General features: G+C 34.0%; 2 protein-coding genes across 7 annotated transcripts in view; both read right to left on the reverse strand.

Moving 5' to 3' along the window:
• Positions 1–334: 334 nt before the first annotated feature.
• On the reverse strand, positions 335–70,331 carry c11.1 (maestro heat like repeat family protein c11.1). Of its 3 annotated transcripts, XM_069818705.1 has the most exons (29): positions 70,143–70,331; positions 67,312–67,457; positions 63,446–63,649; positions 62,252–62,441; positions 59,850–60,001; positions 58,016–58,249; positions 55,572–55,650; positions 52,663–52,850; positions 52,239–52,361; positions 50,566–50,809; positions 44,369–44,548; positions 42,572–42,849; positions 40,351–40,626; positions 37,084–37,298; positions 35,531–35,715; positions 32,103–32,278; positions 29,424–29,672; positions 22,659–22,827; positions 18,255–18,393; positions 17,362–17,515; positions 15,835–16,037; positions 13,526–13,663; positions 11,985–12,099; positions 11,513–11,659; positions 8,482–8,823; positions 6,827–6,961; positions 6,339–6,441; positions 3,191–3,380; positions 335–444 (listed from the first exon to the last, which is right to left on the reverse strand). In XM_069818705.1, exons 1-28 carry the CDS (start codon positions 70,177–70,179, stop codon positions 3,229–3,231), a joined length of 4,953 nt encoding a protein of 1,650 aa, XP_069674806.1. In that variant the 5' UTR covers positions 70,180–70,331; the 3' UTR covers positions 335–444; positions 3,191–3,228. The 3 variants fall into 3 exon arrangements, with proteins under 3 accessions (XP_069674806.1, XP_069674801.1, XP_069674813.1); XM_069818700.1 differs by lacking the exon at positions 335–444 and having other exon boundaries at positions 2,979–3,380; XM_069818712.1 differs by lacking the exon at positions 335–444 and having other exon boundaries at positions 3,082–3,380; positions 8,482–8,820.
• A 41,035-nt stretch (positions 70,332–111,366) lies between these two features.
• The window catches only part of LOC138694738 (endonuclease/exonuclease/phosphatase family domain-containing protein 1-like), a 33,024-nt gene continuing 7,056 nt past the window's right edge, over positions 111,367–137,334 (reverse strand). For 2 of the 4 annotated variants that reach the window (XM_069818756.1, XM_069818769.1), the window contains exons 4-12: positions 130,940–131,177; positions 129,576–129,735; positions 125,334–125,580; positions 120,272–120,323; positions 117,690–117,797; positions 117,280–117,411; positions 115,424–115,568; positions 114,148–114,288; positions 111,642–111,954 (exon numbers count right to left, since the gene is read on the reverse strand). In XM_069818756.1, the coding sequence (XP_069674857.1) occupies positions 111,791–111,954; positions 114,148–114,288; positions 115,424–115,568; positions 117,280–117,411; positions 117,690–117,797; positions 120,272–120,323; positions 125,334–125,580; positions 129,576–129,735; positions 130,940–131,177 (1,387 nt within the window). In that variant the 3' untranslated portion in view covers positions 111,642–111,790. Of the gene's footprint in view, positions 111,955–114,147; positions 114,289–115,423; positions 115,569–117,279; positions 117,412–117,689; positions 117,798–120,271; positions 120,324–125,333; positions 125,581–129,575; positions 129,736–130,939; positions 131,178–137,334 lie in introns of all 4 variants that reach the window. The other 2 variants (XR_011331010.1, XM_069818747.1) reach the window with 2 other exon arrangements.

A 137,334-nucleotide genomic window follows, 5' to 3' on the forward strand; every position in this document is an offset into this window, starting at 1 on the left:
TGGCCACTGTCCTGTGTTAAAACTCTTATTTTGCAATATTTTGATCTCCTAGAGGCGGTACCACATTACTGAACCAATACCGAAATATTTTTATATCGCACCTATAAAATACGAATTCTTACTTATCCCATACCCAATAGCACTACACACTAACTGTACAAATAGCTGAATTACAGTCCCAATATTACATAGGGAGGATATAAAGATAGAACGAAACATCGTAATATGTTTTTTTTTTTATGAAACGACAACCTAGTCTTAATAAACAATATAAAACGAAAAGAGAAGAAGAGTTTTAAATTTAGGTTTCTTAGAAACCAGAACAAAGTACTGACGTCAACAGATACACTGGTACCGGTATATCATAGATACTGTGAGTAGCCACGGCTCTAGATGTCTCTATGGATGTCCTATAATCTGGTAACAATAACCAGCTGTATCTACCTACAAGGAAGGAACGTCATTTTAAAACAGATCTATAAAATAATACTAACAGGAGCTACCTACACTATTCTAGAATTTTACAATTTGGAATCTACTATATTATATTACAATTATAGTTCTATTAATTGTCCCATGGAGTTTCCTTCTACAAAGTAATGTAGGAACTTGAAAAACTCATGCTTTTCAATATATTTACAGCAAATCAGGTTCTATACCTTATTCAGAGTCAACCTAAAAAAAAAGCTATAACATGCATTTACTCATCAGGAATACAGGTTTTGAAGCAAAGCTTTTAGGACTATGTGTTTTCATTTATACAGAATTGAATTCTGTTATATTAACTAGAATATCATCTGCTTTTTCACTGAATATGAAAATGTGTTTGCATTAAAGCGTAGAAATGAAGTCAGGTTGGCTCTGAAAACACACCTTTTACATACAAGTTTCTAAAATCTCTCTCTAATGTTACCAAAATATTTACTATCCAAATGAATCTTAATGTATCATATTATAATGGTGGGAGAGGGCATATATATACATATACACATATACAAAATATATCCATGTTGATCACTGAAGCAGTGTTGGTTATCTAACGAGCACAGAAATACAGATATCAAAATAATTCTTAAAGGAAATTATAGAAGAATATTAGTCTTGTATATCTCTTCACAATTATTAATATTTAAAAATACGGACACACAAGCTGACATCCTATAGTGCCCGGATAGTCTTTTAAATATGTTAATTGGAAACAAATGTATCAGTACTTAAATTAGTGATATTATGATGATGATGATGATGATGATGATGATGATGATGATGATGATGATGATGATGATGATTAGACCACGGAACTCTATGCACCAAAAACCAGAAAATATGCATGCAACTAAGCAGTAAAAACTGTTGAAATACACGCTAAGAACTTAAATATATGCAGTAAAAATACATTTTAGAGGTTCAATAATCCGATATAAATTAAAATAATTTAAAGTAATAAGTGTTAAGAAGCCATATTGCACAGAAGACGATTTTCCCATCAGTAGAAAAACATTTGTCTTCAGAAACCCATTTCTTCAATAAATCTTTTCTGCTACTTTCCTTTTTTTTTTTTTTCAGTATATCGGTGGTCAGTATGGTATGTAAATAGAGCAGCAGCTAGCCTCATGTTAAAGTAAGTGGAAAACAACCCAACTTATACTCCACTTTAACACCAAAAAGTTAAGAAATTCTTGAGTGCTGGAAATGTCTATTTCACCTCAACCTAAAGAAAAAAATAGTTTTTCAATGGATACCAGCACCTTGTGGATTGACTGGCAATGACGCTGCTGATTATCTTGCTGAAAAGGGCTGTGGTATTATTCAAAAACCTGCTACACAATTATCCTATTATGCAACAAAAAGAATAATAATTACTTCACAATACTACAAAATTATAACAAATCATCATCTCCAAATTTCCAAAAATAAAAGGTGGGAATCTGTCTCAACCTAAAATGTCCCTGGATACCCAAGGAAGAATGCAGTTGCAATTTTTAGACTTTGTACGGGCCACGACTGCTTGGCTAAACATCTCCACAGGATTGGAATATATCCTTCACCACTCTGCCTCTTATGTGATCTTCAAGAGAAATGGATCAAGATCATCTTCAACACTGCCCAGCCACTATCAGCTTGGCGTCCTTGAGTAAAAAATACTGGAGAGCAAGAGAATTCATGATTTCACTTCAGAAACTCAGCATTAGCAAACAACAACAACATACTCCACGGACAAGTATCCATTGTTGTCGCAGCAATTTCATGTCCACAATAGTAATTAAATAATGTTATTTCTGATATAATTTTTTATATTTCTTGGAAATTATTCATATTTTCATCAGAGACAAATTTAGAAATTAGATAATAAATAGAAAAAAAAACGAGGATATATGTTAATATATGCATTTGAATATGCAAAATATAAATATATACGCATTTAAAATGAAAACTCTCGAAATATGCATTTATGCAAAATAAAGTTGGCTTCATTTGAATGTGAAAACCATCATCGTCAAAGATCCATTTTTACTTTTTCAATATGTCAAATCAATAAAAACATGCAACTGCATGAAGTTATGCGGTCTTCTGATGATGATGATGATGATGATGATGATGATGATGATGATGATGATGATGATATAATAATAATTGCCTCATAAGTGATGCCTTGTTGGTATCACTTGTGAGGTTCAGACCTGTCTTCGGATAGTTTGACTAAACAACATGGAATTATCATAAAATCATTAATCAATTTGTAGAATGAGAATTACAAAACCAATATCAATCTTTACTTTCCCTTGCAGGATAACTACTTCAACCAATAAAAATGCAGCTTCATCTCATAGTGGAAGACTCTGAAAAGAATGAGAATTCCAAATTTTCCCATACTTCCAACATATGTGCAAAGTACATTTAAATAAATACAACACTTAAAGTGTCTCCAGATGAAAACTTGTTTAAATACATCTGAAAGAAAAAAAAGTTGGTGGGGAAAAAAAGTGCATTACGAACTTACGTTAAAATTCGGGGATCTTAACTAAAATACAAAAGTAACCTCAAATTACGTAACTAATCACTTCTTTTCATTTTCATATCACAGGCACTTTAACCTCAGATTACATAAAAGTTTTCTCTTACGAGGATTCATATATGCAATAGTCAGTCATTTACTGCTAGGAGCCATGTAACTTAATCTAGCTGTCACCTCGTACTTGTTCCTTTCCATAACGAGCACTATCTCAGCTACACCGTAACAAGGCAACTGAGTGCCTTTGCCGCCTTAGCTCGTACACCTGGATCATCGTCTTGTAGCAGTTGGATGAGGCGGGCACACACTGTGTCCAATGGAATCTTGTTTGCAACTTCAGAATCAGATAAACTGCCATACAAATGACCTAAAATTGAATATATAACATATCAACATATTTTGTAAAAAATTTTATTTAACAGTTGTCAAAATTCTTAAATTCATTGACAGCCTAACACAGTGACGTAAGCAGAATTTTGTCAAGAGAGAGTGGGGAGCCATTATCACAATTTACATTATCAGTATTCGCCAGATTTAGTCCTCTCAGTCTATCACCTATTTCTGAAATTTAAAAAGAGAGAGAGAGAGAGAGAGAGAAGAAAGGAATTAAGTTTTCATTCAATAGCAGTATTAAACAGGAAGAGTGGTTTGGAGACCAAAACAAGGAATTCATTATTTTTTTCAATGCTTAGAATTTCTTTATGGTCATTGTACTAATTGTGGTCAGAGCTTCTGGCTATAGTTCATGAGGTCCCGGGTTCGATTCCCAGTTAGAGCACAGGAATTTTTCCTTAAAGGGGTTTATTCCTGTGTTCGTCCATGGTCTGGAATTTAGGTTAAGTTTAGATTTAAGACCTCTCCTGGCACTACATTATCATAATCATCCTATCACATCATCGGGGTAATGTAACTCCGCCTTCCAGGCGCCCCAATCTCAGAAGTGGGTTACAATTAAGCCATGGCCAGGAGAGAAGACCAGAAATGTCGAAAAGACAATCTGGTGGCATTGGACATAAAAAAAAAAAAACTAATTGTATGGAGTTAAAAGGTGATTATGTTAAATAAACAAAAATTTGTTTTGAGATACAGTAACTTTTTCCATGCGAGGCTATTCTCAGTGGCAAATCTCCTGCATACGACGAGAATCAATAAAAGATCACTGCGACACTGTAATATCGGTGCCCTGTGAGAGTGATACCTTGTGCGAGAGAAATACGGCGATGCCAGAGCGAGAGGGAGGAGATACCATTTTCTGGCAGTCAATCAAACATGCTGTAATTTCTATGGTAGGTAGATCAATGTCTAAGGAAAGCACAGAAAAAAATTCTTTTTGAAATCTCTTTTGAAAAGAAAAAAAAATAGTAACTTCAAAGTGATCTGTTCAAAATAGATATACACCTTCAAAAGTTGGTAAGTGGCAAATTTTTTATTTTTCACTTTAGATGGGAGTTCAAAGCGAGAGAAATATCGAGAAAGAATGGAAATTACTTTTAAAAGTTTATGCTATTCAACATCTTTACTGGTTTCCGAGTTATGGCGAGTTAAAGGAGCATTTTCACTTGTCGACTGAAGATTTTATCTGTTAAAAGAGAAAAAACAATGGGATATTAAAAAAACTCAAACTCTAAACATCAATATTGTCATGTGTGGCTGTTACTGCAAAACACAACCTTGTGTCTCTCTGTCGTAACTACTACTTGTTTTACTAAAAGGGTTGGTGTAACAGAAATATTCCTTCACAGGAACAAAAAGTAATCTGCTTTCTGTGTAACATCTAAAAACCGAAAGGGAGAATCATAATTATTTTTATTTTATTTTAGTTGGTTATTTATCAACAACTCCGAGTACTAGGTTATTTAGCATCGATGAGATTGGTGATAGCAAGATGATATTTGGCGAGATGAGGCCGAGGATTCTCCATAGATTACCTTGCATTCACATTACGGTTGAGAAAAACCTCGGGAAAAAAACCCAACCAGGTAATCAGACCAAGCAGGGATCGAACCCACGTCCGAACGCAACTTTAGACTGGCAGGCAAGCGCCTTAACCAACTGAGCCACGCCGGTGGCTATCATAATTGTGTCGAGGGTGTTTCTGTTTTCTGTTTTCTTATGCTACACGTCTTAAGTGGCTGCAAAAGGGTATCTGTCGGATACAGGGGGAGAGCCATTAATCCTTCCCATTGAAGGCTTTAAGGAACCAACCTGGACAAATACCTAATGTCCCATCCCTACCTTCCCGTGGTGCAGCTGTTAGTAAGCATAATTTTACAAGCTGAACTAAAAGGAGGGGCTACTCATCAATTAGCACTGGTTGCTTGACGAGTTAATGACTGAATTTGGTATAATTTTCCTCTATTCAATACCTAATTCCCTCTTTACCTTTTCCTATCCAGTCCTCTGACTGAACTCTTACTTTCTTCGACCCTGACGGCATTAGAGCATTCGAGGCCTAGGGGTTCATTTCCCTTTCCTTCCTCCTCTTTCTACTTTTCTGTTCCTAGTGCTGACCTGCTCTGGCACTAAAATCGTCCCGTCGACCAACAGCAGGTGTGGTCCTCCAGACATTCTGGGGGTTGTGTGTGAATGAAGTAGCCACCAAAACGTTAAAATATGGTGTTCATTTAAATCGGCTACAACTTGCCATTTTCATGCCCATTGTGCAACTCAAACCAAGAAATGGATTCGGAACATCTCAAAATCTGTGCTTCAGTGGCTGGCCATGATAATATCTTTGAACAATATTGGAGTGCAAGAGGTCAAATGACTTTATTGTCAAACGCCTGGCATTAGAAAACGAAAACAACAAAAACAACATGTCTTAAGTGATGCAGACATTCTAAACAATAGCGCTCTTGTTCCAGATTAAATTTGAACACTGTGCTATGAGAAGTATCTTTACAATAATTGTACAGAGTGAACAGTTTGGCCTAAAATTACGATTTTTTTTACAGGCATACTTAGAAATTCATTCTCCTCATACCTTGCAAGCTACTGAATTTCAGAATTAAATAAATGCCTGATCGCCAACATTCCCTTTGATAATGATACTCCTTTATTAGGCAACGTTGCACTCCTCTGATTCGCTGGAGCTGTGAAGCCGTTGAAGGTTATACACAGGAGATTTGTAGTTGAGAATAAGAACTTATCAATACTGTCTTGTTAATGACAGATTATGAATTAACACACTTTGGGACAAACTGTATCTGTTTCATGATTATACAGTAGTACTGACACTTAAAAGTAAGCAGGGTTGAAGCAGTTAGCACAAAATAATCTCCTCCCCCACATTATCCTTTCCTTCTTCCTTACTTCAAATCCTTACCAATGAACATTGCTGCGTTTCCTCTTATAACTGGCCATGAGCTTTTGATATACACCAGTGCATTCATCACAAGAGCTGGAATTAGGTCAGGTAACTCTTCAACCTGTACGTGAAAAATAAGAAGTAGATTAAAGTAAAAGATGTAAAAAAAAACTTTGTATAAATTAGATGTGTTAAGTTTATGACAAACTTTTAACAAAAATGAAGAGAAAAACGCCCCTTTTTCATAATCAAATATATTAAATCCTATGCCATTGTCAGTTATGTTGAGTAAATTTCAACACAATTCACTGTGGACTGTTTTTCTTTCACAATTTTTTTAATAGCTTATACAGAATTTATTTTCCATAACTGAAAACTCATTATGAGGAGATATGATTTTTTTTAATTCTTCAAACAGAGACAAGACACAGTTAATAATTTATTTTATTTTATGGCTATCTCGACATTTTTTCTAGTAATACTGAAAAAACAGTGAAGGCAATTACCATTATTTTAACGAGGTCTGCCATGAAGTCTGGGTAATGTAGATTTCCAGCATCAATCAAGTGATCCTGCATCATCGTATTTATTCTCTCAGCACCCAATAGAGGACTCGCCTGTCTGAGAGCGTATTTACAAGTCTGAAATGCCATGCACCAAGAAAAACAAGTTATTACCTTTAATAGAATTACATTAACGTAATGCAATGGTAAGATTAGTTATCAAAGGCCCATTTTTAAGTAAGGGGGCTATTAAGGTATTATTTTATAGCAGTAATGGACTAATTTTGGGACGAGATTAGGGTAAACAATCTAAGCATTCAGAGAAAACCTGTTCCTCAGTCATTTCAACCGTGAACCTCACAAGATCTGCTAGAGATCTATCTAAGACTCTGTCTTTGACAAGCAATCAAGTAACTGCAGTGACTGATTAACTGAATTAACTGACGTGACCAACTGGACTGAATGTTTGACCGAGGCCTACGTTTGACAGATCACTTTCTTTTTATTCTTCTCCTCCTCCTCTTCAAGGTGACTAAAATATTCAAAATACTTAAGCCTAACAATTTGACCCACTGATTCAATTACTGACTGAACCAGACTGACTCATTAAATGCACTGAACGACACTGACTGGCTCATTAATTGGGCTCAACTAGACTGATTAACTTGACAAAACTAGATGACTCACTAAATGGAATGAACTAGACTGATTAATTGTATTGAGCTAGATGACTGACTGAACTAGACTGATTCATTAATTTGAATAAACTAAACGACTCTCTAACTGGATTGAACTATATGATTCACTAACTGAACTGAACTACACTGACTCGTTAACTGAACTTGACTAACTGGATTGAAATGAGTCACTAACTGGACTAAACTAGACCGATTCATTAACTTGATTCAACTAGATGACTCACAAACTGGGACTGAACTATACTGACTCGTTAACAGAACTGAATTACACCGACTCAGTAACTGTACCGAACTAAACTAATTAACTGAACTGAATGACTCACTAATAGACTGAACTAAACCACCCAAACTGGACTGAACTAGATGGTTCATAAACTGAACTGAATTAAACGACTCATTAACTGGATTCAACTAGATGACTCATTAATTGGACTGAACTAATTTAACAGGTGGACAGATCTAGACGATTGTAAATAGATTGAACTAGAATAATTTATTAAATGGACTAAACCAGATAGCTCATTAACTAGACTGAACTAAATTGACTCACCAATTGGACTGAATTAGAATAACTTATTACCTGGACTAAATCAGATGATTCATTAACTGGATTGCAGTACACTGACTCACCAACTGGACTGAACCAGATGACTCGATAACTGGATTAAACTATACTCACCAATCAACTGCACTGAGCCTGTATAGATTAGACTAAAGCTGAAAGAACAGCGTGACCTATGTTCAATCAACAAATGGACTCGACTAACATAAATTAGATTGACTGAATTACTTACAGACCAGACTGGATTGGACTGGTTGGAATAAAGGAATGAACAACTGACTGATCAACTAAATGCTAAATGGCAGAATGGAATTATTGATTAAGTGACTAGAATGGTGATTGGCTGGAATGGAATGCACTGATAATGACAAGGCATAAATAAAAGACAGCAAATGTACCTTGACCACAGTTTTATTGTTGTCGTCCAAATGGAGCAGGAGGGACACCAGGTTGCCACTGACTTGTTCTTGAAATGCTGCTTTAGAGTCTGTTCCCCCATACTTCGCCAGGTCGCCAAACATTCGGAAAGCAGCTTCACGAACATTGGCATTCTCGTTCTCAAAATATGGCTTTATTCGAAGAGCCACAGACACCTGAATACCTTGCACATGTTCAACATCTACTACTTGTAACATCCGTGAGAATCCTTTCATAGCTTCTAGTGGAATATTGTTGCTATTGTCATGGTCGTCCAGCCCCTGAATGAGTGCTGACAAAACAGGTTGGCAATGTCGGTTCTTCTGAAACAATATTGAAAAGAAAAATTAGTAATGGAGCATATAATACCAAATTCACTTTTACATAAGCATTTCCTCTTTATGTAAGACGCATTATTTTAGAAAAACAGAGAAGAGTTATGGACTGAGCAAATCTTTCATTCACCATAAACCACAAGGTTTACCTTTGTGTTCACTACTGGAACCTAAGAAAATGAGTTACCAAACTAGGTTTCACTCTCTGTCACCATTCCAACATATCAAATGCAGCTAGCCTCAAGTGTTATTGCTAATTAATGTCGGAACAAATCGAGAAGTGAGTACTCTCTTATAGTTATTTACTTACTATTACATGCATTAGTGGAATTAAAATTCACAAAACTGTTCCAGATGGAAAAGAGAAACTCTCAAAGTTTTGTTTCACTACATCACAGGTGTAGAATGTGAGCCTCCTGGTAAGTCGGCAGGCATCCAGCATGTAGTTAAGTTCTTGCCAGACACACTGCAACATAGCTTGATCGATTGTTGTGATGGTTGCTGTGAAATTAATCTACAAACCAATGTGGTAAGGTGGTATGTAGACTCGAGCTTTGATGAACCCCACAGAAAAAAATCACAGGGAATCAGGTTTAGTAACTGTAGAGACCAACACAGAATTTCATCATCAGAATCAGGACAGCCTGTCCATCTGTCTGGCTGTCGTCATTGAAGTGATTTCTTAGTTCCCTGTGAAAGTGTGGGGGTGCATTGTCCTGTTGGAAGATGAAACTGAGACAGTTCTTTTCCAGCTGCAGCCATTGTTGTAAAATGTCTAGATACAGAGTTTCTGTAATTGTTGTCTCACTCTTCTCATGGGTTACTGTGCAAAATATATTCACTTTAAAGGAACCACGTATACACTCCATATAGGCAAAAGGGTTTTGTGGGTTTTCTGTCCCCTAGATCCTGACATAATGTCTGTTAACCTTATCCAAAAGAGGGAAGGTGTATTCGTCTCCGAACACTGAAGGGTCTTTCCACCGTCACTCACATTACAATGTGACAACTCTCACCATACATTCTTAATTGCAGCAAACAGTTTTTGTTTTTAAGTGTATACTTTCATTTTATAAGGCATTTTACTGTCCAATAGAAAGACAGGTGTAGTTATTTGAAAAATCATAATTTATTAATATTAATTTTTAAATGTACTGTCACTCACAATACAAGGACATGGATTCTGTATGCGTACATAATAATGACAAGCTCTGCTCTTCTAAAAACTAGAGAGATGTGGTTTTTTTCTGTTGAACATCACAACGTAATGGTGATAAATGGATGAGAATATAATTCCTGTAGAATATATTTACATTATAAAAAATCTGCTATATTTCTGTCACTCACATTACTTGGTCAGAATTACTTAGTATAAAAACTATTTTGAAGTACAATTTATGCTAAGAAGATATTACAATATATCATTAATGCATTATAAAATAGAATGCAAAAAAAAAAAAAAAATCATACAATTTCTAGTACTTACAAAATTATATAATGCCTGTCTTAGTATAAAGTTGCTGATTATATTGTATAAACTCACGGCTTTGGAGAAACCGAATCTTAAGAGAGTTTACTTATGTCATGATGTAAGGTAAGAAAACACTAACCTTAAAATCACTAAAATTTGTATGAAAAAATTAAGCATCAATTGATGATATCTTGAAGCTCAATTTCATAAGGAAAATGTTTCCCACCAAATAGTCTTTTAAATAGGAAGTACACAGTATTGGCAATGGTTAAAATAAAAATCCAACCTTGTCTCAAAATTTAAATTTTTTTAAATGTCCCACTCTTCATGGAATGGCCCTCAAGATTCTGCAAAACCATCAATTTCCATTGATGTTTACATACTCGCGCAGAAAAAATGTTAAATTTTGTCATCCAGTTTCAGAGTCTTCAGCATTATAGTCACTAAGGATAAAAGCACAAATATTTGCGCAGAATTCGCCACAATCTTTTGTAGTGATAGTAGTACTTTTATTTTGCCTGGCAGAGTTAAGGCCATAAGGCCTTCTCTTCCACTCTTTTGTGGGATACCAAGCTTCATGCTGCCTCTGACCATGGATTTTTGGAGGCTGTATGTGAAATTTGCACAGACTTGGTCCAATGTTTCCTTCTTTACTGATGGATGACTAGTTGACTTTCCCTTACAAATGCAATCCCTTTCCTTAAATTCGGAATACCACTTACTATTTGAATGTCCATTAGGTGGATCTCCTGAAAAATTGTTTGAAAATTCCATTGCAGACGAATATCAGATCTGTGAAGATGGAAATCCAGGACACTAAACGCTCTCCTTCATCAATGACAGCCATTTTCTCCTATATATCATCCTGGTAGCAAATTACAGGTACTATAGCCACGAGACAGACCAACAACATAAACTTTGAGAATTTTCTTTCCACTGGTACCAATTTTGTCATTTCAGACCCTGGACCTACCACTGGCTTTTATTTTTATTTTGTTCTGAAAAAATTGAGGTAGCAACTTGTAACAGAATAAACACAGTATCTTCAAGGCAGGAAAATTAATTGTATACAATGAAAATGTTTCAAGATACGTCCCTTAGATGAAAATGTTTCAAGATACGTCACTTAAACCAGAGTAAAAAAACTGTAGAAGATCGTTACTGTAACAATGTAAGTTCACTTCTTCACATTGTCAACAACCTCACCTGTTCTTGTGCAAGATGCGAGACTGAAGCCAGACCTTTGAGACACAGCTGTCTGACCAAGGGAGATGGATCATTCAGACAATTCAGCAGATTGCTTACGATACTCTCTAGTAACACCACTTGACCATTAGCATTCAGAGACACCAGCTGCAATTCAATAACGAAAACAACTTTTCAATATATAGAAATAAATATTTATAGAATATAGACAACACTTATAAATACGATTTATCATATGTACAGAGATACAAAAACAGCAAAGATTTTATATATATATGCAGAGTGGCCCACATAAAGTGGTACAAGTATTAAATGAATCAGTATGTACTGATATCCATACAAATACCCATTCATACGCAGGCAGACAGATTCATGTTCATATGCATTCATTCACTGTCAACTTTCTTCTTTTTCATTTTGTGTAATAAAAACAAAAAAAAGAAAGAAATAATATGACTACTTAACAACAGACCTCTGCGTAGAAAGCAGCAACCACAATTCTTTGAGGTTCCAAAGTACTGGTGGCATACTGATTCAGGCAGGTCACCAGACGAGGCATGCATTGAGGCATGCGGGCACACAGAGCTCTGAAACAATCAGACAAAATATGTTCACTTACTTACTTATGGCTTTTAGAGAACCCGGAGGTTCATTGCCGCCCTCACATAAGCCCGTCATCGGTCCCTATCCTGAGCAAGATGAATCCAGTCTCTACCATCACATCTCACCTTCCTCAAATCCATTTTAATATTATCCTCCCATCTACATTTCGGCCTCCCTAAAGGTCTTTTTCCCTCCAGCATCCCAACTAACACTCCATATGCATTTCTGGATTCGCCCATATGTGCTACATGTCCTGCCCATCTCAAACGTTTGGATTTAATGATCCTAATTATGTAAGGTGAAGAATATAATGCATGCAGTTCTGCGTTGTGTAACTTTCTCCATTCTCCTGTAACTTCATCTCTCTTAGTCCAAATATTTTCCTAAGCACCTTATTTTCGAACACTCTTAGCCTCTGTTCCTCTCTCAAAGTGAGAGTCCAAGTTTCACAACCATATATGTAGAACAACCGGTAATATAACTGTTTTATAAATTCTAACTTTCAGATTTTTGAGAGCAGACTGGATGACAAAAGTTTCTCAACCGAATAACAACAGGCATTTTTCATATTTATTCTGCGTTTAATTTCCTTCTGAGTGTTATTACTGTTGCTCCAAGATATTTGAATTTTTCCATCTGTTCCCAATTCCCAATTTTTATATTTCCATTCCATACAATGTTCTGGTCACGAGACATAATCACATACTTTGTCTTTTCGGCATTTACTTTCAAACCTATCTCTTTACTTGCTTCAAGTAAAATTCCCGGGTTTTCCATAATCATTTAATTATATTCACTTACATACTGAAATTCAGAAAATATAAAATTATTTTCTTCCTTAATACAATAATGTAGTACAAGAAAAGGAAAACAACAGTGACTGAAATGTTGTAAGGTAATGAGTGTCCTTAGTTTGTAATTGAAGTTAATTGAGTTGTTTGAGAATTGAGGAAATTTCTTCAACATTGCACACGTAACTAAGGTTCCATTTTGTTACCTTATAAAGAGTGAGACAATGAAACGGACGATTTTAAAACTGTCATAGTTATGGCACTGATAGATTGAAAAAAAAATATATATTTATCCTAAATTTAAAGTACATATTGTAGCATATAACTGTACCACGTCTATGTTCTGAACACTGCATCCTGAAAGTGTACTAGCACATGACTTTGAATTCAACTATCACACATTTATAACTGTAAAATAGAAGAATTTTATGTACACTCATACAAAATTTCACCTTTGAATCACAACAGCATTTGACAATGAGAATTTTTAAGCAAATTAATTTTCACAGATGGCATACAACTATCGAAAATGCAGAAATTCTTTCCAATGAATATTTGATCAAATAAACTAGGCTAATATGGAAAAATATTCGTTAGTGTGTACAGATTAATATCTTACTTGGTAAGTGCTGGAACCATTTCAATGAAGGACGTAAGACTATCACCAGCTTCCATGTGTATGCACTGCAATAATGCTTCTGCTACCTGCTCGCACTTTGCACACAGCAAGAATGACTTAAATGCTTCAACTGCAATTCTGTAAAAACAATTTTTTCACACAATTACAATCCAAATCTGTTACTTCCCGATTTACCACGAAAATCGTCTGTAGCTGCATTTAGATTGGCAACAGGCCATGATTGTTTGACCAAACACCTGCATAGAATTGGAATATATCAGTCCCCTAACTGCCCACTGTGCAACTCAAACCAAGAAATGGATTCGGAACACCTCAAAATCTGTGCTTCAGTGGCTGGCCATGATAATATCTTTGAAAAATATTGGAGTGCAAGAGGTCAAATGACTTTATTGTCAAACGCCTGGCATTAGAAAACAACAACAACAACAATCCAAATCTTCATGGAACAAAATGTGTAAGATAATACAAGAGTATGACACAAAATATTGTTCATTCCTAATACCTATCACTGAATGGTAGTCACTACACTACACTACACTAAATATATACAGTGAACCGTAAGTAATGCCATTAATTTCAGGGGGTTATTCTTTGAGATATTTCAAACAAAAAAAATTGCATAGAATTTTGCTTATTTTTGCTTCCTTTTTGAGATAAATATTGCTTTATATGAAACATTTCATAGTGTGTTTTGTGAAAGCCATTGATTTATTTCCCAATATGCTCAGTCAATTTAAGAAAGCAATGTATATTGGTAATAAATGAAAGAATTTTAGTTTTGTCTTTAAATGTAAGAAATTTGATCCGAAAAAATTGAACTTTTCGTTCTGCAAAGGAATTTTACAAAGCTACATTTGTTCGGATCAAATTTCTGCACATTTCATATTTCATAAGGATATCCCTTTTACATAAATACAATCTCCTGAAGCCAAAATTCCAGCCCGAGGATGTTTTCCCACACAGTTGTGCTGAATGAGAAATCTGAATTTTGCCACAGCAGATTTTCGACCACTAAGAAGACATTCACACGATTCATCTAGTAAATCGGTAATAAAATACAACTTAAGATAGTAGATTTTTGTAATGGTGATAAATGCAAAATGTGTTTCAATGCTGTCTAAATAAGTAATTTTATGTTTAAAAGCATGTCAAATATATTACTGTAGTTTTTTTTGTCTGCGATAAAATGCGAAATTGAGTACAAAATGCGAAATAAGGACAAAATTACATTCTATGAGACATTTTTGTGTTTTTGTAAAAAAAAAAAAAAATTAATCAGAATCTATCTAAAGTCCCTGTCACATACAGGTCCTTACATTTTTTCAAATAGTTTGGTCACCCCTCCATGTTAGCTTTCACAGGAATGTGATCTACCTGATCTCCTCCTTGTCATCTGTACAATTATCTCGAGTTTTCAACTAATCTGTCTCGTGTTGGTGGTAGAATACTGGCTGCCTGTGCGATCTCTTTAGGTCCAATGTTCACTCACAAACAAGCTGTATGTTGTAGAGGGTGATTGTGATTGAGTAACAAGATGGATAGGGATAAAACCACATCACATCTTCTGGTGTGTTTCTTATTGTTCAAAATTTCACTTCATTTTATATATTTCTTTCAATCCTACTTGTCTGTGGTGTAATAATCATGATGAAGATCTGGAACACATTCTTCTATACTGTCCATCCATAAACCACAAAAGAAGTAAATTAAACTCATCAATACCGGTTGGAGAAGACACAGCCCTGCAGTATATATTGACTACACCCCAACTCTGGCTACTAGCAACAGGCATCTATAATGAACAGTGATCAAAATACCCCTCATTTCTCGTGAAAAACAACAACTGAATAGACTACAGTGGATTATAGTGGACTTCATGTTGTCAGCAAACAGCTGGATACATTAAGAAGATTGATTGATTATATATTTCTTTACATATTTAATATTTTCAAAAATTTTAACTGGAAAATCTAGAAAATACACTTGATAACATATTGACTACATTGAATTTCTACCACCAAACTTTCCATAAAAAATGTTCCATCCCAAAACGCTACAAAATGCTGACATTAAAAGTGCTATAAAATACTAAATTCGATTTTGAAGTACTAAATTTTTTATTTTAAGTTTCTAAAATCTACCATCTCGACTCATGATTAAGGAACCCAGGTTGAAACATTCTAGAAGAAAGGAAAGAGAGAAAGAAAGAAAAAGAGGAAGAAAGTAGGAATGTAGGAAAGAACAAATAAATGGGGAAAAGAAAAGAGAAAAAAAAAACTCTAGCTTACCTTGCTGGAATTAATTTATATGCACTTCGATTAGGTATAAAAGTTGACTTGTCTCTCTTGGCTTGTGGAGTATTAATAGGAGGTGAGCTACCAACATAGCAACCCAAAGAAATCAGGAAAAGAGAAAACAGCTCTGGGAACCTCTTAACTGCAATGTCTTGCATTGTGGCAAGCCGGAACATTTCATGCATAGCACTTATTGCCTGTAAAGTAAAAGGACATAATGTATTACAACTGCAAAAATTATACACAATGTTGTCTTATACAACTCAAAAAAAGTTTCATAATTTGGTGTTCGTAATATATTACAGAGTCTGTCAATAATGGAAGCAGATAAAAGTACTGTAGAACTACAATTATCCGTACTAATTGGGAATTGGCATGATTCGGATGCAGAAATCCGCATGATTGAGTAAGAAATGAAAGTCACTTAGGAAAGTGAAAGTGCAATACTGCAAGTATTAAATGAAAGAAAGTTAAAAAATATTGAAACACAAAAAGTATTTTTAAGGTATGAAATGGGTGAAATTTAAATTTTCTAGATTTTTAAGCTCGACAGCAGCCTCTTGTTATTAGTATTAATGTCACTAAGTTTCATTATTATCAGTTTTAATAGTTTTTGAGTTACTATTTTTTTTTTTTTCACAAAAATTTCGATTTTTACAAGTTGTATCTACTCCCACAAAATATAAGTTACAGATCTTGGGGGGGGGGGGGGGGAGACAAAAACCTGTACTGCATCTTTAATGTGCATACAATTTAAATGCAGAGCCATAATTTGAATTTTGAATATACGAATGACCTCAAAAAATTTAATTCAATCTGTTTAAAAATGTTAATTTTTTTTGTGTCCAGGTAGAATATTTCATTTTTTAATTTTATAAAAAATATTTACTTTATCTAAAAAAAAAAAAAAAAAGACTCCATAGTTTCTTTAATCATACTTTTCAGAACATGCAGTTGAAAATGTTGGAGCCCAATGTGAGTAAATGTAGTAGAAATAAAAGTTGAAAAATTACCTTAAAATGTCGATTTTCCATCACGAAAACCTCTTCGTAATTGTGAAATATAATTAAATCATGAATTTTGAGGACTATTATTTGACGAAATTTGGCCAATATATAAATGAAAGATCACTGATTATTTTCTTAAAAAAAAAGTTCTCCCTCGGAAAGTAACAAAATTTCACTCAACAAAAAACAACAAAAGTTAGAAATATTTAAACACAAGTAGTATTTTTTTTTAAGTATTGTACATATAATGAAACATTAAAAGTGCACTCTTTATATTGCAGTACAAAACATAACATTACTTAAGTATGTACTATAGGCATACTCTGGAAGTCTATGTGTCACTCAATAAATAATTTCTAGATCTTCTGAAAATTGAACCGGATAACTGGCAGTCCAGATATTTGGTGTTCAGATAATGGAAGTTCTATGTAGTAGAGTATTACTGTGACTGAACACTTGAATATCAACTTTTAAGTAATTACTGCTTCATAGCAAGAGAATGGCGACTACTTACAGCTAATGGTTGCAATGCAGCTATTCTCAGCTTGTCTCTATCTGGCTGCTCATCATACAGTGCTGTGTTATTTGTAAGCTGTAGGAACTGCTCAATGATGTCACAAGACAGAACAGGGTCTTGAGCCAATAGTGCCCAACATTCAACCACAGACCTAAAAGGAAAATTCAAACAACAATATTGTTATTGTCCATTTGCCAATCATTAAACCTCCTTTAATGCCTTTTAATTATATTCGTAGCTATTTATTCACTTGCCAATCAATAAAACAACCTCCATACGTTTTACAATGAAAATTGTAACTGTTATTCTTAATTTCTGAACAAGTGAAGTTTCAGACAGAAAAATAATCATTTTCAATAAACAACCCACTCTTACTTCCACCTTACTTCTTGGCTACATGTTCAGTAACAGAAGTTCTTCGGCCACTGATAATGGCGAAGGAAACAGTTGACGCACGAACATGGTTGTCAACCCACCACTTATTACATCAGCTATACGTTTATTCAAGTTAGGACATCTGTATATGTGTACAAGTATGAAACCTCAGAAGGAACATTGGGGAAAGCGACTTTTGACCCATCTTGTATACAGAAAAAATCTTTATGAAGGACAGTATAAGAAACAAACATTACGCAACACATGAATCATGTGCTACTCTATACGATTTTAACTAAAATTACATGGTTGTACATCATTAAATTCTTCTCATCTTAATATATATTTCTGTTCTATTATAAATTGTAACTTAACTGCTATTATGGAGGCTACAGACATTTTCTATTTCTACTGCTTCTTATCTTCTGTCAGTAAATTCTGGCACTACGTATGGCAATAATGAAGTTAATAGTGTCAACACCGTAAAAATTCGACAATTAAGAATAGTCACTCACTTATCATATGGCAGAGGTTGGTGCAAAAGTCCCATAACAACAGCCTTTGGATGATGATGAGCCAAAGCCAATATAGCTCTTACACTTCCAGTACGAGTCTGAACACATTGTATGCTCATTAATCTGTCCAGAATATTAGCTGTAACATAAAAAATTATACACTAATGCAAGAAAAAGAAGTTGAATAGCGATATGAGACATCAGAGAAATCTATAATTACTGTACATCAGTAAGATTACAATTTTTTTTGTATGTACTGTATGTGTGTTTTTTTTTTAATACTCTATTCCTCAGCATGCCCCACTGTAATATTACATGCTATATATTCTTACTCCTACGCTGTAGATTTTACTTTACAAACTGTTGTATTTCTTAGATTAGTTTATGCTATTAATAGTATCTGTAATTTGTTCAATATAGTGTGTCCAGATCAATTAATGTTATATATCTAACAAAGCTTCTAAGTTGTCTTCTCATTAGTTAATCATTTGTTATCGGCCATTTTCCACTATTGTTTATCACATCTCTCCGTAAAGCCTGTCTTTTGGCACTTAGCAGTTCACAATCCCACAAAAGGTGATTTACTGATTGTATATCTTTATTACATGAACAGTTTGGATTAACAGTTATTTTAAATCTATGGAAGTATTCTTTCAATTTACCATGACCAGTCAGGAAAGTAACTACTTTCCTGACTGGTCATGGTAAATTAGGTGTGTGTGTGTGTGTGTGTGTGTGTGTGTGTGTGTGTGTGTGTGTGTGTGTGTGTGTGTGTGTGTGTGTGTGTGTGTGTGTGTGTGTGTGTGTGTATGTGTGTGTGCACGTACATATCTAATGCTCTCTATTTAACAACAAAGTTATTTTCTTTCTCTTTACAATTGAAGAGGTGAGAATAATATAGTGCTAAGCCACACAGACAAAATTTTATAGGAGAACATATTACAGGTTCAGAGTCCAATGCTATTAGGTGCAGTATCATAATTTCTTTGGCATATACTTATGTCCAGGGAAAGGATTTATATGTAAATACATATTTACTTATAAAGCTAATATAATTTATATTTTGCATTATCTTTATGTTTCACAATGTGTAGGGTTGAAAAATCCTACTTTTATTTTCCATATTTTTCCATATTTTAGAGTTTAGTACATATTTTCGTTAATTTCCATATATTTTCCATATTTCATATAAAACAGTCCATATTATATTAGGTTTAACAATAAAACAAAACAAAATTCCATTAACTTTTAAAAATACATTTCAACAATAGAGATTTAAACACATGTTCAGTAATCCCTTTAACATCAGAGTTATTTGAAAATTAGCAGTCCTATCAACAATGGGAAAGTAAGTTACAAAACTGTATTAATTTAATTTAAAATTTTTAACAGACTTCAGTTGTGCAGCTCAACAGTTAAATGCCAGTCAGAGTACACATAGGTTCAGTTTTGTAAATCATACTATAAAGACGGTAAATATGCCAAAAGTACGTCATTCAGTCAATTTAAAATCAAAACTAACAAGTTACATTTCAGAATTTAAAGAAGATGGTTTATCAACTGACAATAAAATATTATTTTGTAATTTGTGTCAGTGTGCAGTATCATCTACACAAAAGTTCCTGGTGCAACAACACATTACAACTAGTAAACATCAGGCCAACAAACAACTAAATTCCAAGCAGAGACAATTGTTTTTAACACAACCAACAACATCGAATGTAAGATCTGAGTTTAACATCGACCTGTGCCGTTCTCTCATCTCTGCTGATATTCCTCTCTACAAACTAAAGAATAAGGTCTTCAGGGAATTCCTTGAAAAATATACTCAACATACAATCCCGGATGAGTCAACACTTAGGAAGACGTATGCTCCATCCATCTACGATGAGACAATACAGAAGATAAGAGATGAAATTAAAGATAGTTCAATTTGGGTTTCCATTGATGAGACTCCCGACAAAGAAGGTAGACTTGTTGGTAATGTAGTTATCGGTTTGTTAAGTGAACAATATTCTGAACGAATTCTTTTACATTGTGATGTTCTAGAAAAGTGCAATAACAAAACTATAGTTAAACTGTTCAACGAAGCTATGGGTATCCTGTGGCCAAAGGGTATTATGTACGATAATGTGTTATTCTTTATTAGCGATGCTGCCCCTTATATGGTCAAAGCTGGACAAGCATTATCTATTGTATATCCTAAATAGACTCATTTTACTTGTGTGGCGCATGCATTTCATCGTGTGGCAGAAGTGGTCAGAGACAATTTCCCTAAAGTAGATTTGTTGATTTCATCAGTGAAAAAAGTATTTCTCAAAGCTCCCAGTAGAGTTAACGTGTTGAAAGAAATGTACCCTGAAATTCCATTGCCACCAAAGCCAATTTTAACTAGATGGGGTACATGGCTAGAAGCAGTTGAATATTATGCCGAACATATAGACTCTATTAACAATGTTCTCCTTGCATTGGACTCTGAAGATGCAGTCTCAATTGATACTGCGAAAACAGTTACCTGTGACATAAGTGTGAAGAATGACTTAGCTCACATTCAGCATACATTTTCATGCATCATAAAAACGCTCAAAAGTCTCCAAAATAGGCACCTTTCACTATCTGAAAGTTTTGAAATTATAAATAGTACTGTGGAACAACTGAATCGTGGTAGAGGTAAAGTTGCAGATGCAGTAAGAGCTAAGGTGGACACTGTACTTTCAAAAAACCCTGGATATGAAGAACTACAAAAGGTTGTTGCTGTGATGAGTGGTGAATCAACAGTGAAGATTAACTTGGACTTATCCCCAGCAGACATTGTGAAATTGAATTATGTACCAGTTACTTCTTGTGACGTCGAACGCTCTTTTAGTCAGTATAAATCTATCCTCAGAGACAATAGAAGAAGATTCACTTTTCAGCACTTGAAAGAAATGTTTGTAACCTATTGTTATGGTAACAGACAATAAAAATTGTGTTTTGTTGAAACTACATTGGAAGATAAGGTACGTCCATTATATTTTTTGTTTAGTTTGATTAAAATGTACCAATATTTAACGTACATAGTCATTTTTTTATAATTTTAAGTCCATATTTAATTCCATATTTTGGTAAAAATCCATATTTAATTCCATATTTTGGTAAAAATAACTACATATATATTTACATATTTCATATATTTTTAGTCCATATAAATCCGTTCCCTGCTTATGTCATTTGTTGAGTAATTTTAATAATACTTTAATATAATAGCTACAGCTCGACCAAATTAAGTCTGTGAGCCGAGAGGGGAAGTTGGAGGCAGTTCTGTAGTGAAAGGAGGCGGTAACGAGAGGAGACCAGTACAATCTCATATGACAGCAAAATTTTTCCTACTGCGCTTCAGTTCATACAGCGGTAACAATTTAAGACACTTTGAAATAGACTGTACTTCTACTTCTGCTTGACAGTGAGGTTTGACGTTCTGATTGGCAAGCGTGGGCGTAGGAGAGAAAGTTGCATGAGGGGGGAGGCTGGGAGACAGCGTAACTGTTGCCTTTATCTGAAGACAAAGACAAAAAATTCGTGCGCTCCATAGTGTATTTTAAACGATGTGCACACGTTGAAATCTGAGCATCAAGTGACCTATGTGGCAACTGTGTTTTGCCTCTACATTCGATCCCGATATCCCCAATCGCAGACTTGACTTGGACAAGCTGTATGTGTAAGAAATGAACTCGTAAAAAAAATATTTTTGTTGAAAGTATGGCTTTGGACTATCTCATTCTCACCCCTTCAATTACAAAACTTAGTAAAATCAATAAGTAAGACTATAAAATTACTTAATAAGAGGAACATTTTAGGGAAATTTATAATTATACCAATGCAATTCTAGAACTGAACAAAATGAATACTGAACCTAAAAAGAATGCCTAATAAGAGAAAATATTTTCAGGAAAAATTTATAATTACATCAGTACAATTATATAGGCCTAGTTATTATTTATGTTTTATTTTTTACTAGAACTACAAAACTCAGCAAAATCAATAAGCTAAAAAAAGAAAAAAAACCAACACTAGTTCTGTATACACACGAATATAAAAAAAAATATATACTACAGTAATAAAGAAAGCACATAACTGTATTTTATTACTTTAATTCCAGTATAGTACATTTCACGAAATCACTGAGATTTCCTTAAATCGTCTCTCAATTTTAAAAAATTCACCGACATTGAGACAATTTCTTCCTCACACGACATAACCATTCTTAGACACTCGGCAGAATTGCACTATTAGTACATCACTATATCCAAGTGAACGAATAAAATTAAGCTGTGCAAGTATCACGTCAGTATAGAAAAACAGGGGGGGGGGGGGGAGTGTAATATGCGTATACTGTCGACTGGATATGAAGAAAACACTACTCACACAGTATGTCGTTAACTTGGTGATAAAGCTCTCCTCCTTTACACTTAAGAAGAACGTTGAGAACCACACTAGCACCACTCGAACTGCAGGGCTCTGCATCCAACAGGCCATCCAACAAGCTCTCACAGAAATGAATCAGTTGAAAATGTGGCAATTTGGCACATATTATCTGCAAATTCCAAATCAGTACTTTATAAAACGTAAACATAAGAATATAGTAATTGATATCAGAGTGACTGTATTCATTAATTTACAGCTTTCTTTTGTAAACAGGGTAATTACCCTGTAACAAACTTGGTAGAACACATATTACACACCTTAAATGTATTTAATACACAATGGAAAATTAATGGATTAATATCAAATATTATTCAAATTAATTATAGGTCATAAATTTACACAACAGAAACCGGAGCGATATATGTAGACATATACTCGAAACAATTCAAATTGCCCGAAAAATACAAAGAAAAGAAAATGTAAATTTACAAAATTCTAGCACTCCCCTGAAAGAGTGCCTTGATTGTATTATTTTAATTTCTATTTCTCTTGTTTGTAATTATATTCTGTATTCTATATATTTAAATTTAAATAAAGAATAAAAATAAATAAATAAGAAAAAAAAAGTGTTTCCATGCTTAGGGGAGGATTCGATACATAATAAATTTGCATGCATAAATTACAATAAAATAACATCCAAAAACTAATAATTACTCATAACAATAACAAATTGCTTACATACATTTTTAAATTTCAAACTGCTGGAGGTAAATAGATGTATTTCTTTATTAATTTGTTATAAATTCTAGAGCCAATATTAGTACTATGGCTGAAAGCAGTGCTCGTTAAACACTTGGGTTCAAACAAACGTATTGTATCCATGACTTTGGTTTTGTGTTTGTGGGTATATGATCAGAAATAGGTGTGATTTTTATGTATAAAATTTAATAATGCATTGATATAAATTCCATGTATTTTCAAGACTTTAAATTCTAAAAACAATTTTTCGGTAGGATAATCAATAGGTTTTTTAGACATATTTCAGTTATTTCTCCCTGTAATAAATCTAATGGATTAAGGTTAGTTTTATAAGTACTACCCCACCCTAATATTTCATACTGGGTTATAGACTGAAATAAGGCAATGTAAATTGAATGTAGTACATCCATTGATAAGTAATTTAGTAACTGAACAAAGTAATATATAATTCTACGTAATTTGTTACAAAGATAGTTGATTTGTTTCCCTGTCCCATTTCAGATGTTCATCAATATTGATTCCTAAATACTTAACTTCTAAAGATTCATTTATAATTGGACAATTACAACAAATTGCGGAACAACCAAAATTGTGTAGTTTAATTTATTGATTTGTTGTTTATAATTAGTAAATGTCAAATAATACGTTGCTGACGGCATAATAAATCTTTAAGTCATTTATGAATAATTTGACGAGTCTTTTTATGAATGCATAATAATCACATTGTTCACAATTATGTGCTTCACTTGAACCAGTCAAGGGTGTGATCCTCACGCCTGCAATCTTTTCTGCTTCTGAGTAAATGATTTTATCTTACTACTAAACTAGGCATGATGCAGCAGTCTGGAATACACAGCAGAGAATGGCAATACAATATCATTATTATTAAATATATTGTTCTCTGTTGCGTAGCAACACAGTCTAATCTCGCATATCAACATTCGTTCCTTAGGCAAATATATGTTTGTGAAATTACATTGGAAATTGTATAAAATGCTCGATAAACTGCCAAAGAAGTTCATGTTTCACTACAATTAAGAAACATGGTTGTCATCAGGCTTCATTTTAGAAAGACAGAATTGATTTACTTTAACGTTTTTATTTTTTTTTCAACATTAATATACACAACTACAGTTGTGCACAATTAACAATTTTGCAACTAACGTTCTTGTTAAATGGTAACTGATGATCACAGGATGTAAATTTAAAAAAGGAACGGAGATTGAATTCTGCTTTCTCCATCTCATCCTTCGATACAGAAGTGCCTACAACATACATCTGCAAGGGGAAATTAATCTGTAAGTACTGCATGCGCCATTATCTAAGATATTTGTGATTAAATTTAATTTTATTTACTAATTAGTATTAACTTTGGGGTTATTTTCTGAAAAATCTAAGTATCTCTATGTTATTTACACCTCAGCCTCGCCATTGCTAAATTTTAAAAACTCCTTTTGTGCTATATATGCCCTTCTTGCAAGTATTACATTGCGACTTTAAATTGCTAAATTTAAAAAAAACTGCCTTTGGGCTCTATATGCCCTTCCTGCACGCATTACATTGCGACTTTAATATATCTCATCTTAGAATGTAGGCTTTTACGGCCGGTGTTGATAGGATGCATATTTTCTGGGCTAGAGGGCCGTGGTCTGTCAGTGTTACAACCAAACGTTTTTCGTCCACTACTCTGGTGGACATCTTCAGTGGCGTGGTACACGTGTGCGGAGAGATCTGCTGTGTGTTTCAGGAACTGGAATTGAGACTGGTAGCACGTCGATATTTAAGGTGTGGGACTGTTGTTGCTAGTCGTCGCCGTGGTCCGCACCAGTGGCTTCGGTGTTCTGATTGTTTGTCATAGTGTCTAATGGAGAAAGGGTTTGATGTGTGTGCTTCTTAGGGCCGGATACCCTTTGTTGACCCTGAGTCCTTCCTCCTTACAGTTATAGTTGTTTTTGTGTTTATGTATTTCAATAGCTTCCCGATGTAACCTGGCATAGAAGTGTGGTGTACTGCTTAGGATGTCGGTGTCCTGGAACCTGATGTTGTGATCCCCATCATTATTTCAATAGCTTCCTGATGTAACCTGGCATAGAAGTGTGGTGTACTGCTTAGGATGTCGGTGTCCTGGAACCTGATGTTGTGATCCCCATCATTATTTCAATAGCTTCCTGATGTAACCCGGCATAGAAGTGTGGCGTACTGCTTAGGATGTCAGTCAACATCTAAAACAGGAAATTGGCCACCTCATGGCTACACTGGAGGCCAATGGCTACTCCACAGGAAAAATTAAAAGAGCCTTAAAACCAAGACGGCAAACACCACTTGATCCAAGACAAGGCCAAACCAAGAGAGGCACGGTTTTTCTCCTGTACTACAGACAAGTTACAGACCGGATCAGCAAGATACTTACAACAACACAACGTGGCGACAGTTTTCACTCCTACTAGGCAGATTCATAACTGCTTACGGTCTGTCAAGGACAAACATGACCGACTTTCATCAGCTGGAATATACAGAATCCCGTGTTCCTGTGGGTCAGTGTACATAGGTACAACACAGCGTAGCTTCAAGACCCGAATCACCGAGCATAGAAGGAACTGCCGTCTAGGTCACGTGGACAAGTGAGCTGCAGCCGAACATGCTTTTAATGATGGGGATCACAACATCAGGTTCCAAGACACCGACATCCTAAGCAGTACGCCACACTTCTATGCCAGGTTACATCGGGAAGCTATTGAAATACATAAACACAAAAAACAACTATAACTGTGAGGAAGGACTCAAGGTCAACAAAGCTTGGTATCCGGCCCTCAGAAGCACACACATCAAACCTATTCTCCGACAATTAGACACTATGACAAACAATCAGAACACTGAAGCAACTGGTGCGGACCGCAGCGACAATGACAAGCAACAACAGCCCCACCACCTTAAATATCGACGTGCGACCAGTCTCAATGCCAGTTACTGATACAAACAGCAGATCTCTCCGCACACATGTACCACGCCACTGAAGATGTCCACCAGAGTAGTGGACGAAATATTTGGTTGTAACACTGACAGACCACGGGCCTCTAGCCCGGAAAATACGCATCCTATTAATATGTCTCAACATGCAGTAGCAAGCTTTCACGCAATAGTAAAAGTGAAATTAAAGAAAAAGAGAAAGAAAAATGAAAGAAGGAAAAGAAAAAAGGATGGAAAAGAGAAGCACAAAAGAAAAATGAAGGAAAAGAAAACAAAGTAAAATGAAAAATAAAGTGAAAAAAAAAGGATGTAAAAAGAAAAGTAGAGAAAAGAAGAAAGAAAAAGTAAAAAGAACAAAGAAAGGAAGAATATGAAAAGAAAAAGAAAGAAAAAGTAAACTGAAAAAGAAAGAAAGAAAAAAGAAAAAGTAAAAAAATTAAAAAGAAAGGAAAAGGAAAACAGAAGAGAAATGAAAAACAGAAAGAAGTGGAAAACAAAAAAGAAAGGAAAAGTGAAGCAGAAAAAAGTAAAATGAAAAAGGAAAAGAAAAGCACAAAAGAAAAAAAAAACCAAAAAAGAGAATTAAAATTAAAGAAAAATAGAAAGGAAAAGGAAAAAGAAAGAAAAAAAAGCAGAAAAGAAAAGTGAAAAAAGGAAAAGAGAAAAAGTAAGATAAAATAAAAAGCAAAGAAAAAACAGAGGAAAAGAAAAGAAAAATGAAAGGAAAAGGAAAACATAAAAGAGAAAGACAGAAAAGACAAAAGAGAAAGTAAAATGAAAAAAGCAAAAGAACAAAGAAAAAAAGAATAGAGAAAAGAAGCAAAATGAAAAAGGAAAAGAAAAAAAGAAAGCAAAGAATAGAGAAAAGAAGAAACAAAATGAAAAAAGAAAGAGAACAAGCAAACCGAAAAAAGTAAAAGAAATAACAAAAAAAAAACAGAAAAAAAGAAAAAGATGGAAACGAAAACAAACAGAAAAAGAAAAGCACAGAAGAGAAAAGAAAGAAACGACAAAATAAAAATTAAAATAAAAAAGGAAAAGAAAATGTAGACTAAAAGAAAAAAAGAACGAAAAGGAAAGAAAAATTAAAAACTAAAATGAAAAAAGAAAAAGAAAATAGGAAAAGTAAAATGAAAAACGATAAGAAAAAAGAAATGAAAAAGAAAAAAGGAAGAAAAGAAACAAAATGAAAAAGATAGAAAAGAAAATGAAAAAAGATAAAATGAAAAAAGGAAAGACAAAAAAGAAAGGAAAATAAAAGTATAAAAGAAAAAAATAAAGATAAAGAAAGAAATAGTAAACGCAGAAAAGACAGGAAAAGAAAAGTAGAAAGGATAAAAAAGTAAAATGAAAAAATGAAACGGGAAAATAAAAAAAAGGAAAGAAAAAGATGCAAAGAAAAAAAGGAAAAGAAAAGCAAAAAGTTAACTGATAATACTTTAAAAAATTGAATGAGATGCACTGTCCACATGGAAGGGAGGTTGGGATGGGCAGGGCGGAACTCGATATGCAGCCACCTCCTCGTGGTGAGTTCTGGGTTGTTTCACTTCACAGACAATGAATGAAACAAGCGAAGAGCTGCATTATTTATGTTAAAACTGATACACATAATATACAAATTAATACTAATACTATCACCACTCCCACATTACAAGGGTTTTGCCTACATTTTAAGCAGCTCTTTAGTATTAAGTAGCATTTTGCTTGAACTGATTTTTTATTAATTCACATAAAATATAATCGCCATTTATCTAAGGAAAAAAATTTCACTGAGCTTCTTTATGTCAACGGTAAGATTAAATATGTATGCTCAAAATCGAAACATATTTTCCAGTTATTCATTTTTTTTTCAAGTTTCGCAAGAATTCATTTAATTTTTTATGTTGGAAATGATATTACTAGTTACAATTAATTTTTTTAACTACTATCGAAAGAAGTATGCAAATGTAATCACTTACTGTGTATCAAAATAGCAGATAAGCCTGCATACTTTGTATTGATATAAAATTTACAGTGTAAAGAAAAAGGTACAATAAACACAGTCATATACAGAATGGATAGTAACCTCCGCATCAAAATGAAACTGGTAATAGATCATGAAGATTTGAAAAATCTAAATAAGTTTTTTCTCTAACATTTACCATTTGTGCGAAAATCGATATGTTTCTATGAAGCATTTGGCAACATCATGTCTGCTGCAGTATTACTCTAGGAAGCGTGACCTGCATTCTTTACCTTCAGTACAGTACTTATGAAGCAATAGCAAGCACTGAAGATATTATAAAGAAGACAAATGACTTATCAATTAGTTTCAATATTGGTAAATCAAATTTGAGAAAGTGATCTCTCTTTTATTTACAGACATCAAAAACACAGTCTCATAAAATGTCTCCACTTTTATTAATGCTTCGAAATTACAATCATCTATCAAATAAAGAAAATTTAGATTTCTCGTTATCGTACAATATGTACAAGAAAAAATTATATACAGCAATGGTTTCATGATATGTTGGATTCTAGTTTCATGTTGGTTGTATTTGTAGTCAGGTATCATGCTGGTTGGAATACGTGTTCTGTAGTGGTGAATTTCTTAAATAAATAAATTAAGCCTATTAGTCCTACTATATAATACTGTATACTGAATTTATTAACATGGTGTTATATTTACTCTGTAATTTGCCAATTATAGCTACATTTTACATTTTTGGCTATGATATCTATACTTAACTCTTTTTAATTTATTTTTATTTGGTATTTTTCATTTATATCTATATCTGTGTCTTTTATTTAGGTAGTATCTATTTGTTTGTTTTTTTTTTTTTTCCATTTTTAATTTTTAATTTGTAATTACACTTGTATCTTGCATTTGTTTCTGTTTTATCTCTTTTTTCATATTATATGCAATTCGTGTTTTTTTTAACAAATCTGTACTGTCTATTGTAATTGGGGCTTTGCCCTGTTACAGACATAAATAAATATATATATATGAATTACATAACCTACTATATAATAGTAGTTCTACTTAATTTATTTACTGACCTTGGCTAATTCATTCGTAACCTTGAACAGTTCATTTGGATCTTCAGTCTGAACTTTCTCTCGCACCCTTGAAAGATCGTTCGCATGGTCATTATCATGGTCTGCCATATGGCCTTCGTAACGTGCAGCCAAACAGAGAACTAGCCTCACACAATCTATAGCTTCCTGTCTCACGGACATGCTGGGATCCGTACATCGTGGGACCACTCTTCCCAGAATCAGTCCTGACTGGCTGAACTTGGTAGGAGCCTGAAAAAAAAAATTAGTGATTTAGGAAACATTCTTTCCAAACATAAATAATATAGTAGCACAAACTGAATAATAACCAAAAATATATTAAATGTTTAATGAACTACTTCAAAATTGTTACAACTTCTAGAAATTAAAGGGGAGTACCATCATGCAGAAATAGGCAATCTTCACTCAACATAAACTCTATTCCAAACAATAATACTGCCAATATTATTTACTGCTATTAGAAATTTAAAGATAACACTTCTGTGGCCAAATAAGACTTCACTCAAAGGGTTAAAAAAATTGTAACTAGTGTGTAAACATAAAACATATAAAGCAAATTCGAATAAACGAAATTAGTAAATTAAATGAAAATATTATTTTAATAAAAAGTAAATCCTAACATGACATATAGAAGGCAGGAAGGTAGAACTCCAGGGCTGTTTTCTTTTTTTAATATAGGGTCTTTCATTAGGAATACGACTGGACTCAAGCTACCGGTGAAAGGGAAGTTTGCTATACATCCAAAGGTTGTGCAGTCAGTGGGATCCAGTTGAATTTCTAGACCCTGTAAGTAAAGGACTGGATTCTTTGTATACAGATCTCGTACGATACAATAACATAAATAGTATATATATGTTACCGTCAAAACCAGAAATCGTCAAAATCAATTTCAACTAGTAAAAACTAGTTCAAACAAACTAAAGGATGAACAAAAAGCGTGTATATAAGGCTTACTAAAAGCCTAAACAAACCAAACTTAACTTGTCACCGATTCTAACCTTACGAAAACTCGCTTTCTATCTATCTACACATATACACTGATGGATCAACCACAGAAAACCTTACTGGAGCTGGAGTTACATGTACACATTTTTCCTTTTATCATTCTGTTGGCAGAGACACAACAAATTATGATGGTGAAATAGAGGCTATACACATTGCTCTCCGACAATTATTAAATCTTCCCTTAAATAAATATAACAAGACAGTAATTCTTTCAGATTCTAAACCTGCAATTCAGGGAATATGTTCAAATGCTACAAAGAAGTCAACAAAAATAAGAGAATGCTACAAAATGCTAACACAACTCCAAAAAGTTAATAAGATTGTCCATCCCCAATGGATTCCAGCACACTGTGGAGTTATGGGGAATGAAACCGCAGACACACTTGCAAAGAAAGGCACAACAATAAAACAAAAGTCTAAATTTAATTTCTCATATTCCTCAATAAAACGCTTGATCACTACAAAATTTTCTCATTCATACCTACAAGAAATAGAATCAAATGCTAAAGACAAAAAATGGATTACACTACTTTCCAACCCAGATATAATCCCCAAGAGACCAAGGAAAACAGCAGTTGCAGCCTTCAGACTATTGACAAATCATGACTGTCTAGCAAGTCATCTCTACAGAATAGGTATCTCAGCTTCACCCATATGTGTCCTGTGTAACGATCCAGCAGAAATGAATGAAGACCACTTGAAGACCTGTGAAGCATTAAGATCAGAAGAAACTACAGTTCAACAGTATTGGAAAGCACGACTGCTAATGGCTTCATTGCCAAATGCAAGGCACTAGACGACGACAAAAACAACAACAACATTTGTTTAAACTAGATTTTACTAGTTGAATCTAGTTTTGACGGATTTTGGGTTTTAACAGTAACATATTTATTTCAGACCTAGGTTGTAAAAAAGAATACAGTTATTTTCAGTTTTGCTTTCAGTTTTAATGTCTCCAATGTTTCAGATATATATACCTACTTGCAGGTTTCACCACATTACTTGAGACCTGAAACTGTCGCCTACTCTGTAAGGTCCATTTTTAGTATTACCTAAGTTTTAATGAATCATATCGTTATTCCAGATCTCATGTGATGTTGCCCTGATGTTGGAATCTGCAAATAGTTCCTAAACATGTGAGATATTAAATTTCAATATAGAGTTGAAAAATCCCAATTCTTTGTCACACGTATATACAATAATTATTGTACAAAGGAGGAATAGAGAAATGTTTATACTAAAATATGGAATCATTACTTTGCTTCTTTATTTCATTTTGATGCATAATGATATGTTATCATAAGAGCTTATAAAACAATACTGTTGTAACTTGGATAACAAACAGAAGTTCTAACTATGATCCAATATCTGATATTTGGAGATACTGGGTAGCAACATTAAATTTCATAGTGTTTAAAACATTTATTCATTTTTTGAACACTACATTTCAGAACGCGATTTCTTGAATCAAAAGTAACCAGACAATATATAAAGGCTAAAATTTAGTTTAATTACCTATAAAATAAAAAATAGCATAATACATTACATCATAAAAATAGTCTGTGAATAACAATAACAGCAAGAAATTTCAACAATAATAAAGAAATGGAATTCTTCTACTGAATTCAACTTCAAAACAAGAGAATACTGCGTTACCTCATAACCAAAATTTATATTATCCAAGTAGCATTGCAGAATGGAACGCAGGGTGCTTATAGCTGCTGCTCTCTGGTAGGAATTTTTCTTCATAAGCCATGGCTCAAGAAGAGTGAAAATTTCATCTAGTGTTGCAGGAGAAACAGAATCCAACAAGAGCCCCTGAACTAGGGAACCTAAAAGTTGAAAAATTTGTATATATGTAAAAATAGTATCTCCGCCTTTTAAAACCAACTAATAATAACAATATAATCATCCACCTATATCTTATACCATTAGGTTCATTTTCAATTTCTACACCAAAACAAGATTTGGATATAGGATAAGAACAATGCAATGAAATGTATTCAAAATAACAGATTAAAATTGAAATATTACGAGGGGGATCCAGGAAATAACGACCGTTCACGCATACCCGCCGCGCAGCTGATTCCCCTTCCTTGTTTGAAGGTCAACTGGCTTCCTTAACATGTCTTCTCATAATGTTGTGAGTACTGGTTGCAACAAGTCGCCATTGTGCATTTTGTGTTACTTCAAAATGAACGACGTGATTGATAATCCCGCCAACTGTGAGGTGAGGAGTGTGATTCGATTTTTGAATGCCCGACATTTGAAACCTGCAGAAATTTACCAGCAATTGAAAGAAGTGTATGGTGATACTGTAATGAATGAAAGAAATGTGAGAAAATGGTGCGAAATGTTCAACAATGGGCGAACAAATGTCCACGATGAACCTCGACCCGGACGCCCATCACTCATCACAGAAGACCTGAAGACTAAAGTGAACGACAGAATCTTGCAAGACAGGCGCACATCACTCGACGAATTGCATATTGCCTTTCCTGACATTTCTCGTTCTTTGCTTGGTGAAATTGTGTCGCAACATCTTGGCTACCACAAAATCTGTGCACGATGGGTTCCACGGCAACTGAGTGACCAACACAAAACTCAGAGAATGGCCTCAGCATTGACATTCTTGATGCGATATCACACAGATGGAGACGCCTTTCTTGATCAAATTGTGACTGGTGATGAGACCTGGGTGTCTCACAACACCCCAGAGACCAAACACCAATCACTTCAGTGGCATCATCCCTCATCACCCAAGAAACCGAGAAAATTCAAACAGACTCTCTCAACACAAAAAGTCATGGCTACTGTCTTTTGGGATCGCAAAGGTGTTCTTTTGCTGGATTTCATGCCAAAAGGCACTACGATCAATGCAAATCGTTATTGTGAGACTTTAGAGTTGTGCTTCTTCACGACAACGCCTGCCCGTACACTGCTGCTTCAACTCGAGAATTGCTGGATCAATTCGGTTGGGAAATCTTTGATCATCCGCCCTATAGTCCAGACCTTGCTCCTAGCGATTTTCACCTTTTCACTAAGCTGAAAGACTTTCTGGGTGGTACGCGTTTTGGAAGTGATGAAGAGTTGAAGAAGACAGTGAACACCTGGCTTAATGAACTGGCGGCAGAGGAGTATAACACGGGAATTCTAAAGCTAGTGAACAGATACGACAAATGTTTAAATGTAGGTGGTGATTATGTAGAGAAGTAAAGGAAGCTTCAGTTATGTAACAGACTTTGTTTTTTCAAATAAATATATATATTTTTAATTATTACAACAAAACGGCCGTTATTTCCTGGATCCCCCTCGTACATGGACGGGATAGAGAACGACATAATTCCAAAACTACTTTTAAAATACGTGTGAAAGGAAAAGAGATGTGTGAGGTGATCCAAGAAATTATGGATCGAGATCACAGCATTCTCTCAGCATGACTTCCAGTTTCTCCTATATTATTTAATTTTACTCTGTCACCATACTAAGTACTAAGGAAGAGGACTGTGCTGATTTCTATTTTAGTTTGTTATTTAATGACGCTGTATCAACTACTAGGTTATTTAGCGCTGATGGGATTGGTGATAGTGAGATGGTATTTGGCAAAATGAGGCCAAGAATTCGATATAGATTATCTGACATTTGCCTTATGATTGGGGAAAACCTCAGAAAAAACCCAACCAGATTATCAGCCCAAGCAAGAATCGAACCCACACCCGAGTCCAATTCTGGATTGGCAGACAAGTGCCTCCGCTGACTGAGCTATGTCGGTGGCTGATTGTGATAATTAGAAAGTTCATTTTCATATTTTAGCAGAAACACATTTTTTTCAACATTCTGGATGTCAAAAGAGTATGTTTTTACATAGCCATTCCTAAAAGTACCTCTTTTTAACACTAAGCAAGCATGTTAAAAATGGACCATTAACTTATATGGTAACATGTCGAAAGTACTTTTAACACTAGCACAAACAGCATTTTTCTAATTGGCATTGAATTGTTGTGTCGATTGTCAATTATTTCCTACCAAATGTCACATGATAGCAATTGCAACCGATCAATAAAGTGATTAAAATAATAGTGTATGACATACATACATACTTATGGCTTTTAAGGAACCCGCAGGTTCATTGCCGCCCTCACATAAGCCCGCCATCAGTCCCTATCCTGAGAAAGATTAATCCAGTCTCTATCATCATATCCCACCTCCCTCAATGCTGTGGTCGTGCCAGAGAATCAGTCCCATTCCGAGGCTTATTTTGGGGTTTTGTAACAAGCTGTTTTTTTACGGTGATGAGTTGTTAGTCCTTCACCCAACCCCCAAGCTGGAGGACCACACCTTATCTAATATCATATTCCACCTCCCTCAATGCTGTGGTCATGCAAGAGAATCAGTCCCATTCCGAGGCTTATTTTGGGTTTTGTAACAAGCTGTTTTTTTACAGTGATGGCTTGTTAGCCCTTCACCCAACTCCCAAGCTGGAAGACCACCCCTTATAGGCTGTCGCTTATTCAATATATTCGCAGAGTGTATGACATACATGTTAAAAATTATTTTATTTTGTTCATAGGGTTGCTTCACTCACCCTGCAGCCTCGTTTTGCAAACACACTTACTTACAAAGTCCCATTTTTTTGTGTAAAAAGCCAGTGCCAGAATTAAGATTGTGTAGAAAATACGAACAATTAAAGGTACCTCTCATTTAAAATCTATATTTTCTGGATGAAATTTCAAAAAAATAAATCGCGAACAGTAACATCATTCTTAATTTTATAAAACAACTAAATCATTACAAAAACGCGTAAAATGTCTGAGAAAGTATATGGTTTCTTGGCGACAATGATTTTGATATGAAATATTTGTATTCAACCTCCAAGAAGAGAAAAATTGACATGAAATGTTTTCTCTAAACTATGAAGTCACTCATGGTACCATGGGAACAGAAGTATAGGATGAACTTCGTGTCTCATGGTTTTCCACACGGTCCATCTCACTCTTTTTTCTAATTATGATCTAGGGTTAAACACAACAGACTCTATTCTATTTCTCAGTTCTTCAAATTAACAGCATTATTAATCTACTCACCCAAACATGACAGGATAAGAGACATGTGATCTGCCCAGCCAACATCCATGCAACTGTTAACGTCACCAGCTGGTTCATCAGGGCTGCTATCCCCTGCAACAGCTGCTGCTGCACTGTATACTTTATCGAAGCAAGTTTTAAGAACAGATATTCTTTCCTCTGTTGTTAAAGATGGTGGCAATTTGCTGTAACTCTGCTAAGGAAATTAATACTAAATATCAATACTGATAGTAAATATCAATACCTTAAAAACAATATATTTTGCATACTTCCACTCGATAATGAGTTTTTGAATAATATTCTGGGAAAATTCCATAGATAGCAACAGTATCTTCCTACTACAAAAAAAAAAAAAAAAAGAGTAATTAGAATAATAGTAAGTGCCAAATCTAGGGAATCATGTAGGACTATTTTCAAAAGACTACAAATAATGTCATGGCTTGTCAATATATTTTTTCATTAATAATCTTCCTCGTTTGTAATCGTGAAAACTTTGTAACTAATTCAACAGTTCATAGCATAAATACACGTCAAAAAAAATGACTTTCATACTCCATCAGCAAGTCTATAGTGCTATCAAAAAGGAGTGCGTTATATGGCAGTAAAAATTTTTAATAGCCTCCCTATGGATATAAAAAATGAAACTCAAAACATAAGATTATTTAGGGCCAAATTAAAGAAGTACTTAATTTCTCACTCCTCCTATTCTGTAGTTTAATTCATGACATATAGTAGATTATAAGTATTGTAAAACTCTTCTGTATATACTTCAACTATTTCGATTAATTTATTTATTAGAACTGTAATGAAAGATATGATAGAAGCTTTGACATAGTGTAATATACTCAAAATCTGATATTTGATCATACATCCTTGATCAACAATTTTATCATATTCTGTGACACAGAAATTTGATAGTGTAATATAGACCATACAGGGAATTCTTTCAATATGAACTGTTTGATAATAAATTATTAATGCTGGAATAACTATTAATTTACTTAGCTTAGTAATGAAACAGATTACATACAGAAATTTGATGATGATGATGATGATTGATGATTTTTTTTTTATTTATGTAGGTTATTTTATGATGCTTTATCAACATCTTAGGTTATTTAGCGTCTGAATGAGATGAAGGTGATAATGCTGGTGAAATGAGTCCGGGGTCCAGCACCGAAAGTACCCAGCGTTTGCTCATATTGGATTCAGGGAAAACCCCGGAAAAAACCTCAACCAGGTAACCTGCCCTGACCGGGAATCGAACCCGGGTCACCTGGTTTCGCAGCCAGACGCGCTGACCGTTACTCCACAGGTGTGGACGATTGATGATGATGATGATGATGATGATGGTGGTGGTGGTGGTGGTGGTGGTGGTGGTGGTGGTGGTGGTGGTGGTGGTGGTGGTGGTGGTGGTGGTGGTGGTGGTGGTGGCAGTGGCGGCAGCAGTGGTCTAAATGGAAGTGTGCAGCATTACCACAAAAAAAATTATAGTGTTTTATCCCCACTCAATAACATTCACGAACACAGGTTGAAAAAAATGTCAAGGATACATAAGTGCTATTGCTACACGTAGAACTGTAGGGTAGAGATCCAACCTCCTGCTGTTGAGACCAATGTTACTATACTGAGGCCGCAGCTGACTCAGAGTCTGATTCAATATCTCACCACGACTGTTGAGAACCACACGCAGTGTGTTGCGGTTGGGATGCAGAGCTTCTGCAATGTTGCCCAGAGTCCTGAGAGATGCTTCTCTTACTGCCGCATCCTGCAGCAGAGAAATGACAGCTATACAACAAAATGTGTGTGTGAAAGTAACTTTAACTGATTTCACTCTTAACGTACATAAAAATTCAATTGCAAACAAATACAGAATTTCCTATTAAGTCATAATACTTACGATGATTAATATAAAGCTCACAAAAACTGTATCACAGTTCATAAATGAACAGGGACAACATACAGTTGTATTATAATATGTTCACTTTTTATTATACAAGAAATGATGGCTTAAGATGTTAGGAAGAATTGGCAATGTTCTCGTTCATTCCTGCTGCGACAAAAATCGTGAAGTGCAATCATTAAATTTGTCTGTTCTATGTAATTTGTGCATATAAACGTGTGTTTCTTACGCCCATTTTTTTAACTAGTACATTTAACAAGTGTTAAGTATTTGAGGGAATTAATATCTTTACAAATTCAAGTTATTATTACTCTTTATAATAGAATATACAATAGCACAGCAGAATACTATAGAATAAAACACACAGAATAAGATAGGATCCAATAGAGTAAAATAGAACAGAAAAGAGTCAGTCCACTGCTCTGGAGCAGTGATCAGCGTGTCTGACTGCGAAACTACTGAGCCCAGATTCGAATCTTGGTTTGGACTAGATTCTTGGTTGAGATTTTTTCTAGGATTTTCGCTCAACCCATTACGAGCAAAAACTGGGTACATTTCAGGCCGGACTCCGGCTCATCCAGTCATCTTTATCACCATCTTCATCCATCCTGCCTACTTCTGTACTCCTATCTCATCCTATCACACGAGACTAATAGAATTCGACCTAATAGGTACCCCAAAATCAGAACAGGATTCTTCATCATAATCGCCAGTAGGGAGCAGCATTAGTATAAAAAAAAAAAAGGATGGGAGGGAAAGATATAGAAGAGGACGGGAGAGAAAGGGTAAGAATGGGAAAGAGAACAGAATAGAAACAGGATTACATGATCTAGAAAAGCCATGCCCTTCTTCGTCAATTGTGAGCACTTTTATGCATACTCTCCAGTACGTTTTACTGAGATAAAATAGAGGAAACAGTAGATTTCAGAGAAAATCTCGTGATACCATTAGAGTCCAAACTATCAGATTCACAAGATGCAACATTCACCCAAGAAATCACAATGTCAGAATGTAAATAGAGAATTTCATCTCTGATACACAATAGAATAGAATAAAATAAAATTGAATATTTATTTAATCAATCTTATTTCTCTAAGAAAGACCTGTTACAATTCTTCAGGTCTGCCTTACTTTACAATTTTAGTTTCCTATGCCAAGTCATACATCTCCCGGCTACTCCTGTCGCGTTTGACTAGTCAGGCCTAAATGCTGCCTGTGTCTATTTTTCTATGACCTTCTCTTGCAAAGCTACTACAGAAAACTCACTTTAATAATATCAATTAATCAAATCTACTACGAAACCTTTAAATCACTAGGTCTTAACCATCTCTTCCCATTTCATCTTCACTGCCAGTAAGAATTAATTTAATTTCTTCAACCGACTTGTATTAACTGAATTATTTTTTATAGGCTACGTATCTATTAATACTCAAAAGTTTTCTGTTAACCACTTTTTCCTTATATTGTGTGTATCTTGACATGCTAATATTATATAGAACACGTCTTCCTCCATGTCGCAAAGGGGGCAGATATCCTTCTCTACATTACCCCTCCATAGTGTATAATCTAAATTTAACAGCAGAAATACTGAAATCAGAAGTAAACACTGAAATAATGAAACAATTGTCTTTAGAGACAATTAATATTAGGTACCCTACACAAAACTGGCTTCATTTATACACTGACGGATCCTTGATCTCCTGGGAACAAGGTGCAGGTGTAGGTGTTACGTGCTCTCTCTTTTCACTTTATAGATTTCTTGGATATGGAACAACAAGTTTTGATGGAGAAATCATTGCAATAAGTGAAAGTCTCAGGAATCTTCTATGCCATATCAATAAATTTAAGAATGCAGTTATATTGTCAGACTCCAAAGCAGCTATTCTATCAAGAGTCTTGAGACACACACCTTCATCTCAAACAGCAGAAATAACTAAAATGCTCTCTTAATTAATAACACTCAATAAAAGAATTGTATTCCAATGGATACCATCCCATTGTGAAATCCTGGGAAACGAGAATACGGATGCTTTAGCAAAGAAGGGCAGCACTGCTACTTACAGACCTGTTACTAAATCTACGTATTACTCTGTGAAAAGATTTATTAAATCTACATATTTAGACTTCAACAAACAAAATTTGATAACACAATCTCAAGGTAAAAAATGGAATTCTCTGCATCACAATTCACAGTTAATTCTCGATTTACCACGCAAATCGTCTGTAGCTGCATTTAGATTGGCAACAGGCCATAATTGTTTGGCCAAACACCTGCATAGAATTGGAATATATCAGTCCCCTAACTGTCCATTGTGCAACTCAAACCAAGAAATGGATTCGGAACACCTCAAAATCTGTGCTTCAGTGGCTGACCATGACAATATCTTTGAAAAATATTGGAGTGCAAGAGGTCAAATAACTTTATTGTCAAACGCCTGGCATTAGAAAACAACAACAACATATTTCATATTGTTCTAGTGTGTTTAGTTGCTGGCTTTTTGGTTGGATGTGTAGTATTCCCATGTCTGTGTTGATGTCTCTGCAGGCTACGTATTTATTAATACTCAAAAGTTTTCTCTTATCCACTTTTTTCTTATATTGTGTGTATCTTGACATGCTAATATTATATAAAACAAGTCTTCCTCCATGCCGCAAAGGGGGCAGATATCCTTCTCTACAGTACCACTCCCATTTCTCAGTGTCCACATCCCTAACTTCCACCAAGCTAAGCCTACCTTCACTTCTGTATTGTTTATTCTTAATTATTCTTCCTCTTCCTAATACACAGGAAGTGCATGCAGAATTAATGTCAGATACTCAACTTATAGATACCTTCTCAAGGAGTTACTATCAGCTAGAAGTCGTGTCATGAATTTACATTTTGTTTTGTTAAGAAGAGTTCGATAAAAGACATTACCTTAGCTGTCTGCAGCTGGTGAAGCACCCACTGTGCAATGCTCTGCTCAAGTTGGGGCAACAACTGAGTGCCTGGAGCTTCTAGTGCCACCTCCCCATAACACATCAGTAGTGTCAGTCTGGCACGTTCTATCTCTCCCTCGTGTTTCACGTCTTTCATGAAGCTCAGGAGACGAGACGACTTTCGCGTCAGTTCCTCCTTCCCCAGCTTTTCTAGTTTCAGTAACACCAACTCTAAATGGTTGCGAGTACAGATCCCAATTGCTCGAGCACAAGCCTGTGAAAATTGAAGTAAATGAGAACGCCAAAGCAACAATCTGCCATAAGCATGAGTCATATTTACATTTTCAAATTTTACTGAATGATTCGTAAAGAACAAAATAAACTACATGTTCTGAGCAGTACCGGACTTAGGCCTAGGCAGTTGGGGGGGGGGGGGGCATTTTCTCTTTCTTTCTTTTTTCATTCTCATTTTACAGTGAAATTTCATTTCATTTCGTTTATTATCATAGATCCAACTATATGCATGGAGAGAGATCTAAACCAAGCCCATCAGGTTGATCAGGAAAAGATGGCCATTTATGAACCTTGTATTCCCTACCTTAGTGCCAAGTATACAAGTATAACATCCCTCTCTTCAATTGGTCAGTGACAGGTTTATTTCTTGGTGCTCGGAGTTCTTTACCAAAATTTACATATCATTTTTTAAAACAATTATCAATATCATCTTTTGAAATTCAAAAAATCATCTCGCAAATTCTCAAAGATTCCCTGCAGATTATACAATTTCATTTATACCACTCAGAAGGCCTTAATTAAGGATATGCTAATTTTAAATAAAATCTTTTTTTATCAGTATAATTTAGTCATCTTCTAAGATTTTATTTTACAATTGATAATCAATGGTGCTTAATTATTACACTTTATTTTTATAACACTATTCATATTTAATTAATTGGATTTGTTTGCTATTCATTTCCGGATCCTCGTGGTCATCCTTAATTAAGGCCGGATGAGTTTTTCTCTCTCTCTCTCTTCCATAAATCTTACATTAACAGTGAAGCTTTAAGATGTGGAACAAGTCAAAATTTTACAAGATTACAATTACAATTTTTACAATTTAATTTAATTTAATTTAACTTATTTATTTAATACTTTACACTTGAGCTACATTAGGCATTGCAGCCCGAAAGAGCAGAAGCTCATGCTCAGGCGCAGTTCAGATCAGTTATACAAAATATATCACAAAATTAAGAGAGTTCATTGTGCACAATAACATTAATAAATGGTAAAATACATACAGCATGTAATAATAGTGTCTATATACAAATAGAAATTACAAAAGTACATAAATATTAGAGTATCAATTTTTAACTCAATTAGCTTAAACAATTAAATAATTAATCTGATTTGTTTCTTAAATCTATGTGTGTTAAGTTTAGCTCAGGGTAAGCTCTAATTAAAGCATTATATATCTTGGGTCCAAAATTTCTGCTGTGTTTTAATCCAGCAGTTGTGTGGCATTTGGGAGTATTTAGAAAGAAACTGTAGTTTTGTCTCGTATGGTATTTGTGAGGATCAAATTTAAATTTATTGTGGTTTTTATGGAAGTAAATCAGCAATGTTTTTTTTTAAATTTGTTCTAGATTTGATGCACCAAATTCCTGAAAAATTAATTTTGTTGGGTAATCAAAAGGTTTATATAGACAAATTTTGATAATTCTTTTTTGGAGCAAATTTAAAGGATGGAGAGTCGATTTTGCCATTCCTCCCCAACCTAAAATACCATACTGAATTATTGATTCAAACAGAGCTAAGTACACAGTACGCAGAACATAAACAGGTAAATAAGAGCGTAGAATGGAAAATTTGTGGATTGTTTTACGCAATCTGTTACACAGGAAGGAGATATGCTTGTCCCATTTTAAATGTTGGTCAATACTAATGCCTAAATATTTAACTTGTGAGGACATACTCAAAGCGTTACATGAGCAAGTAGGTAGGTTACAATCATGTATTGTTATACTTCTATTATTATTCATTTTTAGTCGCTCAAGGCCATGTGATGTTAATGAAAATGGTATTAATTTTGTTTTAGAAACGTTCAAAGAAAGTAAGTGAGCATCCAGTCATTCTTTAATAATTATAACAATATTTTATAATTTTTACAATTTTGCAATTTTCTACAATTTTTGTTTTTAAAACACTGTGCGTGCAGATACCTTGCTCTCACTAGTTGAATGCTGCCTCATGGAGCTTAACATTACATCCAGTTGATGGTTAATGAACTGTGCATCAGTAGTGTGGCATACAGTCACAGCCAGACACTTATACAGCATGCCTCGTTCTTCAGGGTAGTTCTGATAAAGAGGGGCCTGCTCCATTAACTTCACACCCAAACCGACTGTCCACTTTTCTTCATCCATTTCAGTCAGAGTGGCTGACAGGAACTCAAGAACAAGGTCCTCCCATATTCGTACATCCCAGTTACCTTTGCAATCTAGTATTAAAAAATAAAATACAGCATTTTATAAACAAATAAAAATACATCTTAAACAATAATAAATTAAATTTAAAAAGTCTGAAAGTTACGAACTTATTCAGAACAAAGTGCGAGAAAATATCACTGAATGTAAAGAATTTTCACATTACCAAACTAGATGGAACATTTATATTTTTAATCAATTATTTGACTCCACACCTGTGGAATAACAGTTGGCACATCTGGTATAAAGACTTTTGAAGGATAATCCAAGGACAATAGGATACAACTTATTCAGGTATTATTATATACAAAGATTTTCACAAAAAAGCAAGGATTATAAACGTGTATTCAGTGTTAATTTTATAGGTAAATGTAGAAAGTATGTCACAAATAATTATTTAATAATTATACTCGTAAATAAACTACTTCTGTTTCAAAACTATTTTTATATATATTTATATAAGGAACCAACCTGGACAAACACCCAATGTCCCATCCCTACCTTCCCGTGGTGCAGCTGTTAGTAAGCATAATTTTACAAGCTGAACTAAAGGGAGGGGCTACTCATCAATTAGCACTGGTCAGCTTGATGAGTTATTGACTGAATTTGGTATAATTTTTCTCTATTCAATACTTAATTCTCTCTTTACCCTTTCCTATCCAGTCCTCTGACTGAACTCTTACTTTCTTCGACCCCGACAGTATCAGGAGCATTTGAGGCCTAGGGGTCCATTTCACTTTCCTTCCTACCCTTCCTACTTTTCTGTTCCTAGTGCTGACCTGCTATGGCACTAAAATCGTCCTCCAGTGGCTTAAGGAGGGGAAGCTGGTGACCAACAAGATCTCCCAACTAGGTCTAGTAGACCTGTCGACCAATAGCAGGTGTGGTCCTCCAGACATTCTGGGGGTTGTGTGTGAATGAAGTAGCCACCAAAACGTTAAAATATGGTGTTCACTTAAATTGGCTACAACTTGCCATTTTCACTCTTTGAAAAATATTGGAGTGCAAGAGGTCAAATGACTTTATTGTCAAATGCCTGGCATTAGAAAACAACAACATATATATTTATATATCTGTAGTGCTCGGGAAAAGTGGCACAAGTCAAAAATGTTAATTTTACAGGAGAAGGAAAAAAACTGTTTTCATACTGGTTTATGTCGATTTCATTTTCTTCTGTATGAATTACTGTAATGCGTGAAATACTTATGTCTCTTTTCCCAAGCGAGCAGATGTTCCGTAAGTTGTCAATAAATTAATAAAAAAATGTTTGTGGAAACTGACTTATGCCATTTTTCCCCAAGCACTGCAGATATAAAATGTGTACACTCCGTAGTAACACATTTACGTATTCATTCATATTGAAAAGAATGTCCAAATTCATTCTCTGAAGCAAGAATATAACTTGGGTGACAGCTGTCTCCCACGCTATTGAATATGTTAAGACAAAGTACGCGAGTACTGAAGGATTAAACATGAGATTAATTTGATCAACAACTATTTACATACATTTGAATTACGTCAGTGAGTACTCACTTTCGAGATGAGAAATTAGTTCTGGTATTTTCTGCTCCCAAAGAGGCTTCAGATGACGGCTGATATTCAAAGCATAATTTCTGAGAAACTGAAGAATGTAAGCTCCTCTCCCAGATTTGAGGGGGCAACCAAGCAGAGCTAGACATCGTCCCAAAACTACATGTGGACCTGTCACTTCCTCTGTATTAAAACATAATAAAAAGAACAGCGTCATAACAATGAATATACTATCGCAACACTTGAGTTCCTTTATCATATTATTTCAATAAAGATCTACAAATTCAAATTGAAACATTAGAACGAGTAAACAATTCAAATATCTGGAGATACAGTGAAACTCTGATAATACACGCCCGTTTGTTACACTATCCCACATTATACGCTCTTTATGTCTGGTCCCTTGACATCCCTATATAAACCCATGTAAAATCCACCATTTAATATGTTCATCATCCTGTTTAATACACTCCTTCAACTGCTGAAAATTCTAAAATATCGTACTTTAAAGGATACTGAGAAAATTTTCCTGGACTTCTACATTTATCGTTAACGCCCACATATTCAAGGATTTGTAAGAGTCTTTGTTGGTGAATACAATAGAATGGAATGCGACCCTTGAGTACCTGCAAGACTACTGTATTGAGTCTGTCCTTCTTGCTGGCAGTTTTAAATCACTTTGTCAGTGAAGACTTGACCAGTGCATCTTGTACAGCTGTCAAAAAAAAAAGTGGCCGCACTCGTGAACAGCGAATATTTTCAAAGTCCACTTTGGGTCGCGGCGATGTTACACGATGCATGTGCTTGTACAAGCAGTTCCCGAACTATGAAAGTGTTCCATGTCTGCGCCTCGTAGGCCAGCGGTAGAGTGCTTGTTTAGTGATTCAAAGGTTGTGGGTTCGGGCCTTCTTCAAGTTTTCATTTTATTTTTTAATCGTTCTTTAGCGATGTAAATGCTATTCAAATTATCATTTATATTCAGTTATCGTTCTTTATGGATATCACGTTATTTATATTTTGTTATCGTTCTTTAGAGATATGAATAAAATTCAAGTCATCATTTGTATTCTGTTATCGTTTTATAACGATATGAATAACAATTTTTATTATTGTATCTCCAATGGTGGTTAGCCCTATTTTACATATGTATGTTAGGGCTATAGTTTCATACACAAAAAAGATAAGCATAAAGAAATATAGAAAAGAAAATTAAATTAGCTTACGCGATGTAAACAAAACATAAACAAACCGTAAATTAGGCATTGCGATTGCAAAATAAATATCAGGTATCAATTTGAAACATACAAAAACATTAACAACACACATACGTAACACTTCTATAACACAAATACGCAGCCTTCCGTACCATACATCATAAATTAATACACAATAGTCATACAAACACAATCAAACTATAATTACGACATTGCGACGACATCAACCATCACATAACTGACTCACATACATAACAAATCAAGCATCCGTTACAACACATACACTTCAACATAGTAACCACACTTTTAAAAGTTACAAATTTGGCTCCAAGAAGAATAAATAGGACACTGTTACTAATTACTATTCTTCTACAATTTCTTAAATATATCTGTAATAAATCTGTGAAATTCCGATATGAATAATATTCACGTTTTTTATATTGTTATCATTCTTTAGCGATATAGATAATATTCAAGTTATCATTTATATTCTGTTTTCCTTCATTAGCATTATAAAATAATATTCAAGTTATTTATATTGTTATTGTTCTTTCGCAATATAAATAATCTGTATTTTATGTAAGTAATTATTATAACACAAATAACCATCCTTCTTTGTAAAATAGGTTATTTTATTTAGGTAATTAAATAAGTATTATATAATATCTTATATTAATTAAACAAACCGATATTTATCATTTATATTCTGTTATCGTTCTTTAGTGATACTGTATAAATAATATTCTAGTTATTTATATTGTAATCGTTCTTTAGCGATATAAATAACATAAATTTAATATTAGGTTTCGAAAAATCCAGTTGCATAATACTGGTATTAGTTTTTCTTTTTGTATTATTACATTATACTATCTTGAACCACAATAAAATGAAAAGGAGTAACGAGGAATTGAACCTGAGACGTTGACATCTAAATTTCGACGTTCGTCCGCTGAGCTACGAGGGCAAAAGTGTGGAAACATTTTCGGAAAAATTGGCCCAATCACACTCTAAGATTTTCTGATGATTCGTAGAAGCTAGTCCAGGATGTGGGGAGCAAAGGCTAATTGAGATTTCCCGGTCTCTGATCGGGTCAAACATCCTGATAGAATTAATATTTAACCCTTGCCGTGACTTTCGGTGAAGTCCGGAGGGCCCAATTAGTCAAATCCACTCTCTTCATCTCCATGCTTGGGTCCCCTGGAATTTAATAAGATGCGAAAGAGATAGTGGTGTGCGGAAAGCAACGGGATGTTACCGCATTTAGGCCTATCCTTCCCAAGAAAAACTGCAAACATAAACAAAGGAAGCTTTTAATAGAAGAAGAAGGATATTCTGCGGACCTCTGGAAAAATAACTAAGGAAGAGACTAGTGAAGTGCTTTGTGTGGAGTGTGGCATTGTATGGTGAAGGAACATGGACATTACGACGAAATGAAGAGAAACGAATTGAAGCATTTGAAATGTGGATGTGGTGAAGAACGGTGCGTGTGAAGTGGACAGACAGAATAAGAAATAAAATTGTGTTTGAAAAAGTGAGTGAAGAAAGAATAATGCTGAAACTGATTAGAAAGAGAAAAAGGAATTTGTTGGGTCTCTGGTTGAAAAGAATAATAGAAGACATTAGGATATGTGGATCATATGCGGAGACTAAGAGGAAGGCAGAAAATAGGAAAGATTGGAGATTGCTGGGTTTGCAATGAAAGACCTGCCCATGGACAGAACACTTATGTATGTGGGTATGTTCAGAATGCCTGGAATATCGTGTCTAAGAACAGTCGCTATTTGCAAAGACTAGTCGATTCCATGCCCACTCGACTGCAAGATGATCGAGATAAGAGGAAGATAGACTAAATATTGAATTGTGGCTTTTTGTTTTGTTTTTTGAACGCTTAATTGTTTGAATGTTTTAAGGCCGACGCCAGTAAATTTGTTTTGTTTATGCCACGAAAGATATTTTTATTGAGAATAAAATCTTTTTTCTTTCCATTTGCAGCCACAATATCATAATGATAAAGTCATGGCATAATATATTAATGAACCTGATGTTAATTACTAAAATAATCGTAAAAGAGAAAGGAGCCATTATGTATAGTTTGTCTCTCTCAAAAACATAACAAAAAAGAACATAAAAAGCACGAGGTTGTAGTCGAACGCAGGACCTCATGAATAAGAGGCCTGAACGCTACCATTACCCTATCGAATCACAGAATGAATACTTCAATTATAACTGTAGATATCAGGCAGCGTGGTCCAACAACATGTAACATCGCCTGTCTCCGAATTATAGCGAAGATACCCGAAGGGAACTTTGTTCCAGGAGAGCAGCCACTTTTTCTTTTGACAGCTGTACAAGTGTGAAGTGACTCTTTAGTACCAACATGAATAAAGGAGTGAAATGGAAAGCTTTATTGATATCAGAGAAATTACAAATTCTCCATAAACATGATGAAAACATCATTCTGAATCAGAAACAGTTGACGAAATCTTTAGGAATCCCTTCTTCGATGCTTAGAACAACAGTGAAAAATCCTTAAATTTCTTCAACAAATGTTTATGCTGATTTATACCTTTGTGTTAAAATTTAAAAAATCCAAAAATGACCCACTCTCGCTAATACACAGTCCCATTTAATATGCTACTTCCTTGAAGAGCGTCTTACCAAGGTTTCACTGTACTTTTAGACTCATACAACATGAAGAAATAAATAGACTAGAATTAGAGTTAGAGAGTTATGGTGAACCATAGGAACGTAGTTGGTGTGTATTGTATCACCTCAGAATAGTCTTGTCAGTAGGTGTCGCAAGTTGAAACTCCAGTCTGAAGGCACTCTGGAACTCTCACTATACTCCATGTGCTATGGTATTCCAATACACACCAACTACGTTCTGTGGGTTCACCATAAAGGCTGGTTCACAATAAACTGGAAACGAGAATCGGAACGAAAACGAAAACGGTAAAATTGTTAAAATGTGTACATTTAAATATCAGCATTCACAATTAACGAAAAGCTTGCCGGAGCCCAGGATCGAGAACGGAGAGTTGGCCAAGTTTCAACTTTGGCTTTCACGTTTCCGATCACAGCCCACTAGATTCATTCTACTGCCATCTAAAATCTATTTTGTCGTCGTATATTTTGTAGCAAGAAGACCGTGACATAACCTATGCATTATTTTGTTCTGTGCTGTGCATCATGGAGCAAGTTTTATTTGATGAGATTCTAGTACTGAGTGTTGAGGAAAATCCTCACGTTTACGATAAGCGGCACGCCTCGTATAAAGATGAGAAAATGAAGGAGAATACGTGGCTTTCAACAGCTGCATCTTTCAACACTGATCATAAGTGAATCATATTTTATTACTGTATTACATATTCATGCTTCAATTCAATAACTACTGTTGTGTTCATTTTTGTTCTATTACAAATGTTTCTTCACTAATTATTTTACGTTATGGTAAATAGGTTGTGATAATAAAGATGGATGGGCATATTTATAGTACCGTACCTAATTAAATGTTTCAGTTGAAATTTCGAAGTTGGTTAACCTGTGTTTATGTTGGCTGCCTTGTACTCATGATAGAACGCCATTGGTCAATTATACACAAATAACATCAGAATGCGTAATATCGACTTTACATATCGTTATTGACATGCATATCGATATGCATAGTCGTCTATGTTCTCGGTTTATTGTGAATAAAAAATTTTCATATTCACGTCTTCTGCGTCTCGTTTTCATTCTGGTTCTCGTTCCCGGTTTATTGTGAACCAGCCTTAACTCTTTAACTGCTGCAGAATTCACACTGAGTTGAAAAGTAAACATTCACACCATTTATCACAATTTGCTTCTATCCAACAATATCACAATGACAAGCGAAAGAGCAGGAACAGCGTTATTTTTCTTATTTTCTTGGTGTCATCTATTGTTCTCCGCCAACAACTACAATTACATATCACCTGAAATTCTTTGAGTCATTCTTTCTAATGGCACTGGTATGAATTTCGTAAAAAATTATAGCAGTTTAGAATCACGGAATGTTTCTGTGGATACACTGTATAACAGAAAAGAGCCAATAAGATACAGACTGAAATTTTTATTTTAAACAGAATACATTTTCAAAAATCTTAAATTGGCTTACTGAAGTACATTGACAGACTTATTAGATCAGATCATGAGGGAAATTTTCACACTGGAGATATGTTTCAGGTTCTTTTCAATATTAAACTTGGCTCTGATTGACTGGACGGTGTGACTTTTGGTGTTCCAAATAACTACTTTAGTACGATTCTTAGCATCTCTCAGTGCAGTCCCTACCCGGAGATCCGATTGAGGGACTATTTTACCTCCGGAGAATTTTACACTGAGGGACTCCATGAATCATAAGCAGTGAAAAATATAGTGGGACTGCATTGGTGTTAATGCAGCTTATGTGGGTACCTCTTTGTTACTTGTTAGCTTAAACAACAAGTTTAAGCCCCCTCACCACGACAAGGTGAGTACCCACGAGATTAAAATCATCAGTACCAGTTACAGAAGACACAGCCCTGCAGTATATATTGACTTCACCCCAACTCTGGCTACTAGCAACAGGCATCTATAATGAACAACGATCAAAATACACCTCATTTCTCGTGAAAAACAACAACTGAATATACTACAGTGGACTATAGTAGACTTTATGTTGTCGGCAAACAGCTGGATACATTAAGAAGAGTGATTGATATGTTTCAGGTCCCTTGTGTAACAGAAGACATTAAAGAAAACCAACAAAATTAACAAGAGAAAGGCGTCCAAAATTAGAATTCTGTTATTTTCAAAGAACAGCCACACAGACTAATTCTAAACAGTTGATGGTGATTATAGTTTTACACTTTGCATAATGAGGGAGGGAAAGAAAGAAAGAAAGAAGTAAAGTTTACATATCTATCACTGCTTTGAGTTAACTATTATTCACAATAGGAGTCATATATATTACAATCATTAACTTACGTGCCAACTTGGCAGAATTTTCTGTGAAGTTAAGTTGGTCTTTCCTTTTTGTCGCTAGATGTGCGAGGCAACGTGCAATATGTGAGCATGCTGGAGTATATTGACTTGTTAGCAGACAATGAAGCAGGATTGGCCATAGAGTATTTTCAACTTGTGGCACTGTGGTTGCGAGAAGATAAAGTGTATTCGCACAAGTCCCTTGTAATTCTTCCAGCAGGGTGCCATTGTTCAAATCTTTTCCCATCTAATAAGCAAAGACAAAAAGTCATGTACCTTTAACATTGTATCACACAAGTAGGGAAAGATGTTGTATCGAGAGACATGTTTTCCAATTTGATTTTTACATTTTCTTTTTTTGCGGTCTCAAAGCTTTTTATTGTTTCCCAATAATTGTATAACTCTTGTTTATGTGTATAAAAATGACCACATTTCTAGGTTAATCCTCTGATCCATTTTATTTGTTAACTTATAATGCCTGCAAAGTGTTCCCAGTCCCAGGTGCAAAGGAATATACCTAGGGACAAACTAACCTAAACACAAATTTCAATACAAACGTCTAATTTTGAAAAGAATATAATCACATATAGTCAGTAATTAAATAGGAACAAGAATTTAAGCAGAACACACATAGAAAGTGAAAATTAGAGCCCTACCACAGCAAATATCCTGCAAAAGAAACTGGGAATGTGTATTCATTTGGTTCTCTAAACTAGAACCATTAATGAATTTAAGTAAAAAAGGATTAAGAATGGTGTCATTTGAACAAACTAAAAATCTCGTGAATTTTCATCAAGAAGGAAAAAAAGGCAAAAATGTCACATTAATATACCATTTTGTTTTTAAAAAATTAACACAAAATTCATTTAAGTTTTGTGCACAATTATGGCAAACGATATTTTTTGTTGTATTTCGGTTCACAATTAATTGTTTATTTATTTATTTATGCGAATGACAGGTACATAGATAACTTATCTTTTACCTATACACAACCTCAAGATTAAAACATCACAATTAATTGTTCTTCCTTGAATTTATTAAAAGTTTCCACAAGTCTTAACTAGCAACATTTTTACAGCTTATAGCATGCGGTTTCTTTTCGAATTAATGTGTTACCATCGACAAAGTCTTTATTTGAATGTGGTCGTTTGAAAGTTAAAACAAAATCTAAAATTTTAAGAATCCAGTATGTTTCGCATAGAAACATGGTTGAACCTAGCAGCATGCTCCCAAATATTGTGTTTCTACGTACAATAAATGACCAGATAAAAATAATTAAAATGAAAATAAGCAGATACTGTGAATTGAGAATTCCCAACCATATGGAAACAAAACTGACATAGCACAAATGAATTTTAAATTCTTAATATTCATTGAACAATTTAAAACAATCAGATAATAATATATTCAACTATGATCACTTGCCAAAAAGGTTCAAAAATCAACTTTTCCACATGAAAATTGACTTAAGAAACACAATGACCGTACTTTTATTTATAAATAAGGGTTAATTAAAGTAATTACATCATCAAACTTAAATTACTTAAATTCTCCCGCAGTGATAAAAGAATAAAAAAAAAGGTCCCCAATACAACATGCCCTGGGTACAACAGGTTTCCTTGTCTAAAATCCTAAAATGTGAAGAATTCACTTCAACTTCGTACAATTATACTTACGACAGATGTTGGCTGAGGACAACAGTGCTTCACAATAAATTCCACAAATTCTTTTCCTTCCGTACCATCCAAATATCCACGGTAAGCAAAAGCAACAATAGCCTTCAAAAGTACTTTTTTTACCTAAAACAAGAACAAATATAGCATATATTACACACTAACTCTGGCGTAACATATTCCTTAAAAACATGAAAAATAATTGTATTTCATAATATTACTTTTCCTAAGAATTAAGCTAAAACATTAAAAAACTATAAGGAATTGCATGTGTGTTCCTTTCATATGAAATGACTCCAGAAGTGTGAACAGAAACATGCTGGTTTTTTTTAATACATACACGATAATAATAATAATAATAATAATAATAATAATAATAATAATAATAATAATAATAAACTTACTGCAAGAGAATTCATATTTTTACCTTCACATTATGTTCTCCCAGCATGCTTCTCAGGGCCGTCACCAGATTGGATATCCTTGAACGAATTAGATTTTCTGAGGAATTTACAAGATGTGTAACAACAAATAATGCCTTGATTCTTTCTCTGTCATTGTTGTTTTTTAATTGTTGAATTAAAAGCTCAATAACCTTATCCAAGAAATGTCCAGCTGCGAAAAAAAAAATACTTTTAGCATAATTATTACAAGCAATAATTCAGATATTATCATGTAAATAAAATAAACTAATTTTTAAACATGTTTTTTGGAAATATTAACTGTGTACAAAATAAACAGATATTATCACTGGCTATTAAAACATCTGAAGCCTCTTGGGTAGGAGATTGTCCTATCTTAAAATTCCTTTAATTATATTCTTGAAGTATAATGAATTCAGATAAATTCGACTTACAAACTACGTGAGGTAATAGGTGAAATAAAGGAAAGCAACTTTTAACAATAAAATCACATCTGAAAATGTCACCTTTCGTCACTGGAGGGCAACAAATTCGAAAACATAATGTCCCTTTAAATAGGCAACTCACTGCCCTTGTACCCTATTTTATGCCAAGGAAAAAAAAAAAAAAACACATTATTCAAAATGTTTGCAACTTATGCAAAGTAACATCAATTTCAATTGAAACTGAAGGGAGATTTTTATTGGTATCAGACAAGGAGTACTTTCACTCCTTTGATTCAACAAATACAGTTTATACAAATGCAGTTATACGAGAATTCAGGTCTACAAGACATGGTTATTTACCTAAGGACACACATTCAGATTCAATGCTTTTTGCAAACAAGTTGGTCTTATTAGACACCTCAGATGATCTACAAAGGTCAATACGCAAATTCATAATATTCTACCTCAGATGATCTACAAAGATCAATACGCAAATTCATAATATTCTACCTCAGATGATCTACAAAGGTCAATACGCAAATTCATAATATTCTACCTCAGATGATCTACAAAGGTCAATACGCAAATTCATAATATTCTATGAACATTTCCACGGATAAAACAAAAATAATGGCTTTCTTTGCTAAGGACCTTGTTCCAAGAAAAATTTGTATAAATGACAAAATTTTAGAAAGAGAAAATGAATTGAAATATCTTGGCCGAATTAGACATTTTGGGAGAAAAAACCTTTACAATTTACGTGAACTTGAAATCATACACGATCTTCCAGCTTGCAGCACATCTTAACTGCAAGGGTGGAAGTGAAATAATCCTGCAGATTGAAAGGGCTGTTAGGGTACACTTAAATGAATAGAAATTACGTTTTGTGATTAAATGCACGGTTAAATAGAAAATTAAGTTGGAAATTTCAGCAGCCTAGCAACATAGCCGCTTCTCGTAATACAGATGGAAGAAATCAACGAACTCAGGCTGTTTCCCTAGGTGAACTACCTTCCATCTCCCTCCCTGGCTACAACGTTGCAATCTGGTTGGATTGTACAGTGACTTGAAATTAGTAGTTTTTAAATTAAATTTACATGAAAACAGTCCATGCTTTTGAAATACGCCAGAGGAATAAATTATTCATTATTAGATTTTCTATCGATATGGACAAAAATAATGCTCCTACTCTCAATAGTTCCCGAGTAAGAGGATGTTAAACATTTGGGAAAAACATTTCTTTTCTGAGAAAACTATAAATTTTTCACCGATATTGTATTACACTTTTTTGTTACATACAACATGAGCTATTCACTATGAAAACATGCAGAGTTACTTCACTTCCACCAGTAACAGCGAACAGGCAAAACATCAAAATTCAAAATGGAAAGAATCACTCAAAGATCCAAAACTAATTCCTGATCTACCTCGAAAATCTGCCGTGGCCATGTTTAGATTGATTACTGGTCATGATTGCCTCAGTAAACACCTCCATCGTATTGGAGTACTGAATTCACCTAAATGCTTACTGTGCACCAGAGAAGAGGACATGGAGATGGAGCACCTGGCTAATTGTGAAACTCTTAGGACATTTGTGGACCTTCCATCAAAATATTGGGAAGCAAGAAGGATGATGACTTCATTGTTAAATCCAGAGCATTAGATACACACACACTTCACTTCCATCCTGTATATGGTACTAACTGCAATAAAAACTTTTCAAAAATTACATCCAAATTTGTCTAATTCCTTAAAATTGGCGTAGTTGGATATACTGTTAAGTTATTAACGAACACAGTTACCTTCTATGTTGTTCAATATTTTTTGTTTAATTCTGTTAACTATTAATATTTAGTTATGGAATGCGCGCTGGTTCGAGTCCTCATGGGGGAGAAATTTTATCATGAAATTTCGGCCAGTGTATGGGACCGGTGCCCACCCAGAATCGTGATGCACTTGGGGAGCTACGATAGGTAGCAAAATCCGGTTGCGAATACCAGCTGTAACGGCTGGGAGGATCATCATGCTAACCCCATGATACCTCCATTCTGGTTGGATGATCGTCCACCTCTGCTTCGGCATGTGGGCTAAGATGCTCTGTTAGATTTTTATTTTATTTTCTCAGTAAAAATTAAAATTTTATTCAGCAAAATGTTAAAATGGCCTTTTTTATGATTGTTATACTCGCACTCCCACTGCTGTCTATGAAATGGTGAAAAAACACACGGAGATAAAGTTTTACCGGTACTTCTTTTAATTAAACAAATGAGATGTAGTAAATTTGCTAAAGCAATCATATTCTGGTTGAAGTTTATACACTAATAAAATTAAATCAAATATCTAACTGTAATCATATTTTGATACTTCGAAAAACTGTAGTAAATTATCTTGTTTCGTTTTATCTACTTGACAGTACTTTTTATTGAAGACTAATGTATAGAATGTTTATGTCATTTCAAAATCACATTTCATTCGGTCTACTTACTAACCTATACAGTCAAAACAACGGAGAACTTCATAATGATTCTTTGCAGTTGCAGGTTGCGCATAATCCGGTGATGTACACACCTGAAAACAAATGAAGTAATAAATAAAGGTTTTCTTTATAGCAGAAATGAATTTCACAAAGTTAAAAAAAGCAAACTTAAAGTCTTGACATGTCTGAGTATACATGGTGTCCCATGCAAACCTCCCACATTTTAAATAATCATTGCTAACAAGGTATACCAAATTATGGAATGGGAGTGGTATGAAAAGAAAGAGAAACTCTAAGAATTTTTATTTAATGAATATTAAGTTGATTGTTCACTTACTATGTTGCACCACAATCACTTAAAACAAAATGGCGACTCCGCAGCAGTGCACAAAATCTGTATTCTGGTATGCAGAGACAAAATCAATGATTACAGTGCAAAGAAATTACCAGAGAGAATATGAAGGAGATGCACCTGATGGTGCATGGTGTGAGAAGTTTCTGGCGACTGTAAGTGTTAAGAAACAATATGGAGGTTCTCGTTGACATGTTTCAAAAGAAACGTGGAACAAATTCGAGCGAGATATCAGAGAAGCCCAAGTAAATCAATTTGCCAAGCATCCCATCAAGTGCATCTCCTCCATTCAAACAGAAATAACTGGCAACATGATAAGTATTGAATTGTTACAGAATGCGTAAAGTATATAATGAGTAGGGCAAGGATTTTGATAACCTATAAATCATGAAAAAATGTCCTAAAAACAATGCATTTATGACCTAAAAATCTTTCAAAAATGCCCTTAAAAAGCCCTAAAAATTTATCTTTCATAATTGGCTTAGTAGGAAAAGAGGTTTTGTACTAATTAATATTTATACTAGTAATTAAATTAAATTCTAGTACCAACATTTAACTTTATTTAATTTTACCGATACATAATTTTTTCTAAGTAGTACACTTTAATTATTTTACCTGATGTAGTTTCCATGTATCCACCACAAGGCCACTCTTATCAGGAATTAGTAGGTATAGAGGAGTCTATATTGAAGGGATGGTTGGACTGATCCATTACATGGGGTGTACTGCGTTAAAATGACAATATTTGTGTAGAAAAACTATTAAAATATTATACAAAATAATGGGTATTAATGAACAAAATATGTAAAGAAAATATCAAAGGAAATAAACATTATTTTACATTAATAATGGGAATTTATGGCCAAAATTAAATGAAAATGCCTAAAAAATGAATAAAACAAAAGATGCTCTTATGAGCCGAAACAGGCAAAAAAATGCAAAAAAAAAAAATGCCCTAACAAATAGTCTTAAAACACTCAGTTTATCACATAATATATAAATACTAAAGCAGCTATGTTTCTGGCTTACTAGAAAAAAGATGAAATTTCATCAAAATCCTAGCCCTAATAATGAGAAAGGATGTGTTGATTTCACAAAACATAACCTGGACGGGAGAAGAAAATGGAAATGAAAAGAAGGAAAAGGTGATTGATACAGGGAAAGGAGGAAGAAAGAGGGAGGAGGAGATTGCATTGGGGAGAAAGATGAAAAGAATGAAGAAAAAGAAAATGAGGCAAAGGTGAAGATAAAGATGAAGGAGAAAGGGAGGATAAACATACTGTGACAGTCTGGAGTCGATCGCGTCCCACAGAGGTCAGGGGCGCATGAGAAAACGAGCGACGCAGCGAAGGTTGCGGCCGCTCGGGTCTGGAGGGGACAGACGTAAGAGGGGGGCGCGAGACTGAGGCGCGGACGCGACGAAGGGTGAGGAGGGAGTAAAGCAGCTGGTGACTGAGCGGAGAAATCCAGAGAACTCTGGATAGGCGTTATCTTCTAGGCATCTGTTGACTGTTCAGGAGATCGTACTCTCTAGAAACTATGGTTTGGTTATAAAAGAAGAGACGCGAGTGAACTTGAGCAGTGTTGTTGTTATAGTCAGTGGACAGCAAGCCAGCCAGTCTTGTGTAGCAGTGAAGCCAGCTTCGAGACCAGAGTTCGACTTGAGTGTGTCCGCAGTTGTATGAGCGCCCGAAGTCCTGAGTTCGAGTGCAGTGGACCGCAGTTGGGGGACCTGAGTTCGAAGTTCAGCGGACTGCCTCTGAAGGTCTGGGGTTCGAGATACTGTGAACTCGAGTGACTGAGCTAGAAGAATTAGCCAAGGCAAACGAACTGTGAACTGAGAACTGACAGTTCTGATTTGTAAATAGTGCACTGTGAGCATTAGTTAAGATTAACAGTTCATTGTTGTTCTCAATAATGCAAGTAAATTGTCATTGTCGTCTGTGGAGTGCAATAACGAATACTGTGTTGCTGTGTGGAGTGCAAATTCCATTGTTGACGGGAGTACAATTAATTGTAGAAAGTGATTATTATTGTCTTAACAATAAAGTTACATTTTTATTTTGTAATAAAAGTTACAATACATTGAATTATACTGCACTTACCAAATCAAACATGATGTTCTGCAGGTTATCCAGTAATGGCTCCACAGTGCTTCTATTATGAGCAAGCGCCACATGCAAGACTGCAGAAAGACACTGAGTTACAGGATAAGGATCCATATTTCGCCGGTAGAGACCGAGCAGAACAGGAATGAGTCTCGGCACCTGTTCAGATACTTTCTCCGGAGGAAGAAGGGAGAACATGGGACCAATTGCTTGTAGTACAGTCTCACAGACCTGTTCAAATAGACGGAAACAAGATTCTTCAATTCAGCCTTATGTTTTTTTTCTCCTGCTCTCTTTCTTACAACATAACTTATCTGTGCAAATCTGGTCTTTCAGGTAAAGCTTCCTGTAAAGCAGATTTGAATAATTTCAAGGGAAGAAATTGTTCCGGGGCCGGGAACTCCACCCGACACTGTCTCAACTTTTCCCTTTATATCCACACAACTTGCGTGCGCTGACAAAACGCCAGAGACCCACATCGAGTGCACACAAACTCTGTGTGACTTGGAATTGTGGTTTTTCTGTTAACGTACACAGTGACATATATATTATGTAAATCTGGTAATATATAAAATATACGTCACTGTGTAAGTTAACAGAAAAACCACAATTCCAAGTCACACAGAGTTTGTGTGCACTCGATGTGGGTCTCTGGCGTTTTGTCAGCGCACGCAAGTTGTGTGGATATAAAGGGAAAAGTTGAGAGAGTGTCGGGTGGAGTTCCTGGGTAGCTCAGTTGGCAGAGCACTGGTACGTTCAACCAGAGGTCCCGGGATCGATACCCAGCCCCAGAACAATTTTTCCCTTGAAATTATTCATAACTTATCTGTGATTACAAAAGAATGACATAAGTATTACTGTATGTTACAAAACAATTACAGTTTAATTTTCATTCTGTATTCCTAATATTTCCAAATAATCCATTTTGAATCTTGCGTACACTACTTTTAACATTTGAATATAATTAATTGATTAACTAGTGGACTTACTCGTGTTAATTATGTAAGATTTGTGCGGCTTACAGCTGTTTCAGTGCCTCAGGCTCTGAGGATGGTGCGTGAAGCACTGAAACAACTGTAAGCCGCACAAATCTTACTTAATTAACACGAGTAAGTCCACTAGTTAATCAATTAATTATTTCCAAATATATCTGATGGACAACTTGAGGCAATCAATTTTACATTAAAACAACTTTTCTATCACATTAACCACTTTAATAAAGCTGTCATATTTAGCAATTCTAAATCAACTATAGGTAAAAGCCAGTAATACAATACAAAACGAACTGTTGAATTTCACCAAAGTATCAAACACCATCTCTTTACAAAACAGTAGTTTTGCAATGGATTTCTGCACATTGTGGAATTCTTTGAAATGAAATGGCAGATACCTTAGCAAAAAAAGGGCACAATGATCCAACAAATTACAAATTCAAGTTTATCGTTTCATTCCCCAAAATTATTAATTAAGAAAATCATCCAACAAAAAATACATGACAAATTTATACACGAGAGTATAAACAAACAATGAAATAACCTCTCGAACAATACAAATTTAATTTCAGAATGTCCACGAATGAAGGATGTCGCACTTTTTCGATTATATACGAGACATGATTGTTTGGCTGCCCATCACAAAGACAGTTACAAACAAAACTAATAACTTTTATTATAAATTAAAGGCCTCATTACATAACAGTAAACTAATTAAAATTAAAATCTTCTTCGAAATAATAAACAATACCTTCATACACACTTCTCGCAACTCATTCATTTATTATTGCCAGGCATATCCATGATTTCATTAACAACATAATTACAACATCAAATACCTTTGGTTCACGAGTATGTATCCATGTATTCGCCAGGACATCATATGCAATACTTATTTCTGATGAAAACGCCTCTTTCTTCACTGTAGGATCTGGTGCATGGTCAATGTTTGCTAAGTAATCAGACACAGCTTCACTGAATTTTCCAAGAGCTGAAACAATTAAGAAGAAAACTTAACTTCTGAATAACCAAATGAAAGAATACAAGGCACTCGCTGTAAATATATTATATGAAAGAGTATCTCCCACACTGCAGGTTTATCATTATTTTGTTATTTAAAACAAATGTATGTATGTATGTATACATAAATGTGTGCGGACACACGTACAGGCATGCATAGAGAAAGAGAGAGGGGAGTATATATTTTAATATAAAATCCACTAGACAAAATTCTATACTGAAATCCTACTGCGAAATTTCTGAAGTTTTGATGATGAAGTTAATACAGAGTTTCGGAATCTGAATCTATCTCTCCCCCACAGCATGTTGTACACCTTCATAGTTTTAAGCCATATTTTAAAGGAATACCGAATTTTATAACTGAAAATTATAATGTAGCTACTTTGCTTTTTAGTGTACCATATTTTTAATCGGTATTGCGCGCGCGCGCGCGCGCACGCACGCACGCACGCACGCACGCACGCGCGCGCGCACACACACACACACACACACACACACACACACACACACACACACACACACACACACACACCATAGATATTTATTGATTACACAATTGGTAAATTTGCAATTTTAAAAATGTAATTATCTAGAAATGTGTATGTGTATGTATTTATTCACACTGCAAATTGGTATATACCCGGTGGCAGTGGTAACTAATTACACTCAATAATGACAATTAATAATAAACACAACTAATAAAAAACAATAATTAATAATAACAATACCGGTAATAATAATAATACTTACTTACTGGCTTTTAAGGAACCTGGAGGTTCATTGCCGCCCTCACATAAGCCCGCCATTGGTCCCTATCCTGAGCAAGATTAATCCAGTCTCTACCATCATATCCCACCTCCCTCAAATCCATTTTAATATTATCTTCCCACCTACGTCTCGGCCTCCCCAAAGGTCTTTTTCCCTCCGGCCTCCCAACTAACACTCTATATGCATTTCTGGATTCGCCCATACGTGCTACATGTCCTGCCCATCTCAAACGTCTGGATTTTATGTTCCTAATTATGTCAGGTGAAGAATACAATTAGTGCAGCTCTGCGTTTTGTAACTTTCTCCGTTCTCCTGTATCTTCATCCCTCTTAGCCCCAAATATTTTCCTAAGAACCTTATTCTCAAACACCCTTAATCTCTGTTCCTCTCTCAAAGTGAGAGTCCAAGTTTCACAACCATACAGAACAACCGGTAATATAACTGTTTTATAAATTCTAACTTTCAAATTTTTTGACAGAAGACTAGATGACAAAAGCTTCTCAACCGAATAATATCACGCATTTCCCATATTTATTCTGCGTTTAATTTCCTCCCTAGTGTCATTTATATTTGTTACTGTTGCTCCAAGATATTTGAATTTTTCCACCTCTTCGAAAGATAAATCTCCAATTTTTATAGTTCCATTTAATAATAATAATAATAATAATAATAATAATAATAATAATAATAATAATAATAATAATAGTAACAACAACAACAAGGAGCATTATAAATTAAATGAAGCATGGTCATTTAAAATAACATTTAAAGTAAATCTACTTTGTATCAACCCTAAGTTAGAACTAAGATCCACGGGTGTGACAGGTTCATACCTGCACAAGTACCTTCCGGCACTACACTTATTTCGCTGTCAACTCACTCACTGCACTGATTCTACCCAATTTCACTAACACTTCTAACCATTTCACTGTTCAAATACTTTGCACAGCCACTTCACTGACACCAACACACTTCACTTACACAATAGACTTCACTGACACTACACACTTCACTGACACAACACACTTCCTCACTGATAGAACACTTCAAATAAGATATCAATTACACCCTGTCAAAACGTGTAATATTACAACCTATCTAATGGGGCATGTTGAAATATATACTGTAAAAACACACACACACACACAAACACATACACCCCACCCCTCTTCACAGACAGACACAGACACAGACACAGACACAGACAGACAGACAGACAGACACACACACACACACACACTCCTTCCCCCTCCCCATGGAAAACCATGAGACACTAAGTTCATCTTACACTTATGTTCATGGTACAAGTAACGTCAGGGTAAACCTTCCATGATAAAACTTTACAATTTTTCTTTTGTACTTCGAACATGAACATTTCAGGTCAAAATAATATGTAAACGCAATAGGAGTACAACGTCTTTTGATTGGAGCCAAGATAACGACAGATACTTACTATATGAAAATACTTGCTTCATGGCATCATTTCTTAACATTCCCATCATCGGAAGCATTGTACCCAAAGTTGCCTTTATAAACGGTACTATACCAAATACATTCGCAGAAGCCAAAGTTCCCATAGTATGGAGAATGGTATAATGAGGAAGTACACCAGGTTGAAACTGCTTGAGAAGACCTCCCATCACCTATTGATAAAGAAAGGTTAGTTATACAAAATACAAATACACATAGACCTACCATGTGGACTTCATGACAATACACACTCCAGATTTTTGTTACATGAATTTCGAATAAGAGGAAAGATGCAATAACAATCAGGTAGAGGAAAAGGAATTGTTTGGGCCACTGGATAAGAAACTGCCTACTGTAGGATGCACTGAAAGGAATGGTGAACGGGAAAAAAGTTCAGGGCAGATATATATCAGATGACAGATGACATTAAGATATATGAATCATATGAGGAGACAAAGAGGAGGGCAGAAAATAGGAAAGATTGGAGAAAGCTGGGTTTGCAGTGAAAAACCTGCCCTTGGGCAGAACAGTGAGTGAATGAATGAATGAATGAATGAATGAATGAATGAATGAATGAATGAATGAATGAATGAATGAATGAATGAATGAATGAAATAAAAATGGAGTGAGAGAAGTGGCCTACAGGCTTGGAGCTCAATAGATTCTTCTTCACAGCACCAAAATATTTTGCAAGGGCGCAATCACGTACCCTTCAATTATTTCTCCTCTCATCTCCTCCCCTTTTATTGGTCATCAGTATTATGAACAGTTTTAAAATAAAGAGATTCCCATCTGTGGAAAACAGTCAATATTATTTAATTATACTTTTGGAGAAAGGAATTCATTGATTTCTTCTGTCAAGTTAAGTTTACAGTAAACAACTTAACAATGACGTAAAATAATTTAGATGCACCTGAAATTTCCAGGCAGAGAGGTTTAAGCTCTAGGAAGAAGGGGATGAAAAAGAACTTCCCCCCGGACCAACTCATACATTACTGAATGAAAGAATACCGAAAAAATAACATTCTATACCAATTAAGGAAACAAATTGAAGGAAGCCGTTAGAGAAAAAGAATGTAATAAATGAAGTCAGTCAGAATATAACCTGAACTACAGTATGAAGAAAAAGAATTACGCCGATATAAATGCACTTAATTGTATGTTTATTGGCACACACCTCATTGCAATGAGCTTGTCCCAAAGCCACAAGAATTCCAGACGCAGGTAACTGCTGTTCTGGCTGGTACTCTGTAGACTGTGTCATCTCTTCTACGCTGAACTCTATCAGCTGCAGCACTACATCCCCATCAATTTCTGGCAAATGTTCCTTGCATATCTGTTCCATTGTTTGTAACAGCGCAATCAGATGATTGCCTGGGAGCTGAAATGACAATAATAAGGGCATGATCATGAATACACACCTACAGAGACATCAACACAGACATGGAAATACTGCACATCCAACCAAAAAGCCAGAAACTCAACACACTAGAACAATATGAAATATACAGACACACGAAAACACACCCCAACGATATTCTCAACACACAACTCAATTTCAAAACACATACACTTTCACTCTACACTACGAACGCACCCACACAGGAAACAAGAGGCGCCAAGACCAACAACGACCAGTTCCGAAGATGACCGAAAATAGGTCGAAACATGTTAACAAGGTACGTTAAAAATTTAACACAAGAAAGTTCTTATCATACATATTCCGAAGTGATACAGTGTTAAAAGTTGTGTAATCAAGCTGAATAATATTTGGAGATGCTCTATCTTGTAAATTTATATTTCTATTATTAAAATTTATTTAACGAAAGAAAGCAGCAGTACAGTCAAATGTCGTTTTAACGAATTTCTAGGGACCCTGTCATTTTCGTTATACTGAAAGTTCATTATACTGTAATATTGATCAATGCTACTTTTTACACAAATGTCGTAACGTTACTGTATGTTTTACTTTGAGAAAAAGTCTGTAATTTTTTTCTGAAATGAACGTTTTACAATTGATTCTAATTTACTATAACGCTTGCACTTTTTGCCACATCCTCCGGTAATATTTCTTTTTGTCCAGTCAAAATTAGCCATAAATCATTAGCAACATTTACAGCTTCAACAAGAGACTTCTTTTTTTTTCACTATCATTGTCATGACATACAAATTCTTCATCACTTTGAATCAAACCACTTTCTTCTTGCATTACACTACTGACAACGTCCTCTTCTGTAACTTTCTTTTCAACAGTCACTGCACTGTCGATATCAATTAAATCTTCTGGTTTCACGTCTGTAGGTGTGTTATTCTTCCCACATAGCTTCATTGTAATGAACATATACATCATTAAAGGAAAATATTTATTTTCGTTGTAGTGAAATTTTCGTTATATTGACATTTGTACAACTGAAATAATTTAAAATCGAACCTTACGCAGGTAAGAAAGGGAAATACAATTTTTTTCGTTGTACTGACGAATTCATTAAACTGGCATACGTTAAAATGACATTTGACTGTGTATCATTGTAATTAATACCGTAATAATAATATTCATCATCATCAATATCATCATCACCACCATCATTTTATTTTATTTTATTGGGTTATTTTACGATGCTGTATCAACATCTAGGTTACTTAGCATCTGAATTATATGAAGGTGATAATGCTGGTGAAATGAGTCCGGGGTCCAGCACCGAAAGTTACCCAGCATTTGCTCGAATTAGGTTGAGGGAAAACCCCAGAAAAAACCTCTACCAGGTAACTTGCCCCGACCGGGATTCGAACCCGGGCCACTTGGTTTCGCGGCCAGACGCGCTGACTGTTACTCCACAGGTGTGGACACCACCATCATAATAATCATAATAATAATAATCATAATAATAACAATAATCATCATCATCACCGCCATGGATCTTCTAATTTACACGACACATCCCACCCACAATATTTCATTCCATCATCTTTGTTGTGAACTCGGCTGTCTCTCCCTGATATAATCAAGGTGGTGAGAGGAAACAGGAACCAACACAATGAGATGGTTGGCGGTTTGGAGTTGAGGAATGGGGAGGAAGATTGAAATTATCTCTGTAGGTTTTAAATATGGTTTACTGATAATAAGATTAATGACCACTGGCTCATTGGAAGGTTTACATTAGATTTTTTTTATTTTGGTTGGTTATTTAACGACACTGTATCAACTACTAGGTTATTTAGCGTCAATGAGATTGGTGATAGTGAGATGATGTTTGGCGAGATGAGGCCGAGGATTCGCCTTAGATTACCTTTCATTCACATTACGGTTGAGGAAAACCTCGGAAAAAACTCAACCAGGTAATCAGCCCAAGCGGGGATCGAACCCGCGCCCAAACGCAACTTCAGACTGGCACGGCAGGCAAGCGCCTTAACCGACTGAGCCACGCCAGTGGCTTTTTACATTAGATTTATTGTCATCAAAATATATATAAGTTCGACATCATCCATTAATGGTAGTCCTATCACATTTCTGCTTTCCATGCACTTTCCATAACAATTTGTTTCCCGGTACTTTTAACATATGATCCTACTCATCTTAAATAATCCTTGTGATGTAAGGTAAAATTTACATACTTTTACCTTTAATTATAATTAATTACTAATCATTATTATAACATGAACAAATAAAAAAAAGACTTAATTTATCCTTATTACATCGGTAAACCTGCATTTCATGCTCATACCTTAACTTTCTCTTGTCATTTCGTCTTCAACATACACAAAAATTTCCTACTGGTATTTTCTTCAGGTTTCTTTCTTTTAGTGATCTAGGACTACATAATTTCTTATAAGCTACTCTAATATTTAGTTTCAGAATTGGTTTTTCAATAAATAATTTCCTTAACCTATCATTTTCTGAACAGGATAAGCATAGCATCCTCTATTTGCCTGCAGGCAGAACAGACATATAGCCTTCTCAATGTTCCCCCTTCTGTTCCTTATTCTCCAAATTTACAAACATAGCAAGCAAATTAATTCAATTTACAAGCATAAACAATTCAACAATTTAGCAGCTGCAGTGGTAGTAGTCACGGTGGTAGAAGTGGTAATAGAAGAAGTGGTGGTGGTGGTGGTGTTGTTTGGCAGTAATAGGAGTGATGGTTGTTTCTGTAGCAGTAGGGTAGTAATGGTAGAAGTGGTGGTAGTTGAGATGGCAGTAATGGTAGTAGTCATGGTGGTAGAAGTGGTAGTAGCAGAAGTGGTGGTGGTGGTGGTGGTGGTAAATACCCATAATCACTGAAGCTCCACACTAATGGAAGCTTTTCTAATCATTAGGAATTATTGAAGAAGCATGTTATTCATTGAGTTAATAGTATACAACCATAATTTACTGATGTTAATAACTTTGAGATTCAAAGGCGAATTTAGACTTTCACTGTGATTGTGCCGCGAAGAAGAAACTGGATTTTCAGTCGTATTGTTTGAATTATAGTAATCACTGACTTTACTTAAAACAGGTATCATGCTACTCCAGCCACATGAAGGTTGCTCACTCAGTAACTCTACATATTAATGTGACACAATAGAATGTACACATTAAACTTGACATTTTCACATTTTTGATGCAAGATGATAAAAATTTGAATTGAAGCAACTATGCAAGTAATTCACAAAATTTGATCTGATTATTTGTGATTAATTTTGCGTACCGGTAATAATTGAAAATACGGATGCTCAGTTCACATAACAGACTGAAGTGAACTACCCTTTCTTTGTCGACCAATTGACAATTAGAACATAATGCGACATAATTCAATTACTTCCACCTTTCCCATAAAATGAAACCAGTAAAGTGTTCCGAAGCTGTAGTGACAGTGAATAACATAAAATTAAACAAGAACAAAAAATATTCCAGTTATGCCTACATAGTTATTAAAAACTTCATGTTTATCTTTCAATGTCTAACTAAAAGTTACAGCCTAGTCCATTAAAGAACTAAATACTGGTATGTAACTAAAATCGTACTTGTAATAGTAGAGTTATGTCCTAAGCAGTAATCAATACCTTTGGATTCCGCATTCGGTAAGCAGCTGCATTCTTTAGCACAAAGCTAGGTTGCTTCTTTGCAATTCTCCTCAATGATCTTATAACAGCTTCACGCACTGCTGGTTCTCTATCTGCTGCTGCTTCTATAAGAGTGCCAACTACCACTAAAAAGTTAAAGAGAGAAGTTAATATTTACTGAAACAAACAGAAGTAAACATCTGGTATATATTGGCATTCTTCTTTGTGGTGAAAGCAAGTAGCGATCATTGCTTGTAATAGTATCCTTTTATTACTCTTAACTGTTTCATTGTTCATGAATTAAGTATTACTTAGAAATTGAAAGTCAAACTTTGTTTTATCAATCTACTATTGATTAATTATATTTTTGAAGTCGTGTATTTACTTTGAAATGGTTAGACATTCTTGTACCGGTACATCTTTTGCATTGATTATTCCTCAAATATCTCATTAATCTTTAACAGGAGCCATTCTTTCACTAATGTGTATGCTTCTACATAATTCATTTGTATTGTAACTGTGACTACTATTTTGTATTATCACTTTACTATTGTTTATTGGTTACAAAATATGTATTTTGATGCCAACTATAACCCTAATATACCTCAGGGTGAAATAGAGTTTATTACATTGGATAATAGAAAAAAAAAGTAGCGATGATGAGTGGTTTTGGTGATGGACAGTGATGATTGAAGTTAGTGATTGGTGTGATGTGTTAGTGGATGATAATGAAACTAGGTGATTGATGGTGATGATGGTGATGGTTGATGAGATGTAGTCGTGGATGGTGATGGTTAATGTGACGCGTAGAGGTGAATGATGGTCAGGATAATTTGTGATGCTAGATGGTGATGGCTGGTGTGAAGTGCGGTGGCAGATGGTGGTGCTGTATAGTTGCAGATAATGATGGTTTGGGTGGTATCTAGTGGTGGATGGCGATAGTTGAAATTAAGGGCCCCTTCAGACATGGCCACTTAGCACTTAGTGGCGCTGCTTAATACACTAAATTTTTGTAGAGTATTTTTCAGTCTTTCAGTGAAAATGGGCATAGAAGAAGATATATTTTCGAAAATTTTGCTCATACAGAGAAGGAATAGACGGAAAAATAGAAGAAGAGTCTGGGTCCATCGATTGTTTTGGAAAGACAGAATCGAGGGCTATTTCACACTTTATTTAATGATTTACATCAAGACGATAAAAAGTTTTTTTTTTTTCTTTTTCGTGTTTTCCCATATTCAAGAAATCATATCACGAGCTTCTCGCAGGAATTACCAATAGGCTGTATACTGTCATGGGGGTGTGAGGGATTGGTGGCCCGACAGTCGTCTGTTAGCAACACCAAAGACGTGTCACTCACAAGCAACTAAAATAGTGGCCTGGCTATTGCCCTATCTGAAACCTACAATTCAGTTCAATTCAATGTATCACAACAGGAAGCGCTATTGTCAGTGACCATCACCAGTGGCAAAGCCAACCACTCAGAGAGTCTGTAGTGCCACTATTCTGTGGCCGTGCCTGTATCTGAAGGCCCTCATTTATATCCATTATTCACAAGCAGCAACACTTCAACAGTGCTTCTAAAAGTAACCTTGTTTGAAGGACAATGGATGGGATAAAGTGTGGTGGTGAATATGGTTGGAGTAAAGTTTGGTGATGGAAATGAGTGAAGTGATATGTGGTTATAGATGGTGACAGCTGGAATTGTTGAGTCAACTCTCCGAAGACAAGTCTGAATCTCACAAGTGATGTGAGGTATGGTAAGTGGTACATGACAAGTTGGGTGAAGTGTCGTGTTGAAAGATGGCTTGGATGAAGTGTGATATTGAAAAACGATTTGGGAGAAGTGTGGTGAAGATGGTTTGGGTGGAGTGTGGTGGTTGAACATAATTTGGGTGAAGTGTGGTGGTGGAAGATGGTTTGGATGAAGTGCGGTGGTTGAACATGGTTTGGGTGAAGTGGTGGTGGTGGTGGTGGTGGTGGTGGTGGTGGTGGTGGTGGTGGAGGAGGATGATTTGGGAAAAATGTGGTTTGAAAGATGGCTTGGATGAAGTGTGGTGGTGGTGGTGGTGGTGGTGGTGGTGGTGGTGGTGGTGGTGGTGGTGGTGGAAGATGGTTTGGATGAAGTGTGGGTGGTGGAAGATGATTTGGGTGGAGTATGGTAGTGGAAGATAGTTTGTGTGAACTGTGGTGGTGGAAGATGATTTGGGTGAAGTGTGGTGATGGAAGATGGTTTGAGTAAAGTGTGTGGTGGAAGATGGTTTGGTGAAGTGTGATAGTGGAAGATAGTTTGTGTGAAGTGTGGTGGTAGAAGATAGTGTGTGATAAGTGTGGTGATGGAAGATGGTTTGGGTGAAGTGTGATGTTCAAAGATGATTTGAATGAAATGTGGTAGTGGAAGATAATTTGGGTGAAATGTAATAGTGGAAGATGATTTGGATGAAGTATAATGGTGGAAGATGGTTTCGATGAAATGTGGTGGTGGAGGTTGTTTCGGTGAAATGTGATGGTGGAAGATGATTTGAAGTGTAATGGTACCAACTTATTATAAGTTAATATTGGTAAAAACGATTAAAGAAAAACATAGATCTTACAGAACAAAAATTATGGCAGGTTATGTTGTTTTGACATGATTACCACGTACGTAATCTTCGGACAGTCCACGGGAATATATTATTATGCTTATTAATTTCAGAATAAAGGTGACATTTGCATGTGACACAACTTGGTCTTAAGTGACATTTCAATGAAGGCCTATGTTTGAATTAACCCATAAGAAACAATTTACATTAATTTTTATAAACATGCTATGTATAAAGAAGAGAGATACTTGCCTAACATTTGCGAATCCTTTACACGCGCTTCCGTCATTGTTAATGAAGATTTTAGGTTATGAAGCTAATAGCAATAATATAAACAGCAAGATACTATTAATCCCGCTTTTCTTGTATTATTTAATACATTTTCAACTTCCAAAATAAGATAGGAATAAATATATCTATCATCAATTCCATAAGAGAGTCGATCACGAAATGTCACTTCACTGTTTCATAAAATTCACATTCTGATTAAAGAAATCGCTGCGTAATGAATGTGTCGAAAACATGTTCAAAACAAAATCACATGATTATTACTAGGTAGAATGAAACTCCACTGTACCGACTGCAGCAGACACAGACAGCACTTGTCAAAACGTATCGGTATTCACCCGATTGGTTCTCAGTTACACCTGATTCAACCCTTCTACACCAATAGCAAACTACAATTTTATTCAACAAACGGCGGTGCCCATGGTTATTGGAACTTTGAGGTTTAAAATGATTTCAGATAGCCGGCATACTCAAACTTTATCAATTTTAACCTCAGTTTAGAACGTAAATGGAGCTAAAAACGATTCGAGGCGTAAATATGAATGAAACGTTGGTTAGGCCTACAGCATAGAACACACGTGAAGTGCGGGAATAATGAACTTCTTATGCACACTATTACGAATACCGGTATGAACAGAGTTCTGACATTGCCCCTTTTTTCCCAATTTTATTTAAATGTACATAAGTGGGGGAACTTACTGTAATTCAAAATCTATATCAGGTCGTTTAAGTAGTGTCTGTATAAATTTTATAGAGCCTTAAATGCTCTGTTTTAGAGATACTGGTAATGGCCTAGTTTAGGAATACCGGTCCATACCTGTGGAGTAACGGTTAGCGCGTCTGGCCGCGAAACCATGTGGCCCGGATTTGATTCCCGGTCGGGGCAAGTTACCTGGTTGAGGTTTTTTTCCAAGATTTTTCCCTCAACCCAATATGAGAAAATGCTGTGTAACTTTTGGTGCTGGTCACTAGCCAGCATTATCACCTTCACCTCATTCAGACTCTAAATAACCTAAGCTGTTGATAAAGCGTCGTAAAAACCTACTTAAAAAAAAGGAATACCAGCCTATTACCATCTATTTCGAAAAAAAAAGCGTTAACTTATCTAAGGGGGATTGAGACTGTATTTAACACACATTCATTAAAAACGAAAAAAAAAAAAAAACTTGCAGCCCTCAAATTAACACTTTCAAATTATTAGTGAAATGTTGAATTCTCTTTTGAGTTCACTAATGTAATGAGAACGCCTGGAATACCATGTAAAAAATGTTATGTTTTATTTAACGACGTTCACAACTGCCAAGGTTATATCAGCATAGCCAGTGTGCCAGAATTTTGTCCCACAGGAGTTCTTTTACTTGTCATTAAATCTACTGACGTGAGCCTGTCATATTTAAGCACACTTAAATGCCATCGCCCTGGCCCGGGATCAAACCCACAACATCGGGCATAGAAGGCCAGCGCTATACCAACTATGCCAACCAGGCTGACGTGGAATACCATGTAATGTAGGCTACTCGGATATATAACAAAGTCAAGTGAAAAAAAAAAAATCCGAAAGAAAAAGCTCAAAATATGAAATTCACTATAAAAGTACGCAATAGTAATAATTCGCGAATGTGTTCATATTTCTATTAGAACTATATTTCGCGATTTGAAGCGATTGTGTTATCCGAATATTATTAATCAGAATCACTTGATTCGTAAAGATTAGTAAAAATCTATTGTATATCAATATTATGTCGTCATTTTCGCGATCTCCATAAATACCTGGTCCTGATTATATCATATTTCTTACAGAAAATCAGCAAATTGGTTCCTGCGAAAGTTTTAAGAAAAACAAAATCTAAAAGTCTTGTACCTCCAATTTTATAATAATCCATAAGTTATGAATATCGTCGTATCAAGAAGATATAAATATTTAAGGACTACAGGAGAAAAAAATGGGAGAATCAAATTTTTGCCACAAATGAGTTACCTATCCTATTTTCTGGCAAAATACATGATAGAATATGCTGTGTAATGTAGCTACATCAAAATAACGTGCATAGTAACTTAGCTAAATGCATTCAACGAGAAATGATAAAAATCTATGTTGTCAAATAAATTATCAGATATTTTTTATATTTGTACTCTAAGAAAAAGTCTAATGTTTTTCACAGATAATACATTATCAGAAATCTTGATCTAAACCTTGATGATGTTCTACTGAAAAATCATCTCCGAGTGATCATGGCAATGAAGCCATCAGCCATCTTGCAGTTCAGTATTTTTCTGTGATGTTGAGATGAACAGGCAAAGCTTCGCAATTTTCCAAGCAGTACTTACGGCAGGGTAGCTCAGTTGGTAGAGCAGCTGGCTACGGCCTGGAAGGTCTGGGGTTCGATCCCAGGTGGTAACAGGATTTTTTCTCGTTGCCAAACTTTCAGAATGGCCCTGAGGTTCACTCAGCCTCCTATAAAATTGAGTACCAGGTCTTTCCCGGGGGCAAAAGGCAGTCAGAGCATGGTGCCGGCCACACCACCTCATTCTAGTGCCGAGGTCATGGAACGCATGGGGCTCTACCTCAGTGACCCCCCCCCCCCAAGTGTCTTCATGGCATATTACAGGGATACCTTTACCTTTACCTTTTTTACTTATCCATGATTACGTTCTTTCCACATAACACACAATTTGGTGAGAGGGAGATGTCGATTCTATATAAATGGGCCGCCAACTAATCATGCCCAATCAGAAGGCGGAAGGCTGCCACTGCTGAATTTCTTGGTTCTTCAAGAATGATGCTTAAATTTTGGAGGAGTAATTCCAATGATTTATCTTCAGCTGATTCCTTTATTCTGTTCAAAAATGTTTGTTTGTATTGGAATTTTTTATTGAATTTAACAGAAATAAATTATTTTTCAGTAATATATTTTTGTATTATTTGATGTAAAATATTACTTTCGTCTTTGTTAGCAGTATAAACTTATTGATTCTTAAATTGGTAAAACTTTTTCTCTGGGAGACCATTCGGAACAGTTTCAGAATGCCACTTTAATGCACTGGAAATCATTATTGCACATTCTGAAAAGGAACGTAAAGTAGTACAGTGGAACCTCGATTATCCCTGAATAAGTAATAACTGCTTTGCTGTGTTGATATTGCGGTAAATTACCTGGCTGACTAGTTCCGACGTAGTTTGCGTCATTCTCCAAACAAAGCCTAGTGAAGAATCTCTATTATCCATTTTAATGGGCGGGACTTAGTGAATGGTTAATCGAAAAGAAAACGGATAATCCATATTATCAGTTTTACTAGGATTTAGAGGAAGACGAAAAAACCACGTCGAAACTAGTGAGTCAGGTAATTTACCATCAGAATTTATATTAACACAGTGATGTAATCATTACTTGTTCAATACGATCATCAGTTTAAATTTTAATGGACTTAAATCTAACCGGCGCAACTTACGTTTTAAAAAGTCAGTTTCTTTTTTCTGCACTTTTCCGCAACTAATTTCCTTATTATATCTATTCTAAAAGACAAAGTATATGATTATGTCTCGTGGCGAGAATATTGTACGAAATGGAAATATAAAAATTCGAAATTTATCCTTCGAAGAGGTGGAAAAATTCAAATACCTGGGAGCAACAGTAACAAATATAAATGATAGTCGGGAGGAAATTAAACACAGAATAAATATGGGAAATGCGTGTTATTATTCAGTTGAGAAGCTTTTATCATCCAGTCTATTGTCGAAAAATCTGAAAGTTAGAACTTATAAAACAGTTATATTACTGGTTGTTGTTTATGGTTGTGAAACTTGGACTCTCACTTTGAGAGAGGAACATAGGTTAAGGGTGTTTGAGAATAAGGTGGTTAGGAAAATATTTGGAGCTAAGAGGAATGAAGTTACAGGAGAATGGAGAAAGTTACACAACACAGAACTGCACACATTGTATTCTTCACCTGACATAATTAGGAACATTAAATCCAGACATTTGAGATGGGCAGGGCACGTAGCACGTATGGGCGAATCCAGAAATGCATATAGAGTGTTAGTTGGGAGGCAGGAGGGAAAAAGACCTTTAGGGAGGCCGAGACGTAGATGGGAAGATAATATTAAAATGGATTTGAGGGAGGTGGGATATGATGATAGAGACTGGATTAATCTTGCTCAGGATAGGGACCAATGGCGGGCTTATGTGAGGGCAGCAATGAACCTTCGGGTTCTTAAAAGCCAGTAAGTAAGTATATCTATTCTAAGTTCGCTAATTACTATTAAATATTCGAACAAGGGGATGCGAAGTGAAATTTTTATGATAATCCAAAGGGAGTGAAAGTATTTATTTAAACTTGGCACAGAAATGAACGAAAGTTATGCATTCAGCAAAATTATGGTGATCGTGGTAGACATGATTCAGAAGTAAGAAAGACCAGTGTAAGCTATTACTGTATACCACTTTAAAAAACGCGCTCTATTTTGGTAATGGATTATCTGCAGAACAGTTAATCGAAGGATGGATACTCACTGCAAATTAAATTACAAGAAACAGACTTAAATTTACAGGGTAAATCCTATTACTTAGTACCTACCGTGAAGGCTAGCCATACATTACATGTTATATCAGATATTGTAATATTGTATGTTTTAGTGGGTTTAACAAGTTACTCATTAAAAGCAATCTATAACTTAATCATTTTAAACGCGCTCTCCTTGGGTGAACAGCCTAATTACCCCTAAATGTATCTACTATGTACTGTAAACTGAGTTGAGTAAGGTATGTGCAAACTAATTCATTACACACTTTTCAGTAACAACTTTATTTGAAAGCAAATCTTAAAAATTATTACATATATGATTTTTCTGAAAATCGAAATAAAACTAACATCAATATATTTCTTAAAGAAAATGTGAGGATACAGAAATTAACACACTAAATATTATAACAGACTCACTTTCTGGAGGAGAATTGAGTCATCAGAAAATACAATAATACCACATTTGACATTGATTTTAAGCTAAAAATGTGCATTATTTCAGTTTTCTTTGATATCAACTAAAATTACACTTTGAAAACTGAACAAAAAGAAAAACTACATTCAAAATACCACTGTGTATAAAACATTTCACAATCACAGTTTCAGTCCATAATTATTATTATGGACCTGTACAGACAATATACCAGCCTTATGTTTGAAAATGGATTAAAATATATACACAGCATTCTACATACAATACCTGCATATATTACCAATAAAAATGGCTAACTTGAAAATTTAAGAGAATGAAACATTGCGGTACTAGTACAATTTAATTGTGACGATTTATTCAAAATAAGAGGAAATAACTGCACAAGAACTTTGTTCATCCAGGGAAAAAATTTTAGATTAAAAATCTTAAAACCTGGAAGCATATTACAGCACCATAATATTATGTACAAGTGTTAACATATTTACATTCCTGCTTTATAATAGGTATAAAACTCACTTCACACAATCAGAACTTGCTCTCTTTACTAAACATACAGAAACACAAACCCCTTCCACAAAAATCGGGACAAATGTGAAGAATACCGGTGTGGACTAATCCATTATGTTACTACAGAGGTAGTTTATAAAAAAAGACACTCTTGTAATGCCACAGTTTCACAGAATAATTTTGAGAAAACTAAACTCATGTCTTGAATCATAGTATGATAACCTATAGAATTACATTATTGTGCTAAAAAAATAATATGGTGATCAATTCAATTTTGCGACCACATACATTTTATGTAACAGTTTAAAATACTATTTTTATATACAAATACACACTTTGGACTGTATTGCAAAGGACTGAGGTTAAGAAAATGTCCACGAGCATTTCGGTCAATCATTTGAGCCGACTGAGCTACCTCCTTAATAGCTTCTCGGTGGTTCATGTCACTTGAGGATTTCGAAGATGCTTCGAAATCAGATGATGTAGGACCAAAAATTTCTCAGCACAAATCCTCTTAATTTTGCGAACACAGAACAAGTTGTACTGTTTGCTTTCTAAGTTCGTCCACGAGACACAGGATTACCAGTAGGGTGACCAACTCTCCTGATTTTCCGGGAACTCCCGTATGTAAGCTAATATTTTTTTATCCTTTCCAGCTCCCGTATTGATCTCCTAATCCTTCCATATTTTATCAATCATGATCACTAATTTTTAAATATAATGTAATGACGAGTTGCCAAACTAACTTCCTATTATGACAAGTGTTGTATTGCATGTTTCCACGTATTCACATTTTTTTATGTTCTAGTGATATTTAACTTATTTTATATTTTTGTTTTCATATTTCCCGATAGTGGTATACCTATAATGTGATAAGTTGAGCTATATATAATCATAATTTTCTTACTGTGTGTACCTAAAAATATTGTATTCATTGTATGCTTTATGCTGCACTATTTTATTATTATTATTACTACTACTACTACTACTACTACTACTACTACTACTACTACTACTACTACTACTACTACTACTACTACTACTACTACTACTACTACTACTACTACTTCTACTATTATTATTATTATTATTATTACTACTACTACTACTACTACTACCATTCTTATTTATTATTATTATTATTATTATTATTATTATTACTATTCTTATTTTTATTATTATTATTATTATTATTATTATTATTATTATTATTATTATTATCATCATCAATAATTGTCTTATTTTTTTATACTTTGTATGTCTCATTTATTTTGACCTGCTGTTCATATTTTATTATGATTTTACCTTTCTTTCTGTATGTTATATATTACAATATGTCTGATTTCTACTTACTTGCTGTTTACATTTTATTAATATTATCTTATTCAGTTTTGTGTGTAAAATTGTAGTGTACTTTGTAAATTTGTAGTGTTTTTTGTAACGCAGTTTTACTCCTGGTTGAGTGTTAGAGAAGGCCGTATGGCCTTAACTCTGCCAGGTTAAATAAATCATTATTATTATTATTATTATTATTATTATTATTATTATTATTATTATTAATACCCACACCCACCCAATATACAGTAGAACCTCTATTATCTGTGGCAATGAAGGGAATTGACTGAACGGTTAATCGAAAAAATCGGATAATCCATACCATGAAATAATTTTCCAAATTAAGTGAATAACACTGAACTTTAGTCACTTTCTCCGTGCTTTTGTGTTTAATAAGCTTGGTAGTGAATCAGAAGTTCGCTAATTTAAGTTCGGTTATCAACGACGTGCTTTAAGGGGTAAGAAAACTTCTTTTAATGGCTGTCAGCAGAAAGATAGGAATATTAAAGGTCTCATGTTGTAGATTTACATACTGTATACACTTTATCCTTGACTTTTATTAAATCGTGCACAGTTGTAACATCAGTCTCGTATTGTGAAGCGAGATGACCGACAATTTCTCTATCCCCAAACCACTTAATTATTTGCATTTTGTTCGATACTTAGCACAACACGTTTTCTTTTGACACTCATGGAATACATTTTATATAGAAGTTGTAGTGTATGGCAACTCAAACAGTGGACTACAACTGTGTAAGTGTAAATGCTTGTAATAACACTCTGTAGAAAAAATACATATACTAATATAACGTACAATAGTATCTATTTCATATTATGTTTCTGTAGCAAAAAGAAAAGAAGCGAGAGAAAGACAGTCGGATAATCTGCCAATTGGTTAATAGGGTGACGGATAATCGGGGTTCTACTGTACTATGTAGGCCTAGATATAAACTGGCATTAATATCGATAGTTTCGTAGGCAGTAATCAATACAATTCTTTACCAGTGATCAAGTAATTTTTCATGTAACTGTATGCACGTAAGACTGTAAAGATTTTTTTTTTTTTTTTTCAGTTTTCATAGTAAGAAAAAGATAAATGTTCTGAAGCATCTTGCTGACAAGTATAATAAGTTAAAAATAGAAACATGCATATTTTTAAACATTATTATACTCAATATTGTAATCTAAATCATATTTGTGTTATAATTAAATTGACAGTTTTATATTATAAACCTAAACCATCCCATCAAATAAATCCTGAGTTCATACCCCAAAAAACTGCTCCAAAATTTGTCACGATGAATTCTCCCATATTTTTGTGATCAATAGTTGGTCGCCCTTATTACCAGCTATATCTATTTTACGCAAGTATTTTTTTTATTCGTACAATTAGCCACTGATTGTTACACGATAAATGTAAGGAATAATTTCGCTCTCTTCGGTGAGGGTGCTGATACAGCAGTCTTTCCTTGTTGATAGCTGATACTGCTTATCCATAATTTGGTGAATTTTATGCAAGTAATGTCGGATAATATTGTGTTAATTGTTGTCAGGGAGATGAGGATAACAGGTACTAGCCCTCAAAATATTTTGTTTTGAGGCCAATTTAGCAGCATAAAATCTGATTTTTCATTGCCTTGTTACCATCGTGTCTTTTAACCCATACATTCCAACACTTGAACGAACATGTAAATGACACTTGATTAACTTTTAAATAGAAAACATAATTTAAAACAGAAGGATACCATTTTTAAATTGAGAATTTTTTCAAAGTGAAATTAAAAACAAAAGTAAAGGTTGTGTTAACGTTTGTTTCTTTTAACTAAACACTTTCAAAAACACACCAGTGTTTTGTAAATAAAACGATAAATACTATTAACATTTAATGGTGGTTTAAATGCAGATATCATCATCGTTGTCATGGTCATCGTATCATCATAACATCAATTAACTTAATGAACATCTCTGTTCATTGTATTCTAAAGGTATCCCTGGTCTATTCGCTTCTGTTATTGGAGTCTTATGACTTTATTACTTTATTTTATATTTACAATATCCTGTTTAAAAATTGCTTATTTCGCACTTATGTATGATATAGAAATAAAGATTTCTGGCGGAGATCTGGAAGAGTATCAAGAAAGGACAAAATTAGGAATACTATTATATAAGAGAAAAAAATGAAAGTGCAAGGATCACTTGTAGACTATATTAAAACAATTAAGATGGTTTGGTCATATGAACAGGATGACAGAAGACAGGTTAACGAAAAAGGTGTATGAATGGGTTCCAATGGGTAAACAGGAAGATTGGAAGACCAAAATTGACATGGACACAAGGAATAATTAAGTACAACAATGAGAGAAAGACTATTGGAAGTTGGGACATGGGAGAATAGAGAAGAATGAAGAAAGGCTACAGAATCCTGAAAATGGGTGCAAGAAGATGTTCTATGACATTGTAAAATCTGATAATAAATAAATATATTACAGTGAAATATCTGTCCGTAATAAAAGTTTCCCACGGTATAGTGAATTTACCTATACAGGATGGAGCAAAAGTAGACTGACACTAACTGATTCTGTTTTTTTTTTTTTCAGCTAATAATCAGTGATAACAGGCAATTTCATTGTAGTAAACATTTTGTACATGTGAGAGAACAACTTTTAACATACATACACAGTGAATAGAAAGAACTATTAGTAAGTGTGAGAGAACAAATGATCATGATTCCATCTATAAGTGTCAGTCTACTTTTACTCCACCCTGTATATGTTAATGCTATTACAGTATAAAACCTGTAATTTAAAGTTAATGATTACTATATTCATTAACTTTAAAGGATTAGATCCCTATTACTTAGGTTCTAAAGATATCCCTGGCTTTTCACACTTATTAGTGTCCTAAGGCATTATTACCAGTTTAGGTGATTTGTTATCTCATGGAACCAATGCTTGTGTGTGCCGTAGCATTTAGTAAGAACCTTATAGTGAGGTAAGCGAGCTTGCTAGCTACAAATAATAGGAGTGTAGAGAAGTTTCTCAGTCCACTTTCTTCTTCCTTTGACGTGTAGAAAAGTTTCACAGATAACGAATAGCCTATACATTGTTTTAATTATATATTTACACTATTCTACTAACAAAACACTTCTCAATTTCGCACTTTTATGTATTACGTATGATATAAAAATAAAGAGCATCTACGTTAAGTTCCTTTAATGGAAGCTGTAACAAGAACCTATCAGTAACAGAATTTTCCCATAGCCTAGTGAATCATTAAATATGATCCCCACTATAGAAATCCGTTCTATAAGTCATTTTGAGCAAAAAATGCCATATGAATACGGGTTCAATGATCAACATTAAAGAAGCTACACAGTGCAAATAAAAAAAAAATTGGTTGGGTCACTGGCTCAGAAGAAACTGCTTATTGAAAAATACAGGAATGGTGAATGGGAGAAGAGTTCGGGGCAGAAGAAAATAGCAGAAGATAGACAACATATGGGTCGTATGCGGAGAATAAGAAGAAGGCGAAAATGAGGAAGATTGGAGAATGCTAGTTTTGCAGTGAAAGATCTGCCTTTGGGCAGAAAACTATGAATGAATGAATTATTAAAATAGGAGTGTATATGTTATTTTTGATATAAAATAACAAATATCGAAAACTTGTCTACATCAGAAATAATTATAGCCCCACACAGGTTTTACAGCATATTTAAAAAGTTAGGTATGGTACCTAATTTTTATTAATTTAATATGATACCAGTTACTGATACAAAGTAGAATCGGTACCAATATCTGAAAAAAATTTCATAAACATGAATTTAGACTACTGGTACTTATTGTAATTAATTATATTGGTACTATGTATGTAAACAACACTATTAACATCTTCATAAATGTATGATTCAGAAAAATTAAACTTTTTAATACAACCTTTCCATCTATTTTTAATTTCGCTCTAAAATTTGTACATATGTTTCATTTGCTTTCTCTCTCTGTTTTAAATATTGTATGTTCTATTTAATGCTTACAGGGTGTCATCTTGCACGTCTCCTTAAATGCTTAGATATCTATAAAAACAGTATCTTAAAGTTTTTGACACTTATGGAAAATATAAGTGGTCGCAACATCAAGTGAACCACAAAGATCTTCTGTCATACTGCCCGCCACATTATTTAATTCTTAACAGTTATATATTTATTTTTAACACTTGATTTTTTACAGATATCTCTATTAACAGTTTGTGTTGTATTACTTTATTTTGAACTTTACTTAGTACATACTCGTAATTCATGTACAGTCTTAGTAAAAAGTTTTTCGCACAGATACTTTATAAGTCCCAGAAAGGAGGCAGTGCGCATGAATAGACATACAACGAAACAAAACTAATTTTATTACCTCAACTAGTCGTCCGCTTTAAACCAGGTTGCTCGTCCTCTGATCATGCACACTGCCTCCTTTTTGGGACTTATAAAGTATCTGTGCGAAAAACTTTTTACTAAGACTGTACATGAATTAAGAGTTTCTTATCAATATGTATTTCTTATCATCTTCTACATACTATTCCAACTTACAATGATTCTCTAATAAAAATAATAAAAAAAAAATGGTCGAGACAAATGCCTACTTATAGAATTACTGCAGACTGAATAAAATATCTAAATAAAAAGGATTAACTTACTTTTATACTGCGAATTTCCACGTCTTCTGCAACAGGTAATTGATAAGCACAGAACGCCATTTCGTAGTGTTTTAGCAATAACATCTTTAGCAAGACTTCTGGCTTCTGTTGCATTCAAACAATTATAAAATACGATAATTTGGTCCAGGGAGCATCCGTTTTTGGTGTAAAGATAATTCGTTTGGCATGTTTATTAATTGAAATTACGAAATGGTGTTCCTGTGTTTAACATTTAATGAACAGCATATTAACTACAGTACATGAATAAGCAAGTCATTGCTGTAACAGTAACATTTAAATTGGATAAAGAACATACTTAAAGAATGTTTTCAATACTGATTTGATTTTCAAACACTTAAAACACTGAGAGAACAATTAAAACATTATTGAATTAGATGATCTGAAAACACATATTCAATTAAAAAAAAAGGCTTATATACAATATTTCAATTTTGTCGACAATATATTTAGTGCAGTATTTATTTCTTTTTTTTTTTTTATAAAATATGATTTCTTTCTCCAATGTGTAATTTTACACTTGAAATTATATTTCTTTATTATTATGTTTTATTTCAAAATATCATAAAATTATATTAAAAATACATCTCACACTACCTTCATTACGTATTAACTTTATGAACGTGTGCTCATTTGATTTTATGTACCCATCTTTTTCTTTCAAAGTAAATTAAAAAAAAAATAGTAATAATAATATAATATGTTTATATTTGGCATTACATAAATATAGATACAAAAAGAAACAAGCAATAATTTATATGTTAGCGATTAAATTGTAGTTATTTCATTTATCTAGGTAATGTATACTATCACTGCATACCATCATGAGTCATGATCAATGGCCAGACTTTTCTATTCTAACAAAATATACTGTTTGACAAATGAATCTGTGCCACCACAAAAATGTGTACTTTTGAAGGAAATAACACTTTTAGCTCTGACTTTTTTTTCCATATGTAACTTTCATCAAATGACAAGAAAATACTACTGAAGTTTCTATTAACATTTTCTCAAGTTCGATGTACAGTTCTGCTAGACTAAGATAAAGCATACAAGTGCACGCTATTATAACATAACAGGACGAACCGAGGTAGAAATCCCATGCTTTCTGAACCTCAAGAGGTGATAATGTGATCTCTAGCACATAATGGCTGCCTTTTACCCATGGCAAGATGTTGTACTGAATTTTATAGAAGACTGAGCTTGGATTGCATAGTCTTCCTGGACGTTATGGCAAAATTAAAAATCACATCTGCCAGGGTTTGAAAAACGGGATTTCAGTTCTCAGTCTGTAACACTAATAACGAAACCAACTTTCCTATGTAAAGTTGAAGAGATAACAAATTTGATGGAAAGTAGAAGGATCTGGTGAGAAAATTTGATATTGTCTATGCCAGGTTTGGAAAACGAAAAAAATAAATTAAAAAATACGTTTACCATTTTATTCTTCCCCTAATTTTGAATTAAACTTGAAAATACCATTAATCCATCGTTGTGGAGTAGTGGTTAGCATGTATGACCGTGAAACTAGCAGACCCGGGTTCAAATTCTGGTTGGGACAAGTTATCTGGTTGAGTTTTTTCCGGAGTTTTCCCTCAACCCATTAAGAGCAAATGTTGGATTACTTTCGGCACTGGATCCTGGACTCATCTCGCTAGCATTATCACCTTCATCTCACTCAGATGCTAGATATAAGCATAGCAGTTGATAAAGAGTCGTAAAATAACCCTAAAATACCATTTAAAAAGCTTTTTTTTTATACATCTTGATTACACAACTTTTAACACTATTTTTTTCTTTTCTAAAAAAAATGGTTTACTATCTATGCTATAACCAATGTGTGTTTTAGTTTAGTCTTCAAGTAATACAATTTGGTATCAGTTGTACTAAAAATCGAGTTTTTTTATTGACGATTTTTCTTTGTTAGTAGTGCATTTAAAAGAGCAATTTGTGGAAACTTGACATTGATGATACTATGGTTAATTTGACGATCTTGTTGAATCTATTAAGCTTTTAAAAAGTATGCTGAGAAAAGACAATATTGGCAAAAAAGCTCATGCAATACAGATTCGTTTGACAGGTAATACTCAGTATGTCCAGCTGGGACTTCGGCGATTATCAACTAACCCTTCAATTGTTTATTATCTGTTTGTGTCAGACTCACTGTCTAAATACTAAAATATAACACACACTAGAAGGGTTATGTATGAACAAAGTATGGTTATTTACTAGAAAAAACAGTTCCCACTGTCAGTGCAATCTTACAAACTTTTTCAATTGGAATTTTCTCAATAATAGTACGAAATTTTTCAGATTCTATACTCTTACTGGTGAATAAAATTATTTTTAAATTATACTTTACAAAGAAGCATTCTTTGTCAAGTAGTGCAAACCTGCTACATACAATTTAAGAGACGAAGTGATTAAAACTGAAAGTTTGTAAGTCAAACAGGTTACAAAAGAACAGGATTGCAAAAAATAAAAAAAAAACCTTGTGAATTGTTCTTAATTTCAAAACTGTAACATATAAATATATACACGTACTAGTGGAAGCCAACTAATGTATTGGATGAAAGATCTGAATGCGTTTCATGTTCATTATTCTAACTCAGTACACTTAAAAGATAAACATTATTTAAAAATACCTACGAACTAATTTGAGCACTCCATTTTCATATTTTACTCCTACCATCTATATTCATTCATACACTCGTATCTTAACGTTGTTGAGGGATCTTATTTCTTAGTATGTATGTTTTCATGTTATACTGTATATATGTTTACAATGTGAGCTTCTGAACTTTATAGAGAAAGAGCTCCAGTCATCCTTGGTATCATAATGTATTTTAGTTAGTACTTTTAGTATTTTTAAGTGCCTTTCAAAATATTACGATATAATTACATTGTTTTCAGTAGTCCGATGTTTTTAATTATCGGTCATACATATTCTGCTGCTGGTGTAGATTTATTTATTTTTTCTAGCTTAGTGGAACGTTTGATAAGACATTTTTGTTTCACGTTATATTTCTTTTACGGTACTCTCATCATTAAGAAGAGAGTAGTCGGAGAATTTAATTTAATGTCTGTCAGAGAAATACAATGAGTAACTGAAAACGTGCTATAGCACACATTCCATGCATGTTATTCAATTAAAAACAGCTAACTTCATGATATTTCAATTCAGAATTGCATATCTTACTCAATGCAATTATTGCTGTATAGAAGACATTATTGGGAATAGTTAAACTGGCAATACATTTTTACATATTTGTTGAAAATTGAAGAATTTCTTTTTGGCAAAATGTCTTGTTAATATAAAAGTGTGAGATAATATATTACCAAAAAATCATTAAATCATTTTTGGAAAAAGAAAGTATGAGTTCTAGGTTATAATCCTAAAAATTTTGAAATATATTAAAACATTAAGCATGGCAATTTATATTATATTAAGGTATGTATTAACGTTTTGGAGGAAAATCTACATTTTTTAACCTACCTTTTTAAGATATTTATCAGACAACATATGAAAGTAGACTAACATAACCATATATCAGAAACATCAATTTCACTTTTTGATTCCTTAAAAAAAAATGATTAATTAAAAATTATTCTATTTCTTCAAAATGCCATATATTTTCTAAAAATTACTCAATTTTGAAATTTCTTTCACTGAGTTATTGCTGTTTATGCGTACAATGCTCTGTACTAGGATTTTGCAGCTAACATTATTACAAAGAAAATTTTAGTCATAAAAACGCCATTTCAAACGTTAATACATACCTTAAATGCAGTTTTCTTAAATGATTTAATGCATCATCATCATCATCATCATCGTCGTCATCGTCATCATCATCATCATCATCATCATCATCTAGCTGTCATGAAATTAGGCCATTTGTTGATGTGTTCCGGTCTCACTGTCCAAAAGTCTTTTCCTAGGTCTTCCTTGACTTCTCCTTCCTCTTGGGACATAGTTCTTCAAAATTTTGGGTAGTCTGTTTTTTGCCATTCTGTGTACGTGTAGAAACCATTTTGTTTTATAATTTTCAATTTTTTGTGTGTTGTACAATTTCAACCTGGTTTTCTTTAAGTTACTTTTTTTGTGGTTTAACCTATATTGTTTATAATAAATGTTATTTTCAAATAATTATTTGATATCTTGATGAGAAATCACTTTTCTTATTGTATATTTATCAAAATACATCTTGTAAAAGTTTAAGTCTTTTATTTGTGACGTCCATGGAAAGAAACGTACGCTTAATGAGTCTGTGGCAACTTTCTTTACATAACGAGTTTTTTTTTAGATAGCAATAATGTAACTATTTTAATCTTTCGTACACTTTCGATCCCACTTTTAACCTATATAATTTCTGCAGATATTGTGTTCCATAATTATATTCTTTTCAACTGAATGTAAAATACAGAAACGATAAATTCCATATAGAAATATATCTTCTTTTTTAAGAAATACCAGTATTCAAACTTCTTCTATGAGTTTAAAAGAATGACTTCCGAGGCATTTAAAAACATAATTATGTTTATTGGTTAGTTTGTTAAATGGTTGACTATGACTGACAGAGTGAAAAATGTGTTTGTCTGAGGCATATAGTAGGCCTACTGGCCATATTTCAGCTATTTGTGACAGAGCCACAACTTATCTTTAACATTTATAGTAGGAATATGAATGAATGGAACTCTACCTCTATGATCATAAACTTCTTGAACAAAGTAGTGTTACTGTTATAAGTAACGTCAGATCTTCAATTTATTTACAACTTTTACCACAATTATCCAATACCAACGTCTCACAAATTTCAATACCTCATTGTTTCAGGTGTCCGCCAATTAGGTTGATCGGAAACAGCTGAAACTAATTGAACTGTGTTCTTGGCATACACAAGATGGGCCATCACAAGTAATAACTGATTTCGTACAAAGTTGAGCTGTGAGCGTGGTGCTGGTTTGACATGTTTGTTGCACTATACGTGGTTCATTGCATAATATCACCAGGCCAGAATTCGATATAATTTTAGAACAAAAGAATATTCATGTACGACAGTAATATGAAAAAAAAAAAAATCCTACAAATCCTGCAAGAGGTGACTTCATGTATTATGCAAGGTGTTCGACGATAGAACTATTATCGGGGGGTTTGTGGCCTCCTAGGTCCCCGGACCTGAATCCCTGTAACTTTTATTTTTGGGATAGCCTTCGAAAAAAAAAGCGTATGCAAATAATCTATATAATCTGGAGAACTTCAAGGAAAATAGTCGAGTGATTTTTATAATATAGCATAATGAATTTCACGCAGTTTCCTGCAATCTTTTTAACACAACTGATGTATGTTTAAGAGCAGAGGGTGAACATTTCGATCATCTGATGTAATGGTGAATAGCATTTGATTATTTATAAGCAATTAAAATAAATACGTCAGTAGAGAAAGTTATTCAAACAGTAACTAACATCTGAGCAGCACGTGACTGCTGAATCAACCTGATTGGTGGACACCCGTTACAGAATGCACATATATGGATCACCGAGAATGATCTCTCAGTATAAAACATTATTAGTTATATTGTAAGATACCATTTTTCATTTCTACGATACTATAACTATTAAAAAATCTATAATATCGTTAGCATGTAGGATTATAATATATTACTTACTTCATATCTTTACCCTGTCACATTCCATGAAAAAATAAAAAAGATTAAAAAACTCCCCCATTCCATGTTAGCAACAAATATTTACGCAAGTGCTTTCCAATTTATATTCCATACACAGTACTTTATAAATGTTTAAGAAAGTGGGTCTTATAAAATCTGATACATTATACGAAGCAGATAAAAGGAGAAGATGCAGAACATATTATGATGTTCTACAATATCTGGAATAAGGTTCTAGTCGAATTTTTAATAAATCATTTTTTAACAGTTTTGAAAGAGCTTTAATGCCAACAAACACTTCAAAAATAAATCCTTCTTATACATCTTCAAAGTCTTAGAGACACAACTGCTGAAAATAAAATTAACTTAAAATACTGAATTACTGTGACAATGTGTTTATGAAACTAACATAACATTTAAACATAAGGTTACATCCAATTACACAAATCTGTATGTCATAAACTTAACTCAACTGCTTAAAATGAATTATAAACAGCTGCAATACTACACTTCTGACCAGAACTTTCATATCTGTAATAGGTCAGAGTAAATAATTCCTAGTACATTGATAACATTTTGATACTTTAACAAGTTATAAAAAAGATAATGAAGCAGAAATGAATCATACAGCACTTTAACATAATAAAAAAAATACCAATAATATTTTGTTGATAATTAACTTTAATGAGTCATGCGACAAATGAATTACTATTTGTAGTAATTAGAAGATACAACATTAGGCTACTTGTGCTATCAAAATATTACAAAGAAAGCTATGAGATATTTCAAAACGAAATATGTCATGCTGATAACTTATATGTAAATGTGCTGACAGTAGAAACAGAAAGAAATTCATTTGAGATAACAGTTTCCATTCAGTTGTCCCTTATTAATCAATTTAGTAGTTATGACCTGTATTTTAATCACAGATAAGGTAGTCATATTTCTACAATTCAGAACCCGTTCAATAAAACAGTAAATTTTTACAGGTGGGGAAAACTTGTACTGCGCAATAAAAAAAATGATGTAAGACTTGAGCCATTCTACGCAATTATTTCATTATTAAAGTAGGTAATTATAATGTATAAATACAATTAGAATACAATCCAATCAACCATTTTTAAATACTGTAAACAACTTCTGATGTACGATGAAAGAGTAATGGAACAGAGAAAAACTCTCTCCGGCACTGGGATTTGAACCCGGGTTTTCAGCTCTACATGCTGATGCTTTATCCACTAAGCCACACCGGATACCTACCCCGGCGTCGGACAGAATCGTCTCAGATTAAGTTCCAACTCTTGGGTTCCCTCTAGTGGCCGCCCTCTGCACTACGTCATAGATGTCTATGAACGTAGGACTGAAGTCCACACATGTGCTGAGGTGCACTCGTTATGAGTGACTAGTTGGCCAGGATCCGACGGAATAAGTGCTGTCTTAAATCACGAAGCGATTTAAGGATATCATATATATTATTTTAGTGTTCACTATCATTTACCACTTTTAAAAGTAACTGATCTGACTGGATTAATTCCTATACAAATATTTGCTTCATTCTAGCTACATGATCCCAGATGTTAAAACATGATGTTTCCAATAATCTCACTTAGCCTGTTCTTAGACTGTGTTGTTCAGTGTATCCTGCAATTTTTAATCGACTGCTGTCTGCGTATCTAGTAGCTGTAATCTATTAATATATGCTGTACCATTGCTTCATCCTGCTGACATAATTTGCAGATTGGAAATGTGGACAGTCCAAATTTGTGAAGGTAGAACTGAGTACCCTATGCGACCAAATCTTGCTTTTGTTCCAAATATTTCTAATTTATGAGCAAATTCTTATACATTAAAACTTTTTTCACTTAGTTTATACAAGGTGGAAGTGATATAACTCCGCAGATTGAAGGGGGATTAGAATACATAAAAATAAATTTAAAAATCTATTATACGTTTTGTAATTAAGTGCCTGGTTAATCAGAAAATTAGGCTGAAAGTCTGCGTAGTTTGGTAACAGTACTTTGCCGGCTCACCTACAATTACACACACAAACTCATTCTGAATAGCACACTCTGTCTCTTACACTGCAGTAAGGTTGCCAGAATTCCAAATGGCGGAAAATAATGATATATGTTGATAGTTTTATTTAATTTGCAAGAAAACCATTCAATTTATTTATAAACTGAAAAGGGATAAATCATTCTTTATCAGTTTTCTTTAATGATAAGAGTAAAAATCAGAATCGTATAAATAGTACATATTGAGTAAAACAGTGTTAACATTTAGGGAATATTTTTTCTGAGAAAAGTATTAATTTGGAACTAAAATGGCATTATAATTTTTTGTTGTACTCTATCCAAAGAATACACTACTAAAATCTGCAGATTTATATTACGTATTTCCACCCTGTATATGTTGTAAGTACAGATTAGTCCAAAAGTCAAATCTACAGCTAAAATAACATAATTGCTGTCACATAATGTTAACTTTCATGTTTTTTGTTAGTCTACCTTTTCAGTACATTTCAACATGATAATCTCCCATTTCTAAACACTGTTCTCAGCATTTATCACAACTGTTTTGGAAGCATGTTTGTTGTATGAATTCTTGTTTTATGAAATCCCAGACAAAGAAATCTTGGAGTAGCTGTACTACCTTATACACTAATTTTCTTCTAAAACAGTACGGCTTTTGGACAATCTGGTATTTTAATTTTGAAGTCTTGCTTTACAATTCATCACAAAATGCTTAATTAGACTCAAAATATAACCTTCTGAGTTATTTTCCCTACTCGTCTATTAATTTGTTTACCTCTTTATTTAAAGATTTTAGTATTATTGGTTAGATTTTTAGGTGGCTGGTTTGGATATGAAATTTCTAGGATTAATATTGGTAATAAATTATTATCTATTAAATTTTATTTATATTCAAGATTTATAGGCTAAAATAACTACAGTCAGCTGAAGCATGATTGCTTGTTTGACAACAAATTTACCGTAATGAATATACTGTACATGCAAATTTTTAATTCTGGTTTCTCTTCGAATAATGGCCCAAGTCAGAATAACAAATGAATGTCAAAACACAGAAAAATAATTCAAATTCTAAGGAACTCTATAATTTAATAGTCATTTTTGTTGAACAATGCTTTTAATTATGTGCAGGTTCTGAAGTGTTACATCCTGCAAGGCCACAACAATTATTTAGTGAAATAATTTTCTAGATAATATTTTCACAATTGAAAATTTACACCGTCAATATCATCACAGGAAGACATATATCATTATCCATGAATTGCCTACATTTTCTCCTAGTCTGTGAATGAATTAATGATTTTAGTTTTGTAAGATATTTTCTACTGAATCCCTTAATGAGTTTACAATAAAACACACTAAAAGTAGCCCACTAAGAAATATTTTTTGTAATAGCAGCAGATTCATAGATGCATATTCGATTGAATTTACCTGAAGCAAGTTCACGTGTCAGTCTCTGAAATCAACTAAATTGCTATGGAATCTATTGTAATTGTGAATGTCCTAAGAGTTAACTCTTGCGATCTTATTTCTCTTCTATATTACTTGACCTAGTTGGAACACTTATATGATTCTGTTATCTTAAAGATGAAAAAAGAAATAAAACCTAGTCTGATAATCCTCTCAGCTAGGTACATATGACAGGTGTGGCCCTCCAACGGTTTGGAGATTGCGTGTAGGTGATATAACCACCATAATATATGGTATATACGTTAAAACACTTATATTTATTGCTACCTCACTCTATTACAAATTATAAATTCTTACATAATCTTAAAATATTGTAAGATATGTGTACAAAATCCTTACTCAATACAAGGACTCTAGGACTCTTAATTTCTTTCCATTAGAACAGTGATATCCTATTTTATCGTACATATACAAGATTCCATAGCAATTACTAAACACTAGGTTTCCAATGTACATTTCATTACTTATTAACATTTCGTATATTGAAATCGTCTGGGTATTTTACTGTTATCTACTCTAAATGAGTGGGCATAATGAAAATGAAGATGCAAAAATGTGGCCAAATACGAGGGTCGTTTCATAAGTCATGGCAACCATGTTATATCTTTGGAGTATGTGGCAACACGGTCAGTCCAGTATATGTGTTAGAAAACCTATGCAATTCCACAACCAGATGGGATCTGTGTGTATTGATGGCTAGTTAACAGCACACGCAAAGTTAGTGTGCCAGCGGCCATGCTCTAAGATGGACAATGCCATAATCCTCCATGATGATACTACAGCTCACACCACAGCTCGTGTCAGGAACCTTTTACACAGTGGAGGTGAGAGATCTTAGAACAACCTCCCTACTCACCCGATCTTAGTCCATGTGACTTTGATCTCATTCCACAAATGAAGAAGCTGCTGCATAGGTAACACTTTGCAAACAAGCAGGACATCTTAACATGATTTCGAGGACAGATAACACACATTGATAAATCACATATAGTCGATGGTATTCAATGCCTTCCTCATTATTGGCAAAGATGTGTGGAAGCCTTAGGAGACTTTTGAAGGGAGTTAGCTGTGTGTGATGTACTTTGTTTTCTTTTGTGTATAATAAAACAATAATTTCTATTTACGCATTTTCGATTATCTCCCGCCCATTGACTCTTGTGCCCTGGTCCCATTTGGTGCTAGCATTGCGACGCATATTCCAGTGACTTTCAAACGCATATAGTAGATTTCAATTGCTGCAGTTTTATCGGCTAACATAACAACGCTGCCAAGACTTATGAAACAACCCTCGTACATATAAAAGAAATTATACAAATATTTAAAAACCATTACAAATGTTATACGTAACTGCATATAACCTAAATATGGACCACTATTCATATTGTACAAGTACTGCCTGCCGGCTTGTAACACAATGAGTATAAACTACACATACCAAAAGCTTTCTCTTAAAAATTACATTTCATTTTTTTTAATAATCAAATAACTACGGAAGTATGCTACCCACTAGCATCTTGAAAAGGTATTAGTTCACAAGTTCACACTGCTTATAGTTAGTTGAGAACTCTTATAAAAGCTTTATGCCATTTGATCTCTACTGTCTGTAGGAGAAAGTATAACAAATAATAATAAATAGAAAAGAGTCTGATCTACGTAAATTATTAAATGTAAAACATAAAAAATATTATCACACTATTCTGAGCTACTCTATGAAGGAAATGTGATGTAAAATTATTTATGGATACCTACAGAGGAAACCATTTAGAATTGATTATAAATTACTGTTTATAATGGAAAAAAATTATGAAAGGATTTGTTTAAAACATTGAAGACACGGAACTTAAAAGTGAAACATATTTCAATGACTTCTACTTGATAACATAACCCTTTAACACAGCCTAATTTTGAGATGAAGAAATAAAATGATATACTATACAGACAAATGTCGTTTTAATAAACCACTTTTGTATGATCTTTCACTGAGACTTTCAGAGGGCGATTCACGAAGTTATACTGCCACTTTACTCACCAGGAAATCTTGAGTAAAAAAAGTTCATGTGAATATGAATTCAATTCTCAATAATTAGTGTTAAAACAATTTCAATTTTACGAAAATAGCAGACGTGTTAACTAAGAACAAAACAAATACAAAATATAAAAACAAAAGCTAGCAAATGTGATGTTTCAGTGAATGGTACTAAAGGAAATAGAACTGAATGTTAAAGGAAGCATTCTTTTACATTTTAGAATATTTTTGTGTATTTTAATGTGCTTGTCATTATTTTACAGAACATAAAAGAGTAATCAGTACTTTATCTCTGTATCTGTTAGTTAAGCCAGGTGCACACAGAATCAGATGTGGCGCGACACAACATTTTGTCTGACGGTACTTGTTTTCTATTTATTTCTTATGATGGGGTACACACAGAATCAAATGTGACAAGACAGTTGTGAGCAGACATGAGGAGATAACATCGGATGATTGCTTGAACTTGGACAGATGATCTGATACCTGCAATATACTGCACATGCGTGAATAACCATGTCCATGATTGCTCGCTTCCACTATCTACAGACACTAATGTTGTGTACTGCACATTATTCAGAATGGAGCTTGATGCGGATAAATTAGTTATTTTAGTACAGGAAAGATATGTTCTGTACAATTCCACTTTGAAACATATCACGACAATAATGTGGTTTCTAAAAATATGCGAGACATTTCAAATGAGATGAAAGCACCACGTGAGTAATACCCTAATAACTAATAATAATTTGTAGTAAGTCTACTTTTCTGCTCTGTATTATCACTCATTATTGATTTAATATATTTTTCATTATTGTGTCTTGTGAAGTACTCATAAATATACAAAATAGCGTTTGTGCACTACATTAGGAGTATTTAATTTTAAGATGCTTTCAATTGTATAGATTCTTAGGTGTATTAGGCGTTCTTAGGAAATAATAATCAAATAGATAGAGTTTCTGATATAGACAGTCCTCATTCAATGACGCCATTTTCTAGGCTAGTCCAGTTTTCCAAATTCACAAGCCATCACATCAGTTGTCGCAAGCAGACAGTGTTAAACTGTAGTGAGGTGTTGTGAGACACTACAAAGCAAAATGTCACGTCGCGAAGAGCCATGCCGCATCTGATTCTGTGTGCACCCAGCCTTGGTTGTTAATATACAAAATGGCGTTTATAGTAGATTTTCAAACATTTCATTTCCCACTTCAATGCAACTGTCTGCAAGCATGTGAATCACATGTCCATAATTACTCCCAGTTTTTGAAACTACTAAACCCGAAGCAACATGCTGTAGCCTACAGTCAAGGTTCTGTTGCCTCATAGTTACTCAAGACTCAAATTTGTCCAGCACCTTAAATTTTGAAATATGTGTATTGCAAACTAATTTAACAACAGTAGTGGTAACAATTTATCAGCAAATGAACTGAATGCTAATCAGCAAAGTGACATTTAACCCACATCGTTAAGTAAGTATTGCTACACTATCTTCGAGATCATGTTGCCAATTTATCACTAGCAGACGGCATTTTGCACGAGAAATCCGGTGAACTGTTCAGTTCTTCCTCAATGAGTGAAACTGTATTCACTAGGTACCACTTCAGCTCACAATTTCATTCCCTCTCGCCTTTTGAAGTACTTCCTGTTTTGTCAGTTAAAGCTTCAAATATACACAATAAAATTGTAGAGAATGACCTTACTGTGCACTGCACATATTTGGTCCGACCACGTTTGAAACAGCTGCATAGGTACGAAGTCTTGTTCACAATGGTTTACTTCTCAAAATGGGAAATAACTGCATTCATATTAACATTACTCGAAACAACCTCTGAAATAAGCATCTGTAAAACTTCTTGCACCATTCTGTATACTGAAGAAATACAATGCCAATACATATTTTGCATTGTTTACCTGAAAATTTTTCTCTTACATGACTTTTACCTTCATCTTAAAATATTAAAAAAATTGTATTCAAGTTACTGTCTGAACTTTTTAAATTTCAATTGTAACAGGTATCGTAAAATAAAACATTACAGAATTTACATTTTATTAATATTGATTTCAAATTTCAATTATTTATACCTATTCATAAGGCAAAGCAAATTGATGACAGTATAGTACTTAGATTTTATTAATCATTCCTCACATTAAAGGTGGCTGGGTAGCTCACTTGGTAGAGCAGCTGGCTATGGACTGGAAGGTCCGGGGTTCGATCCCAGGTGGTAACGGGATTTTTTGTCATTGCCAAACTTTCAGAACGGCCCCGAGGTTCACTCAGCCTCCTATAAAATTGAGTACCGGTTCTTTCCCAGGGATAAAAGGCGGTCAGAGTGTGGTGCTGACCACACCACCTCATTCTAGTGCTGAGGTCATGGAAAGCATGAGGCTCTACCTCCATGCCTCCCAAGTGCCTTCATGGCATGTTACGGGGATACCTTTACCTTTTACCTCACATTAAAACGTATTTCGTTCAATACTCTAAATGAAGTAACTAGAATTTATTTCGGAATACATATAAAGTCTTAAGTTATGGAATAGTGAATGGATATCCCAGAATATTGACATGACGTGTTAATTATATTTGCAGCCATTTAAATTCAAATACCACAGGAAGAATTAAAATGTTCTACAGAATGTTTTGTTATAATTAATTCAACAAACTGGGATTGGAAGAGAAAATGTCCCAAATCTGAACTCTAAAGTAATTATTTAAATTTGTTTCAATACAGACAGCATGGTGAATTATGCTTTCAATGGGACATTGAACCCTTTTCTATTTTTCTTAGTTAAAAAAATGGTAGCATAAACAATAAAAAATCCAGTGGAACCAGGTTAGACTCCTGAGAGAGAAAAGAGGATTTATGTCTCTTTTACAGATACTGGGCGTGTTCTGTGTCGTATGTTTGTCTTGTGTTCCTTTACACAGCTATGAATCCATCAGATTCACGTTCGATTTATAACAGGAAAAAGAATATTAATTTCCCTTCCATAAAAACTGGGCCCCTTGTCTTAGCTACAAATCCAGAATACATTTCTGACATGTAATGTCTATATTCGACATACATTAAACGATAACGTGAAAAGATTTTGAGAAATAGAAATTATAATTCGGTTGCCATGAAAAGTTCACATCATATCCGACACACACAATGTGAATGAATCCATTTCTATGAATAAAGGGAGTTTGCATAATATATGTATTATCTGGGACTAATACGGTATCAGATTTTTTTTATTGTACTCTATCCAAGGAGTAAGTTGTCAATCTGCACAGTTACCGGTATATTACTTCCACCCTGTATACAGTATACCAGTTAACTGTTCATTGTCTGTGGATCAAAAAAATTATTTACTTGTTCTCTTATTATTATTATTATTATTATTATTATTATTATTATTATTATTATTATTATTATTATTATTATTATTATTATTTTAATATTTTTTTGGCCACTAGCATAGCTCAGGCAGCAAACGCATTTGCCTGCTGATTCAGAACTGAACTTGGGCAGAGGCTCGATTCTTGTCTGGGCTGATTATTTGGTTTTCCCCAACAGTAAACCTAATAAAAGGCAATCACATGGCGAATTCTCAGCCTCGTATAATTATCACCAGCTCCATCAGCGTGAAATAACCTAGTAGTTGGTACAGCGTCATTAAATAACCGACTAAAATAAATGAAAATACTTGGTTTTAATTCTGATACAGATGTCAAAATACGGTACCTAAAGTTTATCAGGTATATTTTTTATAATAATGATCAGAAAGATTAATTAGTGAAGATAATATAATAATTTTAAGTTTTTCTTATGTTTTTGTAATATAAATTTTAATAATAATTGAACCGGAATATTGAGAAACCCCACGTCTAGAAAACTAAACTTTTCAGGAGATACAAAAAACATCACAAATCCTAGATTTGTGCTCAATTTTTTTTTTCTTAACTCTAGTTAAAATGGATGTTGATGGGAATATGTGGGGTTTCTCCTTCATAATATCACGAGTCTACATGTTTAGAATACGAAATCATATGTAACTCAATTTCGTAAAAATTGGACATGTGGAGTTTCTCTATGTTGTGATTCAATTGTCAATATGTTCATATTAGAATTTAGTTGTAGTTAACTCTGAAGCAAATTTTAATTCATTATTATGAATAGACATCAATATGAAGAAGTTTGTGAAGAACTGCTTTCAGAACTTGGGAAGGGTGATAGTAGGAGGAAGAAGAATAAAATGCATAATATTTGCTGATGATATGGCATTGTTAGCAGAAGAGCAGACGATACAAATGGATATGCTACTGGAGCTAAATGACAATTGTGAGCAGATGAAGATAAATGCAAACAGAATGAAGACCATGGTTATCGAAAGAAAAATAAAGAAGGTAAATGGACGAATTCTAAATGAGGCAGTAGAACAAGTGGACAGCTTCAAATACTTGGGGTGTACTTTAAATAGTAATATGAGCTGCTGTCAGAAGTCAAAGGAAGCTTTTAACAGAAAAAAGATAATTTTATACTGTCTTTTGGAAAAAGAGCTAAGAAAGAAACTAGTGAAGTGCTTTGTGTGGAGTGTGGCATTGTATGGATTAGAAACATGGACATTACGACAAAGTTAAGAGAAGCGACTAGAAGCATTTGAAATGTGAATATGGAAATGGTGAAAGGAAGAAAAGTTCGTGACAAAAGAAGATATCAGATATAGACAACGTTAAGATATATGGATCATATGCAAAGACTAAGAGGAAGGCAGAAAACAGGAAAGAGTGGAGAATGCTGGGTTTGCAGTGAAAGACCTGCCCTTGGGCAGAAAATTATGAACGTTATGAATAAGATAAAGCTGCTTCAAAATATTCGCATACATACTTAACAATCAAATTATTACTTCAATATCCTACACTGATATATATGACACTAAAAACTAATACCATGCTTGTTTATTCAAAAGTGAATTATAGTACTAGACTTCTTAGAAGCAACACTGATAAAATATAATTACAGTGGAATCTCATAAATACGTTTTTCTGAAGATCAAAAGGCTTTAATCAGGAAAACATATTAAAGTTTCAGTATGTATTTAGTGGAAATGGGACTTCCATAGGTAGTCGTCCTATACAAGGTGAACTGTAAGTAACGTCATTAATTTCAAGGGGATTATTCTTTGAGATATTTCAAACAAAAAAGTTTAATACAATTTTGCTCGTTTTTGCTTCCTTTTTTTGAGATAAAAATTGTTTTATATGAAACATTTCATAGCATGTTTTGGGGAAGCCATTGATTGAATTCCCAATAAGCTCATTCAATTTAAAAGACCTGTGTATTATGATAATAAATGATTGAAAACATTTAGTTTTATCCTTTACATGTGCACAAATTTGATCCCAACAAATGTAACTTTTGATTCTGCAAAGGAATTTGTTCAGACCAAAAATCTGCACATTTAAAGGAAAAAACTAAAATTCTTTCAATCATTTATCATCGTAATACACTGCTCTCTTAAATTGACTGAGCATATTGGGAATAAAACCAATGGCTTTCCCAAAACACGCTATGAAATGTTTCATATAAAACGATTTTTTTTCTCGAAAAGGAAGCAAAAACGAGCAAAATTGTATTAACCTTTTTTTGTTTGAAATATCTCACAGAGTAACCCCTTGAAGTTAATGACATTCCTGTATAGGAAATGTACTAACGAGATTCCAGTGTATATTCTGTCACAGTTTCAATGGTATTGCATAGTACATCACTTAAGAATCATACATGACAAATTATATGCAACTATTTTCAAAGTTTAGTGTCGTATTGCTTCAGTAGGCTGAAAACCTAATTGAAGTCGCACAATTAGCTTCATGGCTAGAGCATCAACTTCCAATATCAGAGACAACAATTCAAATCCTGACGCAACCAAGTTAAATTTGTGATGAACAAAGATGGTAGGCTATTTGTGAAGATGTTCTCGGCAAACTCCCAATTCTCCTATAGTCAGTCCATAATTTTTATACAATTCTTCTTCTTCACTTGTCGTGAGATCAGAAGTTCTTGAATTTGGTGCCAACACTTACATGGGACTGAACGCATAACAAGAAGCTTATTTTATGTAAGATATTTAAATTTGAATACATGTCAATAGTACAATGTCATTATATTACACTGTTTCTTATGTTAATAGCTTAAATTAATTTACATAAAAATGACTCCTGCCTATATGAATATGAAATTGTGTCCTTTGAATACCTACATTAAAGAGAAAAAAGAAAATACACATACATATATAAAAACGAAGTCAAGTGTCGATTTTTGAATTCTTAAAAAGAGATTTTTGCCACAATAAAAAGAAATATATAAATTATGCTACATTAGATAAAACTGGTTCATAAAATGAACACATTGTAAGGGATTAAATCGATATACAAACAATACACATATATTTTTTTAATTAGTGATTGTCGTTAAAGCCTTAAACTAGGCTCCCAAAATATTCTGACTAAAAAGATTCTTCTACAGCTATATAATATTTATGCCAAGATAGAGAATTCAGAAGGAGAAGATTAAAAATCTCTCAAAACTAATTACAATATTAAATTCTATAGCTCTTAAACAGAAATTGAAAGCAGCACCTTGTTTCCTAGAATACGAGCTAGATGGCACACAAAATGTACAAACAACTGCCGCTAGTGCATAATTTAAATAAAGCTCAAAAACATAACTATTTAATTTCTTCGTATTTTTTAAGCCTGGTACTTGAAAGCGATATTATTGAAGTTTTATCACACAGAGAAATAAAAAAGTACAGCTAATTTCATTTTAAATTCATACACAAGATCGAAGTTAAAATCATCTGTGTAAATTAATTAAAGTTAGCAGTTGAGACATTATGTCAAAGATGATACAGTACAAATTTCGGAACAATCTGCTGTTCACATTTTCAGGAAATGATTGGTCATTTAAGCATATCAATAAACGTGCTAAGAATACTGAGTTTGTCATGTTGAGTTACACTAAAATCTGGTTTCCACGGTGCTAATTTCTGTGATGGATTGCATGCTGGGAGCACTGATGGCAGTTCTGCATCCTTGCTTGCTGGACATCCTGCCCACCAGTGGTGTAGCGTCAATGTAACCTAAAAAGCTCAGCTTCCCCAGTTAATAATAATTTCATAATAAACCTGCAGTTTATGGACAAAATTATTTATTAATTTTAATAGAATTTATATTTACGCGTTAAATATTGTGATGGGGCAGCTCAGGATGATTTGTGATGCAGCAGTAAACAAGAAGCCTGCACACACCAGCTTCCAAGCAGACTGGTTTCTGACACTCATTCTTCCGTGTAACCCACCCCGCAGATTTTCCATCCCTTTCTAACTAAACTACACTGGTCGCAAGGCTCGCAAGAAGCTAGCTTTGACATTGAATATTAGTAATTTTCGAGTTATCCCTTTTCGTCAGTTGTGTTCAGTTGAAGTGTTAGTGTGCATTGTGGCTGATATAATAAATAATGAGTGAAATAACAGTTCCTGACACGAATTTACTTGAATTTTTTAGGACAATTCTATTATCAAGACTGACTTAAGTGTGTGATCTAAAAAACAAATGACCGGCTCTCTTGCTGTCAATGAAGGACATACTCAAAATACAGATGCATACTTACGTAATGATACTAATACTGCATCTATTGACAGTTAATATTGTGATTTATCTAAGTATGACAGGGAGTGAGTGAATGTTATACGTATACATGTCTATTTGCTAGAGATATATGTAAACTGTGAAATCATATTTTACTATGTACCATTTGAGGTCATGCCTTATTGGTGTTACGAGGTTCCAACCAATCTTTGACTGCTGACTTGACATTGACTACTATTTATTTTAAGACTATATTTTTGTAATACGTTTTCTCATATTGCATGAAAGACAACTTGAGTTAGTTTCCCCTGCTCAAAATTTCATGCTACACCACTGCTGCCCACTGTGGGTGTTTTGTTAACTATCATGTTGGAACCGAAGGTATTATATAGTATCACCACTGGATTCTGTGTTGCCACGTTCGTTGTTTTCCGACTAAATCTGTTTTTTTTTTTTTTTTTTTCTGTATTCCTAGTTTCTAAGAAACATTAAATATCGGACTTCAGCTGTTTTACACTTCTGGTTTAATTACTTCATTACAACATATGTAGGACTTTTAGTTGTTTTCCACTCACGGTTTAGTTTCTTTTGTCATGTTGGCAACAGATGAAGCAGCAGATGATTTCACAATTTGAACTGTGAAAAGCACCAGCTGTGTATGAAGAGTAACCAACATCGAAACAAACATGGAAGCCAGCAGTATACCCATCACCAAGCTTGCTGGTCAGCAAGGAAACAAACAAGGAAACACGCACCACAGGAACCGGCTTGACAAATGGGACCAGTCATGTGCTCAGAGACAGCAAGTTGGAATCATGGTTCAAAGGTTGCACTCAAGTCTTGGGTTCGAATCTCACTTGATTAGTAATTTGGGTTTGTTCCGAAGTTTTTCCTAACTGGAAAGTGAATGCTAGGTAATTCTTCTTCTTCTAAAGTCATGGATTAGGCTAATGCCCATTCTGGTCTCACATCTGTCCATCATTATCTGGGTCGTCCTATTGATTTATGTCCTCTTGGTTTGTAGTCTCTGATTTGTTTAGGAATGTGATTAATGTCAAGTATCCAGCTTTCTCTACAATGCTTTATTTTTTTTCTAGTATAGATTCCATTCCTAAATCATTCTTAATGTCTTCATTTTTTAGTAGATCTTCTCGTAGGTAGGTAATTATAACATTCATCGCCACCAGCTTGGCTCAGTCGGTTAAGGCGCTTACCTTCCGGTCTGAAGTTGCGTTCGGGCATGGGTTCGATCCCCGCTTGGGCTGATTACATGGTTGGGTTTTTTCCGAGGTTTTCCCCAACCGTAAGGTGAATGCCAGGTAATCTACGGCGAATCCTTGGCCTCATTTCGCCAAATACCATCTCACTATCACCAATCTCATCGACGCTAAATAACCTCGTAGTTGATACAGCATCGTTAAATAACCAATTAAAAAAAATAACACTAATCCTCAGAGACATCTTGTCAAATTCCATGCAATTATCACCAATTCCATTGATGCTAGATAACCATTCAGTTGATACAACGTTGTTATGTAAGATTAAGAGATTTAAGAAACAAGTTACAGTAAAAAGAATGAAGAAAAAGAAAAGAGTCGATTACAAATGCTGAAAAGAGACATTTAAAATCTGTTGTGGGGACTACAAAAAAAAATATGGAAAACTAAGAAATGAAGATATTTGAACCCACTGAAAATATTTAGTTGAAATAATACAATAAGGCAATTATAGAAACCAATAACTGAACCATGTACTATGTGCTATGACAAATAAAAACAGTCACCGGCGTAGATAAGTCAGCTGAGGTGCTTGCCTGCCAATCCAGAGTTGCACTTGGGCGTGGGTTTGATTCTCGTTTGGGCTGATTACCTGGTTGGGTCCCCCCCCCCCCCCGAGGTTTTCGCTAACAGTAAGACCATGTTAGGTAATTACAGAGAATCCTCGGCCTCATCTCGCTATCACCAATTGAGTAGTTGAGTTGATACAGCGTCGTTAAATAACCAAGTAAAAAAAAAAGATACATAAAACATGTTCCAAGAATAAAATGAGATTATTGAAGAATTGGACTTCAAGAATCCAATGATCGAAGAGAATTATGATGAAGATCGAGAAGTGGACTTAAAAAATAGTGAAGAATAACAGACCACTGTAAGATGTCGAGTTCTAAGTCGATATAATTTATGAATACGCCACTGGCGTGGCTCAGTCGGTTAAGGCGCTTGCCTGCTGGTTTGAAGTTGCACTCGGGCGCGGGTTCGATTCCCGCTTGGGCTGATTACCTGGTTGGGTTTTTTCCGAAGTTTTCTCCAACCGTAAGGTGAATGTCAGGTAATTTATGGTGAATCTTCGGCCTCATATCACCAAATACCATCTCGCTATCACCAATCTCATCGACGCTAAATAACATCATAGTTGATACAGCGTCGTTAAATAACAAAAAAATAAATAAATAATAATTTATGAATAGTCTCCTTTTACATCCTCCAAATTCTGCTCTTTTTTGAAGACCTAGTGCATTTCACTCTTTTCATTTTGTTTACTGCTTTGTTCTTCACAAGCTTCTGCTGTTTTGTGAGACAGCTCATGGTCTCACTCTAAATATTAGCGTACAATACGCCTCTTAAGGAAGGAATTTACTGGGACGAGAAAGCTATAAATTATGTGGTACAATTGTAATCATAATTGGCTTTCCATGTTGATAACCATGTTCAAGTGGAACTTGTGATGGCTAAAGATAGTGCTTGGTGGTTTGTTTTTGGGGGTACTATCGTTTTCCCTACTGACATTCCACTATTTCTCTATTAATCATCATCATCATCATCATCACGCAATGCTATGTAAATCATCTCCCATGGTGCACAAAGGACAACGCTACTGCAACAATAGTAATATGCGTTACAAGAGCGGTATGTTGACGTTTTCATGTTCGAGAAAAAGATTGAAAAAGCGAAACGTAGTTGAGCTTTTTTAATTTCCGAGAACATGAAAACAAACATACCGCTCGTGTATCGTACATTATTTTGTGCGAAGATCGTTTATTACATAAATGAAAGAGGAATTTCTAATTAGTTGCAATGAAATCTCCATCTTGGTTTCTGTTCAATGACGGCAACTTTGGAAAACAAATATATCTATCTTCAACATTGTTCCTATAAAATGTTTTCTGTGTTTACTATACTGCAGCAGGCCGTGATATATGTCTGTCTTTTTTTCCCCCAGTCTATGATGAGTCTGGAATCTTGCTGATTTTTTCACGGCTTCCTTAATGTTACTTGCATTACAAATGCAGTAACTTTTGTGGTGTTGTAGAGTTTACTTAATTTTTGCAAATATTTAAAAACAATAATTAACAGTGCAATTTAGGTGAAATTGCAATGGTAAGTTTCCAATTTATAATTATTACTATATTGAACGTCTTTAAAAATGATATGTTAAAAGCCTAAAGCAGTAAAATGAATATGATGCTTAAGCGGTAAGAATAGGGAAAGTGTTATGTGTGTTACGTTGGGAATACTGAATGTGGTATTTCACACTTACCGCGTATTGGTTTTGTGCGGAAAGCAAGCAAATACGCACGATCTCGCACAAAAAGATTTACAGATATGATGTGTCACTTACTTGTCATAGGAAAAAAAAAATCATCAGTCATTTCCTAAGGAGTAATCAGTAAATTGTTCCACTGCAATGGATAAAATATTGTTTCTGCCATTACACAGCTACAGGAAGTGACATATAATATGACTAACATAAAAGCTTGGACTATCATGTAAGGTTATATCAGAAAATTATCTTTTACAGTATCGGTAGATTATAAATTTTCAATTTCTCTTATGGGCTAAACATGGAAATATGTTAATTTCATTTAATTAAATATAACAACTTCAGCTATTTACATCATTAGAGCAAACTTTTTCTATAAGTATGAGAAGAAAGGTCTCCAACTCTGAAATCATTTTTTCATGTACCTCTTTAGTACTGGAGTACGACAAACTAACATTACCAGTGCTACCAATATTTACTAATATTCTAATGCACTGATACTTTCAAGGTGAAGGAAATTAAATTCTACACCTGATCCTGATCCAAGTGATAAGAGTATAATCCATTAACAGATAATATATTGCTTCACTGGGTCTAAATTTCTAATTATGTAACAGAATGCAATTCTGGAGGGATGATTTTGTTGACATAAATAGCATTAATTTTCTGTTCAGTGTTCATTCTATTTTTTAATGTGCTGCAATTAGGAGTGACACATAAGGAACAATTACCACGGCAAGAAACGATGCCATCGATTAATATGGCAATGGGCAAAAATTATAATTTTTATACTAGAAAACAACAATGAACTACTAACAAGCATCCTGTTCACCTACCGAGGAAACCTTTCTTCTTTTACTTCATCTTTAATCTTTCTCCTTTCTGGATATAAATATGATAGTTCTAAGTTGAAATATTAACTCAAGGTTAAGTTCATTATTTGTTATGCAATGTTCATAATCACATACTTGGAAAGTAACAACTACTCTCTCCTTCATACGGTAACCTTAAAAACAGTAGTTCATTATTGTACAGTTCTTTAGTTTTATGTCAATAAAACTGTTTTGATTCATGCATTTTATTCCTTTTCCAATCACATTCTAAGTATGAAAAAGGACCATATTAAAGTATATTCTCCTATATTTACTACATAAAAGAATATTTAAAGTAGTGCTACTGTATTGCTTTAGTTGTATGTGCTTGTAAATATTATCTTTACTTCGAAGTATTGGATTGCAATTCTAAATAATGTTTAGAAAAACATGGAAGACAGTTTTCTTGGCTAAAGTTCTCAACACTCATATACGCAAGTGTTGGACAATAAACTACAATAAATCTTAAAATTTACATATTCTGATTGTAAAGTAGATTAGAAATATGTCGCCAACTATAATACAAAAAATGACAATTTCATTGTATCTTTTATCCAGTCATTAAAAGTTGTCATAAGAATGTCAAATAATTTAGTTCTAAGAGAAAATAGTATATCAAAATTATATCGACTTCTCATTATCAATTTTCTGTTGTGTGCTTTAATAAAGACGATAATAATTTTATTATTTTCAATATAGGCTACAACACAGTTAATTGCAGAATGGTTACATTTTCTTTAATATTATTAATGCAATTATTTCAATTTCAGGAATCAAAAGATTCTTAATATTAATTGAATTTTAATTTTGTAATAATAAACATTAATATTGGTTTGTTTTCATCGTCGAGCATTTGCCATTTGAGTTACAGGCTCTTCTCAAGTGATCTCAGTTTACCTGATACCCGCTTTAAATTTGTGCACCTTGTTTCAGTATTCCAAGGGTACTGTTACATACAAAAGATTTAGGACCAACGTGAATGAACACATACTATTTGGATTACGAATTTTGAAGTTTAAAATTAAGGGAGGTGATGAGTGAAATTTTTATTTTACAGATTTTTTTATGCTAGAAACATGATTTTCTGTACACATACTCGCACTGATATCAGTAATGATGTATTAAGTTTCATTTTTATAGATTCAACAGTTTAAGAGTCCAAAAAAATAAATAAACAAATAAAATAATAACAATTTACATATTTTTCAAAATTTTAATCTCCCCCAAAATTTAAGCACCACGTCTGAAATTTTTTTACAATATCTTTGATCTTCTTTGGAAGTTTCTATAATCTCACATTCTCTTTTAGTTTTACCTTGTAAAAATAGGGGGGAAAAACTGAACCTATCTATATTCAAATTTATAAAATTTACAGAGTACAAGCACACATTTAATTTGTTTTATTAAAAAATATATTATTTTTTTAAATGCCAACATAACTTTGTTAAGTGTATTTTAAAGAACATGCAGTAAAAATTTCAGTAACCTACCATAAAATATGTGAAATCCTTAGCATTCTGATTGCAAAGAAGTAGGCAAAAAAAGAAAAGTACGGAAAAATGACTTCGAAAGTTTGCATGCATTCTAAACTTCATAAATGCAGCCCTTTTTAAAGATCGGATAATTAATTACACAACCGCCAAAATGTGAAGTACACATTATAGCTTCATTTTCTTTAAAAAAAAAAAAAAAAAAAAAAAAAAGTGATTTTTGATCAAATAGTTCCAAGTTTTCACCCATCTCTCTCCCCTTAAGAGAGGTAAACTGAAAATTCGTTTGGTAATATTACAAGGTAAAAACCCGCACAACTGGTGTAATAGGGTTGCTATATGTTACAGATTTCCAAGATTATACTGGATTCCAGATACGAATCTTTATGTCCCCAAAAAGTTAATGAGTAAGAAAATATTTTTCCGATTTCAGAGTAAACATACTTACTTTATTAGTGAATGACATGACTGAAAGTAGTATACAATATTGCAACTTTCAATATTACATTTTTATGGCTACATGTCAATATGTTTCGCGTTAGTAAAACAAAAAAATTACATTTTTGCATATTTCATTAAAGTGTCGTGTCATGAATGTAATGTATATTCTCCAATCTTCAGGAGTACTGAACTCTGTTGTCTGTAACATATATAAGTAAAAGAAAAACAAATTTTTTCAACTGTTATAAATTTTAAAATTACACCAGCACATATGCTCAAATGTTACTAGAGAAGACTTATATTCACCAGTTTTACTACCTTTTTACAAATTAAAATTACGAATACGAGTAGAAACAGATTAATTAAAAGTCGATTATTTTCTGTACCTACAAATATTTACCTGATTTTTTAAAATAGTTATAAAATATCCCGAAATTTTATTTCTCAAATATAGCAACCTTATGTTGAAGTTGTCTGTTTTTAAGCATATTTATTACAAGAAATAATCAGATAGTTTTAAACAGCAATTACTTCATGAAACGGTATGTAATTGTAACTTAACATGATATTACTACTGTTACCACATTGATACGAAAGTGTAAACATTCTTTTAACACCAAAGACTAGAAAACATCACAGCATAACCACTTCTGACTCAATTATTTGAAAAATAAATACCTGATTGTTGCATAGAATGTTATTATTGTATGCATGTATGCATGAATCAAAACATTACACTTCGAAGCGAAGGTCTTAACAGTCTTGAGATTTATAATAAACCAAATTACATTTTATTTCAGTCAGTTTCCATTTTTCAACACTAACGTCTTCATATTTTCAGACGATATTCTCCATAAAATAGGTAAACTCACAAATCTTCTTTGTGTAGTATTTTACAACACTGACGTAACATACAGATAGAAACTTATATCAGCTATTGTCATGGTATTGAATAAATGGGGATGAATTTAAACAAGACATCAAATTTGTACTGCTGTGTCACATGCGATTATCATTTATCAGAATATTTAAAAATTATTTGAACATTCCAAATTAAAATGACAACTGTCTGTTAAGACTGAAGTAGAACAAAGAAAGACATACTCTTCTAAAAACGCACAAAAAGACAAAATCAAATCTCCACAAAGGACAGACTGGAACTTACAATATTAAAACTACCCCACAAAGGCTAAAAAATAGTTCAATTATTAAGTCTCTGTGCATGAATTTACCCACCCCCTAAATCATGAAAAGCACATAAAAAGTTAGATGATATTGGATATTTTACTGACAAACACGCTGTAAATTCATATTTCTGTCCTTTCTAAATATAATACGCTTGTTTGTTTTGGTTACAACTTAATCAAGCTGTTTCTAAGTAGGGCTAATTAGATGTAGCAGTTGAACAGAGGGAATCACCATTATCTTCTGTCTACATGCTGTTCTCCTTCACAAGCCAGCCAATCAGAACTGAACTCCCACTTTTCCTCTTCCCCCAAGTCTAGTAACAACATATCAGGAATCATATTCCATATATCATAATTCAACAGGACAGTTAAAAAGAAAACAACCCAAAACTTAAAGCTTTGGGACAAATGCATTTTAAAGTTTCATGTTGCTGTGAAAATCTAAGGATCATTGAAATTACTCCAAATTCTGTTAACCCATTATGTACTATAGTCCCGACGCTGTTATTTCCGGCGTGACTCCGCCCCTTTGCTTACGTCTTAGAAAGTAAAGGCTCTATGAAGTCTAGGTAGGTAGTACCGTTCGCCATTTTTGTTCTCACATTGCCGAGCTACCATACGAGGAATCTATTTGCCGCACCATTAAACATTATCATTTCGTAGCTCCTATGATAATAAAACAAACGCAATGTAATTCAGCAAATAATTGAGCGGCAAATAACGTCTTCGTGTGTTTTCTGCGAACGCCAAAAAAAGAGCTAAAATGGCGGGCAATTATGTTAAGTATTTATCGAGCCTTAAGAAATGAATCAGCGAATCACAAGACGCACACGTTTAAATGTAGGCGACCTGCAACGCGATTGGCTGCCGGAAATTAGAGCGACGGGACTATAGCGTGATCATATGGTTACAGATATACAACAATTGCCGCTTAAATTATTTTTTTTTCAATTAATTTTCATTGTTGGGAATGAAACTTGTTTTGATTTCATTCTGAATGTTAGCAAAACTGTCTCGTGAAATGGAAAGATTACTCTTTCACTCTACTGATGTCAGCTAAGTTTTGTTTATTCGTCATTGATTTGTCATGCTGCTTTTTGTAAGGAAGATGACACAATCAAGAGGAAAAGTTTTTTTTTTTTTTTTTTTTTTTTAATTCTTGTTCCTTTTTCATTGTTACTGGCACTTCTATCCTTTTGTTTAGAGATGCCTAACTGAATGGCGTTATGAAACTTGATGGAATACAATTTACTGTTCCAGTGTAGCCAGAAACATTCTTGTGTTACCATATGGTTGCACTAGTCTTTTATTAGTACATTTTTCTTTATGGCTGAATTATTTTGCGTATCAGGTTGTCTGTGACTACACTTACAATAATTGTGAAAGAGTGTTACTCGCAAAATGGATGAACAATTCAGTTGTAACTATAGGCTCAGCAGTACATGGAATCAATCCAATAACATCAGCTGATCGGTATTCACGCTCAGAAAAAAGAGAATCAAAGTTCAACTTCAAAACCTAATCACAATGTACAATACATATTTATGGGAGGAACTGACCTAATGGATGCAAATATAGGCACATATTTTATCGGAATTAGAGGTGAGAAATGGTGGTAACCTATATTCACCTGGATGGACACTGCAATGCCCGGCTACTCATGGGAGGGACTGGATCTAACATTCCTCATCTGAACTTCAGAAGGGAAATTGCGCAAACATATCTTCAGTGTTAGCAAAATATCCCTAAGGGTCTCAGAGGCCCTTCAATCTCGAAATCTGCTGATGTGAGGTTTGATCGAAGAGGTAATTTTCTTGAACCTGTCTCAGAGAATAAAAAGCAGAGATGTGCAGGCAAATTCTGCTCAAGTGTAGGTCGCACACAATGCAAGGAATGTAAAGTTGAACTATGTGTATCATGTTTGTGGCTTTCCAAACGAAGTAAGATTCAAGTACGTAAAAAGAATAATTTTTTCAGGAAAAGAAACGTATCCTTAGCCATCGGTGTGGCTCAGTCAGTTAAGGTGCTTGTTTGCCGGTCTGAAGTTGCGTTCAGGCGCGGGTTCGATCACCACTTGGACTGATTACCTGGTTGGATTTTTTCCGAGGTTTTTCTCAACCGTAAGGTAAATGCCAGGTAATCTATGGCAAATCCTCGGCCTCATCTCGCCAAATACCATCTCGCTATCACCAATCTCGACGCTAAATAACCTAGCAGTTGATACAGTGTCGTTAAATAACCAACTAAAAAAAAAAGTATCCTTACAGTTCATATCTGTTTTTATAAAATGTACATGTATAGGACTAGTGTGACCATATAGTCACGGCCTACATTGTTAAAAATTAAAAAAAAAAAAAAAAAAATACTGATTGTTTTGGTTAGATTACGATATATTTGTTCCAAATTAGGTAGAAAATGTGGAAAAAATGAAGATGAAAAATTCCGTCCTTATGAGTTAATGTTTCATATATACTGTAAGTTTCCAATTAGAGTGATACTAATAGGATTTCTCATAGCAACATGAAACTTTAAAAGGAGTTCTCAAAATTTTTAATTCCGAGTTGTTTTGCTTTTGAACTTGCCCGTAGGTATGTTCTCTTGTAATTTCAGCATGGGCAGCATGACATGCTCCCATTTCATGTTTTAGTAAAGAATCCTGTCTGACTGACCGTTGAGTGAAAAATTGTTTAAACAATAGTATTGGTAGAAATAAATGATCACTAGAGAATTATCTTTCATTGAGAACAAGCGAAGAGGATGTGTAGTCATAGACAAAGAACTATTCCTCTCAATCCAATCACCACTTCTGGCTAGCCTTAGTACAGATCTCTCATCTGTTATGAAAACTACATTCATTTACAGATTTCTTACTCTTTAAAAATTCGGTACATACTTTTCGTAATTTGTTAGGAATATAAATTTTTGAGAAAGAGGGTGGGGGAAGGAAGATATATCTCACTATAAGTGTATGTACATGTACAAACACATAAACTTGAAAGGAACTGTTAATATAAGGAATGGGGATGGTGTGTTTTTACTTCACACAAATGTAATCATATTACGTATACAATAAAAATTGAAAAACACAATTTCTTTACAAAGTGCTACATTTCATAACAAATATCTAATCTGTCATTATTGATATGTCTCATCATAAACTTGCGTGACATCACTTACAACTATGTATGTAGCTTATGAGTGGGCTATTAAAACTGAATCTCCAGAACGATATCTTCATCTATAACTAACTTTGTTGATTAACAGCATCTAATCATTCTTAAAATTATTTAATTAAAAGACTTTACATCTTGAATTAAAGTATGTTTTATAAATGTTCATTGTTCTAGTGCATTAAGTACAGAATTTCAAGCAGTTCATCTTAACAGCTTTCCTTGTCTAACAGCTACGCATTAAGGAAGCCTTCTCGAAAGTTTGAATTGAATACATTGTTACACCAGCATGAGCACCTTATCTGAAACTTCACAGCATCGTTATGGTCAGTATGTTCATACAGTACTTGTTGATATGTATTCTACTTAAATCTAATATTTCCTGCACAATGCATTAAAAATATTCGTGTAACATCTAGAAAATCCTAACACATTCAATATAATAGTTGAAATTCATAATTTCTAACAATCATTATACAAGGCTTTTCAACATACTGACCTTGAAAGAGGACTCCATTTCTATATATTATCTGTGTTTAGCTTGATGCTGGATGGAATGCACTAGAACAAACAATCCTGATACTGTTTGGGAACTGTCATTCTAAGTGATTCGTTCCATTTGGAAGAGCTTGCTCTGCAAGAACAGGTTCTGTGTACACCTCACACCACACTGGACAGTGCTCGCTCGCTGGACCACCCCACATCCAACCTCTTGGAATGGCAAGATGGTTCAAACCTTGCCGGATCATACCGCTCACCCCTACCACAAAAAGACAGTATCCTTAACTTTGCAGGGCAAATACAAGTATTCACAATAGAGTTCTATCATTGCTTAGTGTTTACTCAAAAACCTCACAGGAGTGAAGACTGAATGGAGCAAGGAAACGGTTACTGAAGTAGATAATGATGATAATAATAACACCCCCACTACTTCTTCTTCTTCTTCTTCTTAATTGTATTAATTGCATACAGACGTATTTATGGTTTTATTATTTTTAAAGTGCATGCAGATTTATTTCTGTAAATAATCTCTATATTTAATAAAGTATTTTGTGCGAGATCGTGCGTATTTGCTTGCTTTCAGCACAAAACCAATACGCGGTAAGTGTGAAATACCACATTCAGTATTCCCAACGTAACACACATAACAATTTCCCTCTTCTTACCGCTTAAGCGCGACATTCATTTAACTGCTTTAGGCTTTTAACATATGATTTTTAGAGAAGTTTAACATAGTAATAATTATAAATTGGAAACTTACCACTGCAATTTCACCTAAATTGCACTGTTAATTATTGTTTTTAAATATTTGCAAAAATTAAGTAAACTCTACTACTCCACTAAAGTTATTGCATTCGTGATGCAAGTAACATTAAGGAAGCCGTGAAAAAATCAACAAGATTCCAGATGCCGATATTACTACTGCAATATGTTATATAAATAATATTGTTAAAATATTAAAATGAAAAATAAATCATTACATAACCTTACCGTTTGTTTTAAGTTCGCATTTATAGACTGGGGGAAAAAAAAGACAGACGTATATCACGGCCTGCTGCAATATAGTAAACACAGAAAACATTTTATAGCAACAATGTTGAAGAGAGATATTTTTGTTTTCCAAAATTGCCGTCATTGAACAGAAATCAAGATGGAGATTTCATTGCAACTAATTAGAAATTCCTCTTTCAGGTATGTAATAAACGATCTTCACACAAAATAATGTATGATACACGCTTTTTCAATCTTTTCCTCGAACATGAAAACATTAACATACCGCTCTTGTAACGCATATTACTATTGAATCTTCTTCTAATGGTTTTCTGGTTGGGGTGCTCTAGCACATTTGAAATTTAGCGACACAATACATTCATGCAAATTTGATTAATTAAGGGGCTAGGTACAATTTACAGCAGTAATATTTTGGAAATATTCAACAGTTTTTTTCCTCCATTACCATGTCTTGTACAGTAATGAAAATTAGTTTGTGTAAAACACTGTCCTTCTGCTATATGAAAAAAAAATATTTTTACGATTTAAAAATAATTATTTACACTTTTTTTTTTCAAAATTCATTTCACTCTGCAGTGACGAAGCATTTCCCACATAACTAAAAAACTAGCCAACATTCTGCGGCGATGAAATTTTTGTGTATTTATACATGTCATATCTACAAAATGATGCAAGATCACTTGTCTACCTTTGATAGATTGTCTGATAAAAAATAAACTAATTTAAAAAAATGGTCAAATATCAGTATTTTCTTCTAACACAAAACAAATAAAAATATTATTTATTAAGGAATGTAGTAGAAAGAGCATGATATTTTTAAATATGAGTTTCAGTAATAAAATAAAAGCGAGAGAACATGAAAAAGATAACAAGTTTATGAGTTATGAGGGAAACGCTTTATCACTGCACAGTGAACTGCCACCAATTCGAATTTTGAAAAAAAATATTCATATATTTTTTTTTTAAATCGTAAAAATATTTTTTTTTCATATAGCAGAAAGACAGTGTTTTACAGATACCAATTTTCATTATTGTACAAGATATAGTAATGGAGGAAAAAATTGTTGAATATTTCGAAAAATTTTACTGCTTTAAGCTGTACCTAACCCCTTAAGAAGCTACTTCCCTCCCTCTTATTATGTTCAGTATATTCAGATTATTCAGTTTACTCATTGTATACGTTTGTTATTGCGGTAGTCATTAATAATATCACTAAATTATTAGTCATATATACTTCTAAAAGTACAAAATGCAAAACTAAAGTGACTAAAAGAGATAAAGACAGGAAAATCCAACATCCCTAGCTCAGATGTGGAAACACTTGGAGTGGCCATTGCCTTATATGGGATTTCAAGGCTGTTATTAGTCACATTAGTCTTACACTTACTTAAAATTTGGAGTGGTACAATTAATAACGAAGTGAATATGAACTTTATTGTACCTGTAAACTGAAGCTGCATCTCGGAGTTAAGAAATATATTATCTGAGTAATGACAAGATTGAGAATCACTACTGCAGCTATTAGTGTTTGATGATATTGGAATGACACTCTTGTATTGCAACCTGGATATCTCATGTTCTTCTGCAAGAAATTCAATCAAACATCACTCAATTAGAATTTAGACTATTAAACATGGAGTTCCTCGAGGATCAATTTTAGGTCCATCATTGTTCCTAGTTTATATTCATGATTTGCCTCAACCATAAATAACATATCCCATGTAATCTTATTTGCAAATTATACAAGTGTGATTATCTCAAGAAAACAATATGTCCACTTTATAAAAACTTCTAAAACAGTGTTAATTCTAATGACTGATTGGTTTCAGTGTAAATAAACTGGCATTTGATGTTGATAAAATCAGTGTAATCAAATTTAGTACACGTAATAGTGTCCAGTTTTCCTACAATATTACATTAAATGGAACTAACCTTAAAAATCTATAACTATAAAGTTTCTTGGTTTTAAACTGAATGATCACTTGAACTAGAAAACACAACAAAATATATTACTCCTATATTGAACTCTGCCTGTTATGCAATAAGAATCTTATCTTCTTTTGGCGATATAAACAAGCTTAAAATGACACATTTTGCATATTTCCATTCTATAGATAAGTATGGATTAATACTTTGGGCTAACTCATCTGAAGTTACAAACATATTTTTGTTTTACAAAAGGAAGTCCTAAGAATAATGACAGGTGTTCATAAAAGAAATCGTGTAAAAAGATTTTACCTTGTGAGTACATTATTTTCCTGATTATGTATTATATTAAAAATCAAGATACATCATTTAGTACTAGTCAGAACATTCATACTTTTAGTACAAAAAAAAAAAAAAAAAAAACAACAAATCAGAACTCTATCTATTCTCTGTTAGTCTCAACTGTTATAGAAAGAGTTCACTATTCATGTAATACAGTCTTCAATGCTCTGCCTCATTATCTCAAAGCTCTGATGGACCAAGAGAAAAGTTTAGAAGAGAATTAACAACATTTCTTCACACACATACCCTCTACTAATATGATGAATTGTTTATGCTTGTAAATTGAATTAATCTGCTTACTATGTATATTTTTGTATAATGTTTTACCGCTTCCAAAACTCAAAATTATAAGCTAAAAAAAATGTTTCATTGTACACTTCTTACATATTAAGAAAATATTCAAGTGCAATGTCTTTCAAGTAATTAAATGTACTTCTCCTAAAACATACCTTGATTCTGTGACAGTCCTGTGAAGTCCCCAAGAATAATAAGCATATCAGTTTGTTTCACATGGCCTTGGAGAACTTTCTCTATACTGTTGATATCACTCTTCTGTATATACATATTTAACAACGATATTCTTAGTTCCCCAACCTACGAAGAAATATCAAAGAATTTTAAAAATATTTCACTAGAAACATGAGAAGTCGATTCTTTCATTGCGACTGTAATACTCATAGGTAGGCTACTATTAACTAAATTGATTTGTTCGATAGTAGATCGTAAATGTCGAATAAATAATTCGATAGTTTTCATTTTGCTTCCACTGTTTTCCAAATGATAAAACATTTCGATAATTCTGAATAATCAAATTATTTTATAGTGTCTGTTTTAGTATAGATTTCCTTTCTGTGTGCGAACAGTGAAGGCTGTAAGTAAAAAACGACCATTATAAAATGATCTATAATAAATTAAATGTTGAAAGATACAGTGTTCGCTCAGCGGCTAGAGCATATTTTTTTCCTCAGTGAAGATCTGAATTGAAATCTGAGCCCAAGGAAACAAATTTGGGGTTGAGACAGATTTTATTTGGGTATATCCATTTGTCCGACATCATTCTATTAGTCCACACCTGTGGAGTAACGGTTAGCGCATCTAGCCACAAAACCAGGTGGCCCGGGTTCCATTCCTGGTTGGGGCAAGTTACCTGGTTGAAGTTTTTTCCGGGGTTTTCCCTCAACTCTATATGAGCAAATGCTGGGTAACTTTCGGTGTTGGACCCCGGACTCATTTCACCGGCATTATCACCATCTCATTCAGATGCTAAATAACCTAAGATGTTGATAAAGCATTGTAAAATAACATAATAAAGTAAAAAAAAAAATCATTCTACTAAATGTTCATAATATGCAATAATTTTTTCGCCAACAGAGTAGCAATGATAAACTATTGCAATGAACTATCTTCTTCAGGAGACCAAACCCTATGAGATCCTTACAGAGAATGTTACACAGTAAAAGCAACCATGGGTATTCCTGTTGTTAGCATCAATGCTTGAGTAATTTGAGTATAAACACTAAATAAGCAAGTAAACGAAGAAATGAAAGCTGAGTGAATATTAATATAATGAAAATTGGCAATGTGTAAAGAAAACTTTAAATTAAGCTTATAACTTTAAACAATTATTCTTTGAACATACACACATTCATGACAGTGGTATGAAAAAGGAATATGTCGCATGCATTACAAAAGAATGGCTGTTTAATACAAATACTTGATTATTAGAAACCACAATCTGGAGGGAAAAAAAAACATTCGTTTTGAAGCATTACAGTATATAATCTACAGCTTGTGTTAGACAAAATCTGGAAACAAACATAAAACAATGCAGATGTGAATGACATTTACAGACCTGTGAAAAGAGAAGTCAACACAAGTGTGTAGGGGAAACAGTGATACATTTTCAATGCATTGTGATTATCAAAATTTCTGTATCACGAACATCTGCGAACTGATGAGTAATTGTAGCCCTTTCTTTTTTAAGTACTGTACATATATTTGCGATATAATAGTGCTGTTGTATTATTTCAGTATAATTTGTGTAACGCAAGTGGCAGTGATTTAATTAGTTCCCTATTAGTGTTAATATTAACACAGTCAGTGGACTGTAAGTTATTACAATAGTGTATAATGAATTTTTCTCCATACTGCACACATACCGGTATTTTTGACAACTTCTCTTTGTGCGAGATCTTAGATAGCAGGTTTTCAGTGTATCATGAATACAGTGTATCACAAATACAATACAATACAAAATAAAAAAAGTATTAAATAACATAAGATGAAATATGAGTAACACACTAACCTTAAACGTAGCAAGGAGTGCTTCTACTTTGGGTGCAGTGGGTGACACTGGACCAGTGACACAGAGTTCCTTCATTGAAATGAGTTCTACTGGACAGCTTGCATCATACAAAAACCCCAGACCATGGGAACCCTAAAAGGAAAATGCAAATTAAAACTGTTCCTAATTTGGGAAAGTAAGCCACAAATTACTTAGGTCTAATAATTACATGCAATTTATTAGCAAAATTATTAATATTTGCATTTACTTTATTTATAAAAACTCAGGTCCAATTTTGGTCGAAGAAAAAGAAAAAGAAAAAATCCCTTTGAAAATAAATTATTGACAAAGAATAATACTAATAAAGAGAGATAAAATAATACCACTACGAAAATACTTCACACACATTTGCGCCAAATACAATGACAGACCTTGTAAACTTCGTTTGAATCATGTGGCAGAGCAATCTTCCATTCTCTCTCATTGTCCTTCCAGTCTACAACACGTCGCAGTGTTGGACTATTTAATTCATCACAGATCTGTACACAAAAAGAAACTCAAAATGAACATAGACCCACAAGTAACAAAATTCAAAGCAAGCAATACTTCTATTTAATTTCCGTATAGATTAAAATTCATATGTACTTAATTCAATTCTAAATTATCTTATGTACGATATCATATGCAGATCCTTGTATGTTGATAAGTGAGTGATAGCTGTATGACCGGAAGGTTAATGCTGTCATTTATTTGTAAGTTACATTAGTGTTGTAATTATGACATTTTACTCTAGAGAGGATTGCACAAGAAATTATGCTCAGTACATAGCCTAGCTGTCTCCACATTGATTTATTAATGTTTTTTATAAGTTACTTTCAACTCTGAACCAAACTGATTGAATATTTCAGAAGCTTTCATGTGTAAGACATGTAAAAATCACAGGTTGGGAAATAACAATAACTTGTCTAATCTACAGGGTGTCAGACTCAAGGTGTTCATAAATTGTTTTAGGCATAACGCACAACACGACTAGGGACAGACACACAATACTTTTTTTCCCTGAAATTCTCTAACTCATAGTGCTGGTATTTTAGTTTAAGTAACAACTGGGAACAGCTAAAATAATAAATAGACATAGGTTGGGTGGACTGATTGGTACATTAATTCATACGATGCATCTGAGTGAAGAAACAAACATTTATAATACACGAATCTCTCGTGGATAGTTCATATCTCTTAGCTAGAGGGATGTGTTCGTATGAATGTTTCGATTGCCTGAGAGGGTTCGGTACTCGGTCCTTCCTTTCGTACTTTTTAATTTCGAATTTCGATTCTAGAATATTCTAATTAATAATACTTTAAAATAGAAATACACAATCCATCGTAACATCATATGAACCAGAATGTTCCATTGAAATATCTACAAAAGCTCAAATTCTATCATCAGTAATCATTCACAGTTCGAATCTCTGAAGCTCGTAACAGCAAAAGTGAAAGATGGCGAGAGAAGAATTGAATATAAGATGTTCCAGCAAGCAAACTACGTCGACGTCGTCAAACTCCATGCGGGTCGTATTTTGTTTTATTTTTATTTATGGATTTATTTTGCTAATAATTGTACCGGTAACATAAAATATAATATAAAAGATAAAACTACATCTTAGACCATATAGTCTGTCACAGTCTGAATCCAAGTTTTTTCTTGGTCTACCCAGGTTTTGACATTCTCATAGTAATGTCACTAGGAGTAACATATTCAAAATATTGTGACAGCTGGGTGTCGATTGTAAGGGATTCGAACGCGTATCCGCGACAGGGCGCGCAGCAGACGAAACGTTGGTCGCTTAGGTGTGGCGGCAAGGTCGGCCGGCGCAGAGGTTGCGCACGCATCTATTTCCTGTGGCATGTGCTGTGGCTTAGGGAGTAGAGTGGAGTGGGGAGAGAGCGACCGCGGCAGAGAGGAGAGATATCCGGATGATTCGAGAATGGACACACGCGGAAATCTCTAGATCGCGAACTTTCTCGCAACTATGGTGTGAATATAAATTACGCACGCAAGTGAACGTCAGTCAGTCAGTAAGCCAGTGTTGTTACAGGCAGATTGGATAGTAAGCGGGTTAGTCTTGTGTAGCAGTGAAGCCAGCTTTGAGACCAGAGTGCGACTTGAGTTGTGTCCGTAACTGTGGAGCCTGAAGCCCGGAGTTCGAGTGCAATGGACCGCAGTTGGGGGACCTGAGTTCGAAGTTCAGCGGATCGTCTCTGAAGGTCTGTGGTTCGAGATACTGTGAACTCGAGTGACTGAGCTAGAAGAACTGTGAACTGAGAACTGACAGTTCTGTGTTGTAAATAGTGCTTTGTGAATATTAGTTAAGATTAACAGTTCATTGTTGTTCGTAATAGTCCAAGTAAATTGTCATTGTCGTCTGTGGAGTGCACTAACGAATACCGTGTTACTGTGTGGAGAGCAAATCCCATTGTTGACGGGAGTGGAATTAAATTGTAGAAAGTGAAGAGTTATTGTTAAGAATAAAATTATATTGTTGTTCAGTATAAAAATTTACAATATGTTAAAATAAATTAATAAATTGTGTTAAAATTGTGTACTGTCTGTCTTTTTCAATACACACTGCTCATACTAAATGCAACAAACCGAATAAATTAATTTGAAGGATTGGATATCACTTGTGTATTAAGAAAACGATGTTATAGGAACTATAAGAAGAGCAAATGACTCGATAAAACATCACCCAAGACTGGAATAAACGTTGGAGAGGAGAAAGAAAATAAATAATTAACATAACAGATTGACAGCACGTGTTTAATATAAAATTAACATACGAAGATTAAATTCGTAAAATTGATGTGATGATGTCAGTGAACATTACACCTACGAAATCATTAAATACTTCCCACAGGTCTCGACTGTTACTTGGACTATCTATGCAGAAATGAATGACTTAAGTCAGACACCCTGTATAAAGGTCAGTCTACACATGACATGAGAAAGTTTTACCTGTTTTAGAGAGACGGTATCAACTAGTTCCTGGACAGCAATCACAGATAAGCTGCAAAGAAAAACAAAACGTTTTTCGAAATTACTTAAATTTTCATAGATCACATATACAGTAGCATGCAAACTAATCCGAACAACGTAATTACTTATGCAAAAACACTCAAACGGGATAAAAAAAAAAAAGGATCTAAGACATACCTCAGTAATCCATGTGGCCTCCCTTGTTCCTAATAACAGCTCTGAGACGATTTGGCATGGATTCCACTAATTTCCCACAATATTCTTCATTTCTTCATCGCGAAACCATACACCAATGAGGGCAGAAATCATCTTCTCCTTTGTAGAACAATCCATTTTTTGCATTCTTCTTTTACAAATTGACCACAAGTTCTCAATGGGGTTGATGTCGGGTGAGTTGCCTGGCCAGGGGAGTACCTGAATATTCTTCTTGTTGAAGAATTCTGTAGTTTTTCGAGACGTATGGCATGGTGCCAGGTCTTGTTGGAACACACCTCTGCCATCCGGAAATGATTTTTGCAGCTGGGGTACGATTCTGGTTTCCAATAAGTGAATATATTTGTCAGAATTCATCATTCCCTTGATAGGTATTAATGCTCCAGGCCCTTCATGTGTAAAACAACCCCAAAACATTACTTTAGGGGGGTATTTGGGTGCTTGTTGGAGATGAGCTGCTGTTACTTTTTCGGATCTTTTCCGTACGTAAGAAACACGGTGGCCGTGGACCTCGAAATGAGACTCATCGGAAAAAAGTACATTCTTCCAGTCATTCACTGTCCAGTGTTGATGTAATTTTGCCCACATTAAGCGTTTTTTGCACATAACAGGGGTTAGCAGTTGCTTCTTAATAGGCTTACAAGCCCTTCGTCCAGCTTCCAAAAGCCTACGCCGCACTGTTATGACGTGAATATTCGCCCCAATTGTAGCCATTAACTCGCGGGTTAAGTCGACAGCAGTTAGTCTAGGATTTAATTTACTTTTCCTGACAATTAAACGATCATCTGCAGGTGATGTCTTCCTTTTCCGGCCACAGTTTCCTTTTTTCTGGGGTGTGATGGATTCAGTCTCCCTGTATCGTTTTATGATCGAATTAACAGTAGCCAAACCAATGTGACATTCTGCAGCAATTTGTCTCTGTGTCATAGAAGAATGCTCTGCTAATGTTATAATTTTAGACCGTTTTCGTGGAGTTGTATCCATTTTTGAAGACGACAGAATGTACACAGGATTGCAGTATTAAGTCTTCAACACAACTGAAATGCTTATAAGTACAAAACGACAGGCAAAATGTCACATATTATAAAAAAAATAATGACAGACCTTCAACAATGGAATTACACGTATTACAGATGTCAATTAAAGCGATATGAGCAGCTGTGAGGTCAACAATGACAGAAAATGTAAAAATATGTCGTGTTCGGATTAATTTGCACGCTACTGTATTTCACAATACTTGTCTGAAACTTCACTTTTATTGTGAACTCTCTCGTCAAAGTGAAAACCGGAGAAGTTAAGTAAAAATAAAATATCTAGTCACTGTGTTTTTTTTTTTTTCCTTTTGTATGGACGAGGTGCCCGAAGGCTAACACTGCAGCATCTAATGAGCTCAATGTGCCTCACCACTCCTATGCTTACAAGGAAACCTTCAAGAACCTTTCATGTTTCAATTTTAGTACAAAGGAAGATGTTGGAATGAAAGAGCGAATACCAAAAAATTGGCTTATTATGTGAACTACAAGGTCCTCAAAAGGAGGTGTAAAAATATTGAAAATTGCTTGAGTAGCCCAATGGCTGTACTCATATATTTGCTTTCTGAGGCCTGAAGCGTTCCCTCCCCTCCTGTGTGGATGCTATAGCATCTAGCTTATCATATCAGGCACCCTGCAAGCATGCATGCAAGTATAAGATTCCATGTTGTCGCATACTGATGCAGACCTATACATGTTTTATTATGTCTTCAATATAATATCACTGGATCCATTAAATGTTCTTCGACTTGCTATGAAATATTTTCGCGAGAGAAATGTTGAAGAAACAGCTTTTTTATTGACTACCGGTATCTATACAGTTAACTTGTTCCCTTAATGAAGAAACGCGTTTCGGAATAATGTATCCCATCTTCAGTACTCCTATTGATATTAACTACATTGTGGCAAGTCCACGATTTTCAATATCATTATACCTTATTATGTTCATGTTAGGTTTACATTACTGAATTTTGATTTTACATTCACTTGTTAAATAAATATCGTACAAATTTATTATTTTTATTATTATTATATTATTATTATTATTATTATTATTATTATTATTTACATGTTGATTCATAAACCACATATTATTTACTTATTTATTCTAGTAGCCTTTATACCTACTGTGTATATATATATATATATATATATATATATATTCTTTTATGGGAAATCCTAATATATCGGTTAAAATCATTACATATAATACAGTGAAACCTGTTCAAATCGGAACCTGAATAATCCGGAATCCTGTCTATTTCGGAACAATTTATTGGTCCCGGCGAAATTTGTATGTATTATGCGTAATTTTTCCTGAATAAAACGGAAACTGTCCAACGCGGAAACGGAAACTGTCTGCTACTGTTCAAAATGGAAACAATATTTTGGACACACTATATTTTGAAACAGCGTGTAATTTCAAGGAATATACGAAATATGTAGGTCACTAAGATAAAAACAAGTTTCTTTGCAAAATTCTAGAGGGTACGAGGGTGTGTTGGCCTGTCGGTCATAAATTTTATTACCCTGTTGACTAGGCAGACGAGTCCCTTCAAAGATTTTCAATGCTTCACACCCGTATACTGTCGTAGCTAAACAGAGCGCAAGTGTAGTGATTTACGGGTAATAAAAAAGTTGCATAAAATGTGGCATTAACATTAAGTGATGAAGTAAAAGTTATCGAGATAAAGGGAAATTAGAAACAAAGTGTATGTGAAATAATATTGAAGTACAGTTGTGGAAAACTCAGGTGTGACACTTTAAAAAATAAAGATCATAATGAGTGAGTGGCGTGCGGCCAATATTGGTGACACAAAAGGAACCAGAAAGCAACTGTTTATGTGGAAATAAATGAATGTTGTGGGAGTGGATTCTTCATGACCTTTCAAAGAATATGCCACTTTCTGGATCTATTCTGCAAAGCAAGCTATTGAACTGGGAAAGAAATTAAATAAACCAGAATTCAAGGCTTGTAATAGATGGCTCCTAGTCCAATTAATTAATAATGTGCAGTGATATGCAGTACAGTGTTAGAGTATAGTGTTAGATATTAAATAGAATGAGATTAATAAACTTAGGAATGTTTAATGACTAATGAGTGAGTTAGGATAATATTTATACAGAAAATAAGATTTTAGTCAAGATGATTCACCAACGTAATAAGCGACACAAAGCTGATTTAATGTGATGAGTGTTAAATGGAATATTTTGTACTTCTTGCAATTTGCGGTATGCCATTTTGTTTTTAATGTATATGAATGACAAAATATTCCATTTTAATGTCACACCTGAATAACACGGAAACCTGCCCACAACGGAAAAAAAATTAGGACCATGTCACTTCCGTCTTGAACAGGTTTCACTGTACAAATGTCACTCCCATATGGTGAGTAAAATTGTTTAAATTATCATATACACAGATAGCTTAATGTCACTGTATTTATTTGATCACATTGTGAATTCTTGTATAATAGTTTGAATGTGGTTTACTTTATGTGTGAATGCCATTCTGTTTTGAAATATTGTTTCATTTAATTATTACAATTTAGAATACTGTAGGTTTTCTTTTTTGTTTCAGGTATTTGTTGCCTGCCATTTTTTCCTTCACTGTGATGTTGAGGGAAGAGCAACAGACGACATTATACTGTATATTCAAACCTGTCTTCAATACTATACTACAAGTTTTTATAAACGAATAATAGTTGATCTTTCTATATCTATTGTTTTTTTTTTTTAATTTGTACAGTTGTTGTACATGTATTGTAAGTTCTGGACCTCCATTATCAGCTGCTAGAGCAGCAGCATATCTTCAAGTAAAGATTGTACATAGTAGAGTATATATGAATACGTGAAGATAACTGTACACACAATGTAAATACCGTTACTATTGTCATACATATATAAAGCATTGTATCATACTCTTAACTATTGTGTGTATTTAAGGTCATTTGTATCACTGTGTAAATGCAGTCATCTAATGGATGTCCATTATGTGTCTACTAGATCAAAATATTATTCAGTTTTTATTTCAATAATATTCTTTTATAAATTTAAAATGACGAGTGTGACAATATTTTGTAAATGTTATATAATATCGAAATTACTTTCAGTATATAGTTCAGTGATACAGCTCCATCTCTTACTTCCTTCCTACGGTTTCGATGCAATGTAAACATCATGAGCTGGCAAAGTGTGTGCGTGTCTATCTAGTATGAGGCTACTCAACTTATTTCAACCGATGTTACCTCCAAAAGAAGGGTCTGACAGTGTAGGTAAATGGGCTAATTTTTTGTTATATGACTTTTCTTAACAAGACTTTTCAATGTGCAGAGATTGGAAAAGAATCTCAACATGACACAGTTAAAGGTTTCCTTGTTAGAATAATTTTTTAAGTTCAAATGGCTCTAAGCCATGTGGTGTCATCTCTCGATTCGGCTATGTATGCTTAAGGTTCTGATGAAATCCTATTAGAATGCTCTTCCATCCTCCTGGAAGCAAACTACCAGTATACCTCCTCAGACTAGATATGAGTCACAATACTACATTACTCCACACTGTTTTGGATGAATACTATTGAAATAATGATAATGAATACTGAAATAGGAAGTGACAGTCGAATGATGAAGGGAAATTAAAAAACCCCGAGAAAAACCTTCATTGACTTGGCGTTGTCTATCACAAACACTACTTCACATCACCAGAATTCAAGCCTGGTTTTGCAGTCATTGCAAGCTTGTGCTTTACCAACTGAACTAGTTTATTTTTAATTGAAAATATGCGGCACTGAAACTTACCTGTTTTCAAGAATTGTCCGACATACTATTTCCTTAACACCCGGGTTTTCCGCTTTTTCTAATGAGAAGTCTTGCAGATTCCAAGCGGCTATACGTAAAGCTAGTTTTCCATTACGTTCACCATGAAAATCTTCTTCTAGTATGGGACGTTGAGAATATGCTGATAAAAGTTCAAAAATATCTTTTCCTGGCAGAAAACCATTAGTTGAGCCATTTTTCATGGTGACTGGTAATACTTTTCTAGTTGCTAGAACAAAATTAATTTCATATATTTTTTTATTAATTTGTTTCAGAACTGCAGCTGAAAAGTACACAATACATGACAATGCAAGTGTACAACATACTTTATAATATAAAGTGTGTATATATATATATATGTGTGTGTGTGTGTGTGTGTGTGTATAAAGTATATATATATATATTATAGTCTTCTACCAAAATTAAAAATAATTATAATGTCCAAATATTAAATACTACAGAAAATTCCAATTGCAAAAATTTACTAGAAATTCCTGACCTACCACGTAAATCTGCTGTGGTCATGTTCAGACTCCTTATTGTCTGGGTAAACATTTACATAGGATTGGCATCCTGTCTACTCCAAATTGTGTATTGTGTTCTCAAGAAGAAAAAAAAATGGATATGAATCATTTAACACACTGCGAAGCACTTCAACAAAATACAAGTCTTACATCTAAATACTCGGAAGCAAGAGAGAAAATAACTCGACTTTTAAATCAAGAGCATTAGATACCTCTTTCAATTTTTCCTCATTCCAAGAAATCGTTCCTCTTCCACATCGTTTTTAAATGACACAGTAATATTTCCAAAATAGTACGCAAAAAATATTTTCAGGTTATTTTATTGTTTTAGGTGAAATTAAAATTTTTATTATAACTTCATTTCTTTTTGTATACAGTTAGTGGCCACTTTACTGATAACATCTTCACAAAAACTCTTGAAATATGGTGGTGCTCGTGTTAATGGTAGTAACAGTATTGTTGATAAAATAATGATGGTGGTGGTGTTGTTTAGTCAACTGTCTGAAGAAAGATTTGAACCTCATGAGTGACACCAATAAGGCATCACTCATGAAGCAACTAAGCCAAGATAGAGTGACTAGTTCCTTTCCCTCTCCATTTCATACATCACTGACTAGCTACAAATTACACTAGTCAGACTTCAGATGTACCGTAAACTGGGGTTACTTTGAACACAGAGGAAACTTTGAACATTTTTTTGGCTGCAAAAGGGTATCTGTCGGATACAGGGGGGGAGCCATTAATCCTTCCCATTGAAAGCTTTAAGGAACCAACCTGGACAAATACCCAATGTCCCATCCCTACCTTCCCGTGGTGCAGTTGTTAGTAAGCATAATTTTACGAGCTGAACTAAAGGGAGGGGCTACTCATCCATTAGCACTGGTCAGCTTGATGAGTTATTGACTGAATTTGGTATAATTTTCCTCTATCCAATACCTAATTCCCTCTTTACCCTTTCCTATCCAGTCCTCTGACTGAACTCTTACTTTCTTCGACCCCGACGGCATTAGAGCATTCCAGGCCTAGGGGTTCATTTCCCTTTCCTTCCTCCTCTTTCTGCTATGGCACTAAAATCGTCTTCCCCCGGCTTAAGGAGGGAAAGCTGGTGATCAAAAGATCTCCCAGCTAGGTCCAATGGACCCGTCGACCAACAGCAGGTGTGGTCCTCCAGACATTCTGGGGGTTGTGTGTGAATGAAGTGGCCACAAAAACGTTAAAATATGGTGTTCACTTAAATCGGCTACAACTTGCCATTTAACACTCAAACCAAGAAATGGATTCGGAACACCTCAAAATCTGTGCTTCAGTGGCTGGTCACGATAATATCTCTGAAAAATATTGGAGTGCAAGGGGTCAAATAACTTTACTGTCAAACGCCTGGCATTAGAAAACAACAACAACATTTTTTCAGAAAATCATATTTAGGTTTCTACATGCTGCACTTGTTATTAAATTATCATAAAATCATTCTCATACCAAATGTACCTCCATCTCTAAATAACAAGTGCAGCATGTAAAAACCTAAATATGATTTTCTGAAAAAAATGTTCAAAATTTCCTCTGTGTTCAAAGTAACCCCAGTTTACAGTATACAAACAATTATTGTTCTTCCTCAGACACATATCAAGTGTAATTACTGCCTATTAATAGCATGGTGCTGATAACAGTGATTATGTTATTGTGGGTGGAGTCATTAATGGCAATGTTGCTAGTGTTATTAGTGATGTAGCATTAACAGTTATAGTTGTAGTTGGTGGTGGTGGCAGTTGTGGTGGTAGTGGAAGAGAATTTTGGAAATTCTATGTCTCGATAAACTGTGGCTGTTCTAAAAGTCACCTTTTTCAATAGGCATTCCTAATGAAACGGCCATTCAGTGTATTTATAGAACCTATAAATTACATATTCATTAACAATATTGTTTGCTTGATTTTCAAGGGTAATAATTTCATAAGATTATCATTCATACGTGTGTGTGTACGAGAGAAAGAAAGAGAGTGAATGATGATAAAGAGAGAGAGAGCTAGAGCAAAGAAATGGAGGGAGAAAGAGGAAGTTTCCCATATGCATGAACAATTTTTTAATGAACTTTGCACATATACATATAATGCTAGACAAGAGTATCTCAATGATGTAATAAACTACATTAACACCCAACCTTTCACTTAAATGCTTGTAATTCTCTTATGTTTCAGTATTAGCTCTAAAACAACAACAATGTTGAGACATGAACATACATTACTATAATTAAAGTAATTATCTCTTTTTGACATACAAAGTGCTTCAATTCGACCATCTACTTAATGAAAGCAGATAAGATAAATACAAAATACAATTAATCCAGTTCACCATGGTTCGGAAATGAGTCTGTAATCTCCATCTGGACTGCTTGCCTTCCCATTTCCTTTTAATCTGTAGTCAGCTGAAGTGGCTGATCAGATAAATGAATACTCCACTACATTTCAGTGGTTTTCTGATAGCCTATATTAATTGCTATGTATTTTCTCCTCTACTTTACAATACAATCGCTTCGAATGCATATCGACATTATTAATATTATTGAGGCAGTCAAAGCATTTGATGGGCAAGGCTTTTACAGAAACACAGTAACATCTATGCTGTACAAAGAATATTAGATTGTGTATCTTTAAAACAGAAGAAAACTTGTAGCAAATTACACAGGAGTAGAGAACTGAACATTAACAATATATTTAATAGTTTATACTACAAACTTTTAAAGTGAAGATAAATGAAGAAATCAGTGAATATATCAGAGGGGATCAAAATGGTTTCAGAGCAGGAAGATCTTCTGTGGATAATCTTTTTGTTTTATAGCAAGCTGTGGAAAAGCGAATATCAATTGGTGAAGAAACACAAGCTGTGGAAAAGGCACATGATTCCATACCGAGAAATGAATTATGGAATGTTTTAGAAAAATATCAAGATATATCCAAGGTCGATAGAATTAATAATTCAAGAGATTTATAATAATGATGGTAGAAATGGATTACTTGCGAAGAAGTGAAAGAATTTCTAAATTGAAACATGTTAGAAATGAGGATACTAAGAAAAAAAAAATGAATGGAAAGGAAAACATAAGCATAACTGGAAGAGAACAGTTAAATTGGTTTGGACACTTTTTGAGAATGCAGGAACAAAGACAGTCAAAATATTACATGAATGATAAATCACCAAGGGAAAGGGAAAAAGAAGACAGAAAAATAGAGGAAAGACATACTAAAGAATATGAGAGCTACGGTTCTGAAAACTCAAGATGCACAAGGCAAAAGGCTTTGGAAGATGAACATAGAAAGAAGAGAAGTTACTCTATAATCCGATATACAGTGTGATCGAGAAATCTCTCCGCAGTGCTTGAAACATGTAGGCAGAGAATCCACTAGGCAGAGAATTCAAGTGGCAGCACTGGACTGGAGGTGTGAGGTTGCCAAACTGGAATGAATGGAGGTGTGCCAACTTTCTACAGGGTTGCATTTTAGGGTTACTAATAGAGCTTCGGAGGGAATTTTAGATCGCACTCTGTATATATATATATATATATATATATATATATATATATATATATATATATATATATTAGAAATATGATTTAGCTTAAGAAATGAAACACATATTTTTATCAAGACTATTAAGAACATTATTAAAATATCTTAAGTATTACAAAATATCAAAACATTACACCTACCAGGTAACTTTCCATTTGCAACATTATGAATAGAATTCTGAGATGCCGCAGATACAATGGTTCCATTACTTGAGTTAACAGCTGCAGCATCGTCAGTAGAATTTCCTACCACTAAATGAGAACGGAGAGCTCCCAGACGCCACTGATTCATACCTTTCACCTTCATGAGTAAAAGAGAAGAGTAAGTTATATTATAAAAATAATACATTGAAAGTTCATTTATACGAGGTCTGTCCGGAAAGTATTCAGCCATTAATATTAACCTTAAAAGTATTTTAAATATGTAATGTAAAGTTGTAGCACCTTAAACATATGCTGTGAAGTCAGTGACTGAAAGAAATACTTTTAAGATACAATATAGACTTCTCTGAAAATTAAAAATGAATTGCAAAAAAAAAAAAAAAAAAACATTAATATTAAGCTTATATCCCTCTTCGATGATTTTTACAACTAAGTCGTATAGTTTTACAATTTCCAATTTACTTGATAAACACAATATTATTCGTCATCATATTTGTTATATGTTACCATAAATTTTGGTTTGTCAATAATTCCGGTCACTTTTATGAACAATATCATATTGTATCAGCCATTTTAGTATAGTATTTTAAGAGAGAATAAGGGTATGCCACATACTTGCTACAAATAGTGAAATAATTTTTATACCCGAGAAAAAAATTATAGAATCCATCTTCCATTTCACTGTCATAGGCGAGAGTTTTACTTTGATCAGTAATTACATCAAGGGAGGTTTTATTTTGGATAGACCATAATGGCTTTATAGTCACAAGTAGCTCCTTACAAAATAATGAATTTCCACTCAGAAGGTTTGCAATAAAATAATAGTTATTTACCTCATAAGCGGCTTAAATGGACTGGTCATATTTTTGAATGAGATTTTTATGACACAAATGTGTGTGTTAATTTTTCACAAATACATAATGGACTTTTAGCCACGTATAATACACAACATTTTATCTCATCCTAATAATTAATGTAATTTTTTGCTTATTGTATATAATATCAGTTAGCCATAATTAATTTTTAAAGCCCTAGCATGATGTAAAAATTCTTTTGTTGTTACGTTACCAGTTGGATATAAGTGAAATGTTTGTTTCTAATCAACAAATCATTTCACAGGATGAAATAATAGTATCTAAGATGCCATTACTTCACATATGATATAATGAGTTATTTCTGACAGTTGCTAACAGTTTGATAAACAGTACACTGTGTCAATAGGATAAGATAAAATTAAATTCACAACATGAACAATTTCAATTACCAAATTCTAGCAATACTAATATAAGAAATCAAGAAGAAACATTTATACTTCAATCAAAAAGATAATTATTTATTCTAACCTTAAGTAAGTCCTCCAAAGTGTTAAATGGGCCCTTCTTTTCTCGATAGCCCACTATGTTTGCTGCCAGTTCCTGATTCAATCCATGCAGAGTCATTAGTTCGAACACACTTGCTGTGTTTACATTGACTGCACGACCCTGAAGCACGTGTGGAGAGCCTTTAAGGTAGAGACGACCATAGTTGTTTGATTCTGTACTAGGCAAGCTGTCTAATGATTGGGCTCTCGATGAAGCACAACTATAAAAAATAAAAAAAAGCATGCATTAGTACATATGCTGCAGTAAGATTGACAAACATCTGCCATCCATTCTGAGTGTTCGTGGTAGTTTTATTCCAAGAGTACATACTAAACAGATGTCTTAATGCTGACTGCAGTAAAGCAAATTTGTTTGCATTACATTTATGATGGTAAGTCCTATATATTTTATTTTATTTTATTTTTTTTTATTTATTTATTTAACCTGGTAGAGATAAGGCCATCAGGCCTTCTCTTCCCCTCTACCAGGGGATTACAACTACAATATTAAGAATACAATTTCAATTATAATTACAATTAATATTAAATTTACAAATACAATAAAAATCAAAGTACTAAAAGATTAACTGATTAATAAAAGCTAGACAGTTTATTGTAAAAGTTAAGAAGAGAGAAGCATTTCTTTTATTGATTAAGTAAAAATTAAACCTACTCTACACAGTAAGAAAATGATTAATAAGTTTGCTTTTGAACGCTACTAAATTCCGACAGTCTCTGATATCACTGGGTAGGGTATTCCACAAGCGTGAGAGCGAGATTGTGTACGATGATGAATACAATGATGTCTTATGTGTTGGTATGGCTAGTATGCGGCTATTTTGTATGTGTGTGAAGAGATTATGATATGATGACAGGTAACTGAAACGGGAGGCAAGGTAGGTAGGTGTAGAAGTGTGAAGGACTTGGAAAAGGAGAACAAGAGAATGAAAATTTCTACGTTCGTTAAGAATGTTATGTTTTATTTAACGACGCTCGCAACTGCAGAGGTTATATCAGCGTCGCCGGATGTGCCGGAATTTTGTCCCGCAGGAGTTCTTTTACATGCCAGTAAATCTACTGACATGAGCCTGTCACATTTAAGCACACTTAAATGCCATCGACCTGGCCCGGGATCGAACCCGCAAACTTGGGCATAGAAGGCCAGCGCTATACCAACTTGCCAACCAGGACGACTTACGTTCGTTAAGCCGTAGCCAGTTTAGAGTTTGGAAGGATGGGGTAATGTGGTCAGCGCGACGGACATCGCAGACGAAGCGAACACAAGAATTATGAACACATAATTTTTGCGACTTACATATACTGTTTGGTGGTGTGTTTAATGGTTTTTAACTGACATATTTCATGAAATATCATTTCTGTTTATTTCTACAGTTTTCACATATGGATAAAATGACCAATTATTTATATACGGCTGTAATATTAAGTCTATGACGAAAATCCCAGGTACTACATTTCACAGACCATGGACAAACAGATGAATCTAGCATGGTGCAGATTAGGAATTTGGAGGTTAAGGAACAGAAGGGAAAAAAATGAAAAAGATATGTCCGTTATGCAGACAAAAAGAGGACGCTATGTATTCTCTATTATCTTGCCCAAAACAATTATAGAATAAGGAAAACCTAAGATGTTGACAAAGCGTCGTAAAATAACCTACTAAAATAAAAAATAAAAATAAGGAAAATATTCATTGAGGAGTCAATTCTAAAACTAAATTTAAGAGTAGCTCATAGAAAATGATGTAGATCGCTAAAAGAAAGACAATTGGAAAATTTGTATAAGTAAAGAAAAAATAGAAGGAGAAAACTAGATTATAAGCATATTCCTAATAATGACTAATTATTAAAGTAAAAGATGTAACATAGAGATATAAGAACTAGCTAAGATGATACAGTAAACATTTTGTTGAGGTGGTAATCTGGAAAATACTCGTAAGAATGTGATAGGACTGCCACTAACAATGATATGTAAGGCATTTATGTTTTGATGACAATAAACATTCACAAACATTACATAGAAAAGTGGGTGATAAAAATTATTAAAGTGGTAATATTTTACAATGTAAGGAATTAGAAAGCTCTCCAAGCTGATACAACTCTGCATTTCAAATTTCCATGTACCGGTAACCCTGAAGTTAAAGAAAAAATTTTTAATGCCGAACGACGAAAAAACTGGGAGAAGAATCGTCATAATAAGCTTACTGTGTGTTCAACACACTCTATAGAATCAAACATCGATTGCATTTTCTTGTATTGTGACTACATAAAAACAGAGACCATTTTTTTTTCTATGTTGATCAGTAATGACAATAAAGACAAGAACGCTGTATGAATGTGCTAAGTGTTATATCCAAACCTTATCCTCTTTTTCGAAATGTAGTAATCTAATGGTAAATGTATTTATGATGTAACTCTAATGTAAATGTAATATAAGTAAACATAATTTGGCCTTACACTGTCATTCTAGAGTGGTTTTGCATCGTTTCAACTCTATAATTTGTCCTTAACATGCACTGAATATTAAAATATGAATTTCATATTAAACATGGTGATCTCATTATGAAGATAAGTTATATTCATATTGGAAATAGTTTTTTGCTTGATCAAGAAGATCTAATACCTACATAAAATTTCCAAGACTTTGCTCAAAAAGAGTGACAACACCAACTATGTTTTAAGTTTAAATAGAATATATGGGTCATGTAGTTTTTTTCTAACATCGTGCATTTACTGAGAAGAGCAATTTCTTTAACATATTCGAATGCACTCAATAAAATAGCCAGAATGTGTAGTGCAATAATCAGCATTTGATAGTGATACTGTATCAATTAAAGTCGTTACTTTGTACAAGGACGTTATTATGAGTGATAACAATTGATAATAAAGTGAAATGTTTAATTTACTGATAAAAGGTCATTAAACCTATTACGCACTACAAGTTCTCCTAGAATAAATGAGAAAGTCTTATAAAATCAGATCAGAACAGTCTATGATTTGAAATGAAATTCAAAATTTTAAACAAAGTTTGAGTCTATCGGGCTATCTACTAATTGTAACTTGCAGATAACCACTGTTAGACATATACTTAACCAAAGATTATCAACCTTTGGTACGTATTACACCAACATCATGCTGATCATCGATCAGCAACAAAAAATTAAACAATGGAAAATATAATAAAGAATACACAACTTCAATACATGATAAGATGATAAAAAAGAAGAAAGTTTCCTTCCTAGATGTATTTTTTCAGTTGAAAAGACACATCCGTTTTAGTATAAGTAGAAAAAAGCTGTAAAATTACTGTTTTTAACTTTATGACTGTTCCTCTAAAATATTTCTTCAGTAAGCCATGTTAATATAGATAACTTAATTATTCTGTTTTCCTTACTACAGAAAACGGCTGGTAGTAGTGAGTGACCACTTTATAACAAACATAAAATATACTGAAAACATTTTCTTACCTAAGAAGTGTTTGACGGAAATATACATGCCTAAGACTAAACAGTCGGCTGCTGACCTCAAGTCCACATGCCTCAACAGAGGTGAACGATCATCCAACCAAAACAGAGGTACTGTGTGGTTAGTATGATGATCCCCCAACTGTTATGGCTGGTTCTCATAACCGGATTTTACTATCTATCATAACTACCCAAATAATAAATAAGATCGACATAAAAAAATTAAAGCAAAATAGTCTATGGCTTGAAATTAAATTGAAAAATTTGAATATAAAGTCTGATTGCTATAGATGCTATCTACAAATCAGATAACCATTGTTAGATATATACTATAAACCAAACATTATCAATTTTTGGTATATATACCACAAACATCATGTCGATCATCGATCAGTAACAAAAAATCAAATACCGGTAATGAAAAATAGTAACATAAGTATTTCAAAAAGAGGACGCATTTGTTTTAGCATAAGTAGAAAAAATGGTAAAAGTACTGCTTTTAAGGGGACATGCTACTGAGATTTCTAATCTCCACAATTTTGATTGTAAGTTTTTGAAATTTTAAAATCGAATAGATATTGATGAGTTACATGTGCACAATTATTTTCAAAATTTTATGTTGAAAAATGTACTCGGAAAAAAATAAAATATACAAAAAGTGTTTATAATTTTAGTAAACAAATATCTGGGTCTCGTATAAAGATAATTTGTTTCTTAAACTTTTAAAATGATGCTAAGACTACCTACAATGAAATGGTGCATGGGTATGTTCCTAGTCAATACAGTTCATCAGTACAAAAAAAATAACTTCTAACATTGACCAAAATTGACGAAAACTCAGTAGCGTGTCCCCTTAATTTTATGACTGTTCTTGTAAAATGTTTCGTCAATAAGCCATTTTAATATGTTGTTGTTTTCTAATGCCAGGCATTTGACAATGAAGTCATTTGACCTCTTGCACTCCAGTATTTTTCAAAGATATTATCATGACCAGCCACTGAAGCACAGATTTTGAGGTGTTCCGAATCCATTTAATATACATAGATAACTTAACTATGCTGTTTTCCTTATTACAGAAAGCAACTGCTAGTAGTGAATGACAACATTAAAACAAGCACAAAATAAACTGGAAACATATTCTTATCTGAAAAGTGTTTAACGAAAACACATGCCTTTGAAGACATTAATATTATCACGACCATAAAATAATTTCAACATCTACTTGATATTAGCAAACAAATCACTAAAATATAACTCACACAAGACACAAAATTACGTTTAGTCAAGTGAAATTTTAGTAAACGAATTGATTTTATTGATACTGTTCTGTAAATTGCAGAAATTATTCAGAATCTGTGAAGAGATGGCCGAGGTGGCTCTTCTATGGGGTAACAGGATTGTGCTACATCCAGAAAATTTCAACTTTTACTTTAGCAACAGCATAATTTTTACCTCATTTCTGTTCTCTTTTCAGTTCGTTATTTAACGACACTATATCAACTAATAGGTTCTTTAGCGTTGATAGGACTGGTGATAGCGAGATGAGACCAAGGATTCGCAACAGATTACCACTACCTAACATTTGCCTTACAGTTGAGGAAAACCTCGAAAAAATCCCAACCAGGTAAACAGCCTAAGCGGGAATCGAACCCACACCAAAGTGCAACTTTGGATCAACAGGGAAGTGTTTCAGCCGACTGAGATACATCGGTGGCTCATTTGTGTTCTCAGGGGATCTTCTTTTTAGGATCCTCAACGTAACTGTTACAGGATTTTCGTTGGCAATGGCGCTGCAAATCAATTTTAGTAAGCTTCCTGAACTTTTTGGCTTGTAAGAAGTAAGAGGAATATAAGGATGGGGCTTGTTTTGCATTAAGTATATCAGTTGTATGCACCTCCTCTCTGCCTACACAGATGAACTATAATGTGTATTTCCATGAAATGCCATGCGTAATTACAGGTTCAGGTGCACTAAACTTCAAGGTTATTGTTGTGTGACGTTATCTGACATCATATGACGTCTGACTATCGCGTGACTGTAATATTTTAGTATATTAATATGAAATACAGATACAGAATTGAGTTTTGAAGCATTTTAAATTGCTGTGATTTTATGTCATGTAACAAGTGATCTATTCACGCTTTCAGAATAAATTTTAAATTAAACTTAATTAGATATAAGAATAATACTTCTCAGTTCTTGCATAACACACATGAGTATACGTGTCAGTTTCGTTTTTTTTTTTTTTTATTCTGTGGTCTTGCAGATAATATTATGTTTGCAAGCTAGAGGTTCGTGAAGTAGTTATCAATACCAAACAGCATTTGCATTTCAGATGACTTTGTAAGTTAAAAAGATAATTAAAACTCAGAAGGCGACAAGAATGGTAATTTGAGCCAAAATTACTTTTTTTAAATACATAAAAGACAGAAAGCATACAACAATGTTTAATAGTGACTTATTCAAGGAGGGTGAATGGATAGCTCAGTTGATAAACCAACTGGCTATGGCTCGGAAGTCTCAATCTCATTGCCAAAACTTCCAGAGATTCACCGAGTCTATCAAATTGAGTAATGTACCGGATACTTCCTGGGAAAAAAAAATGGTCGAAACTTGGTGACATTCACACGAACTCATTCTAGTGCTGAGGTCAAGAAAGCATGGGGGTCTACTTCCATGTCCCCCTCACCCAACTGCCTCCATGGCGCATATAGGAGATACTTTTACTTTATTCCTTCAACAAACATGGATCTCTTTATTCTTTGTGTGTATTGTTTCCAGCTGAGAATACACTGACATAAGTGAGAATTGTGGACACAATATTAGCATGACCATATTAAAAGCATAACACATCCATTTTGTAGAAAATGTACCAAATTTAGCACTTCTGGGTAAT

This window comes from Periplaneta americana, chromosome 1 (assembly GCF_040183065.1).
Source record: "Periplaneta americana isolate PAMFEO1 chromosome 1, P.americana_PAMFEO1_priV1, whole genome shotgun sequence".
In the NCBI taxonomy this organism is placed as follows: Eukaryota; Metazoa; Arthropoda; class Insecta; order Blattodea; family Blattidae; genus Periplaneta; species Periplaneta americana.

Bases quoted from the DNA above. Each gene is read 5' to 3' on its own strand.
- c11.1 (XM_069818705.1), bottom strand. From the start codon at position 70,179: ATGACGGAAGCGCGTGTAAAGGATTCGCAAATGTTAG. The intron at 17,516-18,254 runs GTGAGTGACTAT...TTTTCCTTTTAG, and splicing joins CAACCTCTGCCATATGATAA to GTCTGTGGTTGAATGTTGGG. The intron at 3,381-6,338 runs GTAAGGATTTGA...ATTCAATTTTAG, and splicing joins AAACGCAGCAATGTTCATTG to GTCATTTGTATGGCAGTTTA.